Here is a 141718-nt window from a genome sequence, read left to right on the forward strand (position 1 = left end):
AAAAGATCCCGCATGCCACAACTGAGACCCGGTGCAGCCAAATAAATAAATAATATTAACAAGCCAGAAAATAAAATTATTGGCAAATACATGGAGCAACTGGAGCCTTTTTGCGCTGCTGGTGCAGATGTAAAATGGTGTGGCTGTGGAACACATTCTGGTGGTCCTTCAAAAAAAAAATGAAACATAGAATAATCACATGGCCCAGCAATTCCAGTCCTGGGCATATCACCAAAAGAATTGAAAAGAGGTGTTCAAACAAATAACCTATCCACGAACGTCCATTGCACTACTAGTCACAATAGCCCAAGACTGGAAACAACTCAAATACCTACCAACCACGGTCTATCCATATAAGGAATACCATTCAGCCACAAAAAAGAAATCTTTCCTGGTGGCTCAGATGGTCAAGAGTCTGCCTGCAATGCAGGAGACCCAGGTTCAATACCCAGGTCAGGAAGACCCTCTGGAGAAGGAAATGGCAACCCACTCCAGTATTCTTGCCTGGAGAATCCCAAGTAAGATGGTAGGTACTGAGAGAGGGCATCAGAAGGCAGACAGACTGAAACCACAATCATAGACAACTAGCCAATCTGATTACACAGACCACAGCCTTGTCGAACTCAATGAAACTAAGCCATGACGTGTGGGGCCACCCAAGACAGACGGGTCATGGTGGAGAGGTCTGACAGAATGTGGTCCACTGGAGAAGGGAATGGCAAGCCACTTCAGTATTCTTGCCTTGAGAACCCCATGAACGGTATGAAAAGGCAAAAAGATAGGACACTGAAAGATGGATTCCCCAGGTCAGTAGGTGCCCATATGCTACTGGAGATCAGTGGAGAAATAACTCCAGAAAGAATGAAGGGATGGGGCCAAAGCAAAAACAATACCCAGCTGTGGATGGGACTTGTGATAGAAGCAAGGTTCGATGCTATAAAGAGCAATACTGCATAGGAACCTGGAATGTTAGGTCCATGAATCAAGTCAAATTGGAAGTGGTCAACAGGAGATGACAAGAGTGAACATCGACATTCTAGGAATCAGCGAACTAAAAGGGACTGGAATGGGTGAATTTAACTCAGATGACCATTGTATCTACTACTGTGGGCAGGAATCCCTTAGAAGAAATGGAGTAGCCATCATAGTCAACAAAAGAGTCCAAAATGCAGCACTTGGATGCAATCTCAAAAACGGCAGAATGATTTCTGTAAGTTTCCAAGGCAAACCATTCAATATCATGGTAATCCAAGTCTATGCCCCGACCATTAACGCTGAAGAAGCTGAAGTTGAACAGTTCTATGAAGAACTACAAGACATTCTAGAACTAACACCCCAAAAAGATGTCCTTTTCATTATAGGGGACTGGAATGCAAAAGTAGGAAGTTAAGAAACACCTGGAGTAACAGGCAAATTTGGCCTTGGAGTACAGAATGAAGCAGGGTAAAGGCTAATAGAGTTTTGCCAAGAGAACGCACTGGTCATAGCAAACACCCTCTTCCAACAACACAAGAGAAGACTCTACACATGGACATCACCAGACGGTCGACACGGAAATCAGACTGATCATATTCTTTGCAGCCAAAGACGAAGAAACTCTATACAGTCAGCAAAAACAAGAGCGGGAGCTGACTGTGGCTCAGATCATGAACTCCTTATTGCCAAATTCAGACTGAAATTGAAGAAAGTGGAGAAAACCACTAGACCATTCAGGTATGACCTAAATCAAATCCCTTATGACTATACAGTGGAAGTAAGAAATAGATTTAAGGGACTAGTTCTGATAGACAGAGTGCCTGACGAACTATGGACGGAGGTTCCTGACATTGTACAGGAGATAGGAATCAAGACCATCCCCAGGAAAAAGAAATGCAAAAAAGCAGAATGGCTGTCTGAGGAGGCCCTACAAATAGCTGTGAAAAGAAGGGAAGCGAAAAGCAAAGGAGAAAAGGAAAGATATACCCATTTGAATGCAGAGTTCCAAAGAATAGCGAGGAGAGATAAGAAAGCCTTCTTCAGTGATCAGTGCAAAGAAATAGAGGAAAACAATAGAATGGGAAAGACTAGAGATCTCTTCAAGAAAATTAGAGATACCAAGGGAACATTTCATGCAAAGATGGGCTCAATAAAGGACAGAAATGGTAGGGACTTAACAGAAGCAGAAGATATTAAGAAGTGGTGGCAAGAATACACAGAAGAACTGTACAAAAAAGATCTTCATGACCCAGATAATCACGATGGTGTGATCACTCACCTAGAGCCAGACATCCTGGAATGTGAAGTCAAATGGGCCTTAAGATGCATCACTACAAACAAAGCTAGTGGAGGTGATGGAATTCCAGTTGAGCTATTTCAAATCCTGAAAGATGACACTGTGAGAGTGCTTTACTCAACATGGCAGCAAATTTGGAAAACTCAGCAGTGGCCACAGGACTAGCAAAGGTCAGTTTTCATTCCAATTCCAAAGAAAGGCAATGCCAAAGAATGCTCAAACTACCGCACAATTGCACTCATCTCACACACTAGTGAAGTAATGCTCAAAATTCTCCAAGCCAGGCTTCAGCAATACGTGAACTGTGAACTTCCAGATGTTCAAGCTGGTTTTAGAAAAAGCCGAGGAACCAGAGATCAAATTGCCAACATCCGATGGATCATCAAAAAAACAAGAGAGTTCCAGAAAAACATCTATTTCTGCTTTATTGACTATGCCAAAGCCTTTGACTGTGTGGATCACAATAAACTGTGGAAAATTCTGAAAGAGATGGGAATACCAGACCACCTGACCTGCCTGTTGAGAAACCTGTATGCAGGTCAGGAAGCAACAGTTAGAACTGGATATGGAACAACAGACTGGTTCCAAATAGGAAAAGGAGTACGTCAAGGCTGTATATTGTCACCCTGCTTATTTAACTTATATGCAGAGTACATCATGAGAAATGCTGGGCTGGAGGAAGCACAAGCTGGAGTCAAGATTGCTGGGAGAAATATCAATAACCTCAGATATGCAGATGACACCACCCTTATGGCAAAAAGTGAAGAACTAAAGAGCCTCTTGATGAAAGTGAAAGAAGAGAGTGAAAAAGTTGGCTTAAAGCTCAACATTCAGAAAACGAAGATCATGGCATCCAGTCCCATCACTTCATGGCAAATAGATGGGCAAACAGTGGAAAGAGTGGCTGACTTTATTTTTCTGGGCTCCAAAATCACTGCAGATGGTGACTGCAGCCATGAAATTAAAAGACGCTGACTCCTTGGAAGGAAAGTTATGACCAACAGACAGCATATTGAAAAGCAGAGACATTATTTTGTCAACAAAGGTCCGTCTAGTCAAGGCTATGGTTTTTCCAGTGGTCATGCATGGATGTGAGAGTTAGACTATAAAGAAAGCTGAGCGCTGAAGAATTGATGCTTTTGAACTGTGGTGTTGGAGAAGACTCTTGAGAGTCCCTTGAACTGCAAGGAGATCCAACCAGTCTATTGTAAAGGAAATCAGTCCTGTATATTCATTGGAAGGACTGATGCTGAAGCTGAAACTCCAACCCTTTGGCCACCTGATGTGAAGAACTGACTCATTGGAAAAGACCCTGTTGCTGGGAAAGATTGAGGGCAGGAGGAGAAGGGGACGACAGAGAATGAGATGGTTGGATGGCATCACCAACTCAGTGGACATGGGTTTGGGTGAACTCCGGGAGTTGGTGATGGACAGGGAGGCCTGGAGTGCTGTGGTTCATGGGGTCGCAAAGAGTCGGACACGACTGAGCGACTGAACACTGAACTGAACTGAATCCCATAGACAGAGGAGGCTGGCAAGCTACAGTCCATGGGGTCGCAAAGAGTCAGACACAACTGAGTGAGCAATGCACAAAAAGGAATGGAGTACTGATTCATGCTACAGTGTGAGTGAACCTCAAAAACATAATGTAAAATAAAATAAGCCAGACCTGAGAGGTCACAGATGGTATGATTCTCTTTATATGAAATGTCCAGAACAGGTAAATCCATGGGGATAGAAAGCAGAATGGTAACTGCCAGGCGAGGCAGGGAGATGGGAGTGACAGCTTGAGAAGGGGGTGAAAGGTTTTGGAATTTGACAGAGGTGGTGGCTGGACAACCTCTAATAAACACTACTGAATTACACATTTAAATCAATCATTTTAGGTTAAGGGAATTTCACCTCAATTAAAAAACCCCAAGCACTCCAGCCACTCCAGCTGACCCAGCTCAAAGTGGACCACTGCCTCGACCCACACTTTCTGGGCCCCATTTTGCTGCTCCCCACTCTGGACTCCTTGGCGAGGCACTCTCACCTGCGCCTTCAGTCTCCCTACCCTGGTCATTCAGGCGTCTATCTGCCTGGCTGGGTTCTCTTTTGATAGATTTGCTTGCTCAAACATTTTAAAAGAAAGTTAAAGAAAAACACATCTAATGAAATAAACCATAAATAGATTCATTTAGGGAGACAAGTGTTAAAGACGGGGAAACTACAAGATCTCTGCCGGCCCCAGGCTAAGCTGTAAGCAGTCTTGCTACTGGTCTGGACAGGGTGACACCCAGCACCAGGCGGCTAAAAATCACCCGTTTGTTTGGTATTTACAAAAGCAAAAGAGAACAACCAAGCAGGCTCATGGTGAGGAGTCAGAACTGGGCCTCAGCCCCCGCGCCTCTGAGTTCCAAAGCACTTCCCGGCTTTGTTTTCCGGTTCCGCTCGCAGGCGGCCACGAAGTTCAGCAAGTCGATGGCAGTGACGACCCCGAACACCATCTGCCTCTTACTGGACTCCCCGTGGCTGCGGTCTGAGGAGGGACAAGGCCAAAGGTTCAGAGGGGCCTCTGCCCAGAGCAGAGCTGGGGCCACTGAGCCCATCCCCAGGCACTAGCAGGGGGGCCAGCCCTGAGGCTGCCCCACATCCATGGGCACCTGTGTGTCCGACCACCAGTGCCCCCTCCTCCCATGAGTATCCACACAGGTGAGGCTGCATAGAGTAGGGCCTGACCCCTCTGAGCCATGCCCATGGGGGGATGCCCGAGGGTCAAAGTCATTGGGAGCAGCTGGCACCCAAGGTGCAAGTCTTGGCTTGAAATCCCAGCCCTGCTCACACCCACCACCACCACCAGCTCGCATCTCTGGCTTACAATTCTGTGCTCAACCCACACCTTTCTCTCAGGGTTAAAATGAACTTGGGCCCCCTGCCCTGCAGCCCAAGGGTAGAAAGGGTGGCTGAGATGGTTAATTTGACCTTTCAACCCAACTGGGCCACGGAGTGCCCCTATTTTGGGTTGAACGTCATTCTGGGTGTCTTTGGATGTGAACAACTCTTGACTGGATTGACCTAGTAAAGCAGATTGCCCTGCCCAGTGTGGGTGGGCCTTGCCCAATCAGTTGAAGGCCTAAATAGACCAAAAGACCTGACCCTCCACGAGTAAGAAGAGAGTCCTTCCTTTGGACTTGGGAACACTGGATCTTGGGGTCTCAGGCCTGCCCACTCGCCCTGCAGGTCTTCTTGGCGCATGCCAGCCTGTAAGCTGATTCCTTACAAGGAATCTCTATATGCACATGTCCTGCTGGTTCTCTTTCTCGGGAGAACGCTGACTGACAGCTGTGGAGAGGCCCACAGAGGGTGGGGCAGAGCTGAGCAGTGGGTGGGAAATGACCAGGGTGCATCCACCTCCGCCTGTCCCTGACAACCTTGAGGGCAGAGGTCGACAGAGTTGGGGTGGGGAGGCACGGAGGTGCCAGCTTGGAGCACCTCAGAAAAAAGCACAGGGACCCAGAAGAGACCAGGGGCTTTAGGCAAAGGGGCAGCTTTGGAGGAGCAGAGCCCTCAGGGGAGGGCAGTTGGAGTGGCCTCCAGGGCCCTGGGGATACTGTCCAACACCAGGTCTTTAAATTTTCTGTAAAGGGCTGTTGGGCATCTGTTGTGACCACTCAGCTCTGCCAACACAACACAAAAGCACCTGTAGTAGTGCTTCCAGGTAGGGCTGCATCCATGGAAACTACTCAGACCCTGAAACTGGATATGTGCCGGTGTTCAAACACGAGAATACGGTCAACACAGAGGAGGACCCTCCCAGCCGGGCTCAGGGTCCGGGGTTGGACACCCTCCCCTGTGCTCAGAGGCTGCAATACTGACCACAGCGCCATTTCCGAGCTCCAGGGGTGGGCGGGGCGTACATACCTGCCGGCCCCCCCACCTCTCCCGACAAGGCCAGGTCCCACACTGTGGAGCCAAGGACGGGAGAGAGGTTAGAGTTGGCGCCCAGGCTCCTGGACCAACCCTCAGCGGGAAAATGGGTAGGCTCCAAGGCCCCCACCCAATTCTTGGGATTTCTACAACCTTGTAGCCTAGAATCTGAAGGACACCACCGGCCTCTGGAGATGCAGCAGGGAGGCCCGGGTTATAGACCCCCCTAGCTCACAGTAGTCAGCACCCAGGCCTGGCCCACAGTGGGGTCCCTCTGCGATCTGCACCCAAGGCCGGGGGTCAGCACCTCTGGCTCCCAGATGCCCTGGAGCTCAGGGCAGGAAAGCTCACGGGTCAGGGGCTCGGCAGCCAGCATCTCACAGAGCTCCTGCTCCTGCTCCCCTCCCCCAACCCCCAGGGGACCCAGCTTACACTGGATCTGCTCGTGGACCACCAGGGCGAAGTGATCCATCTCCAGGATGTGCGAGAGCTTGCCCAGTGGGTCCGTCAGGTGGATCTGAAAGAGAAGCCGTGGTCAGTGCTTGCCGGCCGGAGCCCAAGGAAAGGCACGGCAGAGAGGCTGGCATCCCTACAGGGCTTCTTCTGGAGCCTCCTGCTGACCCCAGAGACTGAATGGGACTCGACACTCGTAAAAGGACACCTGGATGAACTGGAAGAATTGATGCTTTCGAACTGTGGTGCTGGAGGATACTCTTGAGAGTCCCTTGGACAACAAGGAGATCAAACTCATCAATCCAGATCAAACCAGTCAATTCTAGAGAAAATCAAGCCTGAATATTCATTGGAAGGATTGATGCTAAAACTGAAGCTCTAATACTTTGGCCACCTGATGCAAAGAACTGACTCATTGGAAAAGTCCCCTGGGACAGACTGAAGACAGGAGGAGAAGGGGACGACAGAGGATGAGATGGCTGGATGGCATCAATGGACATGAGTTTGAGCAAGCTCTGGGAGTTGGTGGTGGACAGGGAAGCCTGGCGTGCTGCAGTCCACGGGGTTGCAAAGAGTCAGACATGACTTTGCGACTGAACAGAACTGCAAAACCCAAGGACTGGACCCTCAGTGAACTAGGAGCTTCAGTTATGAACAACGCAGTATTCACCGTCCATTGGAACGAATCCCACATCAGGACAAGACGCAGTACTGCAGGACACAGGGAGGGGAAGGGAGCACGGGGCACTCTGCTCCCTCTGCTCGCTAGACACAAGGTGAGAGCTTCCAAGAGGAAGGAGGAAGCACACTTAGGGTCCATTTTCCAACCCCCAAGGTGATCTCCAAAGCGGTGAGCCCCCGGGAAACCCCACTGGATACGCTTTCTAGTTCGACTCCAGTAATGGAGGCAGGTTCCCTGGGAGAAGATACAAGCTCCAGGGTGGGAGGAAATACGCCAGCAGTGCCTTCACCTGTGTGAGGAGGGCCACGCCCACCTGCCCGTGGGTGCGCATGCATGCTGAGGGGTACACAACACAGCCATGCTGGGCTGCAGGAGCAACTTCCCCCATGCTTGTCTTCACGAGGTCAGATGCTGGACATAGTCAGACCATGGGGGTCAGGACTCCTCCTCCCCTCTGGGAGAACCGGGTGGGCAGGGGAGCCAGAGCTCCACGGGGACCTCTTCCTGCTGCTCAGTGCCGGCAGCCAGCCCCCCGAGGTGGCGGCGGTGAGAAGGGGCAGCCCTGGGCAGGGAAGGTGAGCCCAGAAGACGGGACCCGCCCGGGTTTCCCCAGTGCTACATTCTTCCTGGGACACTATCTGGACAAGGACAAGGATGCATGAGGCCACACTGAAGGACCTCTTGAGTCTGCCTGCACCCACCCAGCACCTCAGTGGCAAGGCACCGAGACCCCCGAGGATCTGGGTGGCACTGGAGCCCAGGGGATGGGGTCTGGGTGGCACTCAAGCCCAAGGGACTGGGACTCAGCTACACCCTGGAGGAAGAGTGTGGCTACAGGCCAGCCTGGGACACTAGGGGAGGGGACTTAGAGGCTCGGCTCTTCCTCAAGGGAGGGGAGGGGCATACACACAGTGAAGAATCAAAAGGAAAGGCCAGAGGCACAACTGAACCAGACTCAGGCATGGAAGGGTGGACAGTGTGCATGCCACACCTCGGAGGGACCTTGAAACACTCTACTGTGTAAAAGCAGCCAGACAAGGGCACACACACTGGGGCTGCGTGTGCACACATGAGTCCAGAAAGGGCACACACGGGGCTGTGTGCACACACAAGACTGAGGAGGGCACACATGAGCCCAGGGAGGGCACACAGAGGGCTGCGTGCACACACAAGCCTGGGGAGGGCACACGAGCTCAGGGAGGGCACACACGGGGGCTGTGTGCACACAAGAGCCTGGGGAGGGCACACATGAGCCCAGGGAGGGTACACACAGGGGCTGTGTGCACACATGAGCCTGGGGAGCGTGCACCATCTGCGGGACAGGGTGCACACCAGCGGGCCGGGAGGGGAGGGGCAAGGAAGCCTTTGGGTCTGGACGTGGGTGAGATCTCACTGATGCTGGCCTCTCCCCACCCAGGGCTTCTCACTTTGTGAAGCTGGGGCAAATCCTCAAATTTATGGATCTGATAAGCTGAGCGTCAGGGACCTAGCACCCTTGAGAGGGACTCCCTGCCCCGCCTTCCAGGACAGAGCTGGTCTCAGCAGCGCCTGCTTGGGTCACGTGGGGAGCATACCTGTTTGAACTGCTTGTAGATGACTTTGCAAACCTGGTCCGACGGCTGAACCTTCCCTGCGAGCAGGGACGACAGCATGTTCCCCAGGGTCACCATCCCTAGGATCACCCTGGGGAAGTGGACACAGGGCAGCGGTCAGCACTGGTGCCTCCCCTACAATATGGCAGAATTCAGCACAGCTGCCCTCAGGGCCAAACCCAGACTCCTCTTGGAATCAACCACTATCTGCCCTGGTGGCTCAGATGGTAAAAAATCCACCCCCAATGTGGGAGACCCGGGTTTGATCCTTGGGTCGGGAAGATCCCCTGGAGAAGGAAATGACAACCCACTCCAGCGTTCTTGCCTGGGAAATCCCATGGACACAGAAGCCTGGCAGGCTGCAGCCCATGGGGTCGCAAAGAGTTAGACACGACTGAGTGACTAACACACGAACACTGTCTGTCTGGGGTTTCTGTGTGGCACAGCAGTGACCCGACGCCCTGCGCTTGGAGCTGACTGTCCGGTGAGGGCAGACAGCAAACCAGTGGGTGAATCCTTTGGGCATCTCCATTCTGACAAGTGTCAAGGGTCACCAACAGGCCAGCGTCCTGGGATGTGGGCCTTTTGGTGCTAGAACTGGGAAAGTCCTGGGAGAATGCTGATGGGGGACCATCACCACTGCACGTCTGCCATGGTCTTACAGGCAGGCACGTGCTCCCGTGAACATACTGGGTGCAGGGGGGTGGAAAGGGTTAATACGATCAGCCCCCATCCCGGCCAGGGCTCAGGGACCACCTGTCCAACACTCTGAGCATCTGTATGAAAAGTGACCAAGGTCAGCCGGCCAGTTGTGGGGACTGCTGGGCCACCCTGCCCAACACCGCAGGCACAAAGCAGAGTGGCACACAGGCAGGGCCGGTAGGGCAGAGCGCTGGACGGAGGCTGAGACTGACCCCGACTCGTCCACCACGGGTGCCTGGTCGAAGCCCTTCTCCCGGAGGATCTCGATGGTGTGCTCACAGGTGACGGTGGGCAGCACGGTCAGCGGGGCCGAGAGGCTCAGCTCCTGAACCTGGAGGTGCCACCACCTGAGGGAAGAGGGCAGGCCAGGGAGTCCGTGAACCGAGAGGCGAGTGAGAACAGGGAGCCCGCAGGGGAGTCCAGCCAGGTTGGGGGGCCGCACACATGCCGCTGGGGACCAGGCACTTGAGTCCTGAGCCCCCGGGTGGTCTCTGCCCAGAGGTGTCCTCACCATGGCTTCTTCACCGAGATCTCCTCCTTCATGAAGCCCTTCTGCAGCATCCACTTGTCGCTCAGGAACTTGGACCTACGGCATCAGAAGCCACAGGGCTGGGCGGAGGGTCTCAATACCACCCCCGCCCCCAAAGAGGGCAGAGGGGCTCAGAGAAAGCCCAGACCCAATCCTCCCCAGACCCCAGTCCAGCAGAGACCCAAAGGGGCTGGCTGTAGGCTCCACGAAGAGATCTGAGGGCTGGATGCCAGAAAGACCTCCTAGGGAATGGTGGTTGGTGGGGGTATCTGGCCAACCAGAACTGAAGAAGCCCAGAGCACAGCAGAAGGTTCTGTGATGGGCTGGGACCTGGGACCCAGGACCCTTCACTGCAATGCCTGCATCTGGACAAACGTCTCTTCCAACAATAGATACAAAGTAACGAGAAGGGACTAGAAGTAACCATGTGCGTATGCGGTTGGGACAAAGTGTGGACAAGATGCAAAAAGACCCAAAACCCGACTGCCACTTCTGAGGTGTCGGGAGCAAAGGCAGGGTCTTGCTCATGCCCCTGGTGCACACCACCACCAAGTGGTGGGCAGACCACCCAGGCCACCCTCTGGCCTGATCCCTGGACCCACCCCATGTAAGGACCCAGCTCGCCACCCCCCACACTCAGGGAGCAAGCGAGAGAACCCGTTATTAATATTTGTTTTTGCTCCCGCTGCTGCAGCACAAGTCCCGGTAAAGCCCTGCCTGAATTTCCTGTCTGGCCTTGGATCCATTTCTACTGATCAAAGGGTCCAAGACCCTGGTCAGTAATAGTTCTTTCCCGAATCTCATCACAGCCCCTCAGGGCTTCTGGCAGGGGGAGCCTGTCCCACCAGGGGTCAGAGGACACCAGGCCAGGCTTCAGGGGCTGCCAGGGACCTGCCCCAAAAGGCAGATGAGGGCCAACAAAATAGGGGGCAGAGAGGTCCCCAACCCCCAGCCCAGACGTCTGTGTCTGAGGACATGATCACTCACTCACTCCAGCCATCTTTCTCTCACACATACACAGGCACACGTGTGTGCCCACACAGCAGGCCAGCCAAGCACATGGGGAGATGGGCGTTCTCATGCACTATGTAGTGTGGGTGGGAAGCCAGGCTCAGGGCAACTTGGCAGTGGACACCCAGAGGTGACTCACCCTCAGCTGGAGTCCCAGTTACGGATGCCCCCCTGGGGGAAGTTGAGCTCACTCGAAGTGTATAACCTGTCACTCTTGGGTCAGGGAGGACACCAGAGGGTACATACATCCATGGAGGAGGGCATTAGCCCCCTGGGACCTCCCGCCCACACACCAATCTTGGTGCTTTCGGCCAGTGACCCCAGGCAGGGCCATGAGCCCAGAGGAGCCAGAGAGCTCCAGGTGCACACGCGGCAGGTGCACAGACACTCAGAACCACTGGACTCGAAGGGGCCTCGGGGGCCACTGACCCCAGCCTGGGTCCCCCCATTTCAGGACCAGACTGTGAGTGAGCAATGGCTCCAGTGGGCGGGGGTGGGGAGCTGCTCTCAGGGCGGCCACATCCTTGTCCTCATCCTCCTTGGCTGAAGAGGAGGCCCCGAGAGCTCGAAGGAGTGAGGGGGCACATGGGGTCCCTTCCTTGGGGAGTCCCGCCAGGCCCCCCGGTGCTGCCACGATGAACGTGCACAGACTTCCAAAGGCATCTAGGAGACCCAAGCCGGGACAAGCCGGCCGAGAACGCGTGAACTCCAGGGACATGGAGCAGGGCCTCAGACCCCAGGCTCCCTGGCCCCCTCCGTCAGATCTGGGGGGAACGGCCGGGAGCAGAGGCAGTGCAGGTACTGGAGGCCAGGGGGCGGACAGAGGCCTCACATGTAATTCCGCACCGAGTCCGGCAGGATCACCACGCAGCGCTGGCCTTCCTGCAGCTCCTGGGCGGCCTTCACGGCCACGGACATGGCGCTGCCGGAGCTGCCACCTGCCGAGAGGGCGGGAGGGGTCAGACCCGCCAGGGGGGCGGGGGGGCTGCGTGTGCACCCGCCTGTGGGCATGCCCACACCTGCTCTGGAGAGATCCTTGGTGGAGGAGCTGGGCATGTGGTGCTAGGGCACCCCACTTTTCACTGTCCGTCCACACCCTCCTCCGTCTCCCATCTGCTCAGCACTGCACCACTGAAGCCTCCCATGGAACTCAGAGCCCCAGGGGTAGGTGGGTGGGCGGCCAGAGCGACGGTGTCCCTCACACGCTGGATGGAAGCTGGCAGGGCGGAGCGCGGTGTCCACTCACCGCACAGCAGCCCCTCCTGAGCGATCAGCATGCGGGCAAAGGCGAAGGCCTCCTCGTCATTGCTCTTGAACCACTTGTCCACCACCTGTGGGAAGCCGAGGGCAGCGGTCAGCCAGGGCAGCGCCCAGCACTCGGCAGTGGGGTGGGCAGTGGGGGTGGGTGTGGGGCCCTGGGCGGTGGGGGTGGGTGTGGGGCCCACGGCCCAGTTTGCAATCTCACAGACAACAGTGGTCCAGGTGGCTGTGACCTCCAGAGAGGCGGCCCAGACTCTGTCTGGGATCCAATACTCACTCTGTAGACCTAGATCGTTCCCCCTCCCCCTGCCCAAGGGTCCAGCACAGTGTGCCCGTGGCGCCTAAACCTCCTGCCAGCCCTGCAGCATGGCCACACTCTAGTCTAGGTCTCTCTGCCTGAAGCTCCCTTGAGGGTCCTTAAGGAGCCTTCTCTGTGCTCCTCACCGCTCCCTCCTTGGCCACTCACCTGTCCCAGCCGCCCAGCTCCCTCACGCTGCAGGGGCCTGGTCTGTGTACAGACAGGACATGCCACACTCCCACCTATGGCCTCTGTGCAGGAGCTCACTGATCGCAGTACCGCGAGTCACCACATGAGGACCCCTGGGACGGCACCTCATCTACCGCCCTCTACACAGCTCGGAACTCACATCTCTGCTCCTGCTGGGCGAGCCACCCGTACTCAGCTGGACAAAGCTGAGGCTGGCCCCGTCACTGCTGCCCTGCCTACCGTCCGGTCCAGCACCGTGGGGATGAAGTCATAGCCGATCCCTTCCACCTCGTAGGCCGTCTGCTCCGTCCGGTTCAGCTCCTCGGGCTCTGCGAGGATGGAGCCTTCGGGATCCACGCCAACAATCTGTGGAGTGGGCATCCTTAGGGCTCCAGTCTCACCTGGAAGCGCCCGGCTGGCATCAGGGTGCAGCCCCGCTCCCAGGCCTCAAGACTCAAAACCCAGAAGCCAGGCCCAGGTGCTGGGAGATCACATGTTAAATGTCAAGCTTGGGGCACTCGGGGTGGGGGCAGTGGGAGGCTGGGGAAAGTGGATTTCTGGGAAGCTCCTCCTGTGCAGGGCACCTGAGACAGCCCTGGAGAGACACCTATGGACAGTGGGAGCCTGGGGCGAGGGGTGGTGCTGGGATGACCTCTCCTGGACATCAGAGAAACAGGCAGCGAGAGAGGATGTGCGGGCACCACCAGTGGGGTCTTTCTGAGCCCCTCCCCAGGCCCAAGTGCCCCTCCCCAGTCTCAGAGCCCAGGACCCGAGCCTGAGCGCTTACGGCTCTGTGACAATCCTGGAAGGCCCCCCAGCTGGACTCTCCCACCCTAGCCCATCTAGGCACCCAGGTCATGCACCGCTGTCCTTTATCACCTGGAAGGGACAGGTACACATACCCTACAAGATGCAAAGCTATCTAGGCAGAAGTGTCAGGAGCTAGACCTTTTAGCTCTAAAGCAGAGGCTGCTCTGGGTGCCCAAGGCCAAGCAGACTGATGGCTAAGCCTCTGGCTGCAGTTCAGGCCACAGGTAGGAAACATACCGGTGTCCAGGCCTGCATCGCTGGGCAGGGCAGGGTGAAGTGGTGCCCATGCCCCTCGCAGTCCCTCACCTTGCACCCAGGGCACTTCTCCTTCAGCTTCCTGGCCACGCCTGTGATGGTCCCACCCGTGCCTGCCGACGCCACCAGCATGTCCAGCTTCCCTGAGGGTGGAGAAGTGTGTCAGGGGGGACATCCCCGGGAGGGAGCGGCCGCACTCTCCCAACTCTTCACAGGAATCAAGAACCCTCTCGAACACAACGAAGGCAGGTCATCCAAAGGACAAAAGCAGACCTGTTCTCATGTTGAAACCTCTCATCACATCCTCCACCTTGAAGAAGCATTCACCATAACAGGGAACCAGGAAGCCCCATTTAACCTAAACGGCAGCCAGCCGCTAAAACTCCCATGAGAGTTGTGAATCCGTGAACAGAGGATCTTCCTGCAGGAGATGGGGCACAGGGGGCTGTCTGGTTTCAGACGACATGGGTAAGTGAAATGGATTATCAAAGGAACTAGAATTAACCACTCAGCTTAGCTCTGACATTTTCTGGGCTCTCTCAGCACCGGGTGGCCAGCTCAGGCACCCAGCAGACAAGTCAGTGCAGGTACCCCGTGTGCTGAGGCAGACGCACTGTTTTTGCCAAATGAGAGGATTCTCACGTGTAAAACCTGGGTGAGCAAAGGCCTGGACCATGCTGCCTGGCTCCTGGGCACAGAATGAGGGCACTTAAGCCAACACCAGGCTCCAAACAGGAAGCCAAATGTGCCAAGCCCCTGGCAGCCGCTCCCAGGACTCTCTCAGGAAACAGCCCTTAGAGAACATTGCAACCCCCATGGGGCTTGGCACCAAGTGTGCAGAGAGCTTCCAAGAAGCAAAGCCGCAAGCTGTCACTCCAGGTCTGCACATGAGACAACCCGATTGCTGAATTCAGTGCCCACACTGGCATTTGGAGTCAGTGCCGTTCTGCAACGTGAGCCCCCACTGTGAGCCCAGCACCAGCCTGGGACACGCTTGTTCCCTGTACTCAGGAGCTCCTACAGGTATGGAGGAAAGACTACTAGGTAAACCGATATGACTGCATGATAAGTTGGGTGTTACAGGTGAGGCATGGGCAGAGTCCATGAGGGCAGAACGGAGGGCGGAAACTGCTCCTGAGAAATATTCAGGACAGCATTTCACAGAGAAGGGGTATTTGAATTGGGTTTTGAAGGATGAATAGGAGTTTACCAAGGAGCTGGTAAGTGTACATTCCCAGTCAAGATGGACAGCAGAGTTAGAGGTACCCACCATCACACTGCTGCAGGATCTCTTCGGCCGTGATGTCATAGTGAGCAAGGGGGTTGCTGGCATTGCGGTACTGCCAGGAAAGAGCAAAGGAGCCATGATGAGGTCAATGCACAGAACTGGCAGCAGCCACAGGGTATCAGGCAAACGACTCAGTGCAAGTCAGAGAGGATCCTGTGGCTCAATAGACACCAAGCATCAAAACCAGCTCTCCAGAAGATGAGATTTCTGAATTAACCCAGAAGTGGAATGAATGACAAAGAAGAGCATCCAGTTAAAAGGTCTGCATGCATTTTATGTCTTAGAGATCTCCCAGGGTCCTCTGCAAGGGGCAGTCTAACCCAGCGTGCTGAGCTGAGCCCTTGAAGCTGGCACACGGGCAGCAGAGCCAAAGGCTTGCCGACACCATTGGCCACACTGCGCCGGGAGAGGGCAGCAACTGCATACCAGCACATTGGTCACTCTGTACACCGCCCCTCCTCCTGCAGAGGCGACACCACCCACAGGCCCCCAACAGAGATCCCCCAGGGAAGGCCCCATTCGGTCCAAACCTCTGGGAGCATGCTCATCCCCCAGCCCTGGCCTCACCTGGTCCAGGATGTGAGAATTGGGGATCTCGTTCCTTAGCCTCCAGGCCACCCCTACATGCGACTCGGGGGAGTCGAATCTGGCGTTGGTGGGCGTCCTCACGATCTCAGCCCCCAGGGCCCGCAGGACGTCCACCTGCAGAGGTACATGGCGGCCTTCACCTCCCTGCCTCTGCAGCTTGGGGGCAGAGGCCCCGGAGCTGCCCCACCCCTGCCCACCTGTCTACCTTCTCCGTGCTCATCTTCTCTGGCATCACGATGATGCAGCGATAGCCCTTCACGGCGGCAGCCAGGGCCAGCCCAATCCCTGGGGACAGGACATGGGGTGAGAGCAGCCCCAAAGGCCCAGGGGAGAGGGCACTGGAAGAAGGCCCTCCGTCCACCCCTTCTGCCCTCGAATGAGGGGAGAAAATGGGGTACACGTCGTGAACCCCAATTCCTCCAGCTCTTACTGGGAGCCAGGGAGGTGATAACGACAGTGGCTAAGACTCCAAGCTCCCAATGCAGGGCGCCTGGGTTTGATTGCTGGTCAGGAAACTAGATCCCACATGCCGCAAGTAAGATCCACATGCCACAGTTAAGACCCGGCACAGCCGAATGAGTAAGCAAATATTTCTAAAAGCACCAGCAGCAGACATTGCGGGGCTCACTGTGGACCCAGGGGCTGCTGCACCGAAAGGGAGAGTGACCTTGAATGCAGCCAGAGGGGGGCGCTGCCGCTCCCACCCCCACGTGGGCCCGGAGAAGGAGGCAGCGCCCACCTGTGTTCCCCGACGTCGGCTCAATGATCGTGTCCCCAGGCTTTAGGGTCCCCTCACGCTCGGCGTCCTCAATCATCCGCAGGCTGATACGGTCCTTCACACTCCCGCCCGCGTTGAAGAACTCGCACTTGGCCACTGGGAGCCAGAGACGCATCATGAGAGGAAGAGGCCCCAACCGCTAACTGATGCCTGCCGGCCCCTTCCCATCACCCGACACGCCCGGGATGCAGCGGCAGGCTTCAGAGGTTCTGAAAATTGTTACCTTCCACTGCACTTTCCACACCTGACCTGGACGAAGGTGCTCGCCCACTGTGGCTTCCCTCACCTGTCCATCCCACCTGCCGTGGACCATGCAGTGACTCCAGGTGAATGAGACAGAGGAGCCAAGGGGGCCCCCCACTGGATGGACGGAGCAGAGGCACCCCCGGGGGGCAGCACAATCCCAAAGAGACATGCTGGGCATGCGGAGGGGGGTGACTGGAGCCCTAGGCTTAAATCGGGCCCAGTGGCCCTGCCAGATGACCTCATATCCTGAAGTAACAGCCCCCCATCACACGGCCAGACCACAACCGGCAGACCCTCCACACCCTCCTCCCCTGGGTCTCCTGGCCCAGCAGGGCTCTCTGCCATCCTCCCCATCCTGCAGACAGGATCGCCCTTCCTGTGCCCAAGCCTCTGCTTGTCTTTCTATAGGGGTGCTCCCTCCCACCTTTTAAAACTATGCTGTGTCAGTAAAAGGAGGCAATGTGGCTCCAAATGTGATTGGCAGGGCCCAGGCCGGCCTGGAGGGCCCATAGATCGAGCTCCGTCCTGGTCTGTGCTGGCTTCTGAAATCCCACAACCAGAGACAGGCTTTCTCCCCTGGGACTCAGAGAGGCCCTGCTGGGACAGTGAAGTAGGGGCTCTCAAGTGTCTGACCACTGAGGAGGCCTGCACCCTGGACTCTTGCCGGCCACACACTTGAATTAGTTAGAAAATTCTAAAGAGGCCATGGAAAGGCTGGCACAAAGGCAGAGATTCCAGCTGATCGGCCGTGGGCAAGCCACGTAACCAATCTGAGCCTAGGTTTTTCCACCTATAAAATGGACACACTAAAATCTGTTTCAAGGGCTCTTGCCGAGCTGAGGTGCAATAGGCCCATGCCTGTGAGGTACTAGGTAATGGCTTCTATTATCTGACGTGAGAGCACGGAGCCCACTATAGCACAGCCCCAGAAGCGACCATCCCTCAGGGGGTGTGTTCTGCTCACTGCTCTGAAGAAAACTCTTCACTGCTGGCCCAGGGGGAAGGTAGGGGTGCAGGGGCGGGTGGGGGCAGGAAGGCTCTAATGATGATGCCTCTGGGGTGAATCGACCACAGGGCCTTGGTCCCTCTAGGGGGCACCAAGCCCCTAGACCTTCACACTCTCCCCTCCCCAGCTCTCTGCTCCAGCACTGGGCTTGGTCCCCTTCCCCCCAACCAGGACCTCTGCACCTGCCACTTCCTCTGGGTCAAGGCTGACATCCACCTGGGCTCCGTGTCCAGAAGAGTGGAGGTGAAGAAAGCCCCTCACTCTCCCGTGTTCCTGGAGATAGCCTCCTGCCAAGACGCCCCCTTCCCACAGGACTTGGAGGAGACTCAAGGCTGATCCCCTTGTGTACGGGCCCAGGCAAACACAGCCCCAAATTCCCACTGTGTTTCATGAATGACAAGTGTCTGTCTAAGCCCCAAGGCAGCTACTTCCTGCTGGCTAATGGCTGAGACCCTCCTCACGATAGTTGCCACCACTGTCATGTCAGCCCGTCCTCCCTGGGACGGTGCAGGACAGAAGGGTCCCGCTTTGCCCCTGGGCTCCAGCATCCTCCTCCTGCAGCTGCCGGGTTACATCACCTGCATTCCCCGCTCAGGTACCACCCCCGATGTCTGCCTGGACATGCTGCTCTCCACACTCAGGTCTTGGCTCTCTGACACCGACGACTCCGGAGCAGCCTCAGTCACCCCCCAGCACCCATCCCTGTCGTGTATGCTTCTGACCTTACCGGATGTGGAGGAACACCCGCCCAGGGTCCAAGGGGACTGCCCGCCCCCCAGGCCCACAAGCCTCACACAGGGTGAGGAAGCCGGCACTCACAGAGCTCACACTTGAGGCCAAAGTTCCTCCCAATCTTGTTGATCCTCACCATCGGAGTATCCCCGATTTTCTTCAGGATATCCGGCAAGATTTTTGGAGATTTTGCCCTTAAACAGAGGAGTCCGTGATTACTCAGAAAAAAACAAAACCGGCTTTGGCAGCCTAGCACATTCTTTTAAATAAATCAAAGAACTGGGTTTCACAAGCATCAGGGGGGTGATCACACAAATCCACGCTTGGTAAAAGATACGCGCGCGTGCATGCGCGTGCACATACACACACACACGGGCAAGTGCACCTCAAAACCCATGAAAATGAATGTAATTTAGTAACAGCTGCACCAGTGTCTCCAGGGTTTGAAAACGCACTATGGTAACAGATGGTATCAGTGGGCAGCTGGGTGAATGTCCCCACGATCTCTCTGTGTTATTTCTGCAACTTCTTTTGAGTGTTAAATTATTTCCAAATAAAAAAGTTAATAAACACTGACTTCAAAACAACAGCGGCTCAGATTGTAAAGAATCTGCCTGCCGTGCGGAAGACCCAGGTTCAATCACTGGGTCAGGAAGATCCCCTGGAGAAGGGAATAGCAACCCACTCCAGTAAACTTGTCTGGAGAATTCTATGGACAGAGGAGCCTGGCAGGCTACAGTCCAAGGGGTCGCAGAGAGTCAGACACGACTGAGTGACTAACACTTTTACTTTTCAAAACAACAGCATGTCCTGGTCTATCTTTTTCAGGGTTCTGTTTGTTCATTTTTCTGGCTGCACCACATGGTATGTGGGATCTTAGTTCCCCAACCAGGGATGGAACCCGTGCCCCTGTACTGGGAGTGTGGAGTCTCAGGCACTGGACCACCAGGGAAGCCCCAGGCTTTATAGGGTTTTGGATATTCGTCTCCTCTCACAGCTCCTGCCTCCTGGAATACCTCCTTTCCTTCTCTTTAATGAAAAAACTGGTGGGGATCCGAGGGCAGGGACCCCTCAGAGGGTCTGGCCACCAGACAGTGACAGTGACTGCAGAGCCCACCCAGGCATCACTCAGGTGTCTGGCACAGGTGGTGGGAAGCCCGACTCTCAGGCCGAAGAACAAAGGCCTCGGGCTGGTCACCCCTGTGCTTAGGGCCAGGGTCAGATGACTCCCAGGTGGGCCTCCAGGCTCAGAGTTGGATTCGCTTCTCATGGGTCAACGGTCCCCCTTCACATTCGAGTGACCACCCCCCCCCAGCAGTTCTTCCGGCTGAGAAGCTGGTGACAGGTGACAAGTGACAGGGGGTGTGGGACAGCCCAGCAGCTGCTCAGCTGTGTACACACCTTGAACCTGCGTCTCCCAAGTGGCCTTCACAACGCACCCTCCATCTTCACCCTTGAGGAAAGATTCAGGTCCCACACTCGCCCCGTCCACACCAAGGAGGTGCCACCAAATATTCTTTCCGGAATATGCAAAACTGAGCCGAGTTCCAAGAAACACAAAGGCTTCCTACGCCCTGGATCTCTCCTGCACCATCCCCACGGCTCCCACAGCTGAAGGCGCCCCGGCCCCCACGGCAGGAACCCGTTAACCGTGTGGATTCCTCACCCACCCCCAAGGTGGTGAGCCAGCTCCCCAGGAATGCTGCCGTCCGCCCCCAGCCCAGACAGGCAGCGACATGGCCCAGCTGGAAACCTTGCACCTTCCAAGGTGGCGAGGAGCTGAAACAGATGCCCTGGGCCACCTCGGAGGCAGGCTCAGCCAATAGAGGTGCAGGCATTGGGGTGAGGGGAGAGAGCTTTGGCAGGGACAAAGGGCTCCTGACCCCAGCCTTGGAGGGAGACCAAGTCCTAGGGGCAACCCTGGGGTTGACTCATTTAGTTAAAGCCAAGGCAGGAGAAGTAAACACCCAGGGAGGACAGGAGGGGTGGCTGAGTCATCCACCCCCAGCAGAGGCTGATGGACTAGAAGGAGCAGGAGGCCTGGCCTGCCTGTGACCAACCCCCACCCTACTCCCGCCCCCAGCAGGGGCTGATGGGCAAGCAGAGAACTCAGGGTTCCCAACTCAGCACCAGGCCCTGGGGGCCAGAAAGTCACGGGAGAAGTTGGCCTGAGGTGACCAGGGCAGGAGCCTGGGGGGAGACTTTTAACACCTCATCTCAGTTGCTTTCCCTGTGACAGCCCAGCAGGCTTCCTGGAGGAGAGCCCATAGCACCCTGGAACAAACCCGAAACCCCTCACCAGGTAGGGGCCTGCTTTCTCCTTCCCCTCCGCAGCTCTTCCCCCGGCCCGGTGCTCCCACTCTGTTCTTTCTAAGTCCACCCCACCTGGGAAGGGCCTGGAGTCCCCTTCCCCAGACACCCACATGGCTAGCATCTCCTGCCCATCCAGGTACCAGCTCCGAAGTCTCCCTGAGTCACCCAGCCACGCCACCTGGTAGCCACGTCACCGTCTCATCACCCCTGTGCTCTCCCCACCAGGACCCCCAGACTGTCTCCTCCAGGGACCCAGGTCTAGAGTCCCCCAGTAGGTGAGCCCTAGTGCCTTGGGCCCGAGCCCACCTCCTCATAACAGTGAACCTGAGCTGTGTCAAGCGGTTTGAGGGGAACAGCAACCCCGCCAGGGCGCTGTAGGAGGGTCAGGTCACCGCATGGAGCACAGCTGTGGCGCCAGGTTACAGCCTGGGTACAATGGTGTCCAGGCCCAGGTGAGATGCTCACGGAGCCGTCGGGAATCCGGGCCTCCCCAGCCCCAGCTTCACAAGGGCCCTTCACCCCCTGCCTTAGTTTGCTTTGGCAGTGAGGGTGCGAGGGCCCATGACGTATGGCCAGCAGCCATCTTGGCCTCCTGAGCTCCCAGCATCGAGACGTGTTTAATGTCAGGAGCTTCTGGGTTTGTAAATGTCATTTCTGTCCATTGATCCTACTTCGGAGCACACCCCCTGCACATCCCCAGTTCTGAATCTAAAATCGATAATCATCAGCATTGGCATAGCAGTGTATAAGGAGTAAGAATGAAGCACCTAAAAGGTACATTCTTATGACACTTTTGTTCTACTGTTGGGAGGTTACACCAGGGAAATAAAGATAATCCTAAGATGTAGCGGACTTGATTTGAGTTTCACAATAGGTCAGGGATTCTTGCCTTTTTGTCTTTCTCACTGATTGATCTCCTGCACCTAGAACAGAGCACAGATATAGTAGGTGCCTAATAAAGACGCATGCACTAAATGAACTCTATTTTCCACCACAGTTCTTCAAACCGAGAACACTGCAGACAGTGAATGCCTGAGAGCGCTTAAAATCATTGTTTATTCATCCAACAGTCTCAGTCCAACCACAAAAACCCCACTATAGAAAAATATTTCATGACCTGGAATTAAGTAGAGAAGGTAAACATGGTCCTAATTATAGGAATGTGCAGTCCGATGGATCTGGATTAGAAACCTCGCTCCCTCCTGTCACTCAGAGCGGGTGACTTGGGCTCATCCCTTTATTTACTGAGGATCTGCCCCTGGCGGGGGAGGGCACCCACCTAGGTGCTGGCGTGTGTGCATACTCAGCCACTCAGCCGTGTCCGACTCTTTGTAACCCCATGGACTGTAGCCCGCCAGGCTCCTCTGCTCATGGAATTTCCCAGGCAAGAATACTGGAGTGGGTTGCCATTTCCTCCTCCAGGGGATCTTCCCAACCCAGGGGTTGAACCAGAGTCTCCTGCATTGGCAGGTAGTTTTTTTTTTACACCACTGAGCCATCAGGGAAGCCCACAGACATCCTTAGCATTGCAGGTGGATTCTTTATCACCTGAGAAGCCCCACCTAGGTGCTGGGCTACAGCACAAACAAGCCTTGGCTTCTCTGAGCCTTGGGGGACTCAGCTATAAAATACCTCCCACCTCAACTCACCATCCACCTAGAGTAACTGCAAAGGATGGAGCGGGGGGGTCATACCCCAGGTCCACATGACCATCTGGCTTCCAGGAAACAGACCCTCCCCCCCAGGGTAACAGATGGACTGTCTTACAACCATTAGCAGGACTCACAAGGTAGCGTGGCAATGTGGGGAGTCGGCGACCGGCCTGCCCAGTTGCCAGGAACACCTGCTTGGGGCGTCGGGACGAATCCACAGCAGCTCCTTGGCTTCCTTGTCCTCCGGAGGCTCCTTCTGCAGGCTCTCTCTCCCCAAGTGTGCCCCTGAGAGGTGGGGGTACCCTGCAGACCTCTGTTCTGTGGAGGGTGTCTCAGAAGGCATGGTGGGACCTGTCAAAGGGAAGAGGAGGAGAAGCTGTCAGTTCAGCCTGTTTCCAGATTCCTGCAGAAGAGCCTGCTTTAGAGCTGCTCATCTGGGGACTCCTGCTCACCCACTCCTCTGGGTGTGGGGCTCCTCTCACTCAAGAAGCTGGACAGGAAGAGGCATAACTATGCAGGCACCAGCTGCTGTGGAAAACAACTGGGCACTTTCCCAAAAGGTTAAACGTACAGCTATTGTGTGCCCCAGCTATTCCACTCCTACACATCTACCCAAAAACATGGAAACAGATATTTGTCCACCACAATCATAACAGCACTATTCACAATAGCAAAAACATGGAAACAAACCAACTGTCCATCAGTGGATGAACGGATAAACAAAATGCGGCTTACAGTGGAATTGTATTTGGTCACAAAAATGGAATGAAGTTTTAATTCTCAACATATGAACACACACACACACACACACACACAGCACCTATGTAGAGGTAATGAATGTTATTTATCTTATAGGTTGATTGTGGTGTCTTTTCACAATGTGTATGTAAATCAAAACATCAAGTTGTATACCTTAAATATACACACAACTTTTATACATCAAAGATATCTCAATAATGTTGTGTTAAAAAGACTACATTTAATGATGGAAATAATTAGAGGAAGATGAAGATAATAATATATTTTTACCCTAAGAAAAGGAAACATCCTGCTGAGTCAAGTAAATCAGACAAAGAAGAAACACTGCATGACTCCACCTGTAGGAGGCACTCAGCACAGATAAGATCAGCAACAGTGAGAACAGAGGTTTCCAGGAGCTGGGGAAAGGAGTCACTTTAATGGGTAGTTACCATGAAAAAGTTTGGGGTACAGATAATAGTGATGGCTGCATAATACAGTGAATGTAAGTATTGCTACCAAACTGTACAGTTATGAATGGTTAAAATAAACAACATATTACATGCATTTTATCAAATTTTTAAAATCTCATGGAACCTTAAAACAGATGACAAAAAAGAAAAAGGAAAGAAAGAAACGGGAATGGATAGCCATTACTCACCAGGCTGACGACTGAAAACTCACCACGGCTCCAACTCTGTAAGGAGCAGTGAAGACTAAATGGAATGAGGTCTCCAGAAGGGAACCCCAGAACAGAAAAGGGTACTAGGGGAAACTAAGGAACTCTGAGTAAGTATGGACTTTAATTAATAGTAATGTTCATTGATTGCAAAAAAACCTAAGATGGTAATAAGAGGAGGAATTGTGCCTGTGGGGGGGGTTGTGGGGGTGGTGAGAACTGTTCTATTCTCAATTTTTTTTATAAATCTAAAGTTCCCCTTCCCTAACCTATCTGGAGCCCTGTGGATTTGGAAGGTCCCTGAGAGGAGCTCAAGGTAGGGATGTGGCTCCAGGTGATCTGTGAGTGCAGCCCCACTTCCGCCCTCCTCCTGGAAGCTAGAGGGACCCCAGACCCCAGCCCTGTGCCTCTGCTCCCCAGGAGGCTTAGGAAGGCAGTTACGCTGTGAACAGGTCGGTAGTCCAGGCAGAACTGGGCCCCGCACTTGGAAGTACACACGGAGGGTAAAAGACCGGCTGGCTCTCTACTCCAGAGCAGACCCTATGGGTACCACTGCCATCAGCAAGGGTAGAGGCAGCCCCAGTTGGTTCCGTGTCTCCCTGGGCAGGGTCAGGTGCAGAACAGCGCCCAGCAGGTAGCCCCAGATGCCCAGGCCGAAGCCTAGGGAGGCGGAGACCCCCACCCTTTGCAACCACATCCATTTCAAATCCCCAAGGCCCTTTCAAATTCTCCCCTGGCTTTCTGGGGCAGACATCAGCTTTCCAGCTCGTCTGCCCGAAACGTGCCTGGAGCAGTGGTTCCTTCAAACCCTGGGATCAGCAAATAGTTTGTCAGGGGTTTAGGTCCCCTCGTGAAACCCTGCAAGGATATCCTACCTCATTCTTGCTTCTTACCAAAAACCCCCTGCGGTAAGCGGGACACTGCCTTAGCTCCGCGGGGCGCTCGCCGGTGGGGGGAGATGGTTCTTCCATCACGCAGAAGCGCCCCTGTAGTAGACCTCTCTCCCCATCAGAGGCCCACAGGCCGGCAGCCCCAGGCCGGGGGACTGGCCACAATACCCCGCAGACGCAGGCAGCCCCGCGCCTCCTAGGTAGTGACTTATCTCGCCTCGAGCAACCTCCGGAAAGGTAAGAAGCTACTGGGAACACAGACTGGAGCCGACAGTCTCTACAGAACCCACAGGCACTCGGCGCGACTCGCTGGGCGACTGGGTTTCGAACCCGCGAACTCCGTCCCGCCCAGCCTGGCTCGGCTCCAGGTGGGCTCAGTTCCGCGCAGGCACAGCGCCCAGCGCGCCTACGCACGTGCGTCCGGGGCAGGCGGTCTCACTTGGCGCCGTCCTGCCGGCTCCTGCAGCACCTCAAACCGCAAGACCCTCCTGGGTCACGACCCTTGACAGCACGCGCCCCCCCCAGCACCCTGCACACGCGCCCCAGTCGGTCCAGGGGTCCAGTCAGAGCCAAGGGCGCGGAAAGTAGTAAACTCCTGTTTCCCAGTGAGACTTTCCAGGCGAGAAATCGAGCCCCTCCAGTGGACCTGGAGACCGCGCCGGGGGGTCACCCGGCCTATCGGAGGGGCATTTGGGGATACCGTGTGGGACAAACACCCCCAAGTAACCCTTGGGAGGCTACGTTTTGCGCTCCCGGTCCTCCTCCTCCTCCACTTCCCCTCCCTACTGTCCAGCTCAGCCACCCACCCCGCCTAGGGCTCAAAGCATGGGGTCGAATGGCACCCTCCCCCATTCCCTTGGTTTGTGCTGGGGGCGGGGCCCTGCGCTCCCTCGCCACCCTACCCCCTCCCGCGGGCAGCCAGCGCTCGTGCAGCCCGCGCAACCACATCAATATTTTACACACACACACCCCCACTTCATAGAATTGATGTTAAAGAGCAATTTACGAAACGACCATTTTTCATCCAAAAAGCAGCAAAAAAATCAATGATGGCACCATTATAGCGCACCTTCCGAAAATTCCCTCCCCAGGTCTCGGCCTCTCGCTTCCCGGCTCGCGCCCCTTGCCGTCCCCTGCTCAGCCTCGGGAGCCGGAGCGGAGGCTCTACGCCACGTGGGCGCGGAACCTCCCGCTTCAGGAGCGTCTGGACTCGCGCTAGGAGTGGGTCTGAGACGCCCCAGGCGCGGCCCCGGCTCCGCCGCTAGTAGATGCAGATGATGCAACACTGGCCCGGGGTTGGGCGGCGGGGACCCCTTCCGAGAACCCAGCCAGATCTAGGGGTGAGGCGAGTCTCGGTCCTACAGGTTCTCACCTGGATCGAGACCCGGAGAGAGAGGAGGGCTGGGCGCGTCCGGGAGCGGTGAGCGGCGGCCGGGAAAGCTGCGACGAGGAGACACGACCCCACGGCTGGCAGGCTACCCTGCACCCGGCGGCCAGAGTGGGAGGAAGGCGATTGGCCGAGAGAAGGGGGGCGGGGGCCGGCACCCGGCCAATCCCGAGTTGCGGATGGAGGGCCCGCCCCCCGACACCTCGCTCGTAGCCTCCCCCTCGCCACGCCCCAGTGCCGTGTCCCCCTCCCTTCCCCACTGCCGCACCCCCACTGCCCCACCCCGAACTCTGGTTAGACTCCACCAGGGGCCGGTGGCCCGTGTCTCTTCCTCTCCCCTCGCTCCCGGGACCCCCGCCCGCCCCGCCTACCCCTTCCCTTCCCCCGCTTCTCTACCCCGAGACTCCAATCCCAGCGAAGGCTCTGTACCCAGTGTCCCGATTCTGTTTTACTTGGATAACTCCTTGATCTGCGGGAATGTAATAAAATACTTTTTGTTGAGTTGCAGGCCTGCGGTCTGGAGAGAGGAAGGACTTGAGGATGAGTCTCAGCCCGTATCACGCGGGCCCCAGTCCCGCGACCACCCGACAAGGTTCTTTCTGGTCGCGGCCGAAAGCAGGGGGCCCAGCGCGCAGACAGTAGGCGCTCTGCACCTGGGCTTCGGATCCATCACCGCGAGTTTGTCCTGCCCCTCATGCTCCAGGGGTCCGGCACATACAGCGCTTCGCTGGCCGAGCCCCGCTGTGTGCCGAGCCGGGTGACCGCTTTCATCAGGGAGGAAGCCGAGCGCTCGTGGACATGGCATAAGCCACAAAACCGTTGTGAACCGGGCTGCTGGCAGGCTGTCCCCAGCCCCGGGAGCCAATGGCTGACGGCCAGGATGGCCCTGGCAGTTGGGAAGGCCACAGCTAACAATAGTATTCCAAACTGGTTGCTCTCGATTTTTAAAGAGCCAGCATTCCTCTTGAGGTTCCCGAGCTGAATGGAGAAACACTGACCCTTGAGTTTCTCCTGCACAGTAGTGACTAAGTCAGGGGCGGGGCCGCCAGGCTTGGGCAGAGGATGGAGTTACTGCGCCCAGTACTCAACTGTTTAGTGTCCGGCCATGTGCCTGCACTGCACCCGGGCCTGCGCGAGGAAACAGAGGGAGTGCAGACAGGGCCTCCGCGCCTGCGTGGTTGCTGTTCGAGGGGAGCAGGCTCAACAGACATCATTTTGTAAGAAACTTCCACTAATGAGACTGATACGAAGAATGACAAAGTGGGAGAGAGATAAATGGAGAGAGACAGGAATGGAAGTCCTAGATCAGGCGGTCAGCAGGCTCTCTGGACAGGTGACCCTTGAGCAGGGAGCTGAAGAACCACATTTTGTTCCGGGGAAGGATGTCCCTGGCTGAAGTCGGTCAGTGCAAAGGCCGGAAGCAGCGGATCCAGAGAAGGTCAGTGCGGCCAGAGAGGGAACGGAGCCCCCAGAGGGTGGGAGGGGTGGCCGGTCCGGCCCTGGGTTCTGACTTCAGCCTGGATGACCTGGGGCACTTGAGAGGGTTTCCGGTGGGGGGTTTTTGATTATGCTCAAATTATTTTCTCTTGGCATAATTTCAGATCGCCACAAAAGTGGCAAAAATAGTGTGAGAATCTCCAGATTCTCACGGATCCCCAGATGTTAAACTTTTACTAAAAGAGTGTGAGGTATCTGGAAATGGGGTCTTTGAGGATGTGATCAACTCAAGATGAGGTTGTATTGGACATAGAAGGGAGTTCTAAATCCAGTATGACTGATGTCCTCATAAGAGGGAAATGTGGCCACAGACCCATGGAGGGGAGACAGCCGCGTGAAGACAGAGGCACAAGCTGGGATAATCTGGGCCCAAGACAAGAACGTGGGCAACTAGCAGGAGCTGGAAGAGACAGGAGGACCCTCTGCCAGAGCCCTCAGAGTGAATGAGGCCTCCAAGATTGTGAGAGACAGTAAGTTTGTGTTGTTTTAAAATGCAAGCGTTAAAATTAAAAAAATTTTTGGATATCATTTTATTTTATTTGGTCGCACTGCTCGGCTTGTGGCATCTTAGTTCCCAACCCAGAGATTGAACCTGAGCCCTCAACAGGGTAAGTGCCGAGTACTAACAGCTGGACCACCAGGGAAGTCCTCAACACAATTTTAGACTCTCAGAAAAGTGGCAAAATAGTACAAAGAATTTCCAGATGCCCTTCATCCAGATTTTCCAAATGTTGAATTTGTATTACATTTGCTTTACACTTCTCTCTATATGTATATCTCCCTCTTAGATTCTTACACATTTTCAAATAGTATTCATTGCCATTATGTAGACAACATCCTGTATTTCTTTTCTTGATTTATGAACTTTAGACCATACCTATTTTAACAATAAAAATAAATGCCCTTTCCCACTGCAATGAGAAGCCTGCTCATTGCAACTAGAGAAAGCGCACCACAGCAACGAAGACCCAGCACAGCTTAAGAAAAAAAAGCTCTTTCTTATGCCGACAACTTTTTATATTTGCAACAATTTTATTTTTTAAACTGATTGATTTGGCTGTGTCAGATCTTAGTTGCCGCATGTGGGATCTAATTCCCTGACCAGGGTTGAACCCAGGGCCCCTGCATAGGGAGCCTGCAGTCTTTAACCCCTGGACCACCAGGGAATCCCAACAGTTTTATTGATACAATTCACATACTCTACAGTTCACCTATTTAAAGTGTACAATTCAATGACTTTTAGTATATTCACAGAAAAGTTCAGCCATCACCACAGTCAATCTAGAATGTTCTCATCACTGTAGAAACCCTAGCCCCTTAGCTATCACTCCCACACCAAACTTTCCATACCCTTCCCAAACCCCCCAGCCCCTGGCAAACTCTAATCTACTTTCTGTCTCTGGATTTGCCTATTCTGGACATTTCATGTAAATGGAATCATATAGCATGTGGTCTCTTGTGACTGGCTTCCTTCACTTAGCATTTTTTCAAGATACATCCATTTTGTTGTATGTATCAGTACTTTTCTTTTTATTGTCCAATAAAATGCTACTGTATGGCTATCTCATATTTTATTTATTCATTTGTCCATTGACGGACATTTATATTGTTTCCACCTTTTGGTTAGTATGATTAATGTTGCTATGAATACTCATGGACATGTTTTCATGCGGACGTATGTTTTCATTTCTCTTGGATAGATGGCTAAAAATAGAGTTGCTTGGTCATATGGTAATTCTATGTCTAACCTTTGAGAAACTACCTGTTTTCCACACAACCGCACCATGTTACACTCCCATCAGCAATGTAGAAGGGTTCCAACTTGTTCATGCACTCACCAACACCTGTCATCACTCCTTGTTTTGATCACAGCCATCCTAGGGCGTGTGAAGTGGTATCTGGTTGTGGTTTTGATTTGCATTTGCCTGATGACAAGTGATGTGAAGCATTTTCATGTGCTTTTTGGTCATTTGTATATCTTCTTTGGGAAATGTCTATTCAGATCGTTAGCCCATTTTTAATTGGCTTGCTTGACGTTTTGTGGTTGTATTCTGGATACTGGACCCTTTATCAGACATGTAATTTGCAAATATTTTATCCCATTCTGTGAGGCGTCTTTTCATTTTATTGATAGTGTTTTTTGATGCACAAAAGTGTTCAGTTTTGATGAATTCTAGTTTACCTACTTTTTCTTCTTCTGTGTGTTGCGTTTTTGTTGTCATATCTAAGAAACCACTGCCTAATCCAAGGTCATGAAGATCTACTGTGTTGTCTTTGGTGAGTTTTATGGATTTAATTATAATATTCAGATTTGTATCTACTTTGAGCTAATTTTTAGAATTTTTATTTATTTATTTATAAATGTGCTGGTTCTCTGTTGCTGCGCAGGCTTTTCTCTAGTTGCCACAAGCAGGGGCTACTCTCCAGTGGCACTATGCAGGCTTCTCACTGAGGTGGCTTCTCTTGTTGTGGAGCACGGGCTCTAGAGCACAGGCTCAATAGTTATAACCCACAGGCTTGGTTGCTCTGTGGCATGTGGGATCTTCCTGAATCAGTGATCAAACCTGTGTCTCCTGCATTGGCAGGCAGATTCTTTACCACTGAGCCACCAGGGAAGTCCTACTTTGGGTTAACTTTTTGTTTCTGGTGTGAGGTGAGAATCCAGCTTCATTCTTTTGCATGTGCATAACCAGTTGTCCCAGAATCATTTGTTAAAGAGACCATTTTATCCCCATTGACTGGTCTTGACACTCTTGTCAAAAGCAATTGACCATAGATGTTAGGGTTTTCTTATGGACCTGTAATTCTGTTTTGAAGAACTGACTCATTGGAAAAGACCCTGATGCTGGGAAAGATTGAAGACAGGGGGAGAAGGGGACGACAGAGGATGAAATGGTTGGATGGCATCACCAACTCGATGGACATGAGTTTGAGCAAGCTCCAGGAGTTGATGATGGATAGGAAGGCCTGATGTGCTGTAGTCCATGGGCTTGCAAAGAGTCAGACACGACTGAGCAACTGAACTGAACTGAATTCTATTTCACTGATCTGTACATCTGTCCTAGTGAGGATATGGTGAGGAACAGGGAGGCCTGGTGTGCTTCAGTCCATGTAGTTGCAAAGAGTTGTACACAACTTAGTGACTGAACACCAACAACAAACATCTGTCCTTATGCCAAAACCACACCATTTTTATTACTGTAACTTTTTACTAAATTTTGAAATCCAGAAGTGCAAGTCTTCCAACTTTGTTCTTTTTTGAGATTGTCTTGGCTATTTGGGGTTCCTTGTGTGTCTTTAGTCTCTCAGTCGTGTCCAACTCTTTGTGACCCCACGGACTGTTGCCCACCAGGTCCTCTGTCTGTGGGATTCTCCAGGCAAGAATACTGGAGTGGGTTGCCATGCCCTCCAGGGGATCTTCCCAACCCAGGGATCCAACGCAGATCTCCTGCATTGCAGGTGGATTCTTTACCATCTGAGCCACCAGGGAAGCCCAGGGTTCCTTGCAATTCCATAGAATTTTAGGATCAGCTTTTCCATTCGTGCAAAGAGGTTATTAGGATGATGAGAGGGACTGAATGGGACCTGTGGATTGGTTTGGGGGAGTACTGCCATCTTAACAATGTTAAACCTTCTAGATCTGTGAACAAAGAATACCTTTCCACTTATTTAGTGTTTTGTTTTGTTTTAGTTTCTTTGCAATTTTTTGGTACTTTTCAGTGTACAAGTCTTACATTTCCTTGATTAAGTTTATTCCTAATTCTTTTATTCTTTTGGATTTAGGGAGTCAACATCAAGTCTTCTGAAACATGCTGCCATGGAGAAGAGGAGAAGGAGTGGCAGAGTGTGGGCTTAACTGTAGATTTTAGTTGCTGCATGTGGGCCTGGAGGCAGATGTCTCCCTCTCCTCTCATGCGTGCACGTGGAGGAATTTCCCCAGCCTGTCTCCACTGCTTCCTCTGTCCTAGGTAAGGAGGAGCAATGTATCTGATTGGTCAATTTGGGAGAATAAGTAGGAATGTTTTGCCCAGCCAGGGGAAAAAATTAAGTCTTCTGGTCCATGAACACGGGATGTCTACTTATTTAAGTCTGCTTTACTTTTCCCCATGATGTTTTGTCAATTTCAGAGTGTAAGTTTTATACTCAGTAAGTTCTTTAAAATTTTTTTATTTAAAAAAAATTTTTATTGGATTACAGTTGATCTACAATGTTGTATTAGTTTCAGGTGTACAGCAAAGTGAATCAGTTATACATGTATATATATCCACTCTTTTAGATTCTTTGCCCATATAGGCCTGTACTCAGTAACTTCTTACAGCACCTGTCAAGTCCTCACTTTGTAAAGCAGGCCTATTAGGTTTCCTGGTTATTCCTCTTCTCACCCTTCCCCATACCACCGTGTCCTACCTTCAGTTACTAATACCGTTACCACTAATAACAACAGCTTAACCCTGCTTAAGCACATGCCTGGCACTGTTCTAGGAACTTGGCCTACACGAACTAATGGAATCTTCATAACTATCCTAGGAGGGGAGGCCAGTGACTTGCCCAAGGTCTGCAACTAATGGGGAGCAGAGCCAGAATTCCACCCAGGCTGTCAGACGCCTGCATCTCTGCTTTTCTTCATTGACTTCCTTGCCTATTTTGCAATGGCAGTTGGGATATGTGAGGTTGAACCCTATGAAGCAGCTGATGTTTGGCCACTTTTTAAAGTTAATTTATTGGGATTTCCCTGGTGGTCCAGTGGCTAAGACTCTGTACTCCCACTGCAGGGGGCCCTGGGTTCAAACCATGGTCAGGGAACTGGATCCCACATGCTGTAACTAAGAGTTCATATGCTGCAAGTAGAGATCTGGTGTGCCCCAGTGAAGACCCAGTGAAGCCAAACAGTATATAAATAAATGTTTACCAATAATTAATTTATCTATTTTTGGCTGCAGTGGTGTTCGTTGCTGCACTTGGGCTTTCTCTAAATGCAGCAAGCGGGGGTTGCTCTTCATTGTGGCTTGCTAGCTTCTCATTGCAGTGGCTTCTCTTGTTTCAGAGCATGGGCTCTAGAGCACAGGCTCAGTAGTTGTGGCTCATGGGCTTAGTTGCTCTGCAGCCTTTGGAATCTTCCCCAACCCAGGGATCAAAACCGTGTTCTCTGAATTGGCAGGTAGATTCTTAACCACTAGACCACCAGGGAAGTCCACCATTTTTAGCCTAACAAAAAACAGCAATTTCATTTGATTCAACTTTTTTTTTTTTTTTTTAAAAGAAGACCTGGGATTTGAGGCAGGTGCTGCAATGTTTGTTCACCAGTACAGGTGGGGATTTTCTGAGCTTAAGGCTCTGCTGTGTAAGGTTTGAACATGCTCCCCAGAGGAAGCAGCAGCTTTGAGAAAGCCAGGCTCACCTGGAGGAAACTTCTCAGCAAAAGACTGAAGTCTGCCTTGAGATGGGGGTGCCATTTTGGGGGTGAGCTCACTCTAAGTCCCAAGGTGTGGGGAGGTAGGTCCCCCCGAGAGCCAGGCTGTACATCTGCATGAATCATCCGGCCTCCAGGAACCTGCCACCAGGGCTGGGCACAGCTCTGACATCGCTGGGCAGGGCCTGCCACATGGACTGTAGGGCTGTGTTTCCAGGCCCGTCCTGTGGCTCCCAGGACCGGTGACAGGAGCAGGGAGGGCAGCCACCTGGTGGCCTCGGGACTGTCTGGTTGAGAAGCCTCCAGTATGTAAGAGGCCGTGGGAGGAAGAGACCTTGAGCCTCAGTGTCTCTGAACTTTAAAGGAGAAGGAGAATTCAGCTTTGGACGTGCCCTGTCTTAGGGGTTTAACGTGGGAGGAGAGTAACATTTCCCTGTTCCAGCAGTTTCAGACTGCTGGGTTTGTTCTCATTTGGTCTCCTGCCCAGCTGCTGGGGAGCCTCCCTGGACAATAGGACTGAGCCTCGGGGGAGACCGATGGACGGGGAGTAAGGTTTCAGCCTTGACCTCAGGGCAGCCCTTGAGTTGATTATCACACGGCTCTTACGTGTTCAGACTTTCTTGGGACAGAGTCAGCCATCCAACAGGAAATTTGGGGAGGAGGTATTGGGGACATGGCCTGTGCGTGAGGGAGGGTCCAGCCCACTCTGGACCCCCCTGGCCTCTGTGCATTGGGCTGGGAGAGAGCACTGAGGATGTTGGGGTGGGGAGTGACAGCCCTTTAGCTCAGCAGCAGCACCCATCGCCCCTCCCCTCTCCTCCCAAATCCCCTCTTTCTCAGGAAAGGAGAGTGGTGTGTCTGCTCGTAGGATGACCTTAACTTGTCTGTATCTCCTGACTGCAGGACACTGGTCAGTTTAAGAGCGGCAAACCCTGGGGACTGGCTCTTCTGTCCCCCTCCCCTGGAAACGCACCCATCTGTGTGTGTGGTCACCTTATCTACAGAGGCCCCCTCAGTGTGGCAGGGGAGGGTTGTGGCTATTTCCACATTGAAAGATGCTGGAGCCATGGGCTCTCCATGTAGAAAAACAACAAACCTTACACCCTACCCACAAAGCGATCAGAAAAGAATTCTAGTCCTAAATGTTCAGCGAAGATAATAAGCTTACGGCAAAGCCAGAGTATCAGTGGGGGCTCAGGAGCAAAGATGTCTTAAACAGAACCCAGAAAGCACTGTCCTTAGAAGAAATACTGCTGAACAGGACTAGTTATGTTTGAAAACGCGTGTTATCAAAACATGCCATGGGGAGGGAAAAGGAAGCCCTAGACTGGGATAGATGTTTGCAACCCATGTCAACAAAGGACTCAGACAGGGTAAAGAACTCCTAGAAATACACGGGAAAGAGATAAACTACTGGATTTTAGGGTGGGCAGAGACTTGGGCAGGTGCTTCACAGAGGTATGCAAGTGGCCGGTGGTATGAAAAGGCACCAGCCTCATCCGTCCTTCAGGGACACGCCGGGTAAAGCCAGGGACCTGTCACTGCAGCCCCAGTGGAAGAGCTGGAAGACAAAAGGGACTGAGACCGTCTTCCAGCCTCCCTCCACCCCCCACGCCTGATCCCACCATCCCACCTGCCCTCCCCACCTGCCTAGACCACAGCAGCAGTGTCCATTTTGGTGCCCTCCATCCACTCTTTAGTCTCTTCTCCAGCCTGCAGTGAGACGTTACTTTAAAAATATAAGTCAGAACGTTTTGTCCTCCCCACGACTCAGAGGAGCTCCAGTCCTACCTACCCAAGCTCACGAGGCCCTGTGCGATGGCGCCCTCTTTCCCACCTGCTGTGCCTTGAATGCGCTCTGGAGGGCGCTGCTGTCCACTCGGCATCCCAGGACCCCTTGCCCTCCCTCTGGCGCCCCCTGACCACAGTCCTGAGAAGCCATGTGACTTGCTTTGACCCATGAAATGTGGAAGCTCATCCATTGCCCTGATTAGAGTTGACGAACCAGCAAGGGCTTCCCCTCTCTTTGCACTGGCGACTGGCAGGGCTCCATCCAGGCAAGGGCTGCCCCACCAGCTGTCTCGAGGGAAGACGACAATGGTGGGAGTCACGGTGGCCAGCTCTCAGCGGGCACTTGGGGTGAGAGGGGAATGGGCCACATGTCTCCAAGTATGGGCTGGTGCCAGCCTGTCCTGATCTATGCATGTCCAAGCTCATACCTGCTTCGGGGAACTTGCCCCCACTGATCTCTCCTTCTCCTCCTATTCCTCCAGGTGGTCAGTTGTGACAGAAACACGTGTGAACTACTTGATTCCTTTCTTGCCACATTCTTTTTTCTTTAATTTATTTATTGTAGTTGGAGGCTAATTACTTTACAATATTGTGGTGGTTTTTGCCATACATTGACATGAATCAGCCATGGGTGTACATGTGTTCCCCATCCTGAACCCCCCTCCCACCTCCCTCCCCATCCCATCCCTCAGAGTCATCCCAGTGCACCAGCCCTGAGCACCCTGTCTCATGCATCGAACCTGGACTGGCAATCTATTTCACATATGATAATATACATGTTTCAATGCTATTCACTCAATCCTCAAGCTGCAAATTCCAAGTTCACTGAGTCCAAAAACATATTGAATGCCTCAGACAAGCTGAGCCAAAGCAAGGCAAGGGGATACAGAATGATTCCATTTATATAGCATTTAAGAACAGACAAAACTGTAATGTTTTACAGCCTATGTAGATTGGTTTTTAGTTTGTTTTTATTATTATTTTAAAATTTTATTTATTTTTGGCTGCACTGGGTCTTTGTTGCTGCATGGGCTTTCTCTAAGTTGTGACAAGTGAAGGCTACTCTATGGTTGCACTGCATGGGCTTCTCATTGCGGTGGCTTCTCTTGTTGAGGCTCTCCGGCTCTAGTCTGGGCTCAGTAGTTGTGGCATACAGGCTAAGCTGCTCTGCCATGTGTGGGATCTTCCAGGAACAGGGATCAAATCCATGTTCCCTGCATTGGCAGGAGGATTCTTAACTGCTGGACCACCAGGAAAGTTCCTAGTTATACAGCAAAGTACTTCAGTTATATAGACAGATAGATATGTATATATATGTTGTTGTTCAGTAGCCCAGTCATGTATGACTCTTTGCCACTCCACGGACTGCAGCACGCCAGGCCTCCTTGGCCCTCACCATCTCCCAAAGTTTGCCCAAATTCATGTTCATTGCATCAGTAATGCCTTCCAGCAATCTCATCCTCTGACGCCTTCTTCTCCTTCTGCCATCAATCTTTCTCAGCACTGGGGACTTTACCAATGAGTTTGCATCAGGGGACCAAAATACTGGAGCTTTGGCTTCAGCATCAATCCTTCCAATGAGTATTCAGGGTTGATTTCCCTTAAGATTGACTGGTTTGATCTCCTTGCTGTCCAAGGGATTCGCAGGAGTCTTCTCCAGCACCCCAGTTCAAAGGCATCAATTCTTTGGCACTCTGCCTTCTTAATAATCCAGCTCTCACAAGTGTACATGACCACTGGGAAGACTATCGGTTCGGTTCAGTTCAGTTGTTCAGTCATGTCTGACTCTTTGTGATCCCATGGACTGCAGCACGTCAGGCTTCCCTGTCCATCACCAATCCCGGGGCCTGCTCAAACTCATGTCCATCGAGTCACTGATGCCATCCAACCATTTCATCCTCTGTCGTCCCCTTCTCCTGCCTTCAATCTTTCCCAGCATCAGGGTCTTTTCCAATGAGTCAGTTCTTCACATCAAGTGGCCAAAGGATTGGAGTTTCAGTTTCAGCATCAGTCCTTCCAATGAATATTCAGGACTGATTTCTTTTAGGATGGACTGGTTTGATCTCCTTGCAGGCCAGGGGACTCTCAAGAGTCTTCTCCAACACCATAATTCAAAAGCATCAATTCTTTGGTGCTCAGCTTTCTTTATAGTCCCAACTCTCACATCCATACATAACTACTGGAAAAACAACCATAGCTTCGACTAGATGGACCTTTGTTGGCAAAGTAATATCTCTGCTTTTTAATATGCTGTCTAGGTTGGTCATAGCTTTTCTTCCAAGGAGCAAGCGTCTTTTAATTTCATGGCTGCAGTCACCATCTGCACTGATTTTCGAGCCCAAGAAAACAAAGTCTCTCACTGTTTCCATTGTTTCCCCATCTATTTGCCATGAAGTGATGGGACCAGATGCCATGATCTTCATTGTTTGAATGTTGAGTTTTAAGCCAACTTTTTCACTCTCCTCTTTCACTTTCATCAAGAGGCTCTTTATTTCCTCTTTGCTTTCTGCCATAAGGGTGGTGTCATTTGCCTATCTGAGGTTATTGCTATTTCTCCCAGCAATGTTGATTCCAGCTTGTGCTTCATCCAGTCCGGCATTTCAAATGATGTACTCTGCAAAGAAGTTAAATAATCAGGGTGACAATATACAGCCTTAGACACACTCCATTCCCACTTTGGAACCAGTCTGTTGTTCCATGTCCGGTTCTAACTGTTGCTTCTTGACCTGCATACAGATTTCTCAGGAGGCAGGTAAGGTGGCCCGGTATTCCCATCTCTTGAAGAATTTTCCACAGTTTATTGTGATCCACACAGTCAAGGGCTTTGGCATAGTCAATGAAGCAGAAGTAAATGTTTTTCTGGAACTCTCTTGCTTTTTCGATGATCCAGAGGATGTTGGCAATGATCTCTGGTTCCTCTGCCTTTCTAAAATCCACCTTGAACATGTGGAAGTTCTCAGTTTATGTACTGTTGAAGCCTTGCTTGGAGAATTTTGAGCATTACTTTGCTAGCATGTGAGATGAGTGAAATTGTGTGGTAGTTTGAACATTCTTTGGGTTGCCTTTCCTGGGATTGAAATGAAAAGTGACTTTTCCCAGTCCTTTGGCCACTGCTGAGTTTTCCAAATTTGCAAGCATATTGAGTGCAGTCTTTAACAGCATCATCTTTTAGGATATGAAATAACTCAGCTGAAATTCCGTCACCTCCACTAGCTTTGTTCGTAGTAATGCTTCCTAAGGTCCACTTGACTTCAGACTCCAAATGTCTGGTTCTAGGTGAGTGATCACACCATCGTGGTTATTTGGGTCATGGAGATCTTTTTTGTATAGTTCTTCTGTGTATTCTTGTCACCCTTTCTTAATATCTTCTGCTTATGTTAGGTCCATACCGTTTCTGTCCTTTATTGTGCCCATCTTTACACAAAATATTCTCTTGGTATCTCTAATTTTCTTAAAGAGATTTCTAGTCTTTCCCATTCTATTGTTTTCTTCTATCTGTGCATTGATCACTGAGGAAGGCCTTCTTATCTCTCCTTGCTATTCTTTGGAACTCTGCAGTCAGATGGGAATATCTTTCCTTTTCTCCTTTGCCTTTAGCTTCTCTTCTTTTCTCAGCTATTTGTAAAGCCTCCTCAGACAACCATTTTGCCTTTTTGCATTTCTTTTTCTTGGGGATGGTCTTGATCACTGCCTCTTGTACAGTGTCACGAATCCCCATCCATAGTTCTTCAGGCACTCTGTCTATCAGATTTAATCCCTTGAATCTATTTGTCACTTCCGCTGTATAATCGTAAGGGATTTGATTTAACTCATACCTGAATCATCTAATGGTTTTCCCTATTTTCTTCAATTTAAGTCTGAATTTTGCAATAAGGTGTTGCATGATCTGAACCACAGTCAGCTCAAGGTGTTGTTTTTGCTGACTGTATAGAGCTTCTTCATCTTCGACTGCAAAGAATATTATCAATCTGATTTTGGTATTGACCATCTGGTGATGTCCATGTATAGAATCGCCTCTTTTGTTGGAAGAGGATGTTTGCTATGACCAGTGTGTTCTCTTGGTAAAACTCTGTTAGTCTTTGCCCTGATTCATTTTGTCTTCAAAGGCCAAATTTGCCTATAACTCCAGATATCTCTTGACTTCCTACTTTTGCATTCCAGTCCCCTATGATGAAAAGGACATCTTTTTTGGGTGTTAGTTCTAGAAGTTCTTGCAGGTCCTCATAGAACCGTTTAACTTCAGCTTCTTTGGCATTAGTGGTTAGGGCATAGACTCAGATTTCTGTGATATCAAATGCTTTGCCTTGGAAACGAACAGAGATCATTTTGTTGCTAAGATTGCAAGTACTGCATTTTGGACTCTTTTGTTGACTGTGAGGGCTACTTCATTTCTTTTAAGGGATTCTTGCCCACAGTAGTAGATACAATGTTCATCTGAATTAAATTCGCCCATTCCAGTCCATTTTAGTTCTCTGATTCCTAAAATGTTGATGTTCACTCTTGCCATCTCCTGTTTGACCACTTCCAATTTACCTTGATTCATAGACCTAACATTCTGGGTTCCTATGCAATATTGTTGTTTACAACATCAGACTTTACTTCCATCACCAGTCACATCTATAGCCGGGTGTTGTTTTCACTTTGGCTCCATCTCCTCATTCTTTCTGGAGTTATTTCTTCACTCTTCTCCAGTAGCATATTGGGCACCTACTGACTTGAGGAGTTCATCTTTCAGTGTCATATGGGAAGACCATAGCCTTGGCTATATGGACCTTTGTCATCAGAGTAATCTCTCTGCTTTTCAACACACTGTCTAGGTTTGTCATAACTTTCCTGCCAAGAGCAATCACCTTCTGATTTCATGGCTGCAGTCACTGTCCACAGTGGTTTTACAGCCCAAGAAGAGGAATCTTTCACTACTTCCACCTATATGTGTGTGTATATGTATATGCTTTTTCAGATTTTTTTCCATCATAGGTTATTACTGATATTGAATATAGTTCCCTGTGCTGTACCATAGGCCCTTGTTGGTTATCTTTTTTTCAAGATTGTTCTTAGCAGCATTTAAAAAAATTCAATATATTTTTAATTGAAAGATAATTGCTTTACAATACTGTATTGGTTTCTGCCATATGGTTATCTATTTTATATGTAGTACTTTATACCTAAACTCCACACTCTCAATTTATCCCTCCCTCAACCTTTTTCCATTTTGGTAACTGGAAGTTTGTTTTCTGTCTGAACCTTATTTGTTTTGTAAATACATTCATTTGTACCATTTTTTTAGACTCCACATATAGGTTCAGTTGCTCAGTCGTGTCTGACTCTTTGCGACCCCATGAATTGCAGCACACCAGGCCTCTCTGTCCATCCCCAACTCCCGGAGTCTACCCAAACCCATGTCCATCGAGTCGGTGATGCCATCCAACCATCTCATCCTCTGTCGTCCCCTTCTCCTCCTGCCCCCGATCCTTCCCAGCATTAGGGTCTTCTCCAATGAGTCAACTCTTCGCATGAGGTGGCCAAAGTATTGGAGTTTCAGCTTCAATATCAGTCTTTCCAATGAACACCCAGGATTGATCTCTTTGAGGATGGATTGATTGGATCTCCTTGCAGTCCAAGGGACTCTCAAAAGTCTTCTCCAACACCACAGTTCAAAAGCATCAATTCTGCGGTGCTCAGCTTTCTTCACCGTCCAACTCTCACATCCATACATGACCACTGGAAAAACCATAGCCTTGACTAGATGGACTTTTGTTGGCAAAGTAATGTCTCTGCTTTTAAATATGCTATCTAGGTTGGCCATAACCTTCCTTCCAACGACTAAGTGTCTTTTAATTTCATGGCTGCAATCACCATCAGCAGTGATTTTTGAGCCCCCAAAAATAAAGTCTGACACTGTTTCTGCTGTTTCCCCATCTATTTCCCGTGAAGTGATGGGACCAGATGCCATGATCTGAGTTTTCTGAATGTTGAGCTTTAAGCCAACTTTTTCACTCTCCTCTTTCACTTTCATCTAGAGGCTCTTTAGTTCTTCTTCACTTTCTGCCATAAGGGTGGTGTCATCCGCATATCTGAGGTTATTGATATTTCTCCTGGTAATCTTGATTCCAGCTTGTGTTTCTTCCAGCCCAGCGTTTCTCATGATGTACTCTGCATATAAGTTAAATAAGCAGGGTGACAATATACAGCCTTGACGTACTCCTTTTCCTATTTGAAACCAGTCTGTTGTTCCATGTCCAGTTCTAACTGTTGCTTCCGGACCTGCATACAGGTTTCTCAAGAGACAGGTCAGATGGTCTGCTATTCCCATCTCTTTCAGAATTTTCCACAGTTTATTTTGATCCACACAGTCAAGGCTTTGGCATAGTCAATAAAGCAGAAATAGATGTTTTTCTGGAACTCTCTTGCTTTTTTGATGATTCAGCAGATGTTGGCAATTTGATCTCTGGTTCCTCTGCCTTTTCTAAAACCAGCTTGAACATCTGGAAGTTCACAGTTCACGTATTGCTGAAGCCTGGCTTGGAGAATTTTGAGCATTACTTTACTAGCATGTGAGATGAGTGCAATTGTGCGGTAGTTTGAGCATTCTTTGGCATTGCCTTTCTTTGGGATTGGAATGAAAACTGACCTTTTCCAGTTCTGTGGCCACTGCTGAGTTTTCCAAATTTGCTGGCATATCGAGCGCAGCACTTTCACAGCATCACCTTTGAGGATTTGAAATAGCTTAACTGGAATTCCATCACCTCCACTAGCTTTGTTCATAGTGATGCTTTCTAAGGCCCACTTGACTTCACATTCCAGGATGTCTGGCGCTAGGTGAGTGATCACACCATCATGATTATCTGGGTCATGAAGATCTTTTTTGTACAGTTCTTCTGTGTATTCTTGCCACCTCTTCTTAGTATCTTCTGCTTCTGTTAGATCCATACCATTTCTGTCCTTTACCGAGCCTATCTTTGCATGAAATGTTCCTTTGGTATCTCTAATTTTCTTGAAGAGATCTCTAGTCTTTCCCAATCTGTTGTTTTCCTCTATTTCTTTGCACTGATCACTGAGGAAGGCTTTCTTATCTCTCCTTGCGATTCTTTGGAACTCTGCATTCAGATGGGAATATCTTTCCTTTTCTCCTTTGCTTTTTGCTTCTCTGATGTCATATATTTGTGTTTCTCTGTCTGAATTACTTCATATCTATGTAGTTTTTAAGATAAAACAAAACCAGGTCCACATGTTGAGATAGCCATTTCCTCCAGGAAGTAGGAGGAACTCTGTGGCCAGGAGGCTGGGCTGGACATTGGCCCATGCAGCTTCTTCTTGACTGGGCAGGACCTACTCGGGGGCTCATAATCTCATAACTGTTTCCGAAATATTGTGCTGTAGGCATCACGCAGCTCATGAAAAATACAATGTTTGAGCTGGCTAAGGGATACAACACAAATGTGAATGGGAGTCTCCTAAGAAAAAGAACAAATTAAATATTTGTTATCATTCATCCTTAATTTCTAGACTAAATCCCATTTAATTTAGCATGTTTAATGTGCTGCTAGATTGTTTGCCAGTATTTTATTTAGGACTTTTACATCTACATTTAGAACTGAGACTCCCCTATAGTTTTCTGTGTGTGTTCCATCTGTGAGGTTTTATCAGTATCATACTCATTTCATGTGAAGAATTTGGAGGCTGTTCATTTTCTAACTAGAAAAATAAGCAGCACCAGTTTGTGTCAATGAGCTTTGAAATGCTGGGGGTCTTGGGAGAAGGTGTCCTTCCTCTGTCAGTGTGAAGCCTGGAGAAGCTGCAGCTGGCTTGTTATTGGCCTGAAGCGACACAAACCCCTAAGGGTTGGGGCTGGAGCTGGTGGAGAAATACAGCTGGAGCCTGGCTTTAGTCATATTGTTGGCCGTGTGGGGACTTGCAGGTGCTCAAGGCTGCCTTCTCTGCAGATCCCGAATAAGCCCATCTTTGCTGGAGAAATAACCAGCAGCCTGTCTGTCGTGGGTCAGCACAGCCATTACATCATCCTTTATTGTTGTGGCTGGAAGGCCATATCTGCTGCTACTTGCCCTGGGAGCACCTTATCAATTTACTTATGTTTCCAAGCAGTTTCCTCTCATTTCTTAAAAGGTTATTGGATAAGAAGCCTGATCCAACAAGATGCCTTCCCTTTCCAACGTGCTCTGCGTTGCCTGTGTCTAGCTTGGCAGGGACAGGAACCCAGCCCCCAGGGCTAGTTCATGCTGCCCTGTCCAGAGCCCTCAGAGTCTAAATCCCCGTGCACCTGGACAGAGCCCAGTCTCTTCCCAACTTGCTTGTCTGGACCTACCAGTTCTCGGAGTGCCTGGTCTTCTGAACTAACTCTTCTGGTTGACCATACTTTTCTCCAGGGTAGAGCCTATTTCTACCCTGAAATGCCAGGTGCCAACAACGCATTTATTCCATCTTGCTCACTTTTGGCACACGTGCAGGCGTGCGCATGCATGCTCATACACACACACACTAAGATACCCTGATGGATGCAGCTGCCATACCCTGGCCCAAGGAGATGAAAGGCAAGGCAGGCAGGGCACCTTTGGGGGTGGTTCATGGAGCCAAGCTTACTGGAGGGCTGTGCTTTGCTGAGAAGGTAACATGGAAAAGTCAGGGATGCGGACATTACGTACACAAGGTTTAAGTATATCAGGCTTTGCCACAATTTCTCTACTTTTGAGTATGCCAGCAAATCTGGAAAACTCAGCAGTGGCCACAGGACTGGAAAAGGCCAGTTTTCATTCCAGTCCCAAAGAAAGGCAATGCCAAAGAATGCTCAAACTACCGCACAACTGCACTCATCTCACACACTAGTAAAGTAATGCTCAAAATTCTCCAAGCCAGGCTTCAGCAATACGTGAACTGTGAACTTCCAGATGTTCAAGCTGGTTTTAGAAAAGGCAGAGGAACCAGAGATCAAATTGCCAACATCCACTGGATCATTGAAAAAGCAAGAGAGTTCCAGAAAAACATCTACCTCTGCTTTATTGACTATGCCAAAGCCTTTGACTGTGTGGATCAAAATAAACTGAAAAATTCTGAAAGAGATGGGAATACTAGACCATCTGACCTGTCTCTTGAGAAACCTGTATGCAGGTCAGGAAGCAACAATTAGAACTGGATATGGAACAACAGACTGGTTCCAAATAGGAAAAGGAGTACATCAAGGCTGTATATTGTCACCCTGCTTATTTAACTTATATGCAGAGTACATCATGAGAAACGCTGGGCTGGAAGAAACACAAGCTGGACTCAAGATTGCCGGGAGAAATATCAGTATCCTCAGATATGCGGATGACACCACCCTTATGGCAGTAAGTGAAGAAGAACTAAAGAGCCTCTTGACGAAAGCGAAAGAGGAGAGTGAAAAAGTTGGCTTAAAGCTCAACATTCAGAAAACTAAGATCATGGCATCTGGTCCCATCACTTCATGGGAAATAGATGGGGAAACAGCAGAAACAGTGTCAGACTTTATTTTTTGGGGCTCCAAAATCACTGCTGATGGTGATTGCAGCCATGAAATTAAAAGACACTTAGTCCTTGGAAGGAAGGTTATGACCGACCTAGATAGCATATTTAAAAGCAGAGACATTACTTTGCCAACAAAGGTCCGTCTAGTCAAGGCTATGGTTTTTCCAGTGGTCATGTATGGATGTGAGAGTTGGACGGTGAAGAAAGCTGAGCGCCGCAGAATTGATGCTTTTGAACTGTGGTGTTGGAGAAGACTTTTGAGAGTCCCTTGGACTGCAAGGAGATCCAACCAGTCCATCCTAAAGGAGATTAGTCGTGGGTGTTCATTGGAAGGACTGATGTTGAAGCTGAAACTCCAATACTTTGGCCACCTCATGCGAAGAGTTGACTCATTGGAAAAGACTCTAATGCTGGGAAGGATTGGGGGCAGGAGAAGGGGACGACAGAGGATGAGATGGTTGGATGGCATCACTGACTCGATGGACATGGGTTTGGGGAAACTCTGGGAGCTGGTGATGGACAGGGAGGCCTGGCGGGCTGCAATCCATGGGGTCAAAAACAGTTGGACACGACTGAGCGACTGAACTGAACTGAAAAATCTTTATAATAAAAACTTGAAATGTTCTTTCATGAAATAATGGGTGGACTTTAATGAGAGCGAACTAAAAAGTCCCACTTAGAAAATCAGAAGTTGAGAATCCTATGTTGATCACAATCCTGTTTTCTTTAGGAAAATCTACGTGGTCTGTGAAAAACCCCAAGTGTGGGAACTGTTGGACACAAAGCTGACCTCACCAGGGTCAGCCACACTGAGTCCCACGTGACACTGACTGCCAAGACCCCAGACTTTGCATCACAAAGGCACATTTCTAATACCGGTTTTCTGCGTTTTGCATAAACTTTTTTTTAAAAAAGAAATCATTTGCTGTTTCACCCCCTTTTGGTAAGAACTCCTGAACTAAGAAAGGAGGAAGTGCTACTGCAGGGACCCCACCAGCAACCCTTTCTCCAGTGCTCTCATTCAAAGGAAGTGAGTTTTCTCTAATCAACAGAGCTGTTCAGTTCAGTCACTCAGTCATGTCTGACTCTTAGTGACCCCATGGACTGCAGCCTACCAGCCTCCTCCGTCCATGGGATTTTCCAGGCAAGAGTACTGGAGTGGGTTGCCACTGCCTTCTCCGTCAGGCTTCCCTGTCCATCACCAACTCCCAGAGCTTGCTCAAATTCATGTCCATCAAGTTGGTGATGCCATCCAACCATCTCATCCTGTCATCCCCTCCTCCTCCTGCCTTCAATCTTTCCCAGCATCAGGGTATTTTCCAATGAGTCAGTTCTTCGCATCAGGTGGCCGAAGTATTCAAGCTTCAGCATCAGTCCTTCCAATGGATATTCAGGACTGACTTCCTTATCAGTTTCATCTCCTTGCAGTCCAAGGCACTCTCAAGAGTCTTCTCCAACACCACAGTTCAAAAGCATCAATTCTTCAGTGCTCAGCTCTCTTTATGGTCCAACTCGCACATCCATATATGACTACTGGAAAAACCATAGCCTTGACTAGGTGGACCTTTGTCAGCAAAGTAATGTCTCTGCTTTTCACTATGCTGTCTAGGTTGGTCATAGCTTTTCTTTCAAGGAGCGAGTGTCTTTTAATTTCATGGCTGCAGTCACCATCTGCAGTGATTTCAAGCCCCCCAAAAATAGTCTGTTTCCATTGTTTCCCCATCTATTTGCCATGAAGTGATGGGACCAGATGCCATGATCTTCATTGTTTGAATGTTGAGTTTTAAACCAATTTTTTCACTCTCCTCTTTCATCAAGAGGCTCTTCAGTTCCTCTTCGCTTTCTGCCGTAAGGGTGGTGTCATCTGCCTGAGGTTATTGCTGTTTCTCCTGGCAATCTTGATTCCAGCTTGTGCTTCATCCAGCCCGGCATTTCTCATGATGTATTCTGCATAGAAGTTAAATAAGCAGGGTAACAATATACAGCCTTGAAGCACTCCTTTCCCAACTTGGAACCACTCTGTTGTTCCATGCCCTGTTCTAACTGCTGCTTCTTGACTTGCATACAGATTTCCCAGGAGGCAGGCAAGATGGTCTGGTATTCCCATCTCTTGAAGAATTTTCCACAATTTGTTGTGAGCCACAGTCAAAGGCTTTGGCCGAGTCAATAAAGCAGATGTTTTCCTACTCTCTTGCTTTTTCTATGATCCAGCAGATGTTGCCAATTTGATCTCTGGTTCCTCTGCCTTTTCTAAATCCAGCTTGAACATCTGGAAGTTCATGGTTCACATACCATTGAAACCTAGCTTCAAGAATTTTGAGCATTACTTTACTAGTGTGAGATGAGTGCACCTGTGCGGTAGTTTGAATATTCTTTGGCATTGCCTTTCCTTAGGATTGGAATGAAAACTGACCTCTTCCATTCCTGTGGCTACTGCTGAGTTTTCCAAATTTGCAGGCATATTGAGTGCACTTTTAACACCTTCATCTTTTAGGATTGAAATAGCCCAACTGCAATTCCATCACCTCCACTAGCTTTTTTCATAGTGATGCTTCCTAAGGCCCACTTGACTCTGTATTCCAGGATGTCTGGCTCTAGGTGAGTGATCATACCACCATGGTTATCTGGGTCATAAAGTTCTTTTTTGTATAGTTCTTGTGTGTATTCTTGCCACCTCTTTCTGGCTTACTTCACTCTGTATCATATAGGGTTATCGTTACCATCTTTCAAATTCCATATATATGCATTAGTATACTGTATTGTTGTTTTTCTTTCAAACTCTTGCCACCTCTTAATACTTTCTCCTTCTGTTAGGTCCATACCATTTCTTTTATCGTGCCCAGCTTTGCATGATGTTTCCTCGGTATCTCTAATTTTCTTGAAGAGATCTCTAGTCTTTTCCATTCTATGTTTTCCTCTATTTCTTTGCATTGATCACTGAGGATTTCTTATCTCTCCTTGCTGTTCTTTGGAACTCTGCATTCAGATGGGTGTATCTTTCCTTTTTTTCCTTTAGCTGCTCTTCTTTTCTCAGCCATTTGTAAAGCCTCCTCAGACAACTATTGTGCCTTTTTGCATTTTTTTCTTCTTGGGCATAGTCTTGATCACTGGCTTCTATGCAATGTCACAAACCTCCGTCCATTCTTCAGGCACTCTTATCAGATCTAATGCGCTATTAATAAATCAGTTATTTCAAATAGCTGTTTTCTTTAAATTTACAAGGAAAAACCCTTGGACATGGGACCCATCCTCCTTTTGGGCTTCTCTATTGAGCATCTCTTTTGACTGGGTCCTAAACACGCCAAATCTAGCAGTAACACGTGGGGGCAGCTTCGGGCCCACACTGCCCCTCACATGACTTGCGCTAGGGTGTGGAGGGCAGGTGGCAGGCCTTTTTCCTTTCCTTGGTAAGCTCCTCTTCTCACTTTAGTGGCATTTTCAAGACACGGTGAATGGAATTTTCGCTTACATTTATTTCCTTTCACAAGAAAAGGAGACTTAAAGTTAATACCAAGTTAAACTCTACCACATTCCCTCTTTCAGATGGAGTGGCAGCGGCAGTATTTCTACAACTCTGACCAAACTGAACAAGATCTGAAGTACGGCTGTTTACATTTTTAGAAGAAAAATTAAGATGACTTAAAACTTCGACTACCTAGTGAAAGTGCCACTAATTTATCCAAAATCCTCTATTGTGAAAAAAATAACTTCAAGACAGCAAACTCGAACAAAACTATCAGCCACTAGAATTGCTTTTTTTATAATCTATCAAATAAAAATCGATGTCCATGAAGCAAACTGATTGAAGTAGCAGCATATTTCCCGGCAGACCTCCCATGAACAGGATTTAAGGGGATCATACGGGACACCCCGAACTCCTGTCACTGAGTGGCATGTGGGTGACTGCCTGGAGGACTGCTATGGGCAAGCACAGGGACGTGGTGTGCTGCCATGAGATGACCAGCCAGAGCCATGTTTTGGTCGGTCTTTGGGTTAAGACTTTCTCTTAGAAACTCTGTGCCCCTAGCCAAGGTGTGGACATGGCAGGAACCTTGAACAAGTCCATGGTTGCAGCGAGTTACACTGCCCTGCATCATCAGTGATGAAGGTCTGGAGAGGGGACACCAGACACGATGACTCTGAAGAGGCGGATGTGACGGCAGGGCTGTGCTCCTGTTACCCTAGTGGTCTTGCTACTGTCAGCGTGAAACAAGAATGCGAGGGCCTGGGCATGCCCCTGTGTTACATGCCCCCAAGTCTCAGGGACACAAGGTGGCTCTGGGAGCAACACTAGAAGTTCACGATATGAGAGCCGACCCCTGCAGGGGCCACAGACCTGGCTCTGTTCTAACAGCCAGCACCGCTGGCAGCTTCTACCCCAGCCTACTAACAACTTCAGAAGAGAAACACTGGACCACTTGTTAACATGAAGGTAACAAGAAACAGGTCTGACTTTTTCTCCTAAGAATTTCCCCTTAACTGGGAGGTGTTTTATTTCACTCCTTAAGTTTAAAAATAGGTCATTTATACTCAGAGTGACTGGTAGAATACTGTCACCTCAGGGACTTACGATGTGCAGTTCTGTGAAGGAAAAGATTTAAAACAAAGACTGTGCACAAAAAATAAGCCACACAAGAACACTGTATCACTACAAATTTTATTCAGAAACCCATCTTTGTTTTTTTTTGTTGTTTTTTAAAAAAAATTCCCATTATGAACTGGTTTGGTCAATCAACTACAACACTTTCTAGCAGACATACGGTAAAAATGGCATGGCTCAGAATCGCCCAGACCGCTCCCGGTCTCTCGACCGCCTCCTGTCACGCTCCCGTCCTCCGCCACCGCCACCTCCGCCGCCGCGACCACGGTCTCGAGACCGAGAGCGACGCTCCCGGGAGCGGGACCGCGATCTATGCCTGCAACAGAGGACAAGAAACAAACCGTGGCACCCAAACCACAGCACGCAACCTAGCAGGACGTGACGGACACCTCTAAACACGGTGGCTCATCACACTGGTGACACGATGAAGGGAGAAATGCTGCCGAATGAGCCACAGGTGACACTGTACCACATGCCCGGATTTTGTCTGGGGTAAAAATGGGCAACTGGGGACCGAAGAGGAATGACACCTTCTCCCCCTTCTCCTGTGGAGCCAACTCAAGTGGCCAGGGGAGCCAAAACCCAGAATGGAAGGGGCATGCACACCATCCCACCTGAGCCAAGCCTCTCAGATGTTTTCAGCTAAGCAACAGGCCCACCAGCCCACTGTGGGGAAGGGAGAACAGGGTTCTTTCTCTCCTACATTTTTCTGCTGACAACAGAATGATCAGCAATGATGGATTTCCAAACATATGTTTAACAGCAGAGGGATGAGAAGCCCTCTGGGGGCCAGAACACAATCTGAGCTGGAAGAGTGACTGTTACACTGACACCCTGGCCTTTTCTCTGTTTATGAGAAAAGCACCCACCTGCAGTTGAGCACCAGGACCGGCCATGTGACTGTGCCTGACTGTCTCTGGTTCACAGGACGGTGCCCACCCACCCACCCTCCCCCTCCCGCCCTCCAACCAAAGACCTGCCCAAGAAACCCCAATGGAAAAGGGAAGTTCAGGCATGTAGGGGACAGAACAAGATCCTGTGCAAACAAATCTACTTTTAAATGGCCACCCGCCTGATGGGTCCCTGTTACCAAGGTCTGATGTCTACCTGACAAGCAGGAAGACGTGTGTGGAATGTCCCTCAGAGTGCCTTTTATATTTCACAGTGTACACTACATTCCCAGCAGAGCCTTCTCAAGAGAAGGCCCCGGGGCTGAGCCTGCCCAGGAGTACTCACGACCTTCCCAGTAGAGCCTTCTGAAGAGAAGGCCCCGGGGCCGAGCCTGCCCAGGAGTACTCACTTCTTGCGCCGGCGCCCATACAGCTCCCGTCGCAGCTCCCGGGAGATGGGCTTCAGGTGCATGAAGTTGCAGAAGCCGCCCCGCGTGCACTCCCTGCAGGAGGACAGAACGGTCACGCTGGGTACACAATCCCTCCTCCCCCACCCACTTCCCCCGGGCGGGCCCGCACCTACCCCATCTCGTACTGGCGGCAGCAGGCTTCTCTGAAGTCGGTCACGGGGGAGAGCTCGGCGTGGATCGGCTGGCCGTTAAACCAGCGGTTGTTCAAGTCAATCACAGCCTTTTCTGCGTCTTCTTCACGGCGAAACTGAAAAGACAGAGCAGAACTGCTCACCACCCACACTTCAGTAACAAGTATCTTCAATGATTGATTCAAATATGTATCACATGCTCACACAGGTGACATAATGCTAGAGAGCAATTTAAAAACTGGACCATCCTTTATTAACAATGAGTTACTTTTACAACAGTCCAAGATCATGCCACGTATGCTGCCTTGGTTTTCAAATTCAATTGGTTAAAAGCACAAATGTCATGATTTATGCAGGCAAGAGAAGTTTGAAAAAAAAAAAGGAAAAAGAAACCTAACATATAATTCAGTTTCTTCTCCAGTCCCACAACCACTAACCAACAGCCTAAGACACCCATCCTCCCGGGATCCACATGCCAGCTGCTGGACTGGAGCCGTGGCCAACGAGGGCTGGTCAGGGCATTAAGGCTCCTGCCTGGTCTGAGCAAGGCTGTTCTCTCAGGGTTGTTAGCTAAGGTGAGGCAGGGACCCCTCACTCCTCGGCCCCAACTGCTGCCTCAGTCCTACCTTGACATACACGTTCCCCACGAGGTGGTCTCCGAGGTTGTCACAGACATTCATCTCCTCCACCTCCCCGTACTTCTCCTCCATTTCTGTGAAAACCTCCTAAGGAAGAACAGGGGTTAGAGGATCACAATAAAGATGAAAAAGGAACAGAACGCATGAGTACGTATTTATTAATAGAGTAAAGTCCCAGTCCCCATACAGGGGGTGAATGGGTCTACAGGGTTCAGTCACTAGCTTACCTCAAAGAACTCATCATAATGTTCCTGCATCTCGACATCGCTCACAGCGCCTGTGAAAAACAGAGAGCTTGCTGGTTAGAACCGGGAACTGTGACCACCAGAGCTCTGTGCTTAAACTGCTATGTAACACACATCAGCTTATCTAGAGAGAAAACAGAGCTGCACTCTACTGGAGACTGAAGACACTGCGTCACACAGCCACTTGTTAAAGTTTTAAAGTGTGGTGAGATTTTAAAAGCCCCTTATGACCACCTCAGTTCTGGCTATTAAAATATTAAAATCATGACAAGTTTTCATCAGCATCAAAGGGCCAACATTTTCAGAAAGCATGAGGAAAAAGTTGACTCTCAAAAGAAATTTATAAATTGCAAATTCTCTTCCTTTTTAGATTTAAGATACAGGCCAAGTAATCACACTTTTCCCCTTTCCTTTCTTAGGTTAAAATGAAAGGTGGCAATCAGGCAGGGGAGATGATTAAAATCTATGCTCCCTACTAGCTTCTTTTTCCAGTTATCGTCTATACAGAATGTTATTAATTCTTTCTGATGTGATTAAAACCCAAATGATGGAAAGTGAAGACTGAGAAGGACAATGACCAAGTTCAATCGCAGTAATCTGAGTGCCCTTTTGCACAAAGGGAAAGTTACAGGTTTTGGTTGAAGAAAGCATTATTTTAGATGTCAAACTGTTTTCATCAAGTTTATTCTTCATAATTCATATGCACTAAGTGAACTCTTGTCCATTCTATGGACAGATTTAGCAAATTCACAGCCCATTCTCATTACATTCTACCATTCAAACTCTTGACACTCTCTGAACCTAAATCTGAAGAAGCAGAAAGCTGGAGTGTCAGTAAGCTGCTATTCCCAGACGGGCAGGAGCTTTGAGGCAGGGACAGCCTGTTGCTAATAGCCACCTTCCAAAGGAATCCTCAGGGACTGGCGGCCTCCTCTGGGCCCCCAAGGGCCCTAGGCTGTGGCCATGGGCTCTGTCCACAATGCCCTGGCTCTCTGAAAACTGTTGCCCTCTTAGGATAAAAACTAACTTCAGTCTTTTGATTCTGGCAATGATTTAAGCTCCCTGTCTAGCCACTGGGGGTGGTGGTGGGGGTGTCCCTGCATCTTAGTTGTTTTTGAACTTCCAGGAACCCAGCTTGCTTTACAACAGAGAGCTCAGTGAACATGTGTGGTGACGCCACTCCGGACAGCTCATCTTGATTTAGAAGTTACAATGAGTGTATCTCCTTCCCTGAGTAGAAACCAAAGTCTAAACAACAGAAAAGCCAGTCAAGAGAAGCCTATTCCAAAGGGCGGATTTTAATATTTAAAATTAATTTCCTTCTCCACATTAGGAAAATGAGAAGACAGAAAATATTCACACACTCAAAGTCTTGGCAATACCGAGAATCACATTTTGGTGGCCATTCAACTATTGGCTGTATTCGTGGGACTGGTATTTCTATTCTGTGACTACATAAACAGAATATTGTATTTTAATAACTTATATAAACTTCATGTTTTAAAATGCTTCCTAGCGGGCATATTTTATCTCCTATACTCTGGTTAAAATTTTTTGAGTCAATCAAAATGACCTGAAAGGCAGAGGTGAGTGATTAATTAAAAAAGCTATTCAACTAAAGTATTAACAAGACTCAGTATATTTTAAATACAACTTGAAAGTACCCAGTTTTCTTAAAGCAACATTCTTAAACTGGGATTCATATTTAAGTTTAATCCAAGCATAAAAAGTTTATTTTTCTGCAGATACAAGGTTATATTAAAAAGAGCCAGTAGTGATGAACCTAGTAGCTAAATTGTAGAATAAGAATTGCATTTAATTTGTATTGATACAATCTGGACTCTAGAATTGTAGCATTTAGTACAGCTAAACTTTTATTTTGTAGCATATGCAAAACAAGAGTCCTGTGAATCACAAATATACACACAGAGAACTAATACAACATCCTTTTGTCAATAAAGCATGCGCATCCCCGAGAAAACAAACAGGGCAAAGAACGATCCACTGTGATCCACTGTCGTTACTCAGTCCCCTACTTCTCATTCACTTTTGCCCCAGGGTAGAGATGTTACAAAATGACTTAACCATCCAAACAGGAACAGTTTCTTTCACCCATTGATCTTGTTTCTTTAAAAAAACAATATACCAAGGGCTACCAAGTCCTGCTACCATCAGATTCAAGGAAAGAAATTCTCTTATCAGGTCAGTATTAGCATTGAAAAACATTTAGTGTCCTGGCAGGAAAAGCGCAGTCCCTTCCCCCTGGACGCGGGTGCCACGCACCACAGCATGAAACCGGGAGGCCTCTCGGTCTAGACCAGCTCAGGGAGATGGCGGCTGCCAGGACCATTCCACCCACCGCAGGTCACCCTACAAACTGAGGGGCTCTGGGCCAAGGGTGTATCTGATCCAGGCATGTGGCCACCAAAGGTACTTCGTGGTGTTATTCTGTGGTCTATTTTTTTTAACAGCTTTAAAACGAACTGGTGAATGAGAAGCACCTACCCTTTGGTCTGGACCCTCTGATTTTAACACGAGTCCAGGATGTTCGTTTCAGCTTATCCTCAAGTGATTACATTTACTCTAGAGTTCAACAGTTATTATTTCTACTGTTCCCTAAAAACTACCCATCAATACCACATCTGTGACTTGACTTTAGCATTCCCCGGTACATAAAGGAGTGACGTCCACTGAGTGCCCACTCCAGAGCTATTCCCTGCGAAGTATCCTTTATTTCCCCAATGCAGGAGACACCTACGTAAAATATCTGATGAAAACAGAGTCCACACGGGACTGGTGTTGAAGGTCAGTGCAACCGGGAGGGCCCTACTGGGGTCATGCTCAGGACAATGCTCTCACAGCATGATCTCCAAACGGAGTTTAAGGGAAAAAACTCTAGTAAGAATCTCAGAACTATTTTTTTTTTAAGTTAGAGCGACTTTCACTTTAAGCGGGAAAAATGTGAGCCCACATTTAAGCTGACACACATTCTCCCAGATGACAGCCAAGGTCCCAGAAGAGCAGCAGCTCTGCGCTCTTGTGAAGGGCACCCTCTCTAGGCACTCGCTCCTTCCTAAGTGGGCACAAGTTAAACCTCCAGCAGAGGTTTCCATGGGGTCGGGGGACACTAGCTCTGACACCTCCAGTGGAAGGCGGTCCTTGACACTACGGCGGCAGACCAGGTGCAGTCGACACTGAGCTCTGACACGCAAGCCCAGGGAACCAGGGAAGGAACTTGTATGAACTTACAGCGCAAACCGTCAGCAGACTGGGAAGAGTTTTGAGGGTTACGGTAAATGTTCAAGAGGGCAATGGTCTGAAATACAAAACGCAACAACTTTATATTATGGAAAATTAAATGTAAACACTTAACCGGTTTCCTGTGGCGATCGCTTCAGTCAAGACTCAGTGCTGAAAAAAGAGCAAGTTATTTTCTTTTGAAGCAGTGATGTTTTCTCTCAGCTGATGGCTGTCCTGGAGCACCCTAACACTTCAGTGTAACAGAGATCCCATGATATGCTAGTATTGTATTTCTGTCACAGACTAGAAGAATTCACCACTTCAAAGTTCCAATCCAGTTAAACAATGCAGACAACGAGGCAGGCTACCACCAAAACCATCCTTGTAACAGGAAACTTAATGAACAACTGAGAAAGAAGCGTGCCTGTATAAACTGACTAGAGAAATACAATAATTACATATCATGAAATCTCCACTCCCTAGAGGAAAAATCGTAATGGTGAAATAAAACCCACACTTATTGGGCAACTTACCTTATTGATTCCTACATATTCCTAAGGTTTTTGATTTCACAGAAAGAACTTAATAATTGCCAGGGGTTCAGCCACTGTTAAGACCAATAACTGGCTGGTGATGTTCAGCTGTCAGAGGGCCGGACCCCTCTCGCTAACAAACATCCAGGGCGGGAGAGGCCTGGCCAGTGACCTCCCCGGCCAGCCTGCTGACCTCGGCCAAGTATCAAGTTCTTACTGTGAATGCCAAGGACCTCCGCACCGTGTCCTGTTTGCAACAGCTCTATGTCAGCAGCTCAGAAGCCAACGTGGTTTGTCTCAATTAAGAGTGGGCTCTTTAACACCATTGTCTTAAAAAAACTTCTCCAACTGTGGGACTTACAGTGTGAGCCGTCAGCCGTCTGTGCACTGTTTTGGGGATTACGATAGATGTTTTGAATCAAGATGGTCTGCGGGGAAAAAAAAATAAAAAGGGGAATTCTACTGGCTGCTGTGCATATATTAGACAATTGCAAAGAGACAACTTGTTTGCAAATGGCTCAACGCCTGCTGTTTGTTTGCTTCCTGCAAGTCAGACACTTGTCTTCTGAAGAGTACACCCAAACCATCATATTATGAAAACAGAGTTTGAGCGGTGACTTAGGTCAAGTGACTTAGGTCAAGTCAGCCAGCAACCAAGAAGAAATTGTTATTTTGAGTAGGCCCATGTTATTGAAGTGTTTTAATGAAACAGAACACTAACATTTTTTATGCTTCAAGCTAGCAGACACTATGATGTCAAAAAATTCATGTTATAATCATATTCCCCATATGAAATTATGTTTTTAAAACCAAATGTGTAACTCAAGCATATGCAGTCCATCAAGCTCTCTTGATCTCGTAGGAAACAGGCACACGAATGGGTTTCCTAACTCTCAGAGGCATCTAGCACATTTACATTTTCTTGGTGGGATCTCTGTTTACATAATACAATAGCTTAAAACATTTGCTCTTTTCCGATCCTTCTTTTAAGGGAAAAAAATCCTTTTAGCCCTTGTGCTTTAAACTGGATCAGGCAGACTTGAAACCTTACATTGTACCGTTCTTCTTAAAATCAAGTTGTCTGAAAAAACAAACCATGTTTAAGTTAGTAGGCTAGCACATTACATGAATCTTTATGTCCACATCACTGTAAAAAGCTTAAAAAGAAACCCACACTGACATTATGTTAGAGATTTACAAGCTGAACCAGTAAACCGCATAATTTAGGAAAATAAATATTCGGTCTCAACATGTATCCAAAGCAGTTTTTTGTAAGTGGTTTTATAAAACTGGCCTGTTCCACTTGTAGCTGAGTGTTCAAGGGGAGTGGTCGTGAGTGAGCCCCCACAGTCAAAGGTCTGCTCTGGAAAACCCACTTGGGAGGATGACCACCAGCCACACAGCACAGCCTCGTCCTCTGGGCCTGGCCTCTCCCTCACGTCACTGACAGCCTATCTCAGGCCCTGGCTGTTCCCCAGAACCAACTGCACTAGGTTTTTAACTAAAACCACCTGAGTGTGACAAGTCTGATGGACAGCTATACAAAGCCCAACTCTCCAACAGGAAATTCCTGTCAGATCTCACCCAGGTCATCTGGCAGTGACAATTTAATAAAACGACACTTAAAGGCAGTAATGCAGTTCCACTAAAATCAGAGGAGGTCAGATTACCTGAAACCAACCAAATGAATCAAAACAAGATGTTCAAGTTAACACATACAACTGACTCCCACCAAACTTCATGGAATCATGGCCACTGGCCTAGTGGGGGAGACTTAGTTCACAAATGGAAGCACTTAAAGGAAAAATATTACAGAAAATGTAAAGCAAATCCTCCAATATTCTGAATTTCAAAAGAGACATGCTCAAAGCAATTAAATTAGAAAACACTGTCTTTTTTCTTACACCACCTGGCTGGCTTTTGTAAACATTATATCCACTGGTGCAGAGGCTGCACATTTAGACTTCACGGTCCATCTGAAGGAGCTCAAGAGCCCTCAGTCTAGAAAGACTGAAGTCTAGATCTTTTTCAAATTCCAAATGTTCAGGTGAACATGGGCAGAAGGTTTCTGTTCCTCTCAGAGGTGCCTTCTCCCTTAAATTCACCAGATCACTTGAAGGGTGTAAACCCCTGCCTTTTCTTCAATTAGCTGAAAAGAAACTATCAAAAATCATAATTTTTGACTAAACTTACAACAGAGCTAAGCCCAATCTCTCAATTAACCGGCATCTCTCAATTAACTGAACAGACTGGCCACTAACCTGAAGGGAAGCGCCCACCTTCTAAGGCTAACTTTCATTTTTCATGTTTCTATAACATGATACAACTGGCTGTGTCCTTGGCTGGGGTCTTAAGGGGACATGCCCAGTAGTACTGGAGAGCCCCTGTGTGCAGAGCACAGCAGTCTCCTCCAAGGGGGCCCCGCCCGCCTCTACATCTACCAGCCTGGAGAAGAGGCCAGGTCAGCGCTGACCTGGCTGCCCCTCCTGACCCATGTCTATTAGAGGCAGGGAGGGTGGTTAAGGCAGTGAAAACCAGTCACAGCCAACAAGCATCTCTAATGATAAAAACAGGGAATGGTGCTCTCAGACCTTCTGCTGGGGTGGTTCACTTGCCTCATTCTCGTTTAAACAAAACACATTTATGAACACAAATAGAAAAATAAAACTAGAGGAAAAAAAACTCCTGCTTATTAATATGTGGAAATTACTAACTGCCTCTGTAAAGTACATGAAGTCTTGATAATTTACATGAAGACAGAAAAAAAAAGGAAAAACAAACAAACCTGGCTGAAGGTCGGTTTATTGTGCAACCGAGAGCATCTGTCTCCATGACGACATGCTCCAATTTTGAAATAAAACGAACAGTTGACTCTGTAAGGGAAAACGAGAGCTGATTTTTTTGCTGGAAAGACATCAAATAGATGGAAGTATGTCATCAACACAACAAATGCCACCACACTACTTTTCTTTTTTTACTCCACAAAGACACAGGCACGTTGTTTTTCTTGGTAATAGGTACTTTCTCATATTTTAGGACTGCCTGCCCACCTGATCAGTTGTGTCCACCTCTTCGCGATCCCTTGGACTGCAGCCCACCACACTCCTGTCCATGGGATTCTCCAGGCAAGAATGCTGGAGGGGGCTGCCATCCCCTACTCCAGAAGAGCTTCCCGACCCAGGGAACAAACCTCATGTCTCCTGCATGCAGGCAGATTCTTTACCACTGCCGTACCCTGGCAAGCTCTGGTTTACTTAGCTTCCATTTGCCCCTCCTCAAACATGGCACTCTAATTCTAACCTGATTTCCTCCTCATTCAAATCCCCTTCACTTTCAAGTACGGTTGATCCTTGAACAACTTCTATTCAGATTTTTCAGTTATTGAATCCTGCAGTACTACAAGATCCATGGTTGGATGAATCACAGGATTCAGAAGAGCAGACACGAAGGACTGACTGGAGGTTAAATAAACGGGTTGGATTACTGACTGTGCACAGGGCTGGCACCCCAACCTTCATGTGGTTCAAAGGTTCAATTATATTCAATACTTCTCTGCTCCACTGTTCTCTCTTAAACTGAATGTAAGTTAGTCTAAAACTATATTTAACTCAAAATCTATCTGCTCCTTTTCCTTCCATGATGAACTCCTCTCTTGAGGACATCAGCAGTCTGGTGAGGGATCAAGATCTTGACTCTGCTACTAACTGCTTGGGTTTGGGCCAGCAACCCCACCTGTTTGGGTCTCTGTAAACTGAGGAAAATGCCAACCTTGGCACTGTTCCAAGAACCAGAATCAAGTATAGTATGTGCTTGTCACATGCAGTCACTATCATCTAAACAAATAGAAAGTCCAGGTTCCCCCACCCAAGACACCAGACCAACAGAAAATTTCCAAAAAGAGGTCTGAAGTAAACAATCCTCCCCAATTTCAATACACTGAGAATAAGCTATTGGAGCACCCACTCTGCCCGTAAGAACTACACAAGATTGTCTCTTAATATGCTCCAATACTTGGACGATCCAGATAAAATCAAAACTAGCAATCCAGCCAGCATGACAGCAATGCATGGTGGCTGAACAGATCTGTGATGAGTTACGCAACCTTACTAGATGTGTCCCATTAAAATTCAGACTTGTAGAGGTGGGAAAGTTACCCTGTAGATTCAATTATTTTAGCAAGGCCCATTCACAGTTGCCAATGTGGGAGACCTGAGTTTGATCCCTGGGTTGGGAAGATACCCTGGAGAAGGGAAAGGATATCCACTGTAGGACACGACTGAGCGACTTTCACATTCACAGTTAAGATTAAAGGGCCTCAGTGAAATCTGATGGCCCATGAAATCAGCTAGCCATTTATTTTTATTATCAGGTAGCAATAAAAATGGAAAAGTCTAAATTTATCAGGAGACAAAAATGATTACTACATACACTTGAGTATGTCACGTTACATCTTCAGAAAGTCACTTGAAAATAGTTTGACTATCTCAGAATGGACAAAACCCCTCTCTCAAACATTAATACCCAACTATTCCATATAATTAAAACAATCCTTGCTGCTGTACTATCAGAAATGACTCATTTCACAATGGCCAGTTAATCATTGAATTTAATCTAGTAGTCAAAACTTTTCTAGTGGGCTCACTGGACTACTGCAATAAAATGAAAAGATGTTAAAGAAAAGACGTGATGTACTATTTGAGAGAAGATATTAGAAAGGGTAATCCATTCTTAGATTTAGAAAATGTCTAAAACCTCAAATGTGTAATTAGCTAAATATTTTTAATTGCTAGACATACATTTTACTTTCAGTTTAAATTAAATTAAAGCTAGCAGGAATCATTTTTCAGCTGAAAATTTTGAGCTGTTACCTGGAAATTAAAACTCCACAAATCTCCCTGAAACAAGAAGCCTAGATTAAATAATCAAGTTCCCTAAATTACAGCTGTGACTTTTGTAATACAACTCTAACAGATGAAATGGGATTATTCACGGCAGGAATGTAACAGCATCACAGTGTAACAGTGAGGACACCACCTTATGCAGCTTTTTACAAGAACGAGGGAAAGAAAAACGCTACGAGACATAAGTCATGGCCCACACTGATATAAGCTCATGAGTAAAATCGACACTGCATGCTCTTCAGCAAACTTGAGAAGCCTCTTTGTCCAGCAGAGCTGGCCAATCCGTTCAAGATCCTGTTTCCCAAGCTGCTGCCTCTGGGGCCACAGCATTCAGGGCACGCCTCTCTTCCACAGCACTTAATGTGTTTCAATTCATTTTAATTCATTTTAATGTTATCCTTTGTACAACAAGCACCCCCTTGCTCCTTGAGAACAAGATCCAAATTTTACTCATCTCTGAGTCCCCAGACACTGGCCTTGAGCTGACACCCAGTAAGTGTTTCTGGAGTGAACATGACTGATGACTGTCTTGTGAGTTTTGCTAGAAAAAATATAACCCCCTCTTCCAAACAACACAGGAGATTCTAGAATGTGTAAAATAAGACATTTTACAAGATACACTACATCCTGGAAAACAGAAACAATTTAAAGTTTTTGATAAAGTTGTATCAAAACATTAGCTATGGCAAACTTATGAGTTTATTGTTAAAAACATATTCACATAAACTCTGTACAGCCCTGAAGAACACCAAGATGCTAACCATTTATTCGAAGAATACATCCAGCTCAATCTTAAGGTTTTCAAAGAATTATCCTCCCAAATTAACACCGGGCAAAGCCAAAATTATGTTTTTTACTCTCAACCTAACAACTGACTGCGGAAGGTATGCAACCTAAAAAAATCACCCATCTTATTATTATATTGGAATTGCACCTGAAAGTATTTTAAAAGCAGACTGTCTTTCACGGCTCGTTAACTCGTAATCTCCAAAATACTGTTTCACAACAAATGTCCTTATGATCAGTTCGATGATCGCTTAACTCACATAAGGCTTGTTAAGCACCTAAAACCCTAACAGGAACCTCAGTTATCTAACGATTTAACGCGGGCGAGTCTATACTACAGCTTGCCCGACTCGACATTAAAAGATCAAAGTTGGGAGATTCGTTAACGTTGACAACTTCAGCACAACTCGAGTCGGCTTCCGAGAACCGGGGGCACGGGTCGCCTGTAGGTGGGCCGCCGAGGAGCCCCCGGGGGGAGAGGCCGCTCTGCCCGAGTGGAAGCCCGGCGCCCGCCCGGCCCATCGCCCGCCCGGCCCATCGCCCGCCTGCCCGGGCGCACGCGGCGGCGCGCGGCTCCCGAGGCCGGAAGGGCAGCCCGCCCCTCCCCCCGCCAGGCCTCCCGCCGCCGCCCGGGCCCCGCCGCCGAGCTCCTCCGCGCGCCACCCGCCTCCCCAGCCCAGAATCCCTGCGGTCGGTTCTCACTTACTTGTCTTTCTCAGTGCCGAAGATGGAGGCCAAGTACTCCGCCATTTCCCACCCGCCGCCGCCGCCGACACTGCCGCCGACACTGCTGCCGACGCCGACGACCCCGCCCGACGCCCGCCTGAGACGTCACCCGGATGCGACGACGCTCGTTCCGCCCCACCAGCGTGGCGGCGCTGCCCAATCAGGAAAGGCGCTGTCTGCGCATGGGCGGGGCTTGGCGCGCGCGGGAGGCGCTGCCCTGGTGGTCGCGGAGCTCGCGCGCCGCTCGCCAGCGCCACCTCCCGGCTCTCGTTACGTTCTCCGCGCCAGCGCTCCTCGCGCCCCCGGCTGGGGCCCCGCGACCTCCACCGGCGTTCCGTAGTGCCCAGAGAAGCCAAGCGCTCAAAGTGCGGCTGCGGAGGAGGCAGCGGCCGAGGAGCTTTCCTACGCAGTCCCTGGGCCCGGGTCCTGAGCGCGCCTGTCCCGCGTGGGGGGTTCCGCGGGCTCTAAGCGGGGCGAGACCCCTCTCCCCGCACTTTCCTTGGGGGATCCCCACTGAACCCTTCCTGGGGGAAGACGCGTTTTTCAGCTCCCTCGTATTCGGAGAACAGAGTCGGAGCTCGCCGGCTCCCCAGTCCGGAGGTGCGCTGCCTGGGCCCGGCCCCGGGAAAGTCTGGCGGGTTTGGAGAGGCTCCAATGCCGGGAAGGCAGAGCGCACGTCTTCGGGCCGGGCTCACTGGCCCGCAAGACCGAGCGGTGCGGGGCTGGGGTAAGGGGTGTCGGGCTTGGGACCGGTTTAGGGACGTCCAGCAGTGCCCGGCACAGAAACCCTGAAGACCACGGAGAAGCCAAAGTGCAGGGGCCGCTGCGGGGAGGGGGGCCGGCTGGGGGCCGAGCAGAGTTACAGATCTGCGTGAACGCCGGGTCCTTTCCCCCAGAGCTACCCACCTCTGGTGTTCCTAGTTCATTCTGTTTTTTTTGTTTGTTTTTTTTTTTTGAGGCACCTCCTTTATACCCACGGTTTCCTCCTCGTTCCCTTTTTTCACATAACGGTCCATCCCACAGATGGCTCCATAGGATTGTGGTCGCAGTCATGGCTCCCCAGAGCTCCGCTGTGTGACTAACCAGTCCCCTGTTGATGGGCCCATAGGATGAGCCAGTCTCGCCTCTACTGAGTCCTGCAGCAAGTGTCCTGTAGCTATCATTTTGCATTTGGGGCAAACGCACACCTGGTTTGTTTGTCCACCCAGGTCTGCAGTCTCAGAAGTTCATAAACAGAGAATGCAACAAAAAGTTTTATCCTGGGAAGAAGCTTGCACAAAAATGAATTTTATCCCGGCAGAAATGCTTTGGCAGTGTCTACTGTGTCAAAATATGGTATGGAGCACATTTGAGAGTGAAGGTAAAAATGATAATCAGGTACTTGTGTAGCCCTCAAAGCAGGTGCGAGGAGGACTTGATTCCCTCTGAACAGTTTGAGAACTGCTTTTTTGGTTGGTGGGTGTCATAGCAGGGGCTATGATCCTATATTGTACTTTCAGTTCAGTTCAGTCGCTCAGTCGTGTCCAACTCGTTGCGACCCCATGAACCGCAGCACGCCAGGCCTCCCTGTCCATCACCAATTCCCAGAGTCCACCCAAGCCCATGTCCATCGAGTCAATGATGCCATCCAACCATCTCATCCTCTAATGTCCCCTTCTCCTCCTGCCCTCAATCTTTCCCAGCATCAGAGTCTTTTCAAATGAGTCAGCTCTTCACATCAGGTGGCCGAAGTATTGGAGTTTCAGCTTCAACATCAGTCCTCCCAATGAACACCCAGGACTGATCTCCTTTAGGATGGACTGGTTGGATCTCCTTGCAGTCCAACGGACTGAAGAGTCTCCAACACCACAGTTCAAAAGCATCAATTCTGCGGCGTTCAGCTTTCTTTATAGTCCAACTCTCACATCCATACATGACCACTGGAAAAACCATAGCCTTGAGTAGACAGACCTGTGTTGGCAAAGTAATGTCTCTGCTTTTTAATATGCTGTCTAGGTTGGTCATAACTTTCCTTCCAAGGAGTAAGCGTCTTTTAATTTCATGGCTGCAATCACCATCAGCAGTGATTTTGGAGCCCAGAAAAATAAAGTCAGCCACTCTTTCCACTGTTTACCCATCTATTTGCCATGAAGTGATGGGACTGGATGCCATGATCTTAGTTTTCTGAATGTTGAGCTTTAAGCCAACTTTTTCACTCTCCTCTTTCACTTTCATCAAGAGGCTCTTTAGTTCTTCTTCACTTTCTGCCATAAGGGTGGTGTCATCCGCATATCTGAGGTTATTGATATTTCTCCCGGCAATCTTGATTCCAGCTTGTGCTTCCTCCAGCCCAGCGTTTCTCATGATGTACTCTGCATAGAAGTTAAATAAGCAGGGTGACAATATACAGCCTCAACGTACTCCTTTTCCTATTTGAAACCAGTCTGTTGTTCCATGTCCAGTTCTAACTGTTGCTTCCTGACCTGCATATAGGTTTCTCAAGAGGCAGATCAGGTGGTCTGGTATGCCCATCTCTTTCAGAGTTTTCCACAGTTTATTGTGATCCACACAGTCAAAGGCTTTGGCATAGTCAATAAAGCAGAAATAGATGTTTTTCTGGAACTCTCTTCCTTTTTTGATGATCCAGCAGATATTGGCAATTTGATCTCTGGTTCCTCTGCCTTTTCTAAAACCAGCTTGAACATCTGGAAGTTCACGGTTCACGTATTGCTGAAGCCTGGCTTGGAGAATTTTGAGCATTACTTTACTAGCATGTGAGATGACTGCAATTGTGCAGTAGTTTGAGCATGCTTTGGCATTGCCTTTCTTTGGGATTGTAACGAAAACTGACCTTTTCCAGTTCTGTGGCCACTGCTGAATTTTCGAAATTTGCTGGCATATTGAGTGCAGCACTTTTACAGCGTCATCTTTCAGGATTTGAAATAGCTCAACTGGAATTCCATCACCTCCACTAGCTTTGTTCGTAGTGATGCTTCCTGAGGCTCACTTGACTTCACATTCCAGGATATCTGGCTCTAGGTGAGTGATCACACCATCGTGATTATCTGGGTCATGAAGATCTTTTTTGTACAGTTCTGTGTATTCTTGCCACCTCTTCTTACTATCTTCTGCTTCTGTTAGGTCCATACCATTTCTGTCATTTAATGAGCCCATCTTTGCATGAAATATTCCCTTGGTATCTCTAATTTTCTTGAAGAAATCTCTAGTCTTTCCCATTCTATTGTTTTCCTCTTTTTCTTTGCACTGTACTTTAGGGGAGGTGAAATAACCTCTCAACCCTCTTGGGTTCTGGTGGCTGGACTAATAGTAAAACTGACTCAAGGTAGATTACCAGGAAAAGAAGAAACTTAACTCTAATTCATGCACAGGTAGAGGCCCCATAGAAATGGGACCTAAGAAGTGGACAAGGGCTTCCCTGGTGGCTCAGAGGGTAAAGAATCTGCTTGCAATGCAGGAGACTGGAGTTTGATCCCTGGGATGGAAAGATCCCCTGGAGAAAGGAATGGCAACCCACTCCAGTATTCTTGCCTGAAGAATTCCATGGACAGTGGAGCCTGGCAGCCTGCAGTCCATGGGGTCGCAAAAGAGTCAGACATGGCTGAGCAAGTAAGCACAGCAAGAAGTGGGCAAAGCAGGCAGCTTTTATTCTTTTTAGGCAAGCCGTGACTTTGTGAGGAATTGACAGACTTAAGTTTGGGGTGCCCAGTTCAAGAAGTAGAAGGTTTGCTTATATAAGCTTCATGTCCCCAAGTCCCCCATCTTTGGTGATAAGAATCCTTCTGATTCCAGGTGCAGGATTGCACCTTTTACACGGGAGACTTATTTCCTACTCTCGGGGAGACAGTGTGTGTCTCTTGTATTGGTTGTTTCTTAAGTAACCTTGAGTGAGTGAAAGTGTTAGTTGCTTAGTCCTGTCTGATTCTGCAACCACGTGGACTGTAGCCTACCAGGCTTCTCTCTCCGTGGAATTCTCCAGACAAGAATACTGGAGTGGGTTGCCATTCCCTTCTCCAGGGGATCTTCTCGACCTGGGGATGGAATCTGGGTCTCTTGCATTGCAGGCAGATTCTTTATTGTATGAGCTACCAGGGTATCCCAAGTCAAAATAATCAATATGGGCTTCTGGTTCAAGATGGCAGAGTAGAAGGACCTGCGTTCATCTCCTCCTTCAAGAGCACCAAAATCACAACTGGCTGTTGAACAACCAAAGAAGAAGCCACTGAGATGGTAGGAGGGGCACAGTCATGATAAAATGAAATCCCATACCTGCCAGGTGAAATTGAAAGTCACTCAGTGGTGTCTGACCTTTTGCAACCCCATGGACTCTACAGTTCATGGAATTCTCCAGGCCAGAGTGCTGGAGTGGGTAGCCTTTCTTTTCTCCAGGGGATCTTCCCAACCAAGGGATCGAACCTGGGTCTCCTGCATAGCAGGCAGATTCTTTACCAACTGAGCTATGAGGGAAGCCCCTTAGATCTAGGGAAGGGTGTTCTGTATGTTGGAGGGAAAAATAACGTGGCCAGGGGACATGAAAAAGGGTGTGGACTTAATCTGAGGATCAAGAGAAGCCACAAAGATGTTAAGAATCTTGACCTTTAAACTGATTAGTGATTAGTTAAAAATGATGTATTTTTTTTTTTTATAAATTTATTTATTTTAGTTGGGGGCTAATTACTTTACAATATTGTAATAGTTTTTGCCATAAAAATGATGTATTTTAAGGACAGGAGCCAGAGCCAACCAAAAATATACAGATTAATACAGGTAAAGATAAAAAACTACTGTAGTCCCTGCCTTCTAAGGGATCCTTTTATAATTTTTATAAATTTATTTATTTTAGTTGGGGGCTAATTACTTTACAATATTGTAATAGTTTTTGCCATAAAAATGATGTATTTTAAGGACAGGAGCCAGAGCCAACCAAAAATATACAGATTAATACTGGTAAAGATAAAAAACTACTGTAGTCCCTGCCTTCTAAGGGACCCTTTTATAATTTTTATAAATTTATTTATTTTAGTTGGGGGCTAATTACTTTACAATATTGTAATAGTTTTTGCCATAAAAATGATGTATTTTAAGGACAGGAGCCAGAGCCAACCAAAAATATACAGATTAATACTGGTAAAGATAAAAAACTACTGTAGTCCCTGCCTTCTAAGGGACCCTTTCCCCCCCTCACTGTCTATGCTGAGAGCTTTGTACTTTCCTCCTCTTTAATAAATCCTACTCACTTGCTACTGTGAGTGTTTGCAGGTTCATGGATTCCATTCTTTGGCTCCAAGAACAAGAACTCGGATTCCCATTTCATTGTAAAGGTTCTGAACCCCATGTCAGGCTTTCCAGCCTGGGGATCTGACAGACTGGGAATCCCCTGGGAATCTGGCCTTGAAGTCCAGTGGAATTTGATTATAGGACTTCCACAGGACTGGGGAAAACAGAGACTCCAGTCTTGGAGGGCACAAACAAAATCTTGTGCACGCCAAGACACAGAAAGATTGAAGGCAGGAGGAGAAGGGGAAGACAGAGGATGAGATGGTTGGATGGCATCACCAACTCGATGGACATGAGTTTGAGCAAGCTCTGGGAGTTGGTGAAGGACAGGGAAGCCTGGAGTGCTGCAGTCCATGGGGTTGCAAAGAGTCAGACATGACTGAGCGACTGAACTGAACTGAAGACCTGGAGAAAAGGAGCAGTGATCCCACAAGTGACTGAACCAGAACTACCTGCTAGTGTTGGAGGGTCTCCTGTGGCAGTGTGAGTTGGCAGGGGCTCACCACAGGAACAGGAATACTGGCAGCAGCAGGCCAGGAAGGTCCCCCTTGGTATAAACCCTCTTGGAGGTCACCATTAACTCTTGTCATGGACCCCAACAAGGAGGGAGTGCGACCCTACCCATCAGTAGATAATTGGATTAGAGTTTTACTGAGCAAGGCCCTTCCCATCAGAACAAAACCCAGTTTTACCCCCAGCCAGTCCTTGGGAAGCTTGCACAAGCCTCTTATCTTCATCAGAGAGCAGACAGAAGAAGCAAGAAGTACAGCCTCACAGTGGCTAAAACAAAAACCTTATTACAGAAAGTTTATCATGATGAAAAAGCAGAAAGTTATGTCACAGAAGGGACAAGATAAAACCTCAGAAAAACAACTAAATGAAGTGGAGATAGGTAACCTTCCAGAAAAAGAATTCAGAATAATGATAGTGAAGATGATCCAGGATCTTGGGAAAAGAATAGAGACGATCCAAGATACGTTTACCAAAGACCTGCATGAACTAAAGAACAGAGATGAATATACACTAGAAGGAATCAATAGCAGAATAATGGAGACAGAAGAACAGATGAATGACCTGAAGGACAGACTGGTGGCAATCACTGCTGCAGAACAGAATATATAAAAAAGAATGAAGAGGAATGAAGACTGCATAAGAGACCTCAGGGACAACATTAAATGCACCAACATTCACATAGTACGAGTCCCAGAAGAAGGAGAAAAGAGAGAAAGGACCTGAGAAAATATTTGAAGAGGTAACAGCTGAAAACTTCCCTAACAGGGGAAAGAAAATAGTCAACCAAGTTCAGGAAGCACAGAGAGTCCCAGGCAGGATAAACCCAAGGAGGAACACACCGAGACACATAGCAATCAAACTGGTAAAAATTAAAGACGAAGATAAAATATTAAAATCAACAAGGGAAAAATGACAACATATAAGGGAACTCCCATCAGGCTATCAGCTGATTTCTCAACAGAAACTCTACAAGCCAGAAGGGAATATATTTAAAGTGATGAAAGGGAGGAATATACAACCAAGAACACTCTACCCAGGAAGATTCTCCTTCAGATTTGATGGAGCAATCAGAAGCTTTGCAGACAAGTAAAAATTAAGAGAATTCAGCACCACCAAACCAGCTTTGCAACAAATGCTAAAGAAACTTTTCTAGGTAGGAAACACAAGAGAAAGAAAAGACCTACAGAAAATAAACCCAAACCAATTAAAATGGTAGTAGAATCATACATATCAATAATTACCTTAACTGTAAATGGATTAAATGCATCAACCAAAAGACAGACTGACTGGGTGGGTTTATGTATGCACTTCACTTGCCACATCACTCTGCTTGACCCCCCCAATTGTATGTAATTATCTTGTTAGGTTGACCCCATTATGGCTTGCAATTGTAATTATCTTTTATTTTCTGTCTGGCTATTGATTGTGAAAACTGATCAACATCTTTTACTATTGTGATTATGTGACTATTACTCAGTTGTATCATGTATCATTGTATCATGACTGATCAACAGAAAAATAATAGAACTCTATATCACCAGAACTATGATTTAATAGAAAAACCTGTAATCACTTTTAAAAATCCAGATGTGTATCAGAATTATCTTGGAATTTTTTAAAAAATACAAATGCTTGGGTGTTGCTTTTTTTTCTCCGGAGTTCCAGATATGTTTCTAATGAGGAGCCATGTTTAAAAACACCTGGACTATATGAGGATCTTTTACTTTTATCTAGTTTGTTTCACTTTTAAACTTTCATACTCAGTGCTCCCACTTCATTTAGTTTATGTTTTCCAATTCCTCCATCTCATTTTTTTTGATGTTCTTTCTCAAGCCTTTATCAAGTGTAGTAGAAAATCTTTTGTATACATATATATAAATAATACGTGTAATGTATATGTTTTAGAAAAGTTATGAATTTTTGCCTAACTAAAAAATTTATGACATTTTGATTTGACTTGTTTGACTTAGTATAATGCTATGCTGCTGCTGCTGTTAAGTCGCTTCAGTCGTGTCCGACTCTGTGCAACACCATAGATGGCAGCTCACCAGGCTCCGCCATCCCTAGGATTCTCCAGGCAAGAATACTGGAGTGGGTTGCCATTTCCTTCTCCAGTGCATGAAAGGGAAAAGTGAAAGTGAAGTCGCTCAGTCGTGTCCGACTCTTAGCGACCCCATGGACTGTAGCCTACCAGGCTCCTCTGTCCATGGGATTTTCCAGGCAAGAGTACTGGAATGGGGTGCCATTGCCTTCTCTGAGTATAATGCTATATTTCCAATTAAAAAATAGATATGCAACAAAGGTTTACTGTATAGCACATGGAACTATAGTCAATATCTTGTAATAACCTATAATGGGAAATAATTAAATAATATATGTGTATATGTATAACTGAACTCCAGGAGTTGGTGATGGATAGGGAGGCCTGGTGTGCTGCGGTTCATGGGGTCGCAAAGAGTCGGACATGACTGAGCAACTGAACTGAACTGATAACTGAATCACCTTGCTGTGCACCTGAAACATTATAAGTCAACTATACTTCAATAAAATATGTATATTAAGAAAAAAGTAATATGTCATTAATGCATATTTTGAGATGGCCTATACTGGTTCCCCACAGTCCTCATGTGGGGGAAAGGAGGGCTCTCTGGGGTCTCTTTTATTAAGACATTAATTCCATACATCAGAACTCTACCGTCATGGCCTGATCATGACCCCAAAGTCTCACCCCTTGAGGGTTAGAATTTAAATGTATTGGGTGGGGCGACATGAGTATTTAGCCTATAGCACTTGATTATGAACTTATTTGGACTCGAGTTTCTATTTGTTCATGGGATCAGTAATGCCTACCTTGGAGCATAGTGTCAGGCTTGACACTTCATACTCACTGTGACAGGCAAAATGTGCCACCCAAAAATGTGTTTCTGTCCTAAGGATTAATTTAGGCTGATGGTCTTTAAGAAAGAAGACTTGGGAAGTCTTTTTACCTCTCCCGCAGCTGCCTAAAGAATTTAGATAAGGAGCCTGTTCCTGGAATAGAACCACCACCAGAGATATCTACAAAGAACATGGGCCAGAGTGGTAGGGAAATCTACAGATCAGAGTCCACTCTGTGTTCCACTGTCACTGCAGGGCCCACAAACATTTGTTTACCAAACATCTGCTTTTCCATCTCTGTAAACTGTCTTCTGCCCTGTTGAAGCCCCAAACCCCTACCCCTAACATCCTCTTTTGTCTTTAGCTGAAGATGGTGTTTAAGGTGAGGGCTTCAGCCATTATGGGGTTGTTGTTCAGTCACTAAGTCCTGTCCAACTCTTTGTAACTGCATAAACTAACTGCAGCACACCAGATTTCCCTTTCCTTCACTATCTCCTGGAGATTGCTCAAACTCATGTTTGTTGAGTCAGTGATGCTATCTATGATTGTGGATTTCATTCTGTCTGCCCTCTGACAGATAAGGATAATAGGTGACGGGTCATGGTGGAGAGTTCTGTCAAAACGTGGTCCACTGGAGAAGGGAATGGCAAACCACTTCAGTATTCTTGCCTTGAGAACCCCATGAATAGTATAAAAAGGCAAAAAGATAGGACACTGAAAGTTGAACTCCCCAGGTCAGTAGGTCATATTGGGCAATATGCTACTGGAGAAGAGTGGAGGAATAACTCCAGAAAGAATGAAGAGATGCAGCCAAAACACAAACAATGCCCAGATGTGGATGTAACTGGTGATGGAAGTAAGTCTGATGCTATAAAGAGCAATATTGCATAGGAAACTGGAATGTTAGGCCCATGAATCAAGGTAAATTGGAAGTGGTCAAACAGGAGATGGCAAGAGTTAACATCAACATGTTAGGAATCAGTGAACTAAAATGGATTGGAATGGGCAAATTTAATTCAGATAACCATTATATCTACTACTGTGGGCAGGAATCCCTTAGGAGAAATGGAGTAGCCCTCATAGTCAACAAAAGAGTCCAAAATGCAGTATTTGGGTGCAATCTCAAAAATGACAGAACGATCTCTGTTCATTTCCAAGGCCAACCATTCAATATCACAGTAATCCAAGTCTATGCCCCAACTAATAATGCTGAAGAAACTGAAGTTGAAAGGTTCTATGAGGACCTACAAGACCTTCTAGAACTAATACCCAAAACGAGTCCTTTTCATCAGAGGGGGATGGAATGCAAAAGTAGGAAGTCAAGAGATGCCTAGAGTAACAGGCAAATTTGGCCTTGGAAAACAAAATGAAGCAGGGCAAAGGCAAACAGAGTTTTGCCAAGAGAACACACTGGTCATAGCAAACAGCCTTTTCCAACAACACAAGAGACAACTCTACACATGGACATCACCAGATAGTCAATGCCAAAATCAGATTGATTACATTCTTTGCAGCTGAAGATGGAGAAGCTCTATACAGTCAGCAAAAACAAGACTGGGAGCTGACTGTGGCTCAGATCATAAACTCTTTATTGCAAAATTCAGACTTAAACTGAAGAAAGTAGGGAAAACTACTAAACCATTCAGATATGACCTAAATCAATCCTTTATGATTATAGAGTGGAAATGATAAATAGATTCAAGGGATTAGATATGATAGACAGAGTGCCTGAAGAACTATGGATGGAGGTTTGTGACATTATACAGGAGTATACAGCAGTTATCAAGACCATCTCCAGAAAAAGAAATGCAAAAAGGAGAAATGGTTATCTGAGGAGGCCTTACAAATAGCTGAGAAAAGAAGAAAATGGAAAAGCAAAGGAGAAAAGGAAAGATATACCTATCTGAATGCAGAGTTCCAAAGAATAGCAAGGAGAGATAAGAAAGCCTTCCTCAGTGATCAGTGCAAAGAAATAGAGGAAAACAATAGAATGGAAAAGACTAGAGATCTCTTCAAGAAAATTAGAGATACCACGGGAAATTTTCATGCAAAGATGGGCACAATAAAGGACAGAAATTGTATGGACCTAACAGAGGCAGAAGATATTAAGAAGAGGGGCAAGAATACACAGAAGAACTATACAGAAAAGATCTTCATGACCCAGATAAACACCCAGTTGGTATGGTCACTCACCTAGAGCCAGACATCTTTGAATGTGAAGTCAAGTGGGCCTTAAGAAGCATCACTACAAACAAAGCTAGTGGAGGTGATGGAATTCCAGTTGAGTTATTTCAAATCCTAAAAGATGATGCTGTGAAAGTGCTGCACTCAATATGCCAGCATATTTGGAAAACTCAGCAGTGGCCACAGGACTGGAAAAGGTCAGTTTTCATTCAAATTCCAAAGAAAGGCAATGTCAAAGAATATTCAAACTACCGCACAATTGCACTCATCTCACATGCTAGTGAAGTAATGCTCAAAATTCTGCAAGCCAGGCTTCAACAGTGTGAACTGTGAACTTCCAGATGTTCAAGCTGGATTTGGGAAAGGCAGAGGAACCAGAGATCAAATTGCCAACATCCGTTGGATCATAGCAAAAGCATGAGAGTTTCAGAAAAACATCTATTCCTGCTTTATTGACTAGGCCAAAGTATTTGACTGTGTGGATCACAACAAACTGAGGAAAATTCTTCAAGAGATGGAAATACCAGACCACCTTACCTGCCTCCTGAGAAATCTGTATGCAGGTCAAGAAGCAACAGTTAGAACTGGACATGGAACAACAAACTGGTTCCAAATTGGGAAAGGAGTACGTCAAGGCTGTATATTGTCACCCTGCTTATTTAACTTCTATGTAGAGTACATCATGCGAAATGCCAGCCTTGATGAAGCACAAGGTGGAATCAAGATTGCTGGTAGAAATAGCAATAATCTCAGATATGCAGATGACACCATCCTCATGTCAGAAAGTGAAGAGGAACTGCAGAGCCTCTTGATGAAAGTGAAAGAGGAGAGTGAAAAAGTTGGCTTAAAACTCAACATTAAAAAAACTAAGATCATGGCATCTGATCCCATCAGTTCAGTTCAGTCACTCAGTCACGTCCAACTCTGCAACCCCATTAACCGCAGCACACCAGGCTTCCCTGTCCATCACCAACTCCCAGAGTTCACCCAAACCCATGTCCATTGAGTCAATGATGCCATCTAACCATCTCATCCTCTATCGTCCCCTTCTCCTCCTGCCCTCAATCTTTCCCAGCATCAGAGTCTTTTCAAATGAGTCAGCTCTTTGCATCAGGTGGCCAAAGTATTGGAGTTTCAGCTTCAACATCAGTCCTTCCAGTGAACACCCAGGACTGATCTCCTTTAGGATGGACTGGTTGGATCTCCTTGCAGTCCAAGGGACTCCCAAGTGTCTTCTCCAACACCATAGTTCAAAAGCATCAATTCTTTGGTGCTCAGCTTTCTTTATGGTCCAACTCTCATATCCATACATGACTACTGGTAAAACCATAGCCTTGACTAGACATACCTGTGTTGGCAAAGTAATATCTCTGCTTTTTAATATGCTGTCTAAGTTGGTCATAACTTTCCTTCCAAGGAGTAAGCGTCTTTTAATTTCATGGTTGCAATCACCATCTGCAGTGATTTTGGAGCCCAGAAAAATAAAGTCAGCCACTCTTTCCACTGTTTACCCATCTATTTGCCATGAAGTGATGGGACCAGATGCCATGATCTTAGGTTTCTGAATGTTGAGCTTTAAGCCAACTTTTTCACTCTCCTCTTTCACTTTCATCAAGAGGCTCTTTAGTTCTTCTTCACTTTTTGCCATAAGGGTGGTGTCATCTGCATATCTGAGGTTATTGATATTTCTCCTGGCAATCTTGATTCCAGCTTGTGCTTCTTCCAACCTTGCATTTCTCATGATGTACTCTTCTTAAATAAGCAGGGTGACAATATACAGCCTTGATGTACTCCTTTTCCTATTTGGAACCAGTCTGTTGTTCCATGTCCAGTTCTAACTGTTGCTTCCTGACCTGCATACAGGTTTTGCAAGAGGCAGGTCAGGTGGTCTGGTAAGCCCATCTCTTTCAGAATTTTCCACAGTTTATTGTGATCCATGCAGTCATCACTTCATGGCAAATAGATGGGGAGACAATGGAAACAGTGAGAGACTTTGTTTCTTGGGAACGAAAATCACTGCAGATGCTGACTGCAGCCATGAATTTAAAAGATGCTTGCTCCTTGGAAGAAAAGCTATGACCAACCTAGACAGCATATTAAAAAGCAGAGATATTACTTTGCTGACAAAAGTCCGTCTAGTCAAAACTATGGTTTTTCTAGTAGTCGTGTATGGATGTGAGAGTTGGACCATAAAGTAAGCTGAGCACCAAAGAATTGATGCTTTTGAACTGTGGTGTTGGAGAAGATTCTTGAGAGTCCCTTGGACTGCTAGGAGATCCAGCCAGTTCATCCTAGAGGAAATCAGTCCTGAATATTCATTGGAAGGACTGATGCTGAAGTTGAAGCTTGAATACTTTGGCCACCTGATGGGAAAAACTGACTCATTGGAAAAGACCTAGATGCTGTGAAAGATTGAAGGCAGGAGGAGAAGGGGACAACAGAGGATGAGATGACTGGATGGCATCATCGACTTGATGGCCGTGAGTTTTAGCAAATTCTGGGAGTTGGTGATGGACAGGGAAGCTTGGCATGCTGCAGTCCATGGGTTCGCAAAGAGTTGGACACGACTGACTGACTGAACTGAACTGAGCATGGCTTTGCCCTCCAGAGAAAGACACAGCTTTCCCCATTGCCATTCTTCCCATCAGGAAGCAAGAACTATAAATCCCACACCCTCCAGAAGGAGAACCACAATCACAGAAAGCTAATCAAAATTATCACATGGATCACAGCTTCGTGTAACTCAAGGAAACTAGGAGCCATGCCATGCAAGACCACCCAAGATGGACGGGTCATCGTGGAGAGTTCTGACAGAATGTGATCCACTGGGGAAGGGGATGGCAAACCACTTCAGTATTCTTGCTTCAAGAACCCCATGAACAGTGTGGTGAAAAGGCCAGTGTGGTGAGATGGTCATTTTCCCAGGCCTCTTGCATGTTATTGAACTTTTGTTTGGCCTTCTCCTGTTAATCTGTCCCAGGTCAATTTAATTTTCATAGCTGCTGGAAGAACCTGAAAGGGCAGAGGGAGAGGTATTCCTCCCCGACATCGTGGAACAGTACTGATTTCACCGCCGAGCCCTGCTCTCTCTTGCTGGACTGGGAGCTCACTGAAGATCTTGGTTCTATCTTTTCCTTGATTTCCTGGTAGGACAGACCCACAGTCCCTGCAATTCCAAAATGAAAAAAGTTAAGACTGAGACTTTTTTTCCCCCATTAAGTTTTGTGCCAAGACTTGTTTTGCTGCACAATCTGACCTGACTTGACTGTAGTATTCCAGTGCTGCCAAGGATATAGGCATCTCTGTTGGTCGCTGAGGCTTATTTTCCCTTTTGTGACTTTGGGCTCAATTGCACTGTTCATGCAGAAAAAGAGAAAGACACCCCATTGCTTGCTGTGGGAGAAACTCTCCTTGCTGATATGAGGAAGCCGGAGATGTTGGGACCCACCATGAGATGACTTTCAAGATCACAGGACAGGCTGTCAAAGTTTTGCAGTATCGGTGATGACCAAAACCTACCGAAACATGGAGCGGAAACCACCGTGGGCAGAGAGGTGGTGGTGGGGTGGGGTGGGTGGGTAGGGATGCTAACAGAAGTGAGAGATATGTTTGGCAGTGAGGACGCCAGCATACGCCAAATTGTTTGCTGCTCATGAAACAGCTTGGATGTCACAGGAAGAACTGATCTTTAAAGGTGAGCATGAATATTCAGAAGGTTGGTTGTGGAAATTTAGGTGTCTCCATGAAAAACAATCTGAATGTCTGCAGTAGAAAAATCTTCCCTTCAGGAACCATCTGAAAATCACACGGATGAATTTGCTAAGATCGTTTCAGGTTAAAACCTGTCTGCATTGGTCTTCAGATCTGACAAGGAGCTGGGCCCCGTGCTCCATTTCCAGAAGGGCATTAGAATGATTGAGGAAGGTGCAGGCAGGGTTTCAGGATGAAAGCATTGGCTGTGACTGGAAAAAGCCACAGGTGTGCACGACCAATGGATCCCCATGCCCTCTTATACAAACATGTACTGGTAATCCAGTGAGTGTTTTTCCATCTGCTTGATAATCCTTTTCAATTAGCAGCATGAATTCACTGAGAGAAGCCAGGCTGGGAGAAAACAAATATTGTCTTATTCCTGCACACCGTTCCTTCTTGAAAGTCTTTTGAGAAGTAATATTTCTGACATTCACTTTCCCCCAAATTTATGAAAGGAGTTTTACACTCTATGAAGAATGAATATAGGGGCTTCTCTGGGGGTCCAGTGGGAAGACACGGGCTGCTGTGGACCTGGGTTCAATCCCTGGTCAGGAAGCTATTGATAAGATCCCACAAGTTGAGCACTGTGGCAAAAAAAAAAAAAAAAAAGAGTGAATATAGATGTGTTTTGAGGTAGGGAGTGTGAGTGCTTCCTGAAGTGGACATAAACCAGGCTTCTGGAATTGTCCACTCCCAAGACTGCCATTTCCACAGCAACTGGTGCTTGGACGGTAGGCTGAGCTCCTTGACACACAGATGGACAGACTATGTTCTAATGCAACACTTAGAACCGACGTAGAGAGGAAGCCTGCCCAGAGGAGGCAAAGGTGATCCAACCTTTATTATTTACCCCAAAAGTTGATACACCAGAAGTATAAGTCAGAGGACAGGGCCACGGAAGAAAAGCTGGACAGGGAACTGGAGCAGGTCTTGTGCCTTCCTTGAGGGATGGAGAAATTGCTGGGATGAATTAAATATAGATGGGGACAAGGAAGGGAGAAGGTGGTGAAGGCTCTGTTGGATGCTGGGGAGGCTGCCAGGGACTGTGTGGTCATGAGGTGTGACCTGCCAATCACTGACTTCGAGGACATTGATCAGCGAGACAGAGAGATGGCTTAGTTCCGAGTGGGCTTCTCGGGGAGACATGCTGAGAGGCCCCATCTTTACAGCGCTGCATCGTGGCCTGAGATGACCATCCACCAATGCCCACCTCCAGCCCGGTGACCGGAGCCATGCAGAGGGTCTGGGCCCCCTCCAGAGCCATGGCTGCTGGACCTGGAGATGACCGACTACACGTGCGTGTCCAGGCCTTGAGCTTTGCCTGAACTGGTATAAACTTGAAACTGTATCACATTTTCCTTGGGAGTGAGAAGTCCTAGAGAATTTACTGTCTCAAGTTATCTTGGCATCTCACGAGCCACTCTATTACTGTATAAATCAGCTGGAAGCAAGCTGCAATACTGTTTATGGGGTATTTATCCCCTTAGCAGGATGGATTTAGCTGCAGAAGTGTTTGTGCATTGATGTCGGGGTCCCGCCCCCAGCCCTGATGGAGGTTATATAATGTGTAGTATGTCCTATTGTCATTATTTTTAGCTCCAAATGCTTTGAACTCCAAAGCACAGCTGGCCCAGAGGACTCAGTCTGGAGCTCAGCAGAAGGGTCCCAGGAAATGCTTGTGAGCAAAGGAGGGGTCGTTACAGACACTCTGTTGGAAGAAACCCAGGCCGGCCCCTGGGGAGGAGAAGGGAGGGGAACAGGGGTTAAGCCATTTCAGCCAGCCCTGTACTTGACTGATGCTCTTGTGAACAGAAGATGCTGGAGTAAATGCCTCCAGGGAACTTTTTGCTGTCTATCAAACTCTGTTCCTCAGGGAAGTGCTGGGGTCAAGGTGTCAGATAAAACACAGATGCCCATATATTCAGGAAAGATGAAAACTCTAATTCAAAAAGACACGTGCATCCTAATGTCCATGGCAGCACAATCTACAGCAGCCAAGACATGGAAGCCACCTGTGTCCATCAACAGATGATCAGTTTAAGGAGATGCAAAATATATGTATATATTGTATATACATATTTATATATTAATACAATGGAATACTACTCAACCATAAAGAAGAATGAAATACTCTCATTTGCAGCAACATGGGTGGACCTAGAGATGATCATACTAAGTGACAAGTGACATATGTAGACAAAGACAAATATCATATGCCATCACTTTTGTGGAATCTAGAGACTAGTACAAATGAGCTTATTTATAAAACAGAAATAGTTTTGGCCTTCCCTGGTGGTCCAGTGGTTAAGAATCTGCCTGCTGATGCAGGGAACACAGGTTTGATCCCTGGTCTGCGAAGATGCCACTAAGCCTCTGCGTTACAACTACTGAACCTACATGCTGTAACTGCTGAAGCCTGCACATCCTAGACCCTGTGCTCCACACACGAGAAGCCACTGCAAGGCCACAACAAAAGGCCACATGTTGCAACCCTGGAGTAACGTCCGCTCACTGCAACTAGAGAAAGCCCATGAGCAGCAATGAAGACCCAGCATAGCCATTACAAAAAAAAGAAATAGTTCCACAGACAGAGAAAACAAACTTATGGTTACCAAAGGGAAGATGTGGATGGGAGAGGGATAAATTAGGAATATGGGATTAACAAACTACTATAAATAAAATAGATAAGCAACAAGGATTTACTGTACAGCACAGGGAATTATATTCAATATCTTGTAATACCCTATAATGGAAGAGAATCTGAGGGAAAAAATGGTAACTGAATCACTCTACTGCATACCTGAAATGATAACGTGACATCGTAAATCAACTATGCTTCAGTGAAAAGAACACAGGATGCCCGGCTACATCTGAGTTTCAGATACAGGATGAATCATTTCTTAGTTTAAGTATGTCCCAAGTGTTGCATGAGATTTATACTAACAAAGTGTCTGTCGTGTATCTGAACTTCATCCTGCACTTGTACGTGCTAAGTCTGGCGGCTTGTAGACGCCCTCCAGCTCAGCCTGCCGCGGGAGACGTGCGGCAGCCAATTGTGGAACGGCTGACTGTAGGGTCAGACTCCGCCAGGGTCTGGGCCATCCCAGCTCGTGGCCTGTTGCCTCTCAGCTTCAGACATTCCCTTTTCTGCCTGCTCTGGGCTTTGCGGCCGGAGACATGTGGAGCCTGTTCGGTACAGGGCCCCCAAGGGACACTAGAGGAGGGTTTCTCTTCCGGTTTCAGAGTTCAGGCCTCAGCACGGGGCTGACCTGGCACGGCCCCTGAGCAACTTCTCCTGCATCCCCCTGGTGTGGCTTGGCAGAGCGCTTCAGGGGGAGGGCCCGTCCTGACACCCCCTAGGGCAGGCCTCCACAACCCCACTAGGGAGGCCTTTGAGACTTCTCTGCCAGGCAGCGAGGTCTGTGCCTGCCCCAGGCTGCCAGCCACACAGGGCCACGCCGTGCCTGCTCCAGCAAGGCCTGGGGTGGGGGTCTCCCCTGGGAGCCCCATGTCAGCCTTAGGGCTCCTCCCTGCACTTGCTCTGCCTGTGTTCTGTAGCTCTCCCTACCAGTTACAGCCAATTCTCTGTCACCCCAACGCCCTTTTGTAATTCAAATCTCCCTGTGGTTTCTGTCTCCTGATTGCACTTTGCTGGCCCAAGTGTGAGGCATCTTTAGGCTTGCTTTCACTCTGAACCGAGGCTGCTTTCTATTTCAGAATGGGAGCTCTGCTTTGATGTTGTTGAGTCACTAAGTTGTGTCCGACTCTTTGCAACCCCATGGACTATAACACGCCAGGCTCCTGTCTCCTAGAGTTTGCTCAAATTCATGTGCATTGAATCAGTGATGTTATCTAACCATCTGGAAGTTCTCGGTTCATGTACTGCAGAAGCCTAGCTTGAAGGATTTTGAGCATAATCTTTCAACCCCGGGGGCTCATCTTCCGGTGTCATATCTTTTTTGCCTTTTTATACTGTTCATGGGGTTCTCAAGGCAAGAATACTGGAGTGGTTTGCCATTTGCTCTTCCAGTGGACCACATTTTGTCAGAACTCTCCACTATGACCCGTCTGTCTTGAGTGGCCCTGCATGGCATAGCTCATAGCTTCATTGAATTATGCACGGTTCTTCTCCACAAGGCAGTGATCCATGAAGGGGATCAGTTTTGATAGCTGGCCTGATTCTTTATGATGGAACTAGGACTGAAAACACCAAATGCCACTCAAAGGCCTCCCCAGGGTCCCTTAGATCACTGTCTGCCTCCTGAGAAGTGGAGGTCACATAATGTCTTTGTAACCACCGACCAGCCCCTGGATGAAGGAACGTGGGGGAGCCACGTCTCCCGAGTTTAGAGCGGGAAGCTGGGCCAGCCTGAGGCTGGGGCTGGAGGTAAAGGGATGCAGAGAACTTGATGCAAGATTCTTCCTCAGGAAGGGGGTTTGGGAACTTGGGGTTGGCTGCAGTGGGAGCCCACCCATGTTCCATCCGGAGCGTCACTGGAGGCAGCTCTTATGTACAGGCTCCCGTGGTTGTTTTGTGGGGGCTCGGAGCAGGCATCCCCCAAACGTGCCTCAATGGCATGTTGATTATTTTGAATTAAAGTTGCTTAAGAAATGCCCATTCTGGGACTTCCCTGGTGGTCCAGGCGTTAGGACTCAGTGTTTTCACTGCTGAGGGCCCAGGTTTGATCCCTGATTGGGGAACTAAGATCCTTCAAGCCTCAAGGTGTGGCCAAAAAAGAAAAGACCAATGGAAGAGGGACACTCTGACTCTTCTCTCCTCTCTTCGTGTGAAAGGTGCACTCCTGCACCTGGGGGCAGACCCTTATCACCAGAGATAGGTATCTGGGGCTGAGAGGCCTGTGATGTCTTTCATTGACATGACCTCGTTCCCTGTGATGTCTTTCATTGACATGACCTCGTTCAGCCCGAACGGTTTAGATTCTTCACTAACAGGGCGCCCAAGCCCAGGATGGTTTGTCCTGTCAATTCCTCACTAATTTATCTTTTTTTTTTTGCCTTAGAAGTATAAAAACTGCCTGCTTTGCCCATTTCTTAGTTTCCGTCTATATGAAACTTCCATGCACATGAATTAAAATTAGTTTTTCTCCTACTCATCTGTCTAGTGTCAATTTTACTGTTGGTCCAGCCACAAGAACCCGAGAAGGGCAGAGGGGGAAATTTCCCCTCCTCAGCAGTTTCTAGCAGAGCAGAAAACAAACCAGAGTGGTGTAATCAGACCAGAGGACACGGGGCCTCCAAGGGACCTTCTTCTTTTGACAACCTGAAAGCCTGTCAACAGCCAGTGCTGTCACCCTGCAGGTCTCTAACAGGAGAGAGGAACAGAGGGTTAAGGGCAGTCACTGCCCAGCTCCCTCGTCAGCCAGGGGTCTTGAGAAGAGGCCTGGTTCCATCAGTAGAGGAGTCTAGGGGCCCAGGGCCTCTCAGGCTACCCTCAGGGATGGTCCCCAACCTCTCTGGGCTCTCCTGGCATTCCTCCGGGGAGACCCCTGCCTCTCACTCTGGCAGGAAGGGTCCCCAAGACCCAGGGGTCTGGACTTACTCCAATAAGGTGGAGTTGGGGGAATTTCAGGGCCGCTGGGGGTCCTGGGGAGCCTGTGTTGTCCTTCAGCGTCTGTCAACATCTCCGCTCTGGGGGCTCTGACTCTGTGCTTAGCTGCTCATTTGTGCCCAACTCTTTGTGACCCCATGGACTGTAGCCCACCAGGCTCCTCTGTCCACGGGATTTCTCAGGCAAGAATACTGGAGCAGGTTGCCCTTTCCTCCTCCAGGGGGATCTTCTCCACCAAGGGATCAAACCAGAGTCTCCTGAATTGCAAGCAGATTCTTTACCCACTGAGCCTTTCTTTTTTTTTTTTTTAAGGAAGTACCATGCTTCATGCAGGATCCTAGATGCCTGACCTGGGCTGGATCCTGGGCCCCCTGCAGTGGGAGCTTGGAGTCTAACCACTGGACCACTAGGGAAGTCCTGAATCTGTGTCTCTAGGAAAGCCTCTCCTGGGGGCTGCTGGGTCTCTTGCCTTTCGAGGCAGAAATTGGATGCCATCCATCCCCCTCCTCCTCGGGCCCCCAGGGTAAAGCAATTCCCTGTGGATGGAAACTTTAAGATGAGAACAGCAGGACAATTAAGGGAGGAGGCTGGGCCCTGCCCAGACAGCATACTTCTCATTCCTGAAGAGAGGAGGCCTCCCTGTGCAGAAAGGCTCCTTGGAGGTCAAAGGGGAATGATGTCAAGAGATGCTCTAGCCACATGCCATCTTTGCTAAGAGATGCGTATGCACATGTGGAAGGATCCTGAGATATACTGAATGTGGACTGTGTACCAGGGAAATAAAAATGACTGGCCAAAGGAAACTTGGAAGAATACCCCATAAAAGTAGTTCAAACTGCCACCGGGGCACGACTCAGCTACTCTCTCTCCCTCTGAGTTGTCTGTGTGTCTCTCTACGCTCACTGTACTCCTTTTCCTCTTATGTTAATATTTGACTTACTTCACTACTTTCTGTCTTTGTGGGAATTCTTTTCTGCAAAGCTGAAGGGCCAGGGCCCGTGTCACTGACCACTGGTCTGGTGGCTAGGACTTGGAGCTTTCACCAGCACGATCCAGCCTTAATCTCTGACTGGAAACCGAAGTCCCGCTCCAAGCTGCTGCGGGCTGGGGCTACTCGGCCATATCGAGTTGGCCACTCAAAGATCTGGACTGATGGGAGCATTGGGAGTCCATGTTGTCGTCCAGGCTCCAGATGGGATTTTCTGATCTTACTGGGGGCGTCCTGCTCAGGTCACAGGGTCACAATCCGGTGACACAGAGTTTTCTTTTAGGGACTTGGACATCCCTACTCGGCTTCTAAGGTTGGCTGGAGAGGTCACTTGGTTCTCACCCCGAAGTGGACACAAGACGCCCTTTCATGATGGTCCTATTGCAGGAAGAGGGACCCCTTCCAGGGCCCCAAGCTGGGCTCTTGTCTAACACTCGGAAATGAATTGTCCGAGGAGACACATGTGCTGACAAAGCAAGAGATTTTATTGGGAAAGGGCACCTGGGTGGAGAGCAGTAGGGTAAGGGAACCCAGGAGAACAGCTCTGCCGCGTGGCTCACAGTCTCCGGTTTTATGGTGATGGGATTAGTTTCCGGGTGGTCTTTGGCTAATCGTTCCAATTCAGAGTCTTTCCTGGTGGCGCACTCATCGCTCAGCCAAGATGGATGCTAGCGAGAGGGATTCTGGGAAGTGGACGGCAGCGGTGTCTCCTTTCGACCTTTCCCGAACTCTTCCGGTTGGTGGTGGCTTATTAGTTCCATATTCCTTAACAGGATCTCCTGTCATAAAACAACTCATGTGGATGGTTACTATGGTGCCTGGCCAGGGTGGGCGGTTTCAATCAGTGTGCTTCCCCTAACAGTCCCACCCACACGGACGCCCAGCAACCCCCACCACATGGCCATAGTGGGGCTGGGGCAGTAAACCCAGGCTCTTGGGTTACTTTAGAGGAGGAAATAAAATCCTCCCGCCTCTTTTTCCCTTTGGAGGGTTTTTCTCTACAAAGATTTCCACCCACCTGAGGATGTTCTGTAAGCTGCTCATAGGGGTTGCTCCTCAGCCCCTAGCGGCAGCCCCCTCCTTCACGTGCCCTGAAACCCCCTTCCCTTTCCTCCCCCCAAACCAGAAGCATCTGGCCACAGAATCCCGCATGTGAAATCAGGCAAACAGTCCTCACATTTTTGTGTGTGGTGGTGGGGATGGGCTGTCACACTTGGCTTGGGCAAGAGGGATAAGACAGGGGAGAAAGTGAGTACCTGTGGATTACAGGCAAGTTTTAACTTTTCTCGGGCCATGGAGTCCTTTTCAATTCTGAATAAAGGCTCTGGTCTAAGTGTGAAAATTTGTACATTTCTGGGAGTTTGTGAATGTCCTGAGGTCTGCGGATCTGGGTTAAAACCAGCAGCCCAGGTCTGTGTCTTTTAACGTGTGGTCATGGACCCCTCATGTCAGAAGGGCCTGGGCACTTGCTAAGCACGCAGTTTCCCGGACCTCACCCCACGGGGTCAGGAGTAGGGGAGAAGGGTTTGCAGGGTTCAGCTCCAGGCCTCGGATGGTGCCTGGGGCTGGTTTTGCGCTCTGGCTCTGCAAGGCTGTAGGCAGACTCTGCCACTTGGAGCTGCGGCTCCACAGCTCCTCAGATCAATAGCTGGAGGCTGTGTCCCCACCCCTTGAGGGAGGCTCTACATGGCAGGACGTGGCGGAAACGCTGTGGTGCTGTTCCAAGCCTGGACATCCATAGGATTTCACACTTATTCTCTAGGAACTGGCAACAGGCGGGCCACCCTGCTGGAGCCTGGAGCCTGGGACAGCTGTGTCCACCTGAGCTGATGGCAGATGTGTGAGGCACCCAGCTGCCGGTGGACCAGCCCCAGTGGACCAGCTTCAGTGGTCGATCCCTAGAATCATGAGCTAATGAAAGCACTGTTGGTTTGGGGTGGTTTGTTATGCAGCGTTGATTGTGGCAGAAGATAGCTGACACAGGCTCTTGGCCATGTGTGGGCTTTCAAATGGAATTAAACCCTAGTTCCACCACAGTAACAGTAGTTGCACCTGGGAACTGGCGTCTGGTTGACCCAACCACTTGACCACTGTCCCTGTGACTGTTGAGGAGATGAGACCAGATGTGTATCGGCCAGGGTAGCGGATACACCAGGAGGTGATGCAGTACAGGTGGACCGGGCACTGGTGTCCAGACATGCCAGGGGGACGGGGGACTTGGACACATCAGCCAAGCACTCTCCCCTGGGTGGGGAGGACTTCCTGGCAGAAGCTACAGGCTGCTTTGTGCCTTTGCAGCTTCTGCTGGGCAGTCATGCCCACCCCAAACCCATGCACCTGCTCTTCCTTGCTTTATGTTTAAAGGAGAAGAAAATGCTGTGTGCGCATGCTGGTAGCACCCATGCCCTCCCTCATTACAAATCTGACGGGCCTGGCAGACGACAGTTTACCTTTTTCCGTGGATGGACGATTGCTCTCAGGATCTAGGAGAAAACTCTCAAATCACAGCCACCAACCAACCAACAAGCAAACTGCATACACATACAGTCAACTGTCCCAGGTACCACTGGGGTTCAAACCCAGCATCTCCTGTTCCCTAGACAGGGGCTTTAACAAACACAGTAGGCAGGGTAGGCAGTGGACAGCAGGCTTTGGCAATGCTCAGAAGAGCCCTGTGGGGCTAGGCTTGTGGGAGCTCCTGGGGCTTCCATGTTCTGTCTCTTCATTCATCACTGGTTTTCCTGGCACCTTCAGGACCAGACGTTCACTGCTGGGAGGACGGGGACACCAGGCATGCGATACCAGGTCACGTCCTCAGTGTTGAGAAAGGAAGTTCATCTGCATAGATTTGAAAGGCTAATTGACTTTATTCAATGATTCATAACCATTAGTCAAGAATTCAATAATATCTCCTCTAGTAAACAGAGGCTTTCCTGGTGGCTCAGGTATCTGCTTGCCAATGCAGAAGACATGATTCCATCCCTGGGTCGGGAAGGTACCCTGGAGAAGGAAATGGCAACCTGCTCTAGTATTCTTGCCTGGGAAATCCCATGCACAGAGAAGCCTGGTGGGCTGCAGTGCATGGGGTCACAAAAGAGTCAGACATAACTGAGCGACTAAACAGCAATAACAACCAGCAAACAGAAGGGCCCAAGGGGGTTGTAAGCAGCAGCAGAAGGGTGGATAAGAAGGTATTAACAGGAGAATAAGTTTTCTCAGGCCCCTCACCTTCTTGGTGGAGGGACTGGCAGGGTCAATACCATTCAGTCTGCCTCACTCTTGCTGATCCATAAATTTCAGATTATCTGTTTAAAGGTCACATTCCTGTGAAGGGTTGGCCCTGAAATTAAGTCTTGGTTTGTTTGGTGTGTGTGTGTGAGCAAAGGGCTCCATTTGGGAACTCTTGCTTTTTTATTTTTTAAATGTCAGGGAACCCCCATTCGGGGGAAGAGAGAAAACAAGAAAATGCATGAGCTAATTTCAGATCCTGCGCTGTGAAGGGAGTTGAGAAGGAACGAGTGACTGAAAGGGTGAGCATGGGATGAGGGTGGCCACTGAAGTCCTGATGTTGGATCTGAGACCTGACTGGTGTGGAGAGTTGGGAATGGAGGGGTGTGGGGAGTGAGCTTGGTGAGGGGAGGGAACAGGAGGTGGGCCAGTGTCCCTGGAGTGGGGTAGGGAGCAGAGGACAAGGCGAGGCTGACAGTTTGGAGATTGTTCCTGCCAGGTCATGTGGATGTTGTTGTGAAACTGCTAGATGCCACTGTGGAATCTGAAGGAGGAGAGAATTGAGATCTGATTCATGTTTTAAAATTCTCAAAGGTGGAGTGTGTCATTCAAATTCTCCAATGACATCCACTTATTTACTTATTTTTTTTAAGATTTTGAGATATTTTGGCCACAAGGTACAGCTTGTCGGATCTCAGTTCCTGATCAGGGATCGAACCTGGGCCACAGCAGTGACAACACTGAATCCTAACCACTAGTCCCCCAGGGAACACCCAACACCTACCGATTGTAGAACAACATTTAATCTCACACGAACTTGTACCCAAAAGCTCACGGCAGTGTTATTCTACAATAGACAAAGGTGATGTGCACAAAAAACATTGCCTGTTGTGAATGGAAAATATTATCTTCCAGCTCTGTTTACAGTAGCCAAGATATGGAGACAATCTAAATGTCCATCAGCAGATGAACGGATAAAGAAGATGTGGTATATGTATACAATGGAATATTATTCAGCTATAAAAAGAATGAAATAATGTCATTTATGGCTACATGGATGGACATGTATCATATAAACTAAAATAAATTAAAAAAAAGACAAATACCACATGATATCACTTACATATGTGAAATCTAAAATATTAAACAAATGAACATATCTACGAAACAGGAGACTCAGACATAAGAACAAGCTGATGGTTGCCAAGGGGGAGGAGAGTGGGGGAAGGAAGGATTGGGAGTTTGGAATTAGCAGATGCAAACTATTAATATTATATGTAGGCTGGATAAGCAACAAATTCCTACTGTAGAGCTATATTCTATGTCCTATGGTAAACCATAATGGAAAAGAATGTGAAAATGAACATATGTCTGTATCAATATAGCCTTGTAGTACAGTCACTTTGCTGTAGAGCAGAAACTGACACAATATTGTAAAGATGGTCAACACCCCCACCACACACTCCCCTATCACCTCCCACACCTGCCATCACACACACACACTTCCACCACACACACCGCACACACAAACTGCCCCTCCCAACGTGGCTTTCTGTAGCATGCCCTACATCTTCACTCGTTACATTTTTACTTTCATTAATGACTTTATGTGTGGTACTGTTGTCATGGTACAAAATTCAGAAGTGAGAACCCCTGCACAGCCCTCCCCAAGGGCAGCCCCGCCATATGCTCCAGTGGGTCTGAGGGATCACCTAAGCAGAGACTGTGTGCGCATTTCCTCGGTCTTGACTTAAATGTTAGGGCACGATACACAGTATTCTCTACCTTATTTTGGGGGTAATAACTTGGAGATATTTCCATATCACAACATAAAAAGATTTCCTCACTTTTTATTGTGGTAAAATATTCCCTGGTGGCTCAAGACAGTAAAGAATTTACCTGCAGTGCAGGAGACTCAGTTTCAATCCCTGGGTTGGGAAGATCCCCTGGAGAAGGGAATGGCAACCCACTGCAGTATTCTTGCCTGGGAAATCCCGTGGATGAAAGAGCATGGTGGGCTACAGTCCATGGTCTCACAGAGGCAGACAGGACAGAGCAACACATACATTACGTAAAACTTACCATCTTAACTATCTTTATGTGCACAGTTCAAAGGATTGTTACCAAACTTGGGTCTACTCTCCTACAAGCAGTAAAGCCAATCTACTGACATCAACTGAGTTTCAGTGGAGGAAAATGCAGTGTTTATTGCAGATGCCAAGCAAGGAGTCCAGGCAGCTCATGCTCAAAACGCCTGAACTCCTAAAGGCTTTCAGGAAAAAGTTTTTAAAGACAGGATGAGTGAGAGGGGTTGTGGGGTGTGTGATCAGCTCATGGCCACTCCTCTGATTGGCTGGTGGTGAGGTAATCAGAAGTCAACATCTTCAACCTTCTAGTTCTAACTGGTCTGGGGTCCAAGTGCTTGTGGGCAGCACAGAGTTAACTTCTTCCTGGTGAGGGTTTCTGCATCGGCAAAGCGGCTCAAGGGACATGGCTCAGAATATCATCTACAGCCCTTGGGAGGAACTGAAGTTTCCTTGACTTTGCTTCATGGCCAAACTATTATTATTTTGTCTTGCCTAACTATTTTCCTTTCTTTCTGCCTGTTCTCACTCCTCTGACTAAATTTACTCTTTAGAACTCGGGGAAAGCCTAGGACGCTAATGTTTTTCTGCAGACAAGGAGGACGGTGGGGGTGGGGTGGGGTGTTTGTCCCGGGAATGCCCCACAGAGTCCTGCTTTGCCACAGTATTCAGCTCATTCACACTGCTGTACAACCATCCATCTCCAGAATTTTCCATCATCCCCAAGGAAAATTCTGTCCCTATTAAACACTCATGGCCATTCCACTCCCTCATCCCCTTCCTGTCTCTATAAATCTAAGTGGATCATACAGTATTTGTCCATTTGTGTCGGGCTTGCATCACAGAGCATCATGTCCTCAAGATTCACCCACATGGTAGCAGATGTCAGAATGTCCTTCCTTTTGTTATATGCCACACATGCTTATTTTTTCCCTATGTAGCATATTTACTTATTAATTTTTAAACCTTTTATTTTGTATTGGAATATAACCGATTAACAGTGTTGTGATAGCTTCAGGTGAATAGCGTGAAGGGATTCAGTCGTACATGTTATACATGTATCTGTCCTTCCTTTTTGAGACTGAGAAACCTTCCACTGTATGGATGGATTGCATTTTGTTTGTCTGTCATCCGCTTATGGACACTTGTGTTGTTTCCACCTTTTCACTTTATGCATGTGCTGCTGGGGGTGTGGGTGTGCGTATTTCCTCATTTTTGAGGTGGTTGCAGAATGTCCCAGGCAGCGGAACTCAGTGCACCTACCCTCCTCTGGGGTGCGTTTAGCTAGTGTCCACTTCTGTTGTCACAAACACAACTTGACCAAGTAACCTCGGGCCCAGGCTGCTCCACGCCTGTGAAACCATTAAATACACGTTGTAGGATGCCTTCCTGCAGGTGAAATGGCTGCGTCAGACGGGAGGTCTGTAATTCTGTAAACGTTGAGCTCTTTCCATCTGGCAGCTGTTGTAAGCTGGTTTCAGATGTGTCAAATCTTGAGTGATGGTGTGAAGGTTGTGGGTGTATTTATTTATTTCTAATTTCTGGAAATTCTGAAAACCAATTTTTATTTTATTAAAAAAAATTTTATTGGTGTATGGTTGATTTATAGCTTTGTGTTAGTTTCAGGTATACAGCAAAGTGAATCAGCTATACATATGCATATACACACATTCACTCTTTTTTAGATTCTTTTCCCATTTAGGTCTTTATGGAGTATTGAGTAGTTTGCTGTGTTATGCAATAGGTCCTTATTTGTCATCTATTTCATATGTTATCTTCATATGTAGTAGTGTGTGTTTGTCAGTGGTTGTTGGTGTACCTACCAGGCAGCAGTCAGGAACAGACGTTGTAAAATTCAGGCTCTTGCTGCAACTGGGGCTGCACGTTTGACGGGAAGGGAGTGGAAACTCCCAGCTGGCTGAGACTATGGACACGAGGGGGCGCTATTCTCCCTTGTTTAGGCAGAAAGAAGGCTCTGCCCAGTTCTCCGCTCCTGCGGCTGCTCAGGTGGTCATTCAGTCAGGCAGTTCAGTCGCTCAGTACTGTCTGACATTTTGCAACCTCATGGACTGCAGCACGCCAGGCTTCCCTGTCCATCACCAATCCCGGGGCCTGCTCAAATTTATGTCCATCGAGTCGCTGATGCCATCCAACTATCTCATCCTCTGTCGTCCCATTTTCATCCTGCCTTCAATCTTCGTTAGCATCAGAGTCTTTTCCAATGAGTCAGTTCTTCCCATCAGTGGCCAAAGTATTGGAGCTTCAGCTTCAGCGTAAGTCCTTCCAATGAATATTCAGAACTGATTTCCTTTAGGATGGACTGGTTTGATCTCCTTGCAGTCCAAGGGACTCTCAAGAGTCTTCTCCAACACCACAGTTCAAAAGCATCCATTCTTCGGTGCTTAGTTTTCTTTATGGTCCAACTCTCACATCCATACATGACTCCTGGAAAAACCATACTTTTGACTAGACAGACCTTTGTGGGCAGAGTGATGTCTCTGCTTTTTAATGTGCTGTCTAGGCTGGTCATAGCTTTTCTTCCAAGGAGCAGTCATCTTTTAATTTCATGGCTGCAGTCACCATCTGCAGTGATTTTGGAGCGCAAGAAAATAAAGCCTCTCACTGTTTCCATTGTTTCCCCATCTATTTGCCATGAAGGGATGGGACTGGATGCCATGATCTTAGTTTTTTGGATGTTGAGTTTTGAGCCAGTTTTTTCACTTTCCTCTTTCACTTTCATCAAGAGGCTCTTTAGTTCCTCTTCAGTTTCTGCATTAGGGGGTATCATCTACATATCTGAGGTTGTTGATATTTCTTCTGGCAATCTTGATTCCAGCTTGTGCTTCATCCAGCCTGACATTTCACATGATGTATTCTGCATAGAAGTTAAATAAGCAGGGTGACAATATATAGCCTTGACATATTCCTTACCCAGTTTGGAACCAGTCTGTTGTTCCATGTCCAGTTCTAACTATTGCTGCTTGACCTGCATACAGATTTCTCAGGAGGCAGGTAAGGTGGTCCAGTATTCCCATCTCTTTCAGAATTTTCCACAGTTTGTTGTGATCCACACAGTCAAAGGCTTTAGTATAGTCAATAAATCAGAAATAGATGTTTTTCTGGAACTCGCTTGCTTTTTCGATGATCCAACAGATGTTGGCAATTTGACCTCTGGTTCCTCTGCCTTTTCCAAATCCAGCTTGAACATCTGGAAGTTTTCGATTCACATACTGTTGAAGCCTGGCTTGAAGAATTTTGAGCACTTCTTTGCTAGTATGTGAGATGAGTGGAATTGTGCGGTATTTTTAACATTCTTTGGCATTGCCTTTCTTTGGGATTGGAGTGAAAATTGACTTTTTCCAGTACTGTGGCCACTGCTGAGTTCTCCAAATTTGCTGACATATTGAGTGCAGCACTTTCACAGCATCATCGTTTAGAATTTGAAATAGCTCAACTGGAATTCCATCACCTCCACTAGCTTTGTTTGTAGTGACGCTTCCTAAGGCCCACTTGACTTCGGACTCCAGGATGTTTGCCTCTAGGTGAGTGATCACACCATCGTGGTTATGAAGATCTTTTTTGTATAGTTCTTCTGTGTATTCTTGCCACCTCTTCTTAATATCTTCTGCTTCTATTAGGTCCATACTGTTTCTGTCCTTTACTGAGCCCATCTTTGCATGAAATGTTCCCTTGGTATCTCTAATTTTCTTGAGAGATCTCTAGTCTTTTCCATCCTATTATTTCCCTCTCTTTCTTTGCATTGATCACTGTGGAAGGCTTTCTCATCTCTCCTTGCTATTCTTTGGAACTCTGCATTCAGATGGGTATGTCTTTCCTTTGCCTTTAGCTTCTCTTCTTTTCTCAGCTGTTTGTAAGGCCTCCTCAGATAACCATTTTGGCTTTTTGCATTCCTTCTTCTTGGGGATGGTTGTGACCACCGCCTCCTGTACAATGTTACGAACTTCTGTCCATAGTTCATCAGGCACTCTATCAGATCTAGTCCCTTAAATCTATTTCTCACTTCCACTGTAGAATTGTAAGGGATTTGATTTAGGTCATACCTGAATGGTCTAGTGGTTTTCCCTACTTTCTCCAATTTAAGTCTGAATTTGGCAATAAGGAGTTCATGATCTGAGCCACAGTCAGCACCCAGTCTTGTTTTTTTTGCTGACTGTATAGAGCTTCCCCATTTTTGGCTGCAAAGAATATAATCAATCTGATATTGGTATTGACCATCTGGTGATGTCCATATGTAGAGTCTTCTCTTGTGTTGTTGGAAGAGGGTGTTTGGAAGAACCAGTGTGTTCTCTTGACAAAAATCTTAGCCTTTGCCCTGCTTCATTTTGTCTTCCAAGACCAAAATTGCCTGTTACTCCACGTACCTCTTGACTTCCTATTTTTGCATTTCAGTCCCCTCTGATGAAAAGGACATATTATTTTGGTGTTAGTTCTAAAAGGTCCTCATAGAACCATTCAGCGGCAGCTTCAGCTTCTTTGACATTAGTGGTTGGGGCATAAACTTGGATTACTGAACGGTTTGCCTTGGAAATGAACAGAGATCATTCTGTCACTTTTGAGTTGCACCCAAGATGCATTTCAGACTCTTTTGTTGACTGTGAGGGCTACTCCATTTCTTCTAAGGAATTCTTGCCCACAGTAGTAGATATAACGGTTATCTGAATTAAATTTGCCCATTCTGGTCCATTTTAGTTTAGCGATTCTTAAAATGTCGATGCTCACTCTTGCCATCTCCTGTTTGACCACTTCTAATTTGCCATGATTCATGGACCTAACATTCCAGGTTCCTATGCAATATTGTTATTCACAGCATTGGACTTTACTTCCATTACCAGTCACATCCACAATTGTGTGTTGTTTTTACTTTGACTCCGTCTCTTCATTCTATCTGGAGTTATTTCTCCACTCTTCTCCAGTAGCAAATTGGGCACCTACCCACTTGGGGAGTTCATCTTTCAGTGTCATATCTTTTTGCCTTTTCAAACTGTTCATGGGGTTCTCAAGGCAAGAATACTGAAGTGGTTTGCCATTCCCTTCTCCAAGCAACAGTTAGAACTGGACATGGAACAAGGGACTGGTTCCAAATTGGGAAAGGAGTACGTCAAGGCTGTATATTGTCAACCTGTTTATTTAATTTCTATGCAGAGTACACCATGCGAGATGCCAGACTGGATGATGCATAAGCTGAAATCAAGGTTGCTGGGGGAAATATCAGTAACCTCAGATAAGCTGATGACACCACCCTTATGGCCAAAAGCCAAGAGGAACTAAAGAGCTTCTTGATTAAAGTGAAAGAGGAGAATGAAAAAGTTAGATTAAAACTCAACATTCAAAAAACTAAGATCATGGCATCTGGTCCCACACTTCTTGGCAAATAGATGGGGAAACAGTGGAAACAGTGAGAGACTTTGTTTTCTTGGGTTCCAAAATCACTGCAGATGGTGACTGCAGTCATGAAACTTAAAGATGCTTGCTCCTTGGAAGGAAAGCTATGACCAATCTAGACAGTATATTAAAAAGACATTACTTTGCCAACAAAGGTCCATCTAGTCAAAACTATGGTTTTTCCGGTAGCCGTGTATAGATGTGAGTTGGACCATAAAGAAAGCTGAGCGCCAAAGAATGGATGCTTTTGAACTGTGGTGTTGGAGAAGACTCTTGAGAGTCCCTTGGACTGCAAGGAGATCAAACCAGTCCATCCTAAAGGAAATCAGTCCTGAATATTCATTGGAAGGACTGATGCTGAAGCTGAAGCCTGAATACTTTGGCCACCTGATGGAAAGAACTGACTCATTGGAAAAAACCCTGATGCTGGGAAAGATTGAAGGCAGGAGGAGAAGTGGACGACAGAGGATGAGATGGTTGATGGCATCAGCGACTCGAAGAACATGAGTTTGAACAAGGTCTGGGAGTTGGTGATGGACAGGGAAGCCTGGCATGCTGCAGTCCATGGAGTTGCAAAGAGTCAGACATGACAGTGTGACTAATCTGAACTGAACCCATAGGTGTGGAATCTAGAAGAATAGTGTAGATGAAGTTATTTGCAAAACAGAAATAGAGACACAGAAATAGAGAACAGACATATAAGGGAAAGTGAAGCATGGGGTGAAATGGGGAATTAGGATTGACGTATATACACTCTATGTATAACATATATAACTAATGAGATCCTGCTGTGTAACACAAGGAATTCTACTCAGTGTTCTGTGGTGACCTAAACAGGAAGGAAATTCTAGGAAGAGGGGGATATATGTCCACATATAGCTGATTCACTTTGCTGTACAGCAAAAACTAACACAACACTGTAAAGCAACTACATTCCATTTATTGGAATATAGAGAAAAGAAGAGAAGTAGTGACCCATGTAAGGGTGGCATAACAGGTGGTCTGGTCTTTGTTTGAAAATACTTCAGGAAAGAAAAAAGAAGATGAAGCAAGTGGGACCAAACTCAGTATCGTTGGTGAATCTGGTTGATAAGTACGTGGAGTCATTGTACCGTTTGTTCTACTTTTTAGATGTATGAAAACATTTGTAACAAAAAATAAACTAAATGAGATAGCACTTTACTCTCATGACAAAAATTACTGAAAATGCCAAGTGTTGTGGGCAAAAGTATATGTCCTGCCAGTGCCAAGCACGACCTGCAAGGGGCTGGTGCAGGATGGTCAGTCTCGCCCTCCCTCCCTGGGCTGCAGGGGTGGGCAGGGGGCTGCCTCTGCAGCCCATCGGCCTCACAGAGAGTCAGGGCGAGTGAGGGTTCATCCCGCTGACCCCCAGCACCTCCCGTTGGCCTGCACAGGGCACATCTGTGGGTGAGCCGCGCTGGGCCCTGGAGTGGAAAATGGGGGTGCCTGGGGATTTGTGAGCATGCCTGCAGACTGCTGACATCTGGGAATGCTGTGGATAAAGCAAATACCAGCCTTTGTGTGGGAAGGGCTGACATTCAGCTGTGGCAGCGGGATGCAAAACTGCTGAGAGCAGGCTTAAGCACTGCAGAAACAATGCCCGGGATCACCCTCAAGGCCCCACTTCCTGCCGACGCAGGGCTTTGCCAGGGTCCGACCCCAAACTCCTGACGGGTCCCGATTTGTTCAGATGTTAGAGAGATGATCTTGGGGACTGTGGCTCATGCTCCCACAAACACACACACTACACACACACCCCCCCTACATGGGCACCCCCTTGTACAGACACACACACAGACACACACAAGCACACATACACAGAGACACACATACATACACACAGAGGTACACACGAACACATATACACAAAGACATATGTGCAAGCACTTGCATGGACACACAGACACCCATACCCTACATGTGCATCCCTCCATATAGACACACACACAGACATAAATGCACGCACACATATAGAAAACAGACACACTATACAAGCACCCCCCATACAGACACACACACACAGACACACATACACACACATGCACACACATGCACCCCCTCAGTAGACACACACAGAGGCATACACTCAGGAGCCTGAGGACCTCAGCTTCCTGCCTGCCCCCGCCCCGGTCCTTCCTTTCCAGGTGGGGGCTCCAGGGCCAACCCTGCCTTCGTTCAGCACATACCTGGCCCAGGAAGCAGACAGGCACACCTGTGCACAGCATCTGCTCCTTTATCAGTACTGGGGGTGGCCCTGGGGTTGGCTCTGTGGCCTTGTAGCCTCCATGGCTGGGCTGGGTGGGAAGACCTCTGTTGGGGGTCTGAGGACAGGCCTGAGGGCCAGGAGCATGGGAACACAGCTGTCTGGTCACTAGGGATTTGCACAGATCAGGGTCCTGGCTGGGATGGCCTGGCTTAGCGCTCAGCTCAAGGGCAGGGGTCCCTGCACAGGCCTGCGGGGGTGTCTTCGTGACAGAGAGCAAGGTGGCTGTGCCCCTAGGACACCTCCTCTCTGTGCGTCCTCAGCCTGCCGGCCCCGCCGGTCTCAGGAGCATATTTCTGGGGTGTTGTGGCTCCACTTCTCTTGAGCATTGCTTTATGGTAGGTGCCCAGGACCCCGATAAACAGCCCAATGAACAGAATGGGGAAGACTCACCCTTCCTCTGAGGCAGCCAAGACTAAACACTCAGGGTTCGGTAGGATGACGGGTTTTCCGCCCACTTTTAGATTATTGGATTTGTCCAAATTCTGAACAAGGGCAATGGACCACTTTTATAATAAAAATGCCATTTAAAATAGAACGAACATCACAGGGTTCATTGATCCTCTTCTAAAAACTTAGTTCACACAGACCTTCTTGAAAAAGCACCTCCTGTCAAAGGTCTGCATTTGTTCCTGGGAATAATAAAAGGACAGTGTTGGAGGGCTGCATCCCCAGGGTCGTCCATGAGGCTGTGTGGTCCTCAGAGCTCAAGCCTGACCACTAAGGGCTGAGGGGCAGGAGCCGCTGCCCTGGGTGGGTTTACCAGGGGCCCTGTCACTGGGTGGCACATGGAGGGTGGCACCTCATGCTTGCAACATCCTGACATGGCCGCTTAGTGCATCGTCTCTCCCTGGGGTTCCCAAGGCTGCTGGTGACCAGGCAGGTTACAGCTTGGGGCTCCCAGAGGCAGGGCGGGGGTCCCGGCCAAAGGGCTCCACTTAAGGCCTTTCTGAGAACTCTTGAGGGGACACATGTAGGGTGGACTTCGGGTCTTCCCTGGAAAGCTGTGGGACCCATGCCACTCTTGTCAAACTGCAGAAGGCCCCCGGGGTTGCCAGTAGGGTGCCCCAAGGAGCCTAGGCCAGTAGTGCGCCTGTGCATTCGACCCCGGGAGCCAGTCACTTTGGGACCCTCCCTTGTCCACAGAGCACAGTTATTTCCAGTATAATCAGGGAATAATCATGGATAAACATGCGTTTCCTGATTTGTTTTTTAAAACAAACAATTAACCATAAAATAGAATATATTTCAATCTTATATCAGTGTCCAAAACTGTACTAAAGCATCACATGTAACAGTCTGTGCTCCATTTCACAGCTTTTTAAACATGCAGTAAAAATGCCAAGGCACTCCCTGGTGGCTCAGTGGTAAAGAACCCACCTGCCAAGCAGGAGACAGGTTTGATCCCTGGGTCGGGAAGATCCCCTGGAGAAGGAAATGGCAACCCACTCCAGTATTCTTGCCTGGGAAATCTATGGACAGAGGAGCCTGGAGGGCTACAGTCCATGGAGGGGCAAAAGAGTTGGACACGACTGAGCGACTAAACAACAACAACAAAAGTGCTGAGAAGCCACACAGAAAGAGGATAACTCTGGTGCTGCGGCTTTACATGGGCTGTCACCGCCGATCTAAAAATCCCGTGTTTAAGCACAGAAATAAGTCGCATCACAGAGACCAGAGGTGAGAACTGCTCTGGGAGCCTGAGTGGTTCCTGAGCTTGGAAACTGGCTGCAGAACAGAAACACGGAGTGGGACCTGCCAGCTTTGGGCTAGCCATGTCACTGAGGGTGTTCCAGGAGATCACCACTTTCAAACGTTTGCATGCTCAGTCGCTCAGTTGTGTCCGACTCTTTGTGACCCCATGGACTGTAGCCCCACCAGGCTCTTCTGTCCATGGGATTCTCCAGGCAAGAATACTGGAGTGGGTTGCCATGCCCTCCTCCAGGGGCTCTTCCCGACCCAGGGATCTACCCTGCATCTCTTAGGTCTCTTGCACTGGCACATGGGTTCTTTACCATTAGCGCCACCTGGGAAGCCCCAGCAAATGTTTAGAGAAGGCTAAGAAAAAAGAACTCTTCAGATGCGAAGCTTACACACATGCAGGCCCTCTGTGTATTTGTGGATTCCATGTCTGAGGACCGGTCTCCCGTGTTAGGTGCTCAGGCCGCCACAACGTGGAACCACACGTGAGTAGGTCCACAGCAGGGGTGATCTCTCAGTCTGAATGCTGGTAGCCACAGATGGGTGCAGCAGGGCTGGACCCCCTGAGGCCTCCCTCCACCCTGCCCCGGCATGGAGAGGCTGTCTCCTGCTGTGTCTTCACAGGGTGTTTCACGTGTTTGGGGACTGCTGGCGTGTTCCCCTTGTAAGGACACCTGCCTAGGGGATGAGGTCCTCCCCGGTGTGTGTTTGTGTCCTTGTCCCTCTTTTCACGAGGACACCAGCATATCAGGCCAGGACGCATCCTCAAAGGCTGATCTTAGCTTGATCACCTATTTGAAGGACCCGTCTGCAAATAAGTTGCTGGGGGTTGGAACTGCAACGCAGGAATTTGGGGAGATGCAAGTCAGTCCATATCATCTACTCTCTGACATTAATTTTTGACCCCGAATCAATTCTCACGGCCCTTTTCACAGTCACTCACTGAGCTAAGCAGATGAGGTGGAGAATCTGAGTGGCCGGACACACACGTTCTCCAGTTGAGGGCAACAGGGCAACTCCGCCTTCTTGTTTCAGCTCGTGCTGCAAACCAGCCTCCCTTCCTGGCCAGTTGAGTGCCAGGTTTTTCACATCTTTGTGCTTTTTCCTGGTGATTTTGCTTTTCGCATGGCCCGAGCACAGTAGGAGTGCTGTCTTGTGTACCAAGTGCAGGAGGCTGGGCTGTGACCTCTGGAGCAAGTAGGGTGTCACAGAGAAACTTGGTTACAGGAGTGAGTTATAGGGGTGCAGGCGGGAGCTCAGTGTTACTGAATCAGCAACACGTATGAAATCAGCTGTCTTTACTTAGAAACACACACCAAACAAGCTCAAGTATTGACTGGCTGATAAAACTGTTGTGGCCAAAGGCTGGCAGAACCCTGACCCTGTGCTTCCCTGGGGGCCATGACTCACTAGTTGCTAATTCGTCTTTCACAGCAACTTTATAGGATGTTCCTACCTCCGATAAGAGACTACATTTTTTTTTTTTAAGATTTTTTTTTTTTTTTTGACTCAGACCATTTTTAAAGTCTTTACTGAATTTGTTACAATACTGTTTCTGTTTTAGGTTTTGGTTTTTGGCCCCAAGGTATGTGGGATCTTAGCTTCCTGCGGGTGTGCTAAGTTACTTCCGTCGTGTCCAACTCTGTGATCCCATGAACCGTAGCCTCCCAAGCTCCTCTGGCCTTAGGATTCCGAAGGCAAGAATACTGGAGAGCATTGCCATGCCCTCCTCCAGGGGATTGTCTTGACCGGGGAATCGAACATGTGTCTCTTGTGTCATTGGCAGGGGGGTTCTTTACCTCTGGTGCCCCCTGGGAAGCCGCTTTAGTTCCCTGACTAGGGGTGATACCTGCACCCCCGGAATTGGAAGATGAAGTCCTGAACACGGGGCCACTAGGGAAGCCCCAAGAACCAACTAGATTATTAAGTAGATGAACAGAGAAGGAGGCGTATTTTGCACCTGCGTGATTAGAACAGATTTTAGGTGGTTTGTCATTGTTTTCATAAATCTCTGCACACACACACACAATGCATCCCTTAGCACACAGCTGTGAATTCAAGAAGAAACCCAGACCTGGATAAAAAGATTCTTGTTTTCCCAGAATCCAGGGTGGGAGGGGCTGTGTGTGAGAGGCCAAGTGTGAGCAGGAGAAGCCGCACAGGCGAGCTGGAGACATTGGTGCCCATTGCCTTCATCAGCCATCCTTCATCTGTCCCCAGGTCCACTTTGCAGAGCTAGGCTGGGCCACCTGCTGTGGCACATGTGACCCACAGTTTTGGCCAAGAGGTGAGGTTGGCAAACTGGAGAGGAAGTTGCTAAGGCCTGAGATGTAAGTCGACATGAACTAGGTGGTATCTCTGAGTGACATGTGCTTGTATTGGCCGTGATTGGCTGGTCCTTCCTGAGCTGAGGGTCCCTGCAATGGATGCCCCGAGGCAGGATCACAGCTCTCCCCAGCCCTCGCTGCAGTAGGGGGATTCCAGAACCCGAGACTGTGTCACCTTATGTGGCAAGCAGGGAAATAAGGTTCCTTAAAGAGCAGACTGTAAGAGAGGGGGTGATCTCCAGGATGGACCAGCCCTGCTGACTCTTGGATCTGAGCCCAGTGAGATGCAGGTGGATTTCTGATCTCCAACCCACAAGGCGATACATATGTGTTGTTTTCAGCCACCAAGTTCGTGGTCTTTTCAAGGTCACCATACTCCAACTGTCCAAAAAGGCCTTTGTTATGGAATAATCATTTTTATTATAGTAGGTGCTGGAAACCGATATAGCACTGTCATCTTGGCCTTGAAAGTTACCTAAGGGCTCTGCAAGAAGGCTTCCCTGATGGTTCAGCAGGTAAAGAATCTGCCTGCAAAGCAGGAGACATGGGAGATGAGGGTTTGATCCCTGAGTCAGGAAGATCCCTTTGAGGAGGAAATGGCAACCCACTCCAGTATTCTTGCCGAGAGAATCCCATGGACAGAGGAGCCTGGCAGGCTGCAGTCCAAAGGGTCACAACAGAGTTTGACGTGACTGAATAATTAAGTACACAAGAAGCTGCACGAGGACCCAGAGACGTGCCAGGTGAATAAGTCTTGCCACCTGGACTGTGCATGAGAAAGCCGGCTGGGGTAGGGGTGGGAATGGCTCTCTCTTGTGCTGTGGGTGGGGAGGGGGGATGGAGCGTTAGTGTAAGCCTCCCAGAGGCCAAGCTACTGAGAAGTATGAAAGCCTTAAAGCCAGGAGTGTCCTGACTGTGGTGGGTCTCCCTGGAACGCCTTCTGGGCCGTGGTTGGGACAGGCAGACCAGTCACACACCTGGCACAGGGGCAGAGCACCTGCTTGAAGGACCCTGGCTCTATCTGTTCCCAGGCCTTGAGGTCTGCAGGGACGGTGTTCAGAGGAGACTCCTGCACACGCAGTTTCCCTGTTTGTCAAAGCAAACCTGCCTCCCCTCCTGGATGCACACAGACACCACGACAGGCCTCCCTGGTGCTGGAGTCACAGACTCTTTTTAGTTTCTGAGCTGTACTTTTTGTCTTTCCCAAGGTTTTTACAAGTATGCATCATTTTTGTAATCACCAAGATGTAAGGGAGGTAATTCTGTCTTAAAGAAATGCAGGCAAACCTGGTGGCTGCGGGGCTGGGGGACCACTTGGGTGCCTGTTTGCTTGTCTGTGAAGGCAGGGGTACAAGCTCCCACTCGGGGGGCAGCTGTGGGATCACAGGGGACCATGTGTGCAGACAGAGGTACGATCCCTGGCACACGGGCCCTTCCCTGGAGAAGGGAGATGAGAGTCTTCCCTGTACACCTGGGAGAGCGTAGGGGACACAGAGCCGCCCTCAGAGAAGCTCCCTGGGGGCCCCGTCCTCCTGGCATAGGGAGCTCTGGCTGTTCGGCGCTGCAGCCAGGCAGGGCTGGGCGAGGTGGGCGCTCAGCCTGGCCGGCCCATGATTCTGCTGACTGGGCGGCCTGCCTCCTGAGCTCGCGCTTTCCAGACAAATCCCTTTAATGCCTCCATTCTGCCCCGGTGTATATAGGCAGGGCCCGCATCCCAGCTCCTCAGTGCGCTGCCCACAGGCCCTGCTCTGACCGCCTCCCCGCCCCGGGTGCCCACAGAGCTGCTGCCCACCATGGACATCGCCATTCAGCACCCTTGGTTCAAACGCGCCCTGGGCCCCTTCTACCCCAGCCGGCTGTTCGACCAGTTCTTCGGCGAGGGCCTCTTCGAGTATGACCTGCTGCCCTTCCTGTCCTCCACCATCAGCCCCTACTACCGCCAGTCCCTCTTCCGCACCGTGCTGGACTCCGGCATCTCTGAGGTGAGACTGCTGGCACGCTGTTTCCTGCTGCGGCCGTGGGGTGGGTTGGATAGGAGAGAGGGGCTTCTGAGGGCTTCAGGGCCGCTCTCCCTTCTAGCCCAACCTCGTCCCTCCTGGACGCAGAGGCTGGGCAGGCCATCCCCCCAGCAGAGTCTCCGTGTGTCTGGGGTGGTGGGAAGAGGAGCCCACCCACTGTTTATGCCTCCTGCCCTCCACTCATGACCTGTTCGTGCTTTGCTGAGGTCCCCACCATTATCTGGGGTCCCCGAGAACAGCGCCACTGGGGCAAGGGCGATGGAGGGCCGAGCTTCGTGCTCCAAGGCTGTGCTTGTTCTCCAGCTGGATACCTGAGGTGGGCTATGCTGCCCGCAGTCGGGTCAGAGGCCTCCCGTCCGAAGCCGTCTGCGGCCAGAGCTGCAGAGTTTGCCCAGCCGCCCAAGGCCAGGGCCCAAGGGCAGCAAGGAGGCCCACGGGCCTTCCCTCCACAGGGTCCAGCTCTCTGGGGGTGCCGGGTCTTACCACTGCCTAATGCACAGAGGCCTGCCCAGGGCTGGTGCAAGGCTGACGACTCCGAGGAGTGAAGTGGGACTGAAAGCACCTGTGTGTGAGGAGCTGGGTGGTCTGTTCAGACCACTGGGAACATCTGTCCACGTGCAGAGGCGGGGCCCCAGGCTGTTGATGGAGAGGTGGGCAGGGGCCAAGTGCTTGGTCTCACTGGCCATCTGAACAAACCATAACCAGTCCACAACCATAACCAGCTAGTCAACCAACCCATAACCTGCCAATAAGCTGGCAACTAAGCCATAACCATCCCTACAACCATAACCAACCAACCAATCTGTAACAGGCTGCTCAACCCCTCAGCAGTCAGGCACACAGCAGACCTCCGAGGTTCTGGTTGTCGGCCGAGTGTCCACTCGCTCCTGAGTCCCTGGTGCCCTGTCTCTGGGCACACGGAGGGAGCGATCAGAGCCCCGATGGGACTTTCTGTTCTAATAACCCGGGACCGAGCCCCGGCTGCTCCAGCCAGCCCCCGTCCCTGAGCTGCAGCTCCGTGGGACCCACACGGGTGCTTGGTTACAGGTCCGATCCGACCGGGACAAGTTTGTCATCTTCCTGGACGTGAAACACTTCTCGCCCGAGGACCTGACGGTGAAGGTGCAGGAGGACTTCGTGGAGATCCACGGCAAGCACAACGAGCGGCAGGTGAGCCTGGGACTGGCCGCAGCCTCGGCTGAGAGGCAGGACCACGGCCCCAGAGCTTGGCCGACCCCGGTGACCAGGAGGCCGCTCCTGAGCCCTCCACAGGTCGGGGCAGTGTGGCCTGGGGACCTGAGAGGATCCCCACCCAGGCACTACTTGGCGTCCCTGGCTCTGTCCAAACCCCTGGGTGACAGGGTGGGATTAGGAAAGACCCCAGGAGACGCTGTTCTGAGGGGCGAGCTCCTAGCCAGGCAGGCTTTCACACCAGTCTCACGTGGGGGGATGGTGCAGCCAACGACTCCCTTCGGAACCCAGGTGCCTGGTGCCTGTCCTCTCGGGGGCGGGGGCAGGGGCACAGCCTAGCTCAGGTAGGACCCCAGCCAGGACAGGTCGGAGACCAGGGCTTTTCCAGTGGTGGGGGAGCTGGACTTGGGGGACAGACCCCGCATCTGCTGTTCTCCCCTCCTGGGGCCCTAGAGACAAAAGCCCAGACACTCCCCTGGGGCTTTCCACCTGGAGGGGAGGGAGCCAGGCCTGGGCGGCAGGAGATGGGAATGTCTAGGCATGGCTTTCTGGTTAGATGGCTGGCAGGGACCTGAGCCCAAATGGTCTTGGGGCCACAGGTGAAGGGGAAGCTGGACTTGAGGGCAGGGCCAGGGCAGGACCGTTCACGAGATGTTGGAATGAAATCAGTGAGAGGAGCCAAGGGCCCTGGGCGGGCCCAGATCTCATGCAGGGAGACAGGGAGGTCCAGGGCCCTGGACATGCCCAGCATCTGCTGCCCACCGTCCGGAAGCACATCATGGGTTTGACCTCATGCGGCCTGGGCCTCCTCCTCGGGGGCCGGCGGCTGCCCGCAGCTGCAGCGCCTCTGACCGTGCCCTCCTCGTCCCCAGGATGACCACGGCTACATCTCCCGCGAGTTCCACCGGCGCTACCGCCTGCCTTCTAACGTGGACCAGTCCGCACTCTCCTGCTCCCTGTCTGCGGACGGCATGCTGACCTTCTCTGGCCCCAAGATCCCATCTGGCGTGGACGCCGGCCACAGCGAGCGGGCCATCCCCGTGTCCCGGGAGGAGAAGCCCAGCTCGGCACCCTCGTCTTAAGCTCGGCCTCGGCCTCGGCTGCCACCCGCTGCGGCCCCCGCACCCATCCATCCGGGGACCCTAGAAAGTGGGGCATCCATCTCCCTCTGCTTCCCCCCTTTCCAGTTCCTTTTCCTCTACTCCGAGGGTTTGAGGGTTTGAGAGAGTAGCTGGGAGGGCCCAGGGCCCCAGCCTGTGGTGCAGAGACCTCAGAGTGACCCAGATCCCAGCACCAGCCCCTTGGTGGAAGTGACCGCCATCGCAGCTTCTGCCCCGGAGGTCAGAGAGCACCCGTCTCTGAGCCATCTCTGGGTGGCCTCCGGTCTCCAGGCCCAGCCGGGTAGTCTCGGCCCTGGTGGCAGGCACTCTCATGAGGTCTGTCTGGTGGGGGCTCCCCTGTGCCTGGCCTCTCAGACCCCCTTCCCTCAACCCCCCTCTCTGTAGTGCTGCTCTTGGGGCATCTGGTCACCCACGAGAAGGCAGCCCGTGGCAGTCAATAAAGAGCAGGTGACACAAGCAACTTGCGGTGTAGTGGCTGTGCGATCTGTCCGGGGTGGGGGGTGCTGGGGAGCAATGGAGAAGGCGAGAGGGGGCTTGTCATTGGGTTGGGAGGCCAGGGGGAGGGGAGGCTGGGTCCACCTGTCCCTGTTTAACCCAGCCACCTCTGAGTGACCAGGTAGGTCATCCCCGGCTCCCAGACCGGTGCCCCCCTCGACCTCAGCTGTGCAGGAAGGTGGGGTCTCCTCCCAGGTTTGGAAGGAGGAAGGGAGGGGGACGTGGGAGGGAGAGCACCTGAGGTCCCCTCTCTAACCTGTGTGCAAACTGGGTTGCCCAGTGGGGCCTCACCATCCTGCCCAGGCTCCCTTGGGGTTTCACTCCCTATAGGAAGAGGGCAGTTGGTCAGAAGGGTCCGCTCTCCTAGGCACCACGCCCTGGGCATCTGTGTGGGAGGTGCCCCCTTGCTCCACCACTCCCTTCCTGGAGTAGTCACAGGGCCCTCGGGAGGCTTCTGGTGACCAGGGCTGAGTGTCCCCCACCCAGAGGGGTGGCTTTCTCCCTGTCTGCCCAGACTCCCCCAAGATAGGAAGAGACTAAGAGTCCAGCAGCCTCCACTGGGGAGCTGGCAGGGGGCTCGGCCAGGGGCCCTGCCAGCAGTACGGTGACCACAGAGAGGGCGGTGGGGCTAGACGTGGCTTCTGGGAGCAGAAAGCAGGCAGACACCTGGGTCGGGGGCATCCTTGTCCTGGAGAGCGGAGGCTGGGGGCCCTGGGCAGCCTGATGGGGTCAGCGGGATGGTCCTTGGGGTAGTGTCCATGTTCTTCCTCCTGGAGAAATGACAACAAGAGGGGAGGACACGTGGGAGAACTTCCAGAAGTGACCCCCGCTCAACACAGGGAAACAGCTGCTGTTACGGGGGTTTTTAGTGGAAAGCAATGGAACACACACACACACACGCCCTTGTAGCCTGGGATTTCTCTAGGTCTGGCCCCCTTCTACAGAAGGGTCCTCCCTCTGTGGGAGTTTCTCCAGAGTCCTTCTCACCCCTACCTGCCCCGTTCCTTCCAATAGGAAGCCCCTTGCCACCATCCTGCCTTTTCACCCACATCCATGCAGAAGGGGGCACCCTGCGTAACTGGCGCAAACGATCACTGCACTTGGGGCCTGGGGAGGGTATCTTTGGAGGTGGCCGGTATTTAGGAAAATCAGAGTCTCTGAGGCTCCTTGCTCCTCTTGGGTGCCCCCAGAAGGTGCCTCCCTTTGTGCACCCTGGCTCACTGCTCGGGTCTGGGGGGCCTGGGTCTGTGGGTCTGGCTGCAGCCAGGATGGAGCTCTCACTGAAGGCTGCTGCTCTTGCGTTCACTGTGATTCCTTCCCAGCCTGGTCATGGGCTGAGCTGTGAGCCCCCAATCTCGATGCTGAAGTCCTCACGCCAGCATCTCAGAAGGTGACTATTCTGGAAACGTCCTTGTCATTCAGTTGCTCAGTCGTGTCTGACTCTTTGCCTCCCGATGGACTGTAGCCCGCCAGGGTCCTCTCCATGGGGATTCTCCAGGCAAGAATACTGGAGTGGGTTGCCATTTTCTCCTCCAGGGGATCTTCCCAACCCAGGGATTGAACCTGGGTCTCTTATGTCTCCTGCATTGGCAGGCAGATTCTTTACCACTAGTGCCACCTGGGAAGCCCATTTTGGAGACAAGGGTCTTTGAAAGGGTGATGACGACTGGTGTCCTTATAAGAAGAGGAGGTTAGAACACAGACACACATGCTGAAGGACAACCACTTGGGAACACAGGGAGGAGCCGGCTGGCTACATGCCTGGGGGGAGGCCCTAGAGGACACGAGCCTGGATCTCAGGTTTCCAGCTTCCAGGACCATGAAAAAACGAACTTCTGTTATTTAGGCCTCCCTGTCTGTGATATTTGTCTGCTCCCCTCTTCAGGCTCCTGTCTGTCTACCTGATGCAGGCCTGGAGCACATCACCTGTGTGGGTACCAGGCCCCCACCTGCCCTGGGGAACCTCTGGTCACATCTCTCCTGGGGGACACCTCTCTCCTGGGGGGGGGACTCCCCAGACAGTCCTGGGCCACCAAACCTGGCCCTCCCCTCTCTAGGACATGTCGCTGTCCCCACGACTGGAACCACCTTCCTGTCAGAATCGACCGGAAAGTGGAATTGGTCAGCATCCCCCAAACCTGCCAGCCTGTGGGACCCACCAGAGTGGAACCCACCAGCTGCACAAATACAGGTGCCCGGGCCCCACCCCAGACCCAGCGAACTGGAGCCTGCGGGGCTGGAGTTGGGAGTCTGTGTGCCTGATGACTCTCCAGTGATACCTACGACCAGGTGAATCTGGGGATGCCTCAGGAAGAGTGACCGTGTCCCTGGGCAGGGTGAGTGTGGGGGAAGGCAGTCCCGCTAGGATCTGCCTCCTCCCTCAGGCCTCATTCTATATCTCTGTGGGGAGGGGCGTAGCATCTCAACCTGGCAAACACGAGCTTGAATGTGCTTACGAGATTCTGGAGCAGGAAAAATTCTGTTCCCTAGTGGGGTCTCATTTTCATCCTGAGTGGTGAGATCATCATTATTGTCATAATTTCATTACTGTCGTCAGCAGAAGCGGCAATAAGAGCACTAATTGAGCACTTACTGTGTGCCAGGCACTGTGCCAACCACACTGGCAGCTGGCAGGCCCCAGGCAGCCCAGCCACCTGTAATGGGCTCCACTGTTAGGGGGAAACCCAGGCTTGGAGGCTGAGTCACTTGCCTGGCGTTCCCCATTGGTGAGGGCCTGGCCAGGACCCACCCCATCTGCTTGACCTCAAAGGCAAGACTCTGAACCCCTACTTGATGGGTGTTACACAGTATCGCCTCTAACCTGTAAGGGGCTCTGAGGAAGCCAGCCTGGTTGTTCTGCAGGCAACTCGTTGTGTGACTACAGACAGGTTTATCAAGCCCTCTGAGTATCACCAGTTTACGAGGGTGGTGGACAAGATGCTCCTGGGGCGTCTTGTTCCCCGACCACCTGCCACTCCAAGTTTACCACCAGATGGCAGCAGAGGCTTTGCCTTAGCTGCTGAGACCACGCCAGAAGGAGGCACGGAGCTTGTCACAAAGGTCACCTTCATGGATCCAGACCGCGGGAAGCAGCCGCAACACACATCCGCAGAGGCCCTCGCTTGTGAGGGCAGGGCTGGCTGTGTAGAGAGCTCTGAGAGACCCTATCTTGACTCAGGGAGCCTGTGTCCAGCAGAGGACTCTGAAACAGACACATAAAGCCCCACAGGGATCCAGGGGCATTTCTCTGTAACAAGCAGTTTCTGCCTTATTTGTTTTTTGCTTTTTTCAAAATCATTTGAAAAAGTGGAAGCCACTGCCTTGGCAGACCAGCACCGTGCTGGGGGTTCCCGCAGCCCTGGCGGGATTTCCTCCCACACAGAATGACGAGGTATGTCAGCCCGCCCCAGCCACCTGTCTCCCCGCCTCCACAGCCACTGCTGGGAAGACTCACAGAGCAGCTTCTGTCCTGCCATGTCCCAGGAGGGCATGAAGCCCCCACGGGCAGCCCCAGAGCCTGGCACAAGTGGCCAGGTCATGGGCTCAAAGGTTCTGCCAGCCAGATGCTGTGTGTGGCTGCTGGGAAGTGGGCTGAGACCCAGAGGCTTATGCGCATGAGTCAGACCAACATTTGAAAGCAGAAAAGCTGCAATGGGACCTGGGATCCGAGGGTCGATGCTTGGACCTGCGTCCCCACGGGCAGGCACCTGCTGCAACAGTGAGGGGAGTAGGGGTACTGGAAGGGGATTCCCACTCAGGCCGCAGCCAGCTGCGTGGTGGCCTGGACACAGGCTGCAGCCCCCACTTAGCCCATGTCAGGGCCAACTCCCTGGCTTCTGTGGTCGCTGGGTAGGGTGCTCTGCTATGGAGTTTCCTCCAAGATCCCAGGCCAAGGGTTGAATTTGCAGGGGCGGGGGAAGCGGGCGGCCCCATGCCTATGTGTGCAGGCTGCTGTCAGAAAAACAGAACCGAATAGAAGACATGCACGTGCACACACACACACACACACACAGAGCAAGTCACATACATGTGCAGACACTCACAGGCACACAAGCACATATGTGCACACCGTGCAACACACAGAGCAACAAATGCACATGTGTGCACAAAGAGAACACACACACGAACACACACACACACACGTGCAACAACCTCGAGTAGGCTCTAGGCTCTATTTTCTGCTTCTCATTGACTTCAAGACACAGTCACACAAAGATGTTTCCTGCCAGCTTCTCCACCTCGAGGGGAAACCTCCTGTGTGTTGTTGGTCAGCAGATGTGTCACATCACTTCTAGGGAGACCCGATGTTCTTTGTGTTGCTGGAAGCACCTGATGACCTGCTGCTGCTAGAGACTAGCGAGAGAGGGTGGGCCAGTGTGCTGAAGGGCACCCTAAGGTCACGGGGACGGAATGTGAGGAGCAGGGTGGTTCTGTCTTCCCTGGGACTGTCAGGTTCCCAGAGCCCAGCTTTTCTGCACAGCCTCCCCCCGCCCCCCAACCAAGAGCCAGAAATCAATACAAAAAAGATCTGGCTCAAAAATGTGGCTTTCCAAGGCGTCTTCAGAGACTTGCTACAGGTAAGGCTGGGGGATGGGTTTGCAGATTGCTGCGTATGGAGGGGGTGGCGTTTTGGGCACCGGCAAAGGAGACCCATCAGACCTGGGGGCTGAGACACCCACGCTCTGTCTGCAGGAACTTGGAGGCCCTGTGCTGGCCCAGGGGAGCTGGGATGATAGTGAAAGGGGCAGTCCCTGGAGGCGCTGGAAATCAGTTTCCTCCTGCTGGCTGGTAACAGCGATTTGCTCTTCTCCTGTGCCAGTCTATGCAGAGAGCTCGCCCCCGGCTCCCTGTGGGGACTCACCAGGGGCTGTTGCAGGTGCTTCTGCTTGTCTCCTGTGAAAAACTGAGCTAAACCAGGGGTCTGAGGACATGTGGGCTCTGAGGGGGGTGAGTTTCAGCCGTCTCCTCCCAAGCCATATCCTGATGGTCTTCACAGCCAGTTCCCAATCCGTTGTAGAGCGTGTTTCCTGGGAAGGGCAGCTCGTGTCCCACTCAGCTGTCCAGGTCTCCTGGGGCTGCTGAAGCAACTGACCATGAATTAGACAGTTTCAAGCAATGGACATGTGTTTGGCGGCCACAGTGGTCAGGTCATCGGTCCCGAGGAGGCTCGAGGGGGTTCCTTCCTGCCCTTCTGGCTCCTTGTCCTGCTGGCCTCCCTGGCAGAGGCCACATCTGCTCCGCGCCCCGCGCTCTGCCTCCTCCAGGGTCACGGGGCCCCCCTGGCTCGAGGCCACATCTGCTCCCCGCCCCCAGCTCTGCATCCTCCAGGGTCACGGGGCCTCCTTGGCTCATGGCCTCATCCCCCTGCTCCTTTCACCCTTGTCTCTGCCTCCTCCACGGTCACGTGCCCCCTTCCTGCTGTGTCTCTGCTCTTCTTTTAACACTGGTCACTGGATTTGAAGTCCACCCAGGTAATCCAGATTGAACCTTTCACAGCAGTGAAAGTCTGGGATCCTGACCACTAGGCAACCAGCAAATTCCAGAATTACCTTAACTCTAGCTGAAAAGACCGTTTTTCCAAATAAGGTTGCGTTTGCACGTTCCTGGGTTTAGAACTGAGGCAGGTCTTTGGGGGCCCCTGTTCCACCCAGGCCAGGACTGATCGCCTGAGTCACACACCCTCCCTCCCCTGTTGGGGCTCTCCTCTTTGTCCTGGAAGGAAGCCTCTGAGGTCAGCAGGACAGACACCAGCCCATTTTAAAGAAGAGGAAACTGAGGCCTAGAAATGTACAGCCAGGGGCCAGGAGGCCTGGGGCAGGGGAGCCCTGGCACCAACCACTGGCTGGGTTAACCCAAGTTGATGTTCTTACCCATGAAGTGAAGGGCTGGTCCCTCAGGTCCCTTTGTGAGTAAATTCTGTGATGCCTTAATGTCATGGTAAATGACAGTGAGTGGTCTGTGAAGAGTTTGATGACCAACCTCCACGCTGCCCCACCCGGGCCAGGCCACCCCATAGCCTGCATCACAGCAGCCACACTACTGCTTTAAGATCTGGGTTTGGATACAACTGTCTGAGGTTCCTCGCCACACCTCCCAGGCCCCAGAGCCCAGCCTGCATCCTAACACTTGGAGGCCTGGGTTCCTGTTTAGGCATTGCTATGGCAACCCTCTTTTGCCCACCCATGGATGACCCGAAGACTGGTGTCAATGATTCACCTATTAGCAGACTCATGGGGCAGCCGCTGACCTGGGCCCAGGCGCTGCCACCCACAGAGCCCCAAACATTTCTTCCCGGAACCAGGAGATGCTGGCGCCACTCAGGGAACATGGGATCAAGTCCCCGCCCTGCCAGCAAGACGGTCCTGGAGCCTTGCCCAGGGATGTGGCCTCCAAGGCCATGTGCACCGGGGAGGAAGTGGGCAAGGGAAGGACAGGGGCCCCAGGGGTGGGGCAGGCCGGGGGCCTCTGGGTCCTCAACACCCCCGGGGTGCACTCCCAGGCGGCTTCCTGAATCACCTCCACCCTCCGTCTGTCCTCCCAGAGAGGAGAGTCGGGCTGGGTCGCCGGGGGCTCCCCCTGCCCCACTTGTGTTGAGAGTGAAGGAGAGGGGAGCAGCGGTCTGTGTTTCTGTGTTTCTGTGAGCGTCTGTGGGGCCTGAGGTCAAGGGGGGGGTAGGCTCCGTGCCTCGGACTCAGTGCCCCAAGCACCACCCCCCTCGCCGTGTCCGGAGGACTCACACATTTCGGGGTTGGCATGTTTTGGGGTGGATCTGCTGGGGGGTGGTGGTAAGTGTGGGTCTCAGGAAGCTGGCGGGGACCTGTCATAGGAGGGCAGGGACTCACCATCGTGACCTCACGGACGTGGGGAAGCATTGTCACTGCCCCTGGCCTGGCCAACTCAGCTGGCCCCGTGAGCCCGTGCTGCGCACTACAGTCAGGGGGACCTGTGGTGTGTTGTCTGGACACTGGGAGGGCTTGGGGGGCAGCAGGGTGGAAAGGATGGGAAGGGGGAGCCCAAAGCCTCCCTTTTGTGAGGGGTTGGGGGCTGCCCCCTGTCCTTCCCTGCCCCGCTGGGTAGCTCTCTCTCAGCTCCAGGCCCCCTGACTGCACTGGCCCCCACTCCTGAGTTGGGATGTAGTGGGTGATGGAGTTGGGGTTGGGGAGGGAAGCTGGGGGAGACCCCGGGCGAGTCCACGGGTGACTGGTGACTTGCCTCCTGCACTTTGAACGTGGGGGAGCCTGGGACACGAGATCACAGCCCTCCTACTTTCTCGTGGGAACCCCCACTGGGCATTAAGTGTCCACTTCCTGAGGTCGCCCAGAACCCCCACCTCACTCCCTGAGCTTCAGGCTGGCCCCCCTCTGCCCACACTGAGCATCTCCATACCCCCTCTCCTCTGGCTAACTAAAGGAGATTTAGGGCAAGCAGATACTCTCAGGCCCCTGAACTCAGATAGAGGGAGGATTTCCCATCCAGAAAACAAGGAGATGCAAGTCCTTAGCCAAAGCTAGCCTCCTCCAGCGAGGTGGGCATCAGTCCTCGGGTGTGGGGGGAACTCGGCCCACATGCCTGACTGTGGGAATGAGGGACGGGAGCCCCCACCACGCGGGTGCAGTCCCACTGCCTTCGGGCCTCCCCCTACCACAGTGGAGCAGGGACCTCTCCTCCGGGGAGACCAGGGGAGGGGACGGGAGAGCTGGGCACCAAGGTGGTGAGAGAGCAGCTCAGGCCCAGGCGGCTTGCAGGGGCGGCTCACCTGTCCTGAGCCCCGGCCTCCACCTGCAGCGCAGGGGCTGTGGGCACCGAGCCGTGGGAGTGCGTGGCCTGGGGCAGCATCCAGCCTCCGTGTCCACATGGTCCCGCGGCCGCGTCCCACTTCTGTCTTGGTGTCATACCGCTTGAGCCTGACTTGGACCAGTGGTCACAATGAGAGGCCCCACAGGGCAAGCCTTGACGGGGTAGGGGGCAGATCTGTCCGCTCCCCATTTGGGGGCTGCCCCCAGGGAAGTCCACATGCAGAGCCTGTGGTCTTGGGGCCGACCACTGCTGAGGGCGCTATGTCCGTGGCCACATGGCTCCTCGCTGCCCTGGGCGTGCACTTTGGAATTTAAGCCGCCCAATCCTCCATCCTGCTTTCCAGAACAGCGCCTGGCCGGCATGACTGGGCCGTGCCCCCGGGAATGAGGGTCTGCCCTGCACCCCCGCGGGGGGAGCTGCACTGCCCTTGGGAAGCGCCCCTGGGTCGATGCCGTGGTGGACCGCACTTTAGCAGCGAGGTGGCTCTGAGTTTGGCCTGCGGTGTTAGGGCTGCAAGGTGGTCCTCCCTGGCCCCAGCCCCCAGTGGCCCAGTGCCTGCGTTCTGACCAGAGAGAGGGGAAGAGGATGAGGGACATCTATGGGTCCGCTCCTGGCCACTCCCCTGGTTCCTTAGGGCTTGTGGGCTCTTGCTGCCCCTGGGGGGCCTGCTCCCCCTGAGTGGCCCAGCTTGTTCAGGCCGGCTCTTTTCTTCTCTGAACTTGGGCAGCTGGAAGACCGCAGCTCCGGACTGGGAGAGAAATCCCCGTGGCCCCTCCCAGTGTGGGTGGCGGGAGGGGGCCTGACTGCGGGGAGGGAAGTAGCCCCCCAAACCTGCCAGATGGGAAAGCCCCGACTGAGAAACAGCTGGGGGTTTCTCTCAGAAACTCCTCTGCCCACCCCCCCATCCCTGAGGGGGTCCCCAGAGGAAAGCTACCGGAAAGATTGGTTTCTTGTGGCCCCTGTGGAGTACACAGCGATACTGCAGCCCCCACATTTCCTGCCTGGACACTCCACCCACTAAGGCTTCCCTTTCCTCCCCTGGCCCCTCCTGGGCACTCTGTACCTTGTTGGTGGGGAGTGGGGGAGGGGAAGCAGGGCCCCTCAGCCAGCAGCTGACACAGAGGCCCCTCAGGGGACTGTGGGTGGTTAGATGCTGGGTCAGCCTGAGCTGTTAGCCCTTGTAGGGGGAGAGCTGAGTCCCTGCCTTTAGGGCCAGCAGGTCTGAGTGGAGCCTGGAGCTTCGGGCTGCTTGCCTCAGTTTCTGAATCCGTCAAATGGAACGCTGAAACTGGCCTTGTGGGCCGGGGCCGGCCCAGCACCCAGTGGCCACCCAGTGGCCACCCAGTGGCCAGAGCAAACCCCACCAGCCAAGAAAGCTCCTTCAGAATGCTTGCTGGAAACGTATGGCTCACACCTGGGCACTCATGTAGCCCCTTGAGATGACACTTGCTCTCCAAACCAGCCCTGCACACCCTCGCTGTCAGAACTCAGATCCACACAGGCGTCGAGATCTGAGCACAGAGTCAAGCCCTGGAAGAGTCCCTGGAACAAGGCAGACACAGGGAGACTGTTGTAAGAGGAGCCGTCGAGTCCTGCTGGACGTGGGAGGCCCAGCATCCCCTGAGGAGGAAGAAAGCCTGTCCTCAGACCTGCAAGGTCCCCCTTTCTTCCTTGGACCAGTCATACTCTGCCACAGCCACGTTGCCCCTTGCAGACTCTTGTCCCAGGAGACTGGCACGCTCTGCCCCTCTGGCTGGGGGTCCTTAGGCATGGCTCCCTCCCCCCAAGCCTGTGCTCCTTGGCTGGACGGCCTTCCCTGAGTGCCCCATCCAGGCAGCACCTTTCCTACCCCTTCACGCACCCTGTACTCTGATGGCTCAGAGCTCCCCTCCTCAAAGGACCTGAGCCCCATGAGCATAGCAGTGGGCCTGTCTGCTTCACTGCCATGTCTCTGGGGGCTTCAGGCAGATTGCTCCATGCAGGTGTCCTGTAAGTGCTGGGAACAAATGAATGAATGAATGTGGTGATGGTCAGAGGGGGAGGGTGATAGAGTCAGAGGCCCGGTGTGTCCTGGAAATTCCCACGGGAAGGATAGCCCTGCCAGCCTCCCTTCCCCTCAGCGCGGGAACCTCTTCCCAGCTCTGTGTTCTCAACCCTGGCTGGTCCTCAATACTCGGGGAACTTTTAAAACCGCTGATCCTGGCCACCCTTCTGCCTCCTCATTTGGACATATTCCGGGTGGGCCTCCACAGGTATGTAAAAACCCTCAGATGGTTCTACGTGCAGGTGGGGTCAAGGACCCTGGTTAGGCTTTATTTCAATTCTCTACCAGTTAGAGGGGCAGTTAGGTTACTTGGCAGGTCTGGGAGGTCTCATCAGACATTCTCTTTTTAAAAAAATTTTTTTTGGCTGTGCTGGGTCTTCACTGCTGCACACAGGTTTTCTCTAGTTGTGGCAAGTGGGGGCTGCTCTCTAGCCCCCAAGGCTTCTTCTCTGAGAAGCCTCATGGTACGCAGTCTTCTCATTGCTGTGGCTTCTCTTGTTGAGGCTCTCAGGCCCCAGAGCGAGGGCGTCAGTAGTTATGGTGCATGGGCTTAGTTGTCCTGAGGCGGGGGGATCTTTCTGGACCAGGGATCGAACCCGTGTCCCCTGTGAGTCATTGGACCACCAGGGAAGTCCAGCCATTCACTCTTGAGTATGAATTAGTGGGGGGTGGTGGTAATCCTGCTTCTTTTTCCCAGTGCTGTGCTGGGTTAGGCAGGTGAGGCAGTGGGACATTTTCTGGTTGGGAGAGAGAAAAGGGGAAGGTAGTGTTGGGACGGAAAGTCCTTGGGGGGCGTGTTTGGGTAGGTTAGGGCTTGGAGGTGAGTAGGAAAGGAGGCAACAGTTGGAACCTGGAGGGAGGGTGCTTCTGATTCCCGTTTTCCGGGTGTTTCTCAGGGCCACACTTAGGATGGTGCCCCTCCCCCAGGGCAGAGTGGGCTTTCCTGCCCAGTGCGGGGACCCTCGGGGCTCCTGGCTGAGGCTAACGACTCCATGATGCCAGTCAGGTTGATGGAGGGGCCTCATTGGCTTCTCGCTCTGCGCTGTCACAGGGGCTGGGCTGGCAGAGCCTCCATGGCCGTTCCTGAGCTTTCTCTAGTCCCAGGACCCCATGTCTCTGCAGTGTAGACGCACACAACCCACACCCCAGGAGACAGTGCTGGCGGCTGGCTGAGCCCACCCCTGCCCATCATGCAAGCACAGTCCCTCACTCACGCCTGTCCTTGGCCTCCTGTGGGCCCAACCCGGGTGAGGTCTGTCGGCCTGTAGACACAGGTGTGCATGTGCTCACGTACACACATGCAAGCGTGTGGAAAGCAAAGGGTGAAGTTGTCTGATGCAGCCACCTGAGCCCCGGGCAGCCAAGATCAATGCTGCTGTCACTTGGGACCACAGGACTTCTCACCTAGGGTTCTCAGTCTGCAATGCCCTGCTCACCTGTGGTTTGACCTTGGTGATGACCTGCAGCCACGGTTGTCCAGGCAAATCCCTGCACTGGCAGCAGTTTCTGACTCTGGGGCTGCCTCAAAACTGCTGGGCGGGGCTGGGTTCTAACAACGCTTCTGGGGGACACTGTGTCTGCTGGTCTTGGGACTCTGCCCGAGAGATGGGATTACCCTGGCACAGAAGGGGAAGATGGGGGCCCCATAGCCCGTGGGTGGTCCCTGGGTGTTCAGAGACACACAGACCTTCCTGGTCACACCACACCTGCTGTCCAGATAAATCTACCCAGGGGGTCCCTGGGAATGGAAGAAACACACCTCCATCTCAGTGCCTCGGGTGTCCGCAGATCACATACTTTACAAACTGCTGAACTTGAGCAGGTTGCACGATCACCATCAACAGCAGCTGAAGCTGAGACCTAGGAGGAGTCTGGGAGGAGCCTGTGCAGGAGCGGACTGTGCAGGAACTGTTCCTTGCAGGGAAGGGCGACAACCATAAACTGAGTCTGAAAGCAACAAATCAAAACCAGTGAGTTTAATGCATTCCCCCCATTTTAAAATTCAGTAAAATGTTCTTAATTAGCATTTTCTCTATCTTCACATTAACAGCCTGGCAGCTGGCACACGCGTCCTGCGTGTGGGGCCCTCTGCTGAACTGCAGGGGCGGGTGAGCCTGGGAACAGGGGGGTCCTGAGCCCTGCCTGCTAGGGAGGAAGCAGTGTGGCCAGGCTGCCCAGCAAAGCCATCGACGTGCATTCTGGGGTGGCAGGGTGAGTGTTCTATGTGGGTGGAGTTGGGATCCGGCCTATTCCACACGCCCAGTGTGGTGTCCAGCTTTTGGCCAAGTTGTCTGACCTCTCTGGGCCTCAGTCTCGTCATCTGATCAGTAGGAATCCCAGCACACTCGTGGGGTTTGAGGAACCAGACAGAACCCTGCAGGCCTATAGTGAAGGGTTAGCCCCGGGAGGGGCTGGTTTCTTGGGGCCAGGAAAGGAGGGGGTGTGGACACCGGGTGAGAACTTCTGGAGGGCAGGGTTGGTTCTCTTGGGCACAGGGGCAGAGCTGGCAGAGCCTCCATGGCCATTCCTGAACTTTCTCTAGTCCCAGGACCCCACGTCTCTGCAGTGTAGACACATACAACCCACACCCCAGGAGACAGTGCTGCCGGCTGGCTGAGCCCACTCCTTCCCATCCTAAAAACACAATCCCTCACTCACGCCTGTCCTCAGCCTGTCCTTGGCCTCCTGCGGGCCCAACCCGGGTGAGGTCTGTCAGGCTGTAGACACAGGCGTGTACGTGCCCATATACACACGTGCAAGAGTGTGGGAGCCAAAGGATGAAGTCATCCGGTGCAGCCACCTGAGCCCCAGGCTGCCCAGATGCAAGCTGATTGTCACTTGACTAAGTTGTCACAGACCTGCCTTTGGTTCAACAAAACAGGCTGGAGGAGACTCAGCCACCCACCCTGCCACATTCAGTGGGGAGAGACAGTGCAACACCTTCAAGTCCATTGAGGTGCGGTCCACGTGGCCTGGGACTCTGAGTGTGCGTGCATGCATGTGTGTGCGTGTGCGTGTGTGTATCTGTACTGTGTGCCCATGTGCATTTTTGTACCACCTTCATGCATGTACATGCATGTGTGCATGTTTGTGTGTGTGCGTGTGTACACACCTATGGATGTGTAGACGTGTGTGCCTGTGTCTCCTGGTAGAAATGCCCTCATTCCATGACAGTGGCCAAGACTTCCTTCAGAACTCTGCTCAGAGGGGCTGCAGCCTGAGTTTTCACAGGGGTCATTTGTGGCCTGTGGGTCCCCCTGAAGCCACGCCCATGTTTCTGAATGTGCCTGTGTGCAGGAGGCCGTGTGCTCAGAACACGCAGAGCTTGGTCAGCTGGGTAGGTATGTGCACTGTCACTGGACACTGAATCCAGGCAGACTACTGGATTCATTTACCTACCCATTCATTGGTTCACCAGTGGCTTATTGAGCATTTGCTGCATTCTAGGCTGGCCTGGTTTAGGAAGGCAGGTCCTTGTCATTGGAACACACTCTACTGGGGATGGGAAGGTGGTGGGAGAGGAAGGGTGTACATGGGGCATAAATGGAAAGATACAAGGAAACTGACACCTTAATCAGACCTAGGGTGAAGGGAGACATGGGGCCTCCAGCATCCATTACTGCAGCAGTCAGAACAGACTTCTTGTGTTGCATAACAAGCACGCCCCAAGCTCAGTGCCTTAGAGCCTTGTCTCTGAGGCCGGGATCGAGGGCTTAGTTCTGGTTGTTGCTGTCTGGCCTCACAGTGTGGCATTATGTCTGTCCTTTCATCTTCAGCACCTCTTCCTGAGAAGGGGACTCTGCCCCTGGTCTGAGGTGGGTCGTGAGTGAAGAAGAGGGGAGCAGGGCTAATGGTCTCCTGCCTGAGTTTGGCGCCATGCCAGCCAGCGAGGTTCAAGGGGAAGAGGGTGCTGGCCCACCTCTCATGGTGGAGAAGCTGCAGGGTTATGCTTCAGAGAGCAGGATGCAGGAAGGCCGGGAGGAGAGGTGCAATCTGCCCGCCCTGGGGCTCTTTGCACCTCTCTGCAGATGGTTGGCCCTTACCCGCTCCTGCCTTGGGTTTTGGAGCTGAGCCCAGAGCCCAGCCAGGGATGGCGCGTCTCCCTGCCCCAGGGTCACTGTGACTCAGTTTTGAATCTCTTGTTGGGACTTTCCAGGCTTTCCCTCCCCTCCCGCTGCCCTGTGCTTGTTACAACACAGAAGGGGCCTGTGTTTGGGAGGTGCTGGATGGATTCTCCCTCTCGAGTCACCTGTGGGTGGAGGGTGTGGCTGGGTGGAGGGCGCTGCCACTGCTTGGCTCTGCGGCCTGGTCACAGCCTGTCTCTTCTCTGCTCTGCCACCGTTGGCCGAGGGCCTGCAGCGGTTCTCTCACAGTGACCTGTCTGTGCTCGTGACACAGCCAGGTGAGGTCAGAGAGGGCACAGCTGACCCCAGGAGTGGGAGTGGGGAGCATTGGCGCTGACGGAATCTTCCTGAGCTTGACCCCCGCTCCCTGCATGGGGCCTTGGGCTCTGGGATCCTCAAGGCAGGCCCCTGGGAGGCAGGTTTGCCAGGGATGGGTTTGTTCTTGGACCAAGCCCACACCATTCTGGGCCCTTCCCTGTCAGGACTGAGTGTGAATGGGGAGGAAGGGAGCCTTGGCACTCTTGGTCCTTGCTCTCCAGGTAGAGCCCTGCAGGGGTGGGGATACAGGGCTGACTGGACAGCATCTGACACCCCCACCCCCAGACTGGCTCAGACATCTGCACTTACCCCGCACTGTGAGACCCTCCCATGAGACGTCCAGCAGGACAGTGAGGGAACAGCCCCTGGGTGCCCAGCAGTGGGGGGCTGGGGGGCTAGGACTGGCGGCGGTGGGGGGCAGGATCCTCAGCTTCTGGAACTTGCTGATCTCTTTGCTATTGAAATGGGTTGTGGGAAGGAGGCCATCTGTGTCGGGGTTGGAGGGAGCTTCTGTCTCATAGGCCCCCTGTCACCCTTCACACAGACCACCCTGTCCAGCCCCTGTCAGGGAGGTGCAGAGCTGTCCCCTCCACATCTAACCAGCTGGACCCCCAGGGCTGACAGGGCCACGGTGGCTGACGGGAAGGGCGGGGCTCTCCAGGTGTCAGGACCCCTGCAGGGAAAGCCGTGTGGAGGGCTCTGCACCTGCGCTTTGACCCCCACAGCGTGAAGGGCAGGGCTGCTGAAGCCTCCTTGTCCTCTTCTGATGAAAAGAGCTGGCAAAGAAAAGAAAAAGGAAACCAGGAGCCCAGGAAGCCAGCTGCAAGGGAGGAGGTGGGAGCAGTTTGTTCCATCTTGGCAGCACCAAGCTCAACCTGGTTTCCAAGGATGCTGAACAACCCAGGAGAGGATGTGGGTCCTGAGCTGCAGCCTTTGAAAGCTGAGCATGTGTTGTCTAAGCACAAACTTGCTCCAAGTATATAAATGAGGCCCAGAGATCTAACCCACAGCACCGTGATTATAGTCAACAGGACTGCATTATGAACTTTAAAGTTGTTGAGAGACTGGATCTCAATTGTTCTCACCATACACAAAAAATAATAACTATGTGAGGAGACAGAGGTGTTAGCTAATACATCATGTTGCTACATTGAAAGATATCAAATCAACACATTGTATACCTTAAACTTATACAATATTATATGATGATTATAAATTAATTTTAAATAAAGAAAACAGAGTGCACCTTGGAATGGGGATGGGACTGGGGTGGTCTGGAAGGGTCTCTGGACAAAGCATTTCTGTAGGGACTGGCAGATAAAGATCCAGGAGAGCCTAAGGATGGGTTTCTTTGGAGAGAAGTCTAGAAGCCCCAGGACAGGGGAGCAGCACTGACAGGGGGCTGCCTTGCAGCCACTCATGTTTACCCATGTGCCCCACCTGTCTTCTCCTCTTTGGATCCTAAGAAAATATTCTGGCTTCCCTCCACCCACCTGAGCAGGACCAGTGGTAGGAACATGCACTTTGGGGCACACGGGCCTGGACTCCGTTGTCGCTAGCTGTGGGGCTTTGGCAGGTTATCAAAGCTCTCTACATCTCCGTTTCCTTTTCTGTGAAGTGACACTGTCTCAGATAATTGTTTTAAATATTAAAAGGAGACATAAAACATTTAGCATGCTTACTACTCAGCCTAGAGTAAGTTCTCAATGAATCAAAACAGCATGAGCTTCACCATCATGACCACCACCATCACCATCACCTTCATTATCACCATCACCATCACCGCCATCATCACTATCACCATCATCATCATCACCATCACCACCATCACCACCACCACCATCACCACCACCATCATAACTATCACTATCACCATTATCACCACTATCACCAACATCACCGTCACCAACATCACCACCATCATCACCCTCCTCACCTTCATCATCACCATCACCATCACCACCATCACCACCACCATCATCACTGTCACCATCACCACATCACCACCATCATCCCTTTCATCATCACCATCACCACTACCATCATTACCACCAACACAACTATCATCACTATCACCATCACCATTATCACTATCACCATTACCATTATCATCATCACCATCATCACTACCATCACCACCACCACAACCATCATCATCACTTTGACCATCACTATCACTATCATCACCATCACCACCACCATCATCACTTTCACTATCACCATTATCATCACTATCACCAACCTCACCATCACCGACATCATCACCATCATCACTATCCTCACCTTCATCATCACCATCATCACTATCACCACATCACCACCATCATCCCCTTCATCATCACCATCACCACTATCATCATCACCACCAACACAACCATCATCACTATCACCATCACCATTATCACCATCACTTTCATCATCACCATCACCACTACCATCATCACCATCATCACCATCACCACCATCACCTTCATCATGACCATCATCACCACCACAACCATCATCATCACTACCACCATCACCATCATTGCTGGGTCAGTTTGCCAGAATGCTTAGTACTCATCTGGCAGTCTAGTCCAGGGTCCAAAATAGAGAGTGCGAGAGAGGGGGTAGACCAAATACTTACCTTACAGAAAAATCTGACCACAGATTAATCTTAGGGTGGGGGTGGGGTGGGTGGAGAGGAGGAAGGTAGGATTCACAGGTGAGTGGATTCTGAATTCCATCACTGAGCAGGGATCCATGGTGGACCTTTTGAAGGTTAAGGTGCTGCATACAGTGTGCTGGGTAGGCCCATCAGGATCAGGCTCCTTGAGATGAGGGAGTCAGGAGGGTTGGGGGACTCTGGGCTGCCCAGGGGAATACGAGATGGGAAATAGGATTAAGAATCCTTTGTTATGAGGCTCTCAGTTCAGTGAGTGTCATACGCAGAGCACAGTAAACAGACTGTATGTGTACCTGTGTGTGTATCTGTGTATGCAGTGTGTATAGATGTATGTTCATATGTGAGTCTGTGTATGTGTGTATCTGTGTGTGGTGTGTGTCTCAGGGGCAGGGGTCAGGTTAAGCCACAGGGCAAGGAAGGAGGGGTTATGATGAGGGTGTAGGCTGGGGCCATTGGGTCCTCTAGCAGCAAGGGTGGCTATTGGGAGCATCCTCCGGGAATTCTGACCTGGAAACACAGGCATGGGCGGGCCAGGTGGGGCAAGCACCTGGGAGGTGGAAGAGGCAGTTGGGTGACAGTCTCCACGGGGGTGGACCCTGGGGGCCGCCGCTCTGTACTCTGTGCAGGTCCCTGTCCGACCTCCGGCAGCTTCCCCTTCCCGTGGCCCAAGCCACCTGCACGGCCTGAGGTTGCATTTGTGCATTGACTCAGCCAGGCCCTGAGGTTCCCCCACACTGAGGTCAGGACTAGCTGTGTACCTTAGGAGGTGTGTGTGTGAGAAAAGGATCATGTGCAACCTTGTGTCCACTAATGTGTGAACATATGCATGAGCATATGAGTGTGCCTTGATGTGCAAGTATGTATGAATGTGAGTGTGTATGTGTGTGCTTGTGTCCACGAGCATGTGACCGTGTGCATGTGTGTGTATGTGCTTGTGTCCACAAGCATGTGACTGTGTGTGTGTGAGTGTGTATGCATATCCATAAGCTGGCTGCACACTAGGAAGTGGACACGATTTCTGAACTCAGGCACTGGGTCTTTGCAGGGAAATCAACACATTTGTGAACCCTCAACATTAACCCAATATTAGCTAAATATTGAGCTTCCTGGGGCCACCTGGGAAGGTTTTGAGGCCGATCACGGTCTCTACCCTTCTAGGATGCAGCCAGGGGTTGACTTCACATCTTGGTGAAACAGCCAGTCCCCCCTGGGCTGGCCCCCATCTCAGTGGCAGCCTAGGGGAGTCAGTTTTACCTCTTTGGGTCATTTCAACATGCAGATCTACAGGCGGCGGGGACTCCTTCCAGGGCACCTTAGTGGAGGGTGGCTGTAGGGGGTTGGCTGTCCTGGCAGATGGAGTGCAGGAGGGTGCTGGGGCCCTGTGGTGTGTGGGGCACTGCAGACAGGTTCTGTGCAGCTGGTTTCGGTGGCAGGATGCCTGCCGGCTGAGTGGCACTTGTGAGGGTTAAATGTAGGGTGGCCCTGAACACGGGCTGCGGCTATCCCACCGGCCACTCTGCAGGTAGAACAGGGCCCCAGGACCCCTGGGGCATCTCAGCACACACCCAACCATGACTTCATGGCAAGTGATTGGCATCCAGGTACGTGGAGGGCAGAGGGCGTCCGTGGTACACTCATGTCCGTCGGGGGTCCTCGGGGCCCAGCAGAGGTGATGGTGGGGACAACCCTGGCGTGAGTGTCTTGTGCATGGATGGCCTGGCTGCATGACCTTTGCCGACCGTGACAGGCAGGAGTCCCTGAAGTGGATTTGTAAGCGCCGCATGGAGGGACCTGGCTGACGGCTCAGGTCGTCTGCTGGAGCTGCACCTGCTCTAAGTAGTGATCAGGCTAAATGAGATGGAAAAACATGCAAATATAGTTGGAGCCTTTTGGCAAATTAGAGTGCAGACGGGCGGGTGAGGCTCGCTGTGGAAGGGAAGCGCTCGCCCCGTTTGCTAATTACACAGGCAGTTGCATTAAGACAGCGGGCTCTCTGTGCGTGCGTTTTTAAAGGGGGAATTATTTCAGCTACACTTTCTAGTCCTCCAAGGTTGCCTAAAAAGGCCAAGGAAAGATGTTCCCCTGCTGGTTTGCACCTGGATTGGATGGGTACAGTTAGGGAAGCTTTTTAATGGTGGAGGAAAGTCAGGAGGTTTTCCTTGGTCAGCCTTTGACCACAGGACCTAGAATCCCAGCATGTTTTCCTGGGTGGGTTATTCTGGCTACACCTGCTGAAGCTGGAGTAGTCAGAGCCCTGAACCCATGGTCTTCCATAGGTGGGAAGCAACCACTAGGCTCCGCTTGTGTGTGGTGCCGTGATGGCCAAGAGGTCGTAAAGACCCTAGTGGCACGGAGATGGTCTTTAGGTGTTAGCGGTCCTAGGGGGAAAGCACGGGATGGGGCCCTACCAGCAAAGAGGCTCAGTGGTAACAAGACCCCAGGCCCTCACGTGGAGTGGACCCATGTGTGGTTGGCATCCTGTTCCTTGCCTGGGTATCACAACCTAGTGTCAGGTCAAGGCCAAAGGTATGTCTGGTGTGCCCAGTTCAGACAGTGGACATGGCATTGTCATTTAGGGCAGGGAGAGGAGCCACATCATATAGCACTCACTCTCTGTGACCCCACCCTTCCTCTGGATGCCCCCCATACTCCATCCCATCACTGACCTCTTTGTTTTTAGTGCATTTTTCTTCCTCCCCATCTGAGCGAAGGACTTAGTTTTATGTCTTCCTGTGGTTTGACTACCCTCTTCCCTCCTGCCCTCAAGGCCACTGCACATGCAGTGCTGGGGGGATGAGCCCAGCCTGGTGCATCCAGGGTGGCTTCCCAGGTGAGGCATCCGCTGCTCTCTCTGAATGGTGAAGAGCCACAGGAAGTCGCCCGGGATGCCTGCCCCTTGCAGGAGATGCAGGAGCTGAGGGCTGGCCGTCCTGTGGGAAGGGTCCCTGTGAAGGCATCACTGTTTGTTCTCTGATCCCAGAGCTCAGCTAAGCTGTGTGGCTCACTCTTGTTTCTGGAGAAACCAACAAGCAGCCTTTCCCAGAGTCCCTGGGGGTGCACACCTGTGATTGGAGGGGCCGCCAGAGCAGGTACCCTTGGGAATACAAGTCATCAGGTAGTGAGGTCCCCGTGGCTGCCCTGCACCTGCGTGTGCCCGCCCTGGGCAGAGCTGTGGGAGTCAGCCATGTTAACCATCTCACTCATGGAAGGTTGGGCTGAATCCAAGAGATTTTTTTTTTCTGGGATGAAATTTGGGGTGGGAAACAATTACATAAAAATTAGTGTAGCTAAATATCAAGTATACACTGAACAGTCTCTATCATTTAAAAAAAATTATTTGGCTGCACTGAGTCCTAGTTGCAGCTCACAGGGTGTTTCGTTGCAGCGTGTGGGATCTAGTTTCCTGACCAGGGATCGAATACAGGTCCCCTGCCAGATGATGGACAGAGCAGAGCATTCAGCTGGTGCTGGGAAGACCGTTTTGGGGTCACGCTCACCAGGTCAGAGAAACATGGCAATCACCTGAGGCTTTTCACCAGAAACCAAAACATGGAATGAAATCTTCTATGTGCAGAAATAAAATGATTATTAATTATATTGAGGCAGGATATGGGAGGGAGGGAGGCCTTGCTGGCGTGGTGGGTTCACTGCCTGGCACAGAGAGAGACAGAGGCCCTCCTAGACGGGAGGATGGCACACAGAGGGAGAACCTGTGCTGAGGTTCCCTCGGGACACCCATGCCTTCCTCCCTTGAGGCCCTGTTGTATGTTCAAGATACCTTCCCGCCTCCCCCATCCCCGGGGCATCTGAGGGAGGGGTCCTTGCCTTGGGCAGGACTGGTCATCAGTAGACCCCAGGGTGGCAGAAAGAGGTGCACTGGGCCCCTCTGCCCTAGGAAGAGAGTGTCTCGAGGTGACTGATCTTGCTCCCTCCTTCCCCCACATCATCACTATGGACCTGCTGCAGCCGTCTGGCCACTGGGGTGAGGACAAACGCCCCACTCAGAAGAGGGCAGAGCTGGGGCACCTCGGAGGGGCAGAGCCTCCTTCCGTCCCCCATCCCCGTCCTGCGTGAGCCTGCCGGGTGGATTTTCTGTTCCTTGGAGCTGGACTCTCCCCACCTGGCTCACGGTGTGAAAGTAAAGCAACAGTTTTACCCATCACTCCATGGCAGGTAGGACTCAGTGCTTGTGACGCTGGGCCTGACCTTGGGTTTATGGAGGATTGCCCACTGTGAAGTCCAGTCCTAGTGACAAAATAATGAAACTGGATCAGCCATGTGGCCCATCACTTCTTGACCCTGTACTGAGCCTTGATGATGCCGCTGCACGGCTCAGGGGCTTGGCGTGGACGAGGCACGGGGAAGGGGGAGGGTCCTGGCATGCCCTGGTCCAGGTGCTGGCTGGGCCAGACCTCAAAGCTGCTGCAGTAGGCATCTTTGTCACCATCTACACTCAGTGAAACACGCTCCCAGAACCCAAGGCAGGGCAGAGCTGGAGTTCCACTTGGAGCCTCTGACCCTGCAGCCAGGAGCCAGAGGAGCACTAGGACCTGTCCTCTGGGGCCTGCATCACCAGTCACCCATGACCATAAGCAGGGGACCAGCACTGCTTCTGGGAAGACCCGTGTAAACACTCCTCTCCATGTGGTTCTTCTCCTGGGGTCCCCGTGCCTCACCTAGCATGTTCCTTCTCATCCACATGAGCCCTCCTGCCTTATTTACTGGTTTAGACTTTGCACATCAGTTGTGGTAACATTTCCCACCCACCCTAGACCCCCGCCGGGCCAGGTGCTGGGGGCCTGTCACTGCGGGTATTACGCAGTGTGCCCCTGGTGAGGGTAATGTGACATGGTGTTGGGCTCAGGGCTGACTTCTCGGCTCTGCCACGAGGTCGGTCCTGCAGTCCAGCTGGACCTCTGCTCTCGCTGCTGCCTAGCGTCCTAGTGGGTGCAGGCCAGCAGTGTGGTCAGTTCAGAACTGATCCTCAGGGCGTTGCAGGCAGAACACAGGTTTCCGGGGGCGGACAAAACTGGATGCCCCCCCTCTGGTAACACAGGGTGACCTGGGACTCAGGAACACCTCGGGAAGGACAGGGTTCAGCCCAGGGCAGAGACAAGGTGGGACTTGGACTCACTCTAGGCCTCCTTGAACCTCTGTTTCTTCATCTGTGACCTGTGCACTGGGGTCAGTGTGCCTCTGAAAATGTGATTGAAGAGCACTGACTAGTTTCCAAAAGTGTACAGGCATGTACACACACACACACACACACACACGTGAACACATGCCGGCACACATGCACACACGAACATGTGCACACACAAGCACATACAACACACACGCACACACAACATGCACACATGCACACACATGAGTGCACTCCAGGGATCCATGGGCTCCGGGAAGCCCGTCATGGACTCCAGGTTGAAAACCTGGACCATATTTTGCAAGTGGTGGTCACATGCTATGAAATTCGTTTAGTGGGTTGCCACCAGCATTCAACTTCTTTGTCACCAGTGGTTGGGGAATAGACTTGGATTACTGTGATGCTGAATGGTTTGCCTTGGAAACGAACAGAGATCATCCTGTCGTTTTTGAGATTGCACTCAAGTACTGCATTTCAGACTCTTTTGTTGACTGTGAAGGCTACTTCATTTCTTCTAAGAGGTTTTTGCCCACAGTAGTAGTAGATATAATGGTCATCTGAATTAAATTTGCCCGTTCCTGTCCACTTTAGTTCACTGATTCCTAAAATGTTGATGTTCACTCTTACCATCTCCTGTTTGACCACTTCCAATTTACCTTGATTCATGGACCTAACATTCCAGGTTTCTATGCAATATTGCTCTTTACAGCATCGGACTCTACTTTCACCAACAGACACTTCCACAACTGAGCATTACTTGGATTGCAAAGAGATCAAACCAGTCAATCCTAATGGAAATCAACCCTGAATATTCATTGGAAGGATGGATGCTGAAGCTGAAACTCCAATACTTTGGCCACCTGCTACAAAGAGCTGACTCATTGGAAAAGACCCTGATGCTGGGAAAGATTGAGGGCAGGAGGAGAAGGGGATGGCAGAGGATGAGATGGTTGGACGGCATCACCAACTCAATGGACGTGAGTTTGAGCAAGCTCTGGGAGATAGTGAATTACAGGGAAACCTGGTGTGCATAGTGTCTCAAAGAGTTGGACATGACATGGCGACTGGACAAGAGCAACAGCTGCATTCTTTATAAAAGGAACAGGATAGGATGGAGTGGAAATGGCATTGTTTATTTATTTGTTTGGCTGTGCCAAGTCTTGGGTGCAGCATACAGTATCTAGTCCCCTGACCAGGGATTGAACCTATGCCCCCTGCATTGTGAGCTCCGAATCTTAGCCACTGGACCACCAGGGAAGTCCTGAAAATTGCATTGCTTCATCACCCTTTCATTTCAGGGCTGCACCCAAGCTCACAGGCTCTAACCATGCCTCTCTTTCCCTCCTCTCTCCCCTCCTTCCCACAGAAATGTTAGCCAGAGGGCCCCTCCCAACCTCTCTGCTAATGACACTAATTAGCAAACCTTCTTTCACCCAGTGGGCAGCTTGGCATCTGGAGACTTTCAACACCAGAACTTCCTCCTCGTCCTTCCAGGACTGGGAGAATTGAGCATCTCAAAGAGGGCAGGTGCCAATCTCCCTTGGCAAGCCATGGTGTTTCTCCACTTTTGCCAAAACTGTACCAAAATCCAGCTCAGTTTCTTGAGCTCTTCTGAAACTCAGAAAAGAAAAAATAACGATTCCATATTCCACTCCTGAACTTGCTATACTGAGTTTCTTCTGTTATATTTGCCTGTTTCTGCACTAAAACCACAGAGCTTTAGTTATTCTACTTCAATAGGAGTATTAGTAGATTTAGTTATTCTACGTCAATAAATACATGTTCTTCCCTAGCACTGGTTGTTTCCAAATGACAGGGTGCTCAGGGCCAGTGCACAGGGATGACCCTGGGGGATGGGATGGGGAGGGAATGTGAGGGATCAGGATGGGGGACACACGTACACCCATGGTGGATTCATGTCAATGTATGGCAAAAACCACTACAATATTGTAAGTAATTAGCCTCCAATTAAAATAAATTAATTAATTTTTAAAAATTTAAAGAAACTTTATATTTCTATTGTGAAATAGTACATACAGAGAGGTGTGTACAATACATGTGTGCATTTTAAAGACTGCATGGCCTCTCCTATTGTGAAATAGTACATACAGAGAGGTGTGTGCAATACATGTGTGCATTTTAAAGACTGCATGGCCTCTCCTATTGTGAAATAGTACATACAGAGAGGTGTGTACAATACATGTGTGCATTTTAAAGACTACATGGCCTCTTCTAAGATTAAGAAACAGAACATTCACTGGAAACTGAGAAGCTGCCTGCATGCCCTCTGTGGTCACATCTGATCATCCATCCGTCCATCTATCCATCCTTCCATCCATCCATCCATCCGTCAGTCCGTCCGTCCATCCATCCATCCAACCATCCATCCATCCATCCATCCATCCATCCATCTATCCATCTGTCTGTCCATCCATCCATCCATCCATCCGTCCAGCACATCTCTGAGCCCTTGCCATGTGCCAGGTATTGTTCTGTGTGTCTGGGATCCACAGTGAACAGAACGTTAAAGCCTGTCCCACAGTCAGGTGTGGCCCTGCAGGTAAAAAGCCTTGTGATGGTCTTTGCTGTGGCTTTGCTGCCCTTCCGTGTCTGTGTGATTGATCACATCCCTGAACCACATACTGTGCGGGTTTGTGGGTTTGAGACCCTCAGGTCAATGAGCCTGTGTACCTGTCCTGATGGTCCTGCCCCCTCGCTGGCCTCACATATGAGAGGTGGCCTGTCATGTTTGTGGGTGTCGCTCTCTGGCGTTCACACCCGTGACCATAAATGCCCCATCCATTTCTCCATCCCGCCATGGACGGACATCCTGCTGTGGATGGGCAGTGGGTGGTTTCTGATCTGTGGCTGTGGCAGAAGACAACTGCCGTGAGCCTGACTCTCTGTGTCCCTGGGCCCCAGGAACGGCGTTGCTCTGGCTCAGGACATACCAGCTCAGCCTCGCAGGTGACAGCATCTCAGATCCAGTCCACCCAGGTCACCAGGAGTCCCTGACTGTGGTGAGGTCAAGTGTTTTCACAGGCTGGTATCCTGCTCTTCTGGCTCTTTTTGAAATCTCTCCCCGTGTTTCCCAGGTTCTGGCCTTTCCTTCTGACTTCTGAGCGTTCTTTATACTGACTGTTCTCAAGGGAGGCAGTTCTGTCCCCCAGGGGGACATTTGGGTCCTGCTGGTTGGGGTTCCTGTCCCATTCCCCTAGGGTGCTCAGGTTGCAGCTCTTCTCGTGAGTATCTCAGGGTGGCTGCTGGGTGAGCCACTGGCTCCAGCAAGCCTTTCCCCAGTGGGTGTCCAAGCCTGAGGTTGACCTTGGGTCACCGCGAGGCAGGGTTCCTCCTCATAATGTCTTCCTTGGGCTGGGTTCTTACCCTTGATGGTGGAGGGAGGGGCCAGGCTCATTGCCATGTAGAGATGTCCTTCCCCTGCTCAGACCTGCTCAGCCTGCACAGGCCACCTGTCATCTGTCCCTCAGGGCAGTGAGGACCTGCTCAGGTGTCACTGCTTGCACACCAGGGTCCTCCTTACCAGGGTGTCTGCCCACTGCAGTCTGCCGTGCCCACCATCAGAAGAGGGCTGGGCTGCCCACCGCAGTCAGCCATGCCCACTATCAGAGGAGGGCTGGTCTGTCCACCATGGTCTGCCGTGCCCACCATCGGAGGAGTGCTGGTCTGCCCACCATATCTGTTGTGCCCACCATCAGAGGAGGGCTGGTCTCCCCATCATGGCCTGCTGTGCCCACCATCAGAGGAGTTCTGGGCTGCCCACCATATCTGCCATGCCCACCATCAGAGGAGGGCTGGCACCTGTGGATTACCTGTGGATGGGGACTGTGTTGCCAGTGTCAGCTCTGGAGGGGTCTGTGAACACATAATGCACCCACACAGGTAGGACCTGTAAACCGCAACCTCCCACCCTATCATTGCCTAAGACCCCATGGAGGGGTTCATGAGATTTTGATTCAGAGATGCCAAGGGGTGGGGAAAGGCACACTCCTGATGCTGTCAATCAAACCACACTTGGAATGAGATGCAGGAGTTCAGTAGTCTGAGATGTCCTGTTACAGACCTGTTGGTAAATGGGAGAAGTTTTCTCTGAAACATGGATTTTCTCACGTCATTCTGCTTGATAGACAAAGTTCATGAGGCATGGGGGAGGGGCTATAGCAGGAACACGGATGTCAAGTCTATGGAGAGTCCTGGTGGGGGAGGGGCAGCAGAAAGGAGTGGGATCGACAGGTGCAGGGAGGAGGCGGTCAGCACGGGGGACCCTGTGGGCTGGGAGGGCTTCTGGGCCCCCAGGAGGAAGATGTGTGGGTACTGATCCGAGGTGGGGCAGGAGAGGTCTTCCAGTGCCAGGGAGGTGACTCAGCCCCGTTTTAGGGACCATCTGTGACCCCCATTTCCTGGGCCGAGTTCCATGGGTGTGGAGCAAACTGTGCTTTTGAGAAAAGGCGACAGTGCCTTCAGTGTTTTCTTTTACACCTTTGAGTCATTAACAGTAAATTTGCTCCCAACAGCAATTAGTTCCATGCTAATGCAAGAAGTGCTAATTTCTGTACTGTATAAAATGCCACCCAATTCAATTTTGTGCAAATGAGTAAAAACAGACGGCAGGGCTGAGCTCTCAACCTTTGTGGGTTGAGTGACTCCTGCATTGTGCTGGTCTTCCAGGGTCTGTCTCCACCAATCATTGCCACTGGGAAGGGGGCACCGGCCTGGGGGAGCTCCAGAATCTGTCCACCCAACCAGTGGGTCTGGGAGCCCAGGCTGTGTATTCAGTATGCCCCCAGGGACTCCTGGGGAGCAGTGGCTTTAGTGAATGGTGTAGGGGGCTGCAGGATCCCGAGAGGAGCCATAGCCAGCTGGGACCCTCCCTCCGACCCCCTCCCTGCTGTCTCAGTCACCTGGGCTTCCTTAATCGGATACCACAACTGGGTGGCTTGGACAGCAGATGTTGGCTGCTCACAGCAGGGTGGAGGTCAGAGGTTAAGGTGCCCATTGCCTGGGTGTCTGGCGGGGGCTGCTCCAGCCTGCTGCGTTCTCCTGAGGCTGAGGCCAAGCTGGTCTCTGCCTCCTTGAGGGGGCCCAGCTGGATCCCATCAGGGCCCTGTCCGCCTTTTACCAGCCTCTTGCATGCCCTGCCTTCACACACAGTAGGCTCGGGGAGCAGGGCCTCAAGAAGTGACTTTTAGGGCACACAACTCAGCCAACAGCACTTGCCTTGCCTCGGGGGTCTCCCAAGACTGCATTTCTTTCTCACCTGGCTGCTTTAGAGTCTTATCTTGGGATGCAGGGCTGAGCTCTCATCCCAAGAGATAGTATCTCAGCTGGGATACTATCTCAGCTCAGATACTATCTCAGCTGGGATAGTATCTCCGCTCAGATACTATCTCAGCTGGGATAGTATCTCCCAGGCTCCTTGTGTTTTGCTCAATTTCTTGGATTTGTGTAGGCGTCCTAACAGAAGCAGAAGATATTAAGAAAAGGTGGCAAGAATACACAGAAGAAATATACAAAAAAGATCTTCATGACCCAGATAACCACAATGGTGTGATCACTCACCACGAGCCAGACATCCTGGAACGCAAAGTCAAGTGGGCCTTAGGAAGCAACACTATGAACAAAGCTAGTGGAGGTGATGGAATTCCAGTTGAGCTATTTCAAATCCTAAAATGTGATGCTGCTAAAGTGCTGCACTCAATACACCAGAAAATTTGGAAAACTCAGCAGTGGCCACAGGACTGGAAAAGTTCAGTTTTCATTCCAATCCCAAAGAAAGGCAATGCCAAAGAGTGTTCAAAGTGCTGCACAATTCCACTCATCTCACATGCTAGCAAAGTAATCTCAAAATTCCTCAAACCAGGCTTCAAAGTACGTGAACCAGATGTTCAAGCTGGATTTAGAAATGGCAGAGGAACTAGAGATCAAATTGTCAACATCCATTGAATCATCTAAAAAGAAAGAGAGTTCCAGAAAAACATCTACTTTTGCTTTATTGGCTATGGCAAAGCCTTTGACTGTTTGGATCACAATAAACTGTGGAAAATTCTTCAAGACATGGGAATACCAGACCACCTGACCTGCCTCCTGAGAAATCTGTATGCAGGTCAAGAAGCAACAGTTAGAACTGGACATGGAACAACAGACTGGTTCCAAACTGGGAAAAGAGTATGACAAGGCTGTATATTGTCACCCTGCTTATTTAACTTATCTGCAGAGTGCATTATGTGAAATGTCAGGCTGGATGAAGCACAAGCTGGAATCAAGTTTGCCAGGAGAAATATCAGTTACCTCAGATATGCAGATGACACTACCCTTATGGCAAAAAGTTGGATTGATGCTGAAGCTGAAACTCCAATACTTTGGCAACCTGTCACAAAGAACTGACTCGTTGGAAGGGACCCTGATGCTGGGAAAGATTGAAAGCAAGAGAAGGGGATGACAGAGGATGAGATGGTTGAATGGTATCACCAACTCAATGGACATGAGTTTGAGTAAGCTCTTGGAGTTGGTGATGGACAGGGAAGCCTGGTGTGCTGCAGTCCATGGGGTCGCAAAGAGTTGGACACGAGTGAGCGACTGAACTGAACTGAACAGTGTAAGCGTCAGTCCTTCTAGGAGTAATGATTCAGCCCTGAAGGGTCTCCGAATGCATAGGAGTACTATGTGGGTGGTGGGGATTCAGGTGTGAGGTGAAGACCTGGCCCTGCTGGAAGGGGACACTGCCTCTCAGCCCCCTGGGTGGCTGTGGTCACAGGGGATACAAGTTTCAGTCCAGAAAGCCCAATCTCATGGCACCTTCATTTATTCAGTTCAGTTCAGTTCAGTCGCTCAGTCTTGTCCAACTCTTTGCAACCCCATGGACTGCAGCATAACAGGCCTTCCTGTCCATCACCAACTCCCAGAGTTTACTCAAACTCATGTCCATTGAGTCGGTGATGCCATTCAACCTTCTCATCCTCTGTCGTTCCCTTCTCCTCCTGCCTTTAATCTTTCCAAGCATCAGGGTTTTTTCCCAATGAGTCAGTTCTTCCCATCAGGTGGCCAAAGGATTGGAATTTCATCTTTAGCATCAGTCTTTCCAATGAATATTCAGGACTGATTTCCTTTAGGATTGACTAGTTGGATCTCCTTGTAGTCCAAGGGACTCTCGAGAGTCTTCTCCAGCACCACAGTTCAAAAGCATCAATTCTTTGATGCTCAGCTTTCTTTATGGTCTAACGCTCACATCCATACATGACTATTGGAAAAACCATAGCTTTGACTAGACAGATCTTTGTTGGCAAAGTGATGTCTCTGCTTTTTAATATGCTGTCTAGGTTGGTCATAGCTTTTCTTCCAAGGAGCAAGTGTCTTTTAATTTCATGGCTGAAGTCACCATCTGCAGTGATTTTCGAGCCCCCCAAAATAAAGTCTGTCACTGTTTCCATTGTTTCCCCATCCATTTGCTGTGAAGTGATGGGATCAGATGCCATGATCTTAGTTTTCTGAATGTTGAGTTTTAAGCTAACTTTTCCACTCTCCTCTTTCAATTTCATCAAGAGGCTCTTTAGTTCCTCTTCACTTTCTGCCATAAGGATGGTGTCATCTGCATATCTGAGGTTATTGATATTTCTCATGGCAATCTTGATTCCAGCTTATGCTTCATCCAGCCCAGCATTTCACATGATGTACTCTGCATATAAATTAAATAAGCAAGGTGACAATATATAGCCTTGACGTACTCCTTTCCCAATTTGGAACCATTCTGCCATTCCATGTCCAGTTCTAACTGTTAGTTCCTGACCTGCATACAGGTTTCTCAGGAGGCAGGTCAGGTGGTCTGGTATTCCCATCTCTTGAAGAATTTCCCACAGTTTGTGGTGATCCATGCAGTTAAAAGCTTTGGCATTGTCAATAAAGCAAAAGTAGATGTTTTTCTGGAACTCTCTTGCTTTTTTGATGATTCAACAGATGTTGGCAATTTGATCTCTGGTTCCTCCGCCTTTTCTAAATCCAGCTCGAACATCTGGAAGTTCATGGTTTGCTGCTCCAGCACCGCACAGCCACCACTCCAGCAGCAAACTTCCAGATGTTCAAACACAGTCCACTGGAGAAGGGAATCGCAAACCACTTCAGTATTCTTGCCTTGAGAACCCCATGAACAGTATGAAAAGGCAAAAAATAGGACACTGAAGGAAGAATTCCCTAGGTCGGTAGGTGCCCAATATGCTACTGGAGATCAGTGGAGAAATAACTCCAGAAAGAATGAAGAGAAGGAGCCAAAGCAAAAACAACACCCAGCTGTGGATGTGAGTGGTGATGGAAGTAAAGTCTGATGCTGTAAAGACCAATATTGCATAGGAACCTGGAATGTTAAGTCCGTGAATCAAGGCAAATTGGAAGTGGTCAAACAGGAGATGGTAAGAGTGAACATCAACATTTTAGGAATCACTGAACTAAAATGGACTGGAATGGGTAAATTTAATTCAGATGATAATTACATCTGCTACTGTGGGCAAGAATCCCTTAGAAGAAATGGAGTAGCCATCATAGTCAACAAAAGAGTCCGAAATGCAGTACTTGGATGCAAAAACGACGGAATGATCTTGGTTCATTTCCAAGGCAAACCATTCATTATCACAGTAATCCAAGTCTATGCCCTGCTGGAGCAGTGGCTGCACAGTGCGCTGGATTGGTGACTGTGAGGAGATGCCCCATGTCCAAGGGCAGAGAAGCCCCAGCAAAGACGGTAGGCGCTGGAGAAGTCCTGGGTCAGGATTTATTAGCTTATATTAAAAAATACAGCACAAAGCCAGTACACCACGTCTGTGAATCAGCTCTCTGGCTACCGATTTGAGACTCCTGCCAGCATTTTCCTGGCTCTCTGCTTTGCCAAAGCGGCCGACAATTAATTCACATTTTGCTAGTCCACTGTACTCGGTTTTCGCATCTCTGCAAATGATGCTGATCATTTTGTCATGTGTTCAGTATCCTTGGATTAGCTCCAGCAATGGGGGCTTATTTTAAGGATAACAGAGGAAGGAAGGTGGCAGAGCCTCCGGGAATCCAGGGTAGAAGCCTTGACTGTGTGATGTCCCTCCACAAGGCAGAGCTCTGCCTTGCAGCCTCAGTGAGGCTGACACTGCTGACACCGCCTCCATGGTTTTGCACTCTCCCTGGACACCTCCAACTCAAATGTTAGTTCATACTTTCCTGTCTTACAACCTCACTTACTTGTAACTTCAGCAAGTACCAGCCTGTCCTATCTCTGACCCTGCAAGCCCCCAATTTAACTGAAGGCTCGTCTCTTTAGTGTCTTTCGAGTTTCAGCTGTCACTACTAAATATTCTATGTGCTTGATGTTTATTAGTTTGTAATTTTTAAGTCGGAGAAGGCAATGGCACCCCACTCCAGTACTCTTGCCTGGAAAATCCCATGGACGGAGGAGCCTGGTAGGCTACAGTCCATGGGGTCGCTAAGAGTCGGACACGACTGAGTGACTTCACTTTCACTTTTCCCTTTCATGCACTGGAGAAAGAAATGGCAACCCACTCCAGTATTCTTGCCTGGAGAATCCCAGGGACGGCAGAGCCTGGTGAGCTGCCGTCTATGGGGTCGCACAGAGTCAGACACGACTGAAGCGACTTAGCATAGCATAGCATAGCAATTTTTAAGTAAAGGATTTCTCTCCTGGTAGGACAGGCCACAGGCCACTGGCAAGCATGCAGACAGACTGTGCTGGTCAGGGGTCCACTCTATCCCAGGTGACTGGAGGAGAAGGGCCGGGTCCAGAGTGCTGATGTAGTGGCCCACGTGGCAGGGCTTGAGGGCCGAGCACCCTTCAGCAGGCCATGGCTCTAGGCAAATGTCTAACATGGTAATCTTTACAGTTCATCCAGCTTGTCAGAACGTTGGCTTTATGAGGATCTACTGGCTCAGGAAAAAACTCTTTTATCCTAGAGGTAGAAAGCACTGGAGCAGATGTTGGTGACATTCTACTAAGAAGTGATGTTTATCCGGGTGTTCTATCAGTTGGAAATCCCAAAGCATCCCACTTCAACTAGAGTAATGTGTTTGCAAATTCTGCATTTTGCTTTTGTATTTTTGAAAGTGGAGTAACTAAATTCATTTAAATGACCAAGATCACCGGTTGCTAGAATTAGAAGGAACTTTACCCTAATTCCTCATTTGTTCTGCTCTAACGTCCCTTGGCCTCCAATCCCGAGTGACCTCACCCTGACGTGGCCTCTCTTCCTGGGCTCAGGGACTCTTGAACAGTCAGCTCTCCTGGGTCTGGAACCAGCAGGTGGCTCGTAGGGGTCTGGTGCAGGCATTTAGTCATCTACTTGAACCTTCTCACGTTCCATTTCAAAGGGGTCCCGAGGAAGTGAAGAGGTTTTAAAACACAGAAAATGGTTTTCGAAATTTCTGCAGCCAGCCACAAAGGCATAACTGGTAGGAAACTTGTGCTGTTTCTTTCTTTTGCCAAAGGAGCTAGAAAGTTGGACAGAATATTTACAACAACTGGATTTGGATAAAGTAGGTTACTTCTGAGAAGATATCTCTAGGTAGTCATTTTTTGAGGCTTGTTGATTAAGGGAAGGACTCTGGATCGGGCCCTGTGGTGGGGTGTGGTGTGCTATGAGTGGCCTCAATCCACAGATGTCCCTTCCTGTGGATTCTCTGATAGCCAGGGTTCTCTGAATTAGAAGTAGGAGGACAGAAAGGCCGGCACTGACCAGGGTAAAGGTGGAAGCAGACAGACACAGGTGGTGCAGGGCTGCAACCCCCTGGAGAAAGGGAACAGACACCTAGTTCACTCTGTACTGTTGTCTTTCCTGGGGGGGAGGAGGGTGGGAGCCTCGTGTGGCCATCTGCATGTGGGATGGTGGAAGTGAGAGCCGGGGAGGAGGAAGGTCTGAGAGAAGAAGTTCAGTGTCTGCATCAGGTCCGCTGAGCTTTAACTAAAACTGAGTCTGCGCACGCGTCGGGGAAATTCCATGACGTGAGTTGGCAGCTGAACAGTTCTCCAAACTTGGACCAGGCGGAGAAATGTGTGAACTTCATCATACCAGTGAGACAGCTCAGGGAACACTTGGGGCAATAGATAAAGTACATCAGGGTCGTGTAGGGATAAATCGGCCAGGAGAAAAGTCTACCTAGATTCATTCCAAGGACTTAAACCTCAAAAGAAGCGATGTCGTCTAAATCAAGAACATCTCACCTGATACAAATGCTATCCATTTTATGTTGTATTTACAGGAAATAGTGTTCCAATAGGTCTTTAAAAAATTTCCGGTACTGTAGTTTGATGTACAGGAAGATGCAGAAACATATGGTGACATTTGGGGGAAAAAAAAAATCAATGCTGAAGCTGCTGGTCCTCAGACCACCTGTGGAGCCAGGTTCCTGTGATGTAATCTCATCCACCTTGAGTAATAAAGTGAGAAGCTGTTGTAATTTTAATTTCTTCAGTTCCAAACATGTACAGTCATTAGATAGTAAGCTGGACTTTTCCCTGGGAAGACCCTTTCTAGTATATATTTTATTATTTTTACATACCTTGAATCTTTGAGGTCTGATCTTTCTATAATGTTCTTATTGGACCATTGTTGCTTCTGTCTGCTTCCTCTTTTATCTTGGTCAATGCCTGCCTTTCTGTCCTCCTACCAATTACTCCAGGCTTCCCTGGTGGCTCAGTTGGTAAATACGCTGCCTGCAATGTGGGGACCTGGGTTCAATACCTGGGTTTGGAAGATCCCTTGGAGAAGGAAACAGCTACCCATTCCAGTATTCTGGCTTGGAAAATTCCATGGAATATATAGTCCACAGGGTCGCAAAGAGATGGACACAACTGAGAAACTTTCACTTTCACCAAAAACACCAGGCCATGCTGCTGGTCAGAATACCCTGGCTATCAGAGTATCCACAGGAAGGGACATCTGGTCAGAGTCTGACCAATCAGAGCACCCCACACCTCACCACAGGGACTGATCCAGAGATGAGGCCTGGAGTCCTTCCCTTAATCAGTGAGCCTCGAAAAATCGCCACCTAGAGATATCTTCTCTGGAGTAATTTACTTTCTCCAGCTTTTTCTTTTTTTTTTTTTTTTTACTGTGCTGGATCTTTGTTGATGTTCTAGAGCTTTCTTTAGTTGTGGCCAGTGGGGGCAACTCTCTAGTTGTGGTGGGCAGACTTCTCATCACAGTGGTATCTCTTGTTACAGAGCATGAGCTCTAGGGTGTTCAGGCTTAACTAGTTGCAGCACTCAGGCTTAGTTGCCCCTCAGCATGTAGAATCTTCTGGGACTGGGGATTGAACAGAGTTTGCCAAGAGAACCTACTGGTCATAGCAAACACCCTCTTCCAACAACAGAAGACATGACTCTACATGTGGATATCACCAGATAGTCAATACCAAAATCAGATTGATTATATTCCTTGCTAGAGAAGCTCTATACAGTCAGCAAAAACAAAACCAGGAGCTGACTGTGGCTCAGATCATGAACTCCTTATTGCCAAATTCAGACTTAAATTGAAGACAATAGGGAAACCACTAGACCATTCAGGTATGACCTTAATCAAATCCCTTATGATTATACAGTGGAAGTGAGAAATAGATCCAAGGGATTAGATCTGATAGAGTGTCTGAAGAACTATGGATGGAGTTTCGTGACATTGTACAGGAGGCAGGGATCAAAGCCATTCCCAAGAAAAAGAAATGCAAAAAGGCAAAATGGTTGTCAGAGGAGGCTTTACAAATAGCTGAGAAAAGAAGAGAAGCAAAAGGCAAAGGAGAAAAGGAAAGATATACCCATCTGGATACAGAGTTCCAAAGAATAGCAAGGAGAGATGAGAAAGCCTTTCTCAGTGATCAGTGCAAAGAAATAGAGGAAAACAACAGATTGGGAAAGACTAGAGATCTCTTCAAGAAAATTAGTGATACCAAGGGAACATTTCATACAAAGATGGGCACAATAAAGGACAGAAATGGTATAGACCTAACAGAAGCAGAAGATATTAAGGAGGTAGCAAGAATACACAGAGGAACTGTACAAAAAAGATCTTCATGACCCAGATAATCATGATGGTGTGATTACTCACCTAGAGCCAGATATCCTGGAATGTGAAGTCAAGTGGGCCTTAGAAAGCATCACTACGAACAAAGCTAGTGGAGGTGATGGAATTCCAGTTGAGCTATTTCAAATCCTAAAAGCTGATGCTGTGAAAGAGTGCACTCAACATGCCAGCAAATTTGGAGAACTCAGCGGTGACCACAGGACTGGAAAAGGTCAGTTTTCATTCCAATCTCAAAGAAAGGCAATGCCAAAGAATGTTCAAAGTACCACACAATTGCACTCATCTCACACACTAGCACATAATGCTCAAAATTCTCCAAGCCAGGCTTCAACAGTACATGAACCAAGATCTTCCAGATGTCTAAGCTAGATTCAGAAAAGGCAGAGGAACCAGAGATCAAATTGCCAATATCCATTGGATCATCGAAAAAGCAAGAGAGTTCCAGAAAAACATCTACTTCTACGTTATTGACTACGCCAAAGCCTTTGACTGTGTGGATCACAACAAACTGTGGAAAATTCTTCAAGAGATGGGAATACCAGACCACCTGACCTGCCTCCTGAGAAATCTGTATGCAGGTCAAGAAGCAACAGTTAGAACTGGGCATGGAACAAAAGACTGGTTCCAAATTGGGAAAGGATTATGACAAGGCTATTTATTGCCACCCTACTTATTTAACTTATATGCAGAGTACCTCATATGAAATCCTGGGCTGGATGAAGCACAAGCTGGAATCAAGATTGCTGCGAGAAATATCAATAACCTCAAATATGCAGATGACACCATCCTTATGGCAGAAAGTAAAGAGAAACTAAAGAGCCTCTTGACGAAAGTGAAAGAGGAGAGTGGAAAAGTTGGCTTAAAACTCAACATTCAGAAAACTAAGATCATGGCATCTGATCCCATCACTTCATGGCAGATGGGGAAACAATGGAAACAGTGACAGACTTTATTTTGGGGGGCTCGAAAATCACTGCAGATGGTGACTTCAGCCATGAAATTAAAAGACACTTGCTCCTTGGAAGAAAAGCTATGACCAACCTAGACAGCATAAGCAGAGACATCACTTTGCCAACAAAGATCTGTCTAGTCAAAGCTATGGTTTTTCCAATAGTCATGTATGGATGTGAGCGTTAGACCATAAAGAAAGCTGAGCATCAAAGAATTGATGCTTTTGAACTGTGGTGCTGGAGAAGACTCTTAAGAGTCCCTTGGACTGCAACGAGATCAAACCAGTCAATCCTAAAGGAAAGCAGTCCTAAACATTCATTGGAAGGACTGATGCTGAAGATGAAACTCCAATCTTTTGGCCACTTGATGGGAAGAACTGACTCATTGGAAAAGACCCTGATGCTTGGAAAGATTGAAGGCAGGAGGAGAAGGGGACGACAGAGGATGAGATGGTTGGATGGCATCACCAACTCGATGGCCATGAGTTTGAGCAAGCTCTGGGATTTGGTGATGGACAGGAAAGCCTGTTGTGCTGCAGTCCATGGGGTCTCAAAGAGTTGGACCCAACTGAGCCACTGAGCTGAAATGAACTGGCACCCGATCTTGGCATAACTCTGATTCTGCAGAGTAGAGTCTCCCTGTCTGGCACCTCTGGCCTGTCCTCTCTGGTGCCCAGGCTTTCTCAGCTCTGGCTCTCCCACTGTGCTTTCCCTCCTCCTTGGTGTTCTCCAAGTGACAGCTGGTCGCCCACCTTGGTGGCCTGGCTCTTGCCTGCATGTTCCTGTGGCCGGTCTTATTCCTGACCACGGGGCAGGGGTGGCCCTGTTGTGTGGTCACGGGGAGACTAGGTGTGTCTTTTCCTGACTCTGGGCCTGGCACGTGGAGAAGCTGGGTGGTAGTTATTGAATCTATGGGAGGAGGATTTGCCTCTTGCCACCCCGTTCCCCGCACCTCTGCAATGTAGCTTGGTCACTC

At 50.0% G+C, this 141718-nt stretch overlaps 3 protein-coding genes and 2 long non-coding RNA genes across 21 annotated transcripts; 2 read left to right on the forward strand and 3 right to left on the reverse strand.

Moving 5' to 3' along the window:
- Positions 1–3951: 3951 nt before the first annotated feature.
- Positions 3952–27389, reverse strand: CBS (cystathionine beta-synthase). 11 transcript variants are annotated; one of them, XM_081569997.1, is made up of 18 exons: positions 26913–27389; positions 26656–26728; positions 26245–26312; positions 22700–22916; positions 18688–18794; positions 16578–16712; positions 16044–16123; positions 15818–15952; positions 15233–15302; positions 14014–14105; positions 13138–13263; positions 12397–12481; positions 11983–12088; positions 10122–10196; positions 9823–9957; positions 8891–8999; positions 6614–6698; positions 3952–4793 (listed from the first exon to the last, which is right to left on the reverse strand). In XM_081569997.1, the coding sequence occupies exons 4-18, from the start codon at positions 22906–22908 to the stop codon at positions 4636–4638; spliced, it is 1707 nt and encodes a 568-aa protein (XP_081426123.1). In that variant the 5' UTR covers positions 22909–22916; positions 26245–26312; positions 26656–26728; positions 26913–27389; the 3' UTR covers positions 3952–4635. The 11 variants fall into 11 exon arrangements, with proteins under 11 accessions (XP_081426123.1, XP_081426125.1, XP_081426120.1 ...); XM_081569999.1 differs by having other exon boundaries at positions 26689–26728; positions 26913–27098; XM_081569994.1 differs by having other exon boundaries at positions 26712–27377.
- LOC145538264 (uncharacterized) lies at positions 26456–48253 on the forward strand. Its single transcript, XR_014076744.1, has 3 exons — positions 26456–27697; positions 31540–31724; positions 47999–48253. It is a non-coding gene; the product is annotated as an uncharacterized LOC145538264 (long non-coding RNA).
- Positions 48254–49093: 840 nt separating this feature from the next.
- On the reverse strand, positions 49094–61710 carry U2AF1 (U2 small nuclear RNA auxiliary factor 1). 4 transcript variants are annotated; one of them, XM_081570002.1, is made up of 8 exons: positions 61596–61710; positions 57988–58075; positions 54679–54745; positions 51412–51461; positions 51173–51271; positions 50529–50662; positions 50356–50448; positions 49094–49371 (listed from the first exon to the last, which is right to left on the reverse strand). In XM_081570002.1, exons 1-8 carry the CDS (start codon positions 61637–61639, stop codon positions 49233–49235), a joined length of 714 nt encoding a protein of 237 aa, XP_081426128.1. In that variant the 5' UTR covers positions 61640–61710; the 3' UTR covers positions 49094–49232. The 4 variants fall into 4 exon arrangements, with proteins under 4 accessions (XP_081426128.1, XP_081426131.1, XP_081426129.1 ...); XM_081570005.1 differs by lacking the exon at positions 54679–54745 and adding an exon at positions 54803–54840; XM_081570003.1 differs by lacking the exon at positions 54679–54745 and adding an exon at positions 55564–55630.
- A 230-nt stretch (positions 61711–61940) lies between these two features.
- CRYAA (crystallin alpha A) lies at positions 61941–104590 on the forward strand. Of its 4 annotated transcripts, XM_081570007.1 has the most exons (5): positions 61941–62215; positions 62824–62975; positions 101580–101782; positions 102866–102988; positions 103882–104590. In XM_081570007.1, the coding sequence occupies exons 2-5, from the start codon at positions 62855–62857 to the stop codon at positions 104089–104091; spliced, it is 657 nt and encodes a 218-aa protein (XP_081426133.1). In that variant the 5' UTR covers positions 61941–62215; positions 62824–62854; the 3' UTR covers positions 104092–104590. The 4 variants fall into 4 exon arrangements, with proteins under 4 accessions (XP_081426133.1, XP_081426134.1, XP_081426135.1 ...); XM_081570008.1 differs by lacking the exons at positions 61941–62215; positions 62824–62975 and adding an exon at positions 83412–83516; XM_081570009.1 differs by lacking the exons at positions 61941–62215; positions 62824–62975 and adding an exon at positions 83412–83513.
- Positions 104591–121730: 17140 nt separating this feature from the next.
- On the reverse strand, positions 121731–125697 carry LOC145538265 (uncharacterized). The gene is made up of 3 exons (XR_014076745.1): positions 124240–125697; positions 122828–123421; positions 121731–121757 (listed from the first exon to the last, which is right to left on the reverse strand). It is a non-coding gene; the product is annotated as an uncharacterized LOC145538265 (long non-coding RNA).
- Positions 125698–141718: the final 16021 nt, after the last annotated feature.

The sequence above is a fragment of the Giraffa tippelskirchi genome, chromosome 2, assembly GCF_054371585.1.
Source record: "Giraffa tippelskirchi isolate mGirTip1 chromosome 2, T2T-mGirTip1v1.2.pri, whole genome shotgun sequence".
Taxonomy (NCBI): domain Eukaryota; kingdom Metazoa; phylum Chordata; class Mammalia; order Artiodactyla; family Giraffidae; genus Giraffa; species Giraffa tippelskirchi.

Bases quoted from the DNA above. Each gene is read 5' to 3' on its own strand.
- CBS (XM_081569991.1), bottom strand. From the start codon at position 22,908: ATGCCTTCTGAGACACCCTCCACAGAACAGAGGTCTGCAGGGTACCCC. The intron at 15,953-16,043 runs GTAGACAGGTGG...GTACCTCTGCAG, and splicing joins AGAAGATGAGCACGGAGAAG to GTGGACGTCCTGCGGGCCCT. The intron at 6,218-6,613 runs GTAAGCTGGGTC...TTGGCTCCACAG, and splicing joins GGTCCACGAGCAGATCCAGT to TGTGGGACCTGGCCTTGTCG.
- U2AF1 (XM_081570002.1), bottom strand. From the start codon at position 61,639: ATGGCGGAGTACTTGGCCTCCATCTTCGGCACTGAGAAAGACAA. The intron at 58,076-61,595 runs GTAAGTGAGAAC...TTTCCCTTACAG, and splicing joins TTCGGCACTGAGAAAGACAA to AGTCAACTGTTCGTTTTATT. The intron at 50,663-51,172 runs GTAGGACTGAGG...CTGTCTTTTCAG, and splicing joins TGGGGAACGTGTATGTCAAG to TTTCGCCGTGAAGAAGACGC.
- CRYAA (XM_081570007.1), top strand. From the start codon at position 62,855: ATGCAACAAAAAGTTTTATCCTGGGAAGAAGCTTGCACAAAAATGAAT. The intron at 62,976-101,579 runs GTAAAAATGATA...GGGTGCCCACAG, and splicing joins GAGCACATTTGAGAGTGAAG to AGCTGCTGCCCACCATGGAC. The intron at 101,783-102,865 runs GTGAGACTGCTG...GCTTGGTTACAG, and splicing joins TGGACTCCGGCATCTCTGAG to GTCCGATCCGACCGGGACAA.